We start from the raw sequence: 144,179 nt of genomic DNA, 5'->3' as shown, positions 1-144,179 counted from the left end.
CACCAGTGAGATTCAGCACCTTCAGGAGAGGGGTCGAGAAAATAACCATCCAACTGTGAGAGTCAACACCCTCAGGACGGCAGAGAGGAACGAACCATACCCCTTTCAGATACCCAGGAAGTGCAACAGGCAGTGATGCAGGAACAAGAAGTGGAAGAGGAAGAAGAGACTGAAGGTGCAGAAACACCGTTACTTACTCCTACACTCACAGCCACCAGCCCAGATACTGACACTGTGTGAACTTCGAGGCAAAATCTGCAAACGGTGGGTTGAATTTAATGAGCCGCCGATGGGACCGGTGACAGGCCTGGAAATGGAAGTCATTACTGTCTGTCACGTGGGTGGCAGCCCCAGCACGATCATGTGGCAGGCGGCCATTTTGCATATTGGAGACATGGGACCCCCTCACCCTCCTCCAATCATGTGGCAGGGCAGGAGGCGTGTCACTGATTATGGAATCAGATACTCCGGAGCCATATTTAAAAGCCGACCAGCCCTGCATTCGCTCCTGCCTTAGAGTCATTCTCAGCTTTATGCTGATGAAAACATTGTTGGACTGGTTCCTGGAGCCCCCATCCTCCCGAGGAGGACAGCACAAAATGGCCAAGGCAAGACACGGAAAGGCCCCATGGTTCAGTGATGCCTCCCTGCAGATTCTCCTCCTGGCTGCAAGGGTGGAGATCACAGAGGAGGTCAGCAGCCATGGAGTCGCCCGCCGGAACTGGGTGCAGTGCTGAAAGAGGGTCAACGATCTCCAGTATTCAGCGTTCATACCACTCTTATTTTTAGGGATTGTATTTGACTATGCAGCAGGGTGTGCAACATGGTGAGGGTGGCACTACCACGGCGATGGCAGAAGATGTACGGTATTACCTTATTTTGACAGAAGAACGGCTACATCCTAACCACAGGCCACCTGCCTTCATAGCTCACCCCCATTAACTCCCCTGACAGTGTGTATCAGCATGAGATACGTCAGGTCCCCCAGTACAAGACAAGGGGCTATCAGTAGCAGAACTGTCATGTTGATCTCTCTGCCAATTTTTACTATCTACATCCTTCCCCTTGCAGGACAAGAGGGCCCACAACAGGAGGGAGACAGCTTGGACTGGCGGAGGAGTTCCAGATCTGAGTCGTCTCACTGCTGCTGAGGAAGAGGCCTTGGAACTGACCGGGACCCAGGGTGGCCGCACAATCTCAGATGGAGAGACTGGAGTCACTGCACAAGAGAGTGAGGATTGGCTTCAATGGACATATTCATCACTTTTGGAGACCCACATCACATCTGGTTGGCATGACCGAGATCTGCACATCATAACCCACTCACGTTTGTCTTCTCTCATACAGGTCGACGTGCACAGGAGACTGCAGCTACAGGGGAACAGCCATCAACCTCTGAGGAGGCGGACCATTCAGAGGATGCAATGTCCCATAACTCTTCACCTTCCATCAGCGCAGATACTTTCACCACAGTGGGTAACCACTCGGTTGTAGAATCAGGGTCACAAGCTGGTGAGAGCACCACACACGCATCTGAGCAGCTGGCTGAGGCTGAGACAGCCGAGGACTGTAGGTGGCCAGCGCAAGCTGAGCCTCAGGCTCTGGGGTCAACAGCACAGGGCATGCTGGAGCTGCAGCGAGAGGTAAGGCAACATCTGGCGGAGATGCCAGAGGCCATGCACAGTCATGAGCAGGTGATGGAGGAGTCCGTCCATGCCATGAGTACTGCCATGTCTCAGTCATGTTGAGTGCATGGTTTCCTCCATTGAGAGGTTGGCACCCCTCATGGAGAATCAGATCTAACGGGCCAGTCAGTGGTTGACAGAGATGTGCGCAGACCTGCATACCATTGCATTTTCCATGAGCTGTGCAGCAGTGGTAAAGAGAGAGAAGGAGCAGGAGCCTGAAGACATCTCCCGCTCCTCGTCCTTCTCTAGTGAGCAGGGAGGTTCAAGTGAGCCTTGAAAGGGAGGAGGAGAGGATGATCTCCAAAGTTAGGGGCTCCCCTCAGGGCTCTCCGGGTGTGGACACCAGTTCCTCAGTCCCTCTGCCAGCTTCAGCAGCCGCGATGCCTGAGGAGAGTCCAGCGCCAGTGCAGGACACTCTCAGGCAGCTGGGGCCCTCCAGGCCTCAGGTCAAAGTCATCACAGGCCAAGGGCAGCCTGATCAGCAGCCTGCCTCCAGCCCAGCTCCCGTCATAGGGATCACACTGCATAGGAGCGCTCGCAAACATATGAAGATCACCTAGCTATACTTGGGGACCCACGGATGTAAGAAATAATGTATTGATTCATTAAAAGCTCTTTTGTGCCATTCATTAGTGATTATTGTCAGAAAGCCATTTTCCATTATGCCTCAGCTGTGAGCTGCTTACTTCCCCCTCCCTCCCCCCACCACCCCAGTGCAATGACAGTGTGACCACAGCCCTCATTACCAAGGGCACTAGCGCACATTTCAGCTGGTCGGATGTCAGAACACAAATGGGAAGGACACGATAGACGACATGCATTGAGGTGAATCTAGGATTCTCTGTGAGTGGACATCAGGGTGGCTGCAAGTCAATGATTATGAGATTGTCTCTTGCCTCCTTGGCATGTCACTCAATCTGCCTGGCCTGCTGCATCCATTGCTGCTTGCTCATCTCCCTCCTATAGGTCCCATTCATCGGTGGAGGTGTGTCACTCAGGTATCTCATTATCATGCACTATCTCTCCCCTCTGCAGTGCTACATTGTGCAGAGTACAGCAGACCAACACGATACATGAGACCGTCCCTGTGACATACAGCAGGGGCATACCAGATTGATCTAGGCAGCAGAATCACATCTTCAGCAGCCCAATGGTGCTCGATAAAAGTGTGCAAAGGGAACCCAACCCCAGTCTGAATGCCGGAGCCGGAAGCCCAACATGACCCGGCCCAAAGCTGACACGTGTCATCGGATCCCGTCGGGGTCAGGTCAGGTAGCAGGCCTGTACATCAGTACGTGGGTAAAGGCCTGCTACCTGACCTGACCTCAACGGGTCCCAACGACCATGTGTCGGGTTTGGTCTGGGTCATGTCGGGCTTCCAGGTCCGGCATTCGGGCTCAGTCGGGTTTCCTTTGCACACCTTTACTGCTCAATGGTCACTGGAGTGGAGCCGTGACAAGTGTGGTACCTCTCCTGCGCTGCATTGTGAGGATTCCTCACAGGCGTCAATAGCCATGTCTTCAGTGGGTAGCCCTTGTCCCCGAGAATCCACATCTGTAGGCGAGCAGGGGGCCTGAAAAGCTGTGGCACCTGGGATTGTCGAAGTATGTAGGTGTCGTGGCTGCTTCCTGGGAAGCGGGCATACATCTGCAGGAAATGCTTGGTCACAGAGCAGTTGTCCGTTGATTGAATGGAAGCCCTGCCTGTTGATGAAGGCAGCTGCATGCAGTCGATGACACCTTGCACCTGGGGGGGAATCCAGCGATGGCCCCACACCCGATGTCCCTCTCAGCCTGACTGTCAGGATTGGTCCAGTAGTGAACATAGTCGCTGGTCCTCTTGAACAGGGCATTGGTCACTTTATTTTTTTAACATTTATTTAGAGATACAGCACTGAAACAGGCCCTTCGGCCCACCGAGTCTGTGCCGACCAACAACCACCCATTTATACTAATCCTACATTAATCCCATATTCCCTACCACCTACCTACACTAGGGACAATTTACAACGGCCAATTTACCTATCACCTGCAAGTCTTTGGCTGTGGGAAGAAACCGGAGCACCCGGCGAAAACCCACGCGGTCACAGGGAGAACTTGCAAACTCTGCACAGGCAGTACCCAGAATTGAACCCGGGTCTCTGGAGCTGCTGTCTGAGCGACCCCACACATGTCCCTGGTGGATCCTGGGAAAGATCCAGATATTTAGAAGTTCAGTGCCACTGTGATCTTCATGGCCACTGCATAGGGTGACCCCCCCAAATCCCAGAGGTCACAACTCGTCCTGCAGCAGGGCACATAAGTCGGTGGCGGCCTCCCTGGAGAGGTGTAGTCTTCATTGACATTGCCGCTCAGACATTAGGAGGTAGCTGATACGAGTCCGGTATACTCTGGTTCAGGTGGGCCCTTCTTGGCATAGCTGGCTACTGCTGCTCTCATTGTGCAGCTTCACGGACCAGCACAGCAGCCTCTTGGTCCTCCCCCCAATGGAGACGCTGCATCATGCCCTGGGGGTCCAAAAAGACAGAGTTTATGAGACCCATGCCAGGTGATGTGCGGGCCTGCAGATCACTGTTGATGCAGAGACAGACCTGCTTAGCAACTGATCATTTGGCACTTCTCCTGGCGGAATCCCTGATGGACATCAGAGCTCAACCTTGCTGATGGCTGACCCTCTCTTCCAGCAGTAACAGCAACCAAACATATCACACAGCAGTTTAGTTACCCAATGTAGCCACCCAACCCCAAACCCACACTAAGCCCTTGCGGAGGCCCTGAGACTCTGATCCCCCCCATAGAGTCCCAGCGACCAGTAACCCCCTTGAAGAGCACACGGCAAGACAGTCCGAAACCCCCTGTCCCCCTGTGCAGCAAAGCTCAGGGCTGCCTTCCCGTCATGGCACTAAAGCCTCTCACCTTGGTGCCACCAGGTTTTAAAGGTCATGATCCCGAAGGCATGTGAGTGCTGCCCACTGAATAGGGGCCAATCATTAAATCGAGAATAATTAGAGTTGAATGCATTTTTAAAAAGCTGCTCAGCAAATCAGAGGCTGTTTTCCCGCCACTGACAAAATCCAGAAACGAAGTCATGTGCCTGATTTCCAGGCGGACAGTTCCAATGTTATTCTCCACCCCCACAACCACCATTCCTACTTTAAATGGCTACATTAAATATTGCCCAGTGAGTCACCTGGAATGAATGTCCTGCAGCCAGGGCAGGGGGAAAGGGTAGAGCAGGCACCAGCTTCCTAGAGAGTGAAGGTGCACATGCGTTCTGTTCTGCTGCAAGGGACTCAGATGGGGACATTGATAGGTGGGCTACAGAAAAAGCCTGATGGATATACACAATGAAACGCCTGGTGTATGCTCAGGTCTGGATGAAAGCCTGCTGTCGAGAAACATGGAGGAGTCCAACATCAGTCTTGCACATGACTTTGCATGGAGCTTGGAACCCATCCTTTCCAGTGTGGAAATAGTGGCTAATCCCAGGAGAAAACCTGCAAACCCAACCATAATGCAGCATGTTTGCCAATGTCTCAATTTCCATTGTAGCACAAGCAGAAGCCACCCAATGTCTGAGCGCTACAGTGGTAGCTCAGTTTGGAGTCATACAAATGTAGCTTGTTGCCAAGGAAGCACATCATGCCGCCAGTTAGGCTCAGACTAATACCATCATGGCTGTGGATACCTGTGCTCAAAGGGGCTCGCGGGGTCTCACAGCAGTCCAGCAGTCTGTTCTCCAATACTAGGATTGCTGAGGTGCCAGCCCATTGGACTGACAGAGGCTGCATGGAGCATGAATCTGATGTCCTCTGTCAGGATGACAGCACTCCTCCTCCCACCAATGCCCTTGCTGTTGCCTTCCATACAGCCCACACTGCTGCTGCCCACACCCAGGTGGTGCAGTCTGAAGCCAGGCCTTCTCAGGCAGAGCTGCTCAAAGGCTATCTGCAATCTCCCCCACTGATTGTCAGCGGCCTTCCACCTGGCATGCTAGAGCCACTGAGGTAGGACTGCACAGGAGCACTAGGACAGGCAAGGCTATCCCACAAGACAGGCACTAAGGGGATGCACAAGGGTCAATAATTGACTTCTGTATTGCGTTTTGGATTGTTTGATTTAGAAAGTTGATTTGGAATTGTTGTTTCGTGATGGCTTTTTTTTTCCAGCTTTATGGCTAAGAGTTTGCTTGTTAGTAACAGGGTAGGTGCGTGGGTCTGTTGATGAATGGGGAATTGGGATTGTGTTCACTGGTGCTACAGTCAGATTAGCCAATGATGAATAGTCTGGAAAGGGGATGTGCTGCTTGCCTCCGCCTCCGCCTGCTCTGTTGGTCACTGGCGGCAAGGCCTGATCCCTCATGATGGCCAGGTTGTGCAGCATGCAGCAGACCACTACGAATTGTGGCACCCACTTTTCCGAGGACCGTAGGGTTCCTCCAGAGCGGTCCAGGCAGTAGAAGTGAAGCTTAAGCACCCCAATGGTCTGCTCAATGACAATTCGTGTGGCAGCATGGCTCTTGTTATACGCATGCTGCTCACGTGTTGCATGGGTTGCGCACGGAGTCATGATCCAGGTGCTCAGCGGATTGTCCTTGTCACCCAGTAGCCGCCCTCTGGTTTCTCGTGATGGTTCAAATGCAGATGGCACAACTGGCTGCCGCAGAATGAAGGCATCATGACTGCTGCTAGAATACCGGGCATTGACCGTCATGATCCACCCTAGCTGGATATTGAGGGAGTGGAATCAAAGAACAAAAGAACAAAGAACAAAGAACAGTACAGCACAGGAACAGGCCATTCGGCCCTCCAAGACTGTGCCGATCTTGATGCCCGTCTAAACTAAAACCTTCTGCACTTCCGGGGCCCGTATCCCTCTATTCCCATCCTATTCATGTATTTGTCAAGATGCCTCTTAAACGTCGCTATCGTACCTGCTTCCACCACCTCCCCAGGCAGCAAGTTCCAGGCACTCACCACCCTCTGTGTAAAGAACTTGCCTCGCACATCCCCTCGAAACTTTGCCCCTCGCACCTTAAACCTATGTCCCCGAGTAACTGACTCTTCCACCCTGGGAAAAAGCTTCTGACTATCCACTCTATCCATGCCACTCATAACTTTGTAAACCTCTATCGTGTCGCCCCCTCCACCTCCGTCGTTCCAGTGAAAACAATCCGAGTTTATCCAACTCTCCTCATAGCTAACACCCTCCAGACCAGGCAACATCCTGGTAAACCTCTTCTGTACCCTCTCTAAAGCTTCCACATCCTTCCAGTAGTGTGGCAACCAGAATTGTACGCAATATTCCAAGTGTGGCCTAACTAAGGTTCTGTACAGCTGCAGCATGACTTGCCAATGTTTATACTCTATGCCCCGACCGATGAAGGCAAGCATGCTGTATGCCTTCTTGACTACCTTATCCACCTGTGTTGCCACTTTCAGTGATCTGTGGACCTGTACGCCCAGATCTCTCTGCCTGTCAATACTTTAAGGGTTCTGCCATTTACTGTATACTTCCCACCTGTATTAGACCTTCCAAAATGCATTACCTCACATTTGTCCAGATTAAGCTCCATCTGCCATTTCTCTGCCCAAGTCTCCAACCGATCTATATCCTGCTGCATCCTCTGACAATCCTCATCACTATCCGCAACTCCACCAACCTTTGCGTCGTCCGCAAACTTACTAATCAGACCAGCTACATTTTCCTCCAAATCATTTATACATACTACAAACAGAAAAGGTCCCAGCACTGAGCCCTGCTGAACACTAGTCACATCCCTCCATTCAGAAAAGCACCATTCTACTGATACCCTCTGTCTTCTATGACTGAGCCAGTTCTGTATCCATCTTGCCATCTGATCCCATGTGACTTCACCTTTTGTATCAGTCTGCCATGAGGGACCTTGTCAAAGGCTTTACTGAAGTCCATATAGATAACATCCACTGCCCTTCCTTCATCAATCATCTTCGTCACTTCCTCAAAAAACTCAATCAAATTAGTGAAACACGACCTCCCCTTCACAAAACCATGCTGCCTCTCGCTAATAAGTTCATTTGTTTCCAAATGGGAGTAAATCCTGTCCCGAAGAATCCTCTCTAATAATTTCCCTACCACTGACGTAAGGCTCACCGGCCTATAATTTCCTGGATTATCCTTGCTACCCTTCTTAAACAAAGGAACAACATTGGCTATTCTCCAGTCCTCTGGGACTTCACCTGTAACCAATGAGGATACAAAGATTTCTGTCAAGGCCCCAGCAATTTCTTCCCTTGCCTGCCTCAGTATTCTGGGGTAGATCCCATCAGGCCCTGTGGACTTATCTACCTTAATGTTTTTCAAGACACCCAACACCTCCTCCTTTTTGATATCGACATGACCCAGACAATCTACACTCCCTTCCCTAGACTCATCATCCACCAAGTCCTTCTCTTTGGTGAATACTGATGCAAAGTACTCATTTATTACCTCGCCCATTTCCTCTGGCTCCACACATAGATTCCCTCCTCTGTCCTTGAGTGGGCCAACCCTTTCCCTGGCTCTTTATATATGTATAAAAAGCCTTGGGATTTTCCTTAATCCTGTTTGCCAATGACTATTCATGACCCCTTTTAGCCCTTCTGACTCCTTGCTTAAGTTCCTTCCTACTTTCTTTATATTCCTCAAGGGCTTTGTCTGTTCCCAGCCTTCTAGCCCTTATGACTGCTTCCTTTTTCTTTTTGACTCAGCTCACAATATCCCGCGTTATCCAAGCTTCCCGAAACTTGTCAAACCTATCCTCATCCTCACAGGAACATGCCAGTCTTGAATTCTAATCAACTGACGTTTGAAAGACTCCCACATGTCAGATGTTGATTTCCCCTCAAACAGCCACCCCCAATCTAAATTCTTCAGTTCCTGCCTAATATTGTTATAATTAGCCTTCCCCCAATTTAGCACCTTCACCCGAGGACTACTCTTATCCTTGTCCACAAGTACCTTAAAACTTATGGAATTATGGTCACTGTTCCCGAAATGCTCCCCTACTGAAACTTTGACCACCTGGCCGGGCTCATTCCTCAATACCAGGTCCAGTACGGCCCCATCTCTAGTTGGACTATCTACATATTGTTTCAAGGAGCCCTCCTGGATGCTCCTTACAAATCCAAGCCCCATCTAAGCCCCTAGCACTAAGTGAGTCCCAGTCAATATAGGGGAAGTTAAAATCACCCACCACAACAACCCTGTTGCTTTTAAATCTTTCCAAAATCTGTCTACATATCTGCTCCTTTATCTCCCGCTGGCTGTTGGGAGGCCTGTAGTAAACCCCCAACATCGTGACTGCACCCTTCCTATTCCTGAGCTCTACCCGTATTGCCTCGCTGCATGATCCCTCCGAGGTGTCCTCCCGCAGTACAGCTGTGATATTCTCCTTAACCAGTAATGCAACTCCCCCACCCCAGTGCGAGTCAGTACCTTCGGGAGAGGAGAGAGAGAGAGAGAGAGAGAGTGAGAGGCCAATCACACCCCTGTGAGAGTCAGTACCTTCAGAGAGAACATTTCAGATTGAAACATTGTGAAATATAAATAAGTAATGGGTGGAAGGTGGAGAATATTGTTTCTTCGTCTGCTGTCAGTGATCTTTGAATGTAGACTGTGATGGGACCATTTCATAGAATCACAGAAATATACAAACCTACAGCACAGAAGGAGGTAATTCGGCCCATTGTGCCTGAGCTGGCTCTTTGAAAGAGCAGTCATGCTTAGTCCCACATCTCTGCATTTTGTCCGTAACCCTGTAAGTGTCTCATTCTCAAGTACCTGTGCAATTCTTGTTTAAAATGATTCACATGCATCAGCTTCCATTGCCTTTTCAGATACAGCATTCCAGATCCTGACAGCTCTCTGAGTGAAAACATTGAACTTTTCATTTTTGCTGTTGGCTCCTTGGAGTGAGTGATGGGCTGGCAGGGTGAATCCCATCATTGTGTTTCACATTCTGTCCCACATTTTCTCACTCATATGGAACAGGGAAGGTTAACATTCTATTGCAACATGGGGCAGCTAAAGCCTCCTCCAGCTCCCCTCAGTCTGGTGAACCTCCTGACCTGGGTAGTTGTGTGTGCGCTGGAGTGGGACAAGGTGTAGCTACCGAAGTAGCTGGAGGTCGCTGCAGGACTTGGCTGCTGATCTGCTAACAGCGTGCCATTGTGCTTTTCCTGCAGGGAGCTGAACCAATCACAGAGGCATATGCAGTGCCCGAGGGGTGCAACCTGTCAGACTGACCTTTGATGTGGCTCCCATTTACTGGCGTCCATGAAGGAGTTCAGGTGCGATAGAATTCCAGCTTCTCTGTTTTCCAGTTGCTTTTGCAAAGCCTGTGTGTGTGCTGCCTCATTCACAATTGGAGATCTGTGTCCAACGCCCTGTGTCTCCTCACCTCTCTCAGCTATGTTACTGGGTAAGTTGCAATCCTGCAGTTCTCACTGTGTTGTGTTTCAACATACACTTTACTCATTCTATTGCCCTCAGTGCTTGATAAATGACTGGGTTTGGTGCAGCTTGATTCAGACTGTCTTGTGTCAGTCTATGACACTGTGATGAGCAGCTTTGCTCATTTACTTTCCCTCTTCTTGATGGTTTAGTTTGTGTTTTTATTCTGTTTGATACAAATTCCTTGTTGTACCAGGTGTGGGGATTTCTAAGTGGATTGAGCAATAATCCTGTTTCAAGTGGCAACCAAAGGATTTGGATGTAAGATAAATGTCAAAAGAGCCACAGACAAGATGAGGAGAATTTTTTTAACACAGCGAGTTGTTATAATCTGAAATGTGTTGCCTGAAAGGGTGGTGGAAACAGATCCCTCAGAAACTTTCAAAAGGGAATTAGATAAATACTTGAAAAGAAGGAATTGTAGGGCTAAGGGAAAAGCAAGGAGAATGGGAATAAGCGGAGAGCTCATTGAAAGACCCGACACAGGCACAAATGGCCTCTTTCTGTGCTTTAAGATGCTATGTTTTAATGGAAGTTTCCTGATTGATTAAATCAAAAAAAGGCGAATTGTGAAGGAAATCTATTTCTGTATCTTCACAAATGCAAGGGCTGCTCTTTGAGAAGTGTATGTGAGAGGACCGTGTGTGTACAAGAGCTGCAAATAAGAGTGGATGCTTACACAGGATTATTATTTGTGTGCAAGAGCACTGCAAAAGCTTTGTGTCTGTGCGTGTGTATGTGTCTATATATGTGCATTTGAATGTGCATGCCTGTTTGTGTTCCTGTTCGCGTATGTCTCTCTGTGTCTGTATGTGAAAGAGAAGGAGCTGTCTATTCCCATCAAATGTGTGTCTGAGTGGAGTTTTTTGAGAGTGTGTGTGTGTGCATGTCAGCTTGTGTTTATAGGTGTGTATCAGTTTGTTTGTGTGTTTGTGAAAGAGATGGAGCTGTATATTACCATTATTTGTGTGTGGGTACAGTGTATGTGAGCACTGTGCCTATGTGCGTGTGAGCATGTGGGTGTGTGGGCGGGTGTGGGTATATGTGTGTGTGGGCGGGTGTAGATGCGGGGAGCGTGTGTTGATGTGTGTGAGTGTTTGTGGGCGGGTGGGGCTGTGTGTGTGGTTGTGTCTGAAGGTGTCTGGGTGTGTGGGTTTGTGTGTGGTTGTGTGTGTGTGAGTGTGTGTATAGTTGTGTGTGTGTGAGTGTGTGTGGATATGTGTGAGTGTGTGTGGATATGTGTGAGTGTGTGTGGTTGTGTATGTGGGTGTGTGAGAGGGGTGTGCGAGAGTTGTCTGCGTGTGTGGCATATGTCTGGTGTCTGGTGTCTGGCTGTGCTTCGATCGAGGAATACAGTGTGTGTGAACGAGTTCTTCACTCAGCAGCATTATTTATGTGGATGCACTCCCTCCGTCCTGTGTGTTGCTGCGTTTTCTACAACCGTGAACTGATACTTGTAGTGCCGACATTGGGTGAAATGGACCCATGTCTGGGTCTGCGTAAAGCTCACGCTTTTCCCTGAAGGTAACTTTGCTGCTTTACTGTATCCCACCAAAGAGCAACAAGCAGCTAAAATTACAATCTGCATTATTCAACCCTGAACAGCTCTGTTCCACAGGTCTGCTACATGTAATCTTTATCACTGTCATTCCCACTCCTAACTTGATCTTGCTTTTGTGAGGAGTTGACTGGCATGGTATTAATTATTTCTATGCAAGTCCATTCTATACAAGGCACAAGTCAGGAGTGTGATGGAATACTCTCCACTTGTCTGGATGGGTGCAGCTCAAACAACACTCAAGAAGCTCAAAACCATCCAGGACAAAACAGCTCGCTTGATCAGCACCCCATCCACCACTTTAATATTCACTTCCTCCACCACTGACGCACAGTGGAAGCAGTGTATACTAAAGGCCTGCTACCCGACCTGAACCCGACGGGACCTGATGACATGTGTTGGGTTGGGGTCGGGTCGGGCCCCTCTTCCGGGTCCGGCTTTCGGGCTCGGGTCGGGTCGGGCTCGGGTTTGGTCGGGCCGGACACACACGGTAAGTGCTCTGCCAGTAAGTGTTAAAAATAAAACATTTAACTGAGCCGGGAGTCTGGGATGAAACTGAGTCTGCTCAGTGAACGAGTGATGTCACTGTGACGTCAACATGCATGCACTGCAGCTTTGTGGAGCTTCCCAGTCGGGAGGTCAGTAAAGGGATGGTCAGGTCAAGCTTGGGTTGGGTTGGGCTCAGGGCAAAATTGGAGGGACTCGGACCAGGTTGTGCTCGGGTCCGCTGTGGATCGGGCGGGTTTGGGTCGGGTACTTTTTCCCAACCTGAGCAGGCCTTTAGTGTGTACCATCTACAAGACGCATTGCAGCAATTCACAAAGGCTCCTTCAACAGCGCCTTCCAAACCCGCAACCTCTACCACCTAGAAGGAGAAGGGCAGCAGATGCAGGGGAACACCACCACCTGCAAGTTCCCCTCCAAGTCACACACCATCCTGACTTGGAACTATATCACCGTTCCTTCACTGTCGCTGGGTCAAAATCCTGGAACTCCCTTCCTAACAGCACTGTGGGTGTACCTACACTCCACGGACTCTAGCGGTTCAAGAAGGCAGCTCACCACCACCTTCTCAAGGGCAATTAGGGATGGGCAATAAATACTGGCCTTGCTCGTTGCATCCACATCCTATAAATAACTAAATAAAAAAAGACATTCACTACCCTATGGGGAAAACAAATGGCTGATCGATACTTAACTCCATGCTTTATAACATTATCTCCATGTCCCATAGTTTTGCACTCACAGTCCAAGTTTTAAAGAATTGTCTACACTTTAAATAACTTGGATCATATCCTCCTGAATCTTCTCTTCAATGAAAACAAACTGGAGCTGTTTTCCCCACAGTCTCAAAGGTAGTTTAGATGCTAAAGAGGCACCAAGGTGGGCAAGATAGGGAGCTGCAACGCCTGGTCAGCCTGCCTTCAGTGCAAGGTGCCAGGCACATGTCAGGAATGCCTGCCCCGAAGATGATTAATGCTCTGATTTGCAATTCAATTGGCCCCTTACAACTAGGTGGGAAAACTTGGTGGGAATGTGAGTTGTGAGGAGGATGCAAAGAGGCTTCAAGGGGATTTGGACAGACTGAGTGAGAGGGCAAGAACATGGCAGATAGAATATAATGTGGTAAAATAGTGAAGTTATTCACTTTGGTAGGAAAAACAGAAATGCTGAGCATTTCTTTAATGGTGAGAGATTGGGAAGTGTTGATGTCCAAAGGGACCTGGGAGTCTTGTTCATAGATCACTGAAAGCTAACATGCAGGAGCAGCAAGCAATTAGGAAGGCAAATGGTATGTTGGCCTTTATTGCAAGAGGATTTGAGTACAGGAGTAAAGAAGTCTTGCTGCATTTGTATAGAGCCTTGATGAGACCGCACCTTGAGTATTGTGTACAGTTTTGCTCTCCTTACCTAAAGAAGGATACACTTGCCATAGAGGGAATGCAACTAGACTGATTACTGGGATAGTGGGATTGTCCTATGAGGAGAGATTGAGCAGACTGGGCTTATATTCTCTAGAGTTTAGAAGAATGAGAGGTGATCTCATTGAAGCACACAAAATTCTTACAGGGCTCAACAGAGTGAATGCAGGAAAGATGTTTCTCCTGGGGGTGTCCAGAATCAGAGGACAGTCTCAGAATAAGAGGTAGCCAATTTAGGACTGAGATGAGGAGAAATTGCTTCACACAGAGGGTGGTGAAACTCTGGAATTATTGACTCCAGAGGGCTGTTGAGGCTCAGTCACTGAGTATATTCAAGACAGAGATTGATAGATTTCTAGATATTAAAGATATCAAGGGAAATGGGGATAGTGCAGGAAAATGGCATTGAGGTAGAATTCAGCCATGATCTAGTTGAATGGCAGAGCAGGCTCGAGGGGCCGAATGGCCTACTCCTGCTCCTATTTCTTACATTCCTATGTTAACACCACATTTTGGTGGGTCGCACTGCAATTAACAACCAGTCAGTGGCCAGCTGAACAGGAGTAAACAAGTCGTTGGTGGGGTTTGCGAGCATTATTTAAAGCTATGCTCGGCTTTCACTGCTCACTTGCTGTTGGAGATCGACTGAATACACTGCACTTGTAGACGACCTCTGGAACACATTGAGATACTTTCTGGGATGCATCAGCAAGATTTCAGCAACCCTCAAGTTTCAGGAAATTCCCTGAGGACTTTACCTACAAAGACTAAGTGATGTGCTATTGCACCTTGTTGGGCACCTTATTGGAGTCACCAAGAGAAAGAGAGTGCTTGGTCATGGGAATCTTGCTATGGGTTCCCCTTGGTCTGAAGGAGGAATAGGAGGAGGAAATGAGGACAGGTGAGCAGCACCAGCTGCTGGAGGAAAGAGGGAGAGGAGGGTGAGAAGGGACAGGAAGACGAGGAGGGTTCTCAGCAGGGCACCCTATCTGTAATGAGACTCTTGCACCCAAGCTCTGCAGAGAGGACTACCCATCCTTTCACATGACCCAAGAGCCATGAGGAGGCTTCGCTTTACCAAGGAGGTTACTACAGAGATATGTGGCCTTGTCGAACAAAGGTTCAGCCCTTGCGGTACACCCAGGACTGCATCGCCTGTGGCAGTCAAGGTCACAGCATTCATTTTTCTTTGCCACAGGAACCTTCCAGGTTGCTACAGCTGTTGTCAGTCACCTATCACAATCTCCTATGCTCTCCTGCATAAGGGAGGCCTCTGGTGCTCTATGCAGCCTGAGGAATGACGATGTATCATTCCCTATTGCCAGTGATGACCAAAGGCAGAGAGAGCTGTAGGATTCAACGGGATTGCAGGAGTCCACACGGACCAGTGATCCATTGACTGCAGCGATGTGGCCATGTGAGCCCGTCATTTAAATTCAGAAGTGTTCAGGAACAGGAAGTGATTCCATTCCCTCAATGCGCAGTTTGTCTGCAACCAGCAGCGATGCATCAATGCAATGTGCATGGCTGGCTATTAACAGACACTATTAAGAGATTCATTCTGATGCCACAGCTCATGATTCCCCTCAGAAAACTCCCAGATACCAGCTGAGTGTTCATATAATGAGAACCACTCAGGCACCAGGAATATCATTGGAGTAGACCATCAAGCAGGCGTTTCGACGCCCAGACTGATCAAGAGGTGCCCTGCAGTAGTCGGCCAATAAAGTGCCCAGATTCGTGGTGATTTGCAGCATGTTCCATAATCTGGTGATCATGAGAGATCAGCCATTACCACCAAGAATCATACTGGAGGGTCAAGCTCAGAAGCCACAAGAGGAGGTGGAGGTGGAAGAGGAGGAACAGGAAGAGGAGGTGGAGGAAGAGGAAGAAAAGGCAGAAGAGGAAGTGGAGGAAGAGTCGTGGAGGAGGCCTCAGACCCAAGCCCAGTGGACAAGAGGTAGTTGAAGTGGGGTCACCTTGGCCAGTCCGGAAGGCCCCGGCGAGGGGGTGCTGGGGGCTGGTCTTGTGGTTCAGGGGAGGGGATCCCGGGGGGTGAATTGGTTCCTAATGGGGGTCCTCCTTGGGCCACAAATTGCCCACGAACGAGGGACCCCGCCCGCCCCGGCAAGCCCGCAGGGAGTGCGCTTTGTTTTACAAGGTGTCCTCCCAGCAGCGGCAGGAAGAGGCCCTTAATTGACCGCTAATAGACCATCGGCCCATCCCGTCCTGGGAAGATTGCTGGGCGATGGGGAGGCCTTCAGCCCTTCGCCCCGCTGCATCCCCCTGCCACCTATCGCGATACTCCATGACCACCCCTACTCCGATCTCACCTTGGGCCTGTCAAATCCAGCCCTTTAAGTGCCAGTAAGTCAATATTGCCTCCCCCTACCCCTTTTACCAAAATGCATCACCTCACACTTCTCTGTATTAAATTCTATCTGCCACTTGCCTGCCCATTCTGCTAGCCTATCTATGCCCTGTTGCAGTCAAGTGGTATCATCCTCACTGTTTGCCTGCTTGGTATCATCAGCAAAGTTTGAAATTTTACTCTGTATTCCATTGGGTAGCTTGGGCATGGTTTTAGGAGGTGCAGACCTGCCCAGCATCTGCTCCCCCCTCTCGACCTCATAGGCTGATGTCCAGAGGAAAGACGAAAGCCTGTACGTCTGGGGCCTATTTGGTTGCCGGAGTTGCCAGAAGGTGCGAACTTGAGGGAAATACCAACCAGCTAATGGGACTCCACGACAGATTTTGTCAGGTTTACTTCCTTATCCATTAGCTCTTGTTGTTTTGTTGTTAATGTTGAAGGCACCGACTGGCAGCGCCCAGATTGCTACAAAAGTAGGTGTGATCTTGTCCTCCAGGTGTGCGAAGGGAGCAGCTCCAGGTCGCTGCCTCCCACCTCTAGGTTTCCACCTCCATCCCCCAAACCTCCAGCAGCTCCGCCCTCAGGTGGTCAATCTGAGATGACAGTAGGTCGCTTGGGAGTGAACTCAGCGTGGGAGTGATTTTCTGGCCAGGAATAGGTTGAAGCTGAAAAACCAGTATAACCAGTAGCCAGTCACAGGCTCAGCAGGAGATTGAAGTCTCCCAATCATAGCAGTGGTGGGGGAAGAGCAGTAAAACTGATCAGAGTTTCTTTAAATATCACAAAAGAGCAGCAAATCAGAGACAGAAGTTGGGTCGTACGTTATAACCAGTGTAGTCCAGAGCAAAAGCTACTTTTTGATGTTGAGAGAATTCCAGGAATTTGAAGCCAAGTTTGAAAGACGATCTAGATCTGGATTTTCCCAGATCTTTTCTACAGCTCACAGATCAGAAAAGAAATGGCAGCAGATTATTGATGGAAGCAGAGTCTTTTTTTCCAATGTAGTCCAGCACAGAAACAAGATCTTGATGTCCAGCAAATCCAGGCATTCGAAGTCAGATTTGAGAGAAAAACCACGTCCAGGTCTTATCCAGATTTTTTACTAGAGCTCACAAGTTAAGTTCGGGTTTGGGGTTTGTACCATCCGACAGAGGTCATTTAAACTAACAGTTAACTTGAAGTTTGGGCTCAAAATGCACCCACTGTTCGAATCAGGGGAACTTAAACAGCAAAAGAGAGGATTTAGTGGGGAGAAGGAGCAACGGATGGCAGGAGATGGCCACAGATGGACGTGGACACTGAGGAGCTCCTTAGGGAGCTGACTGCCCAGGAGCTATCTTGGCTCTTTATTCAAATATCTGTTATGTATTCCAATATTCTGTATTCCAATATCCAAGACATTTATATATATCAGACAAAGCAGTGATCCAAGCACTGACTCTTGGGGAATGCTATTGTCTACCATGCTCCAGTCTGAAAAGCAGCCATTTATGATGACTTGCTGTTTTCTGTCCTTAAGCCAATTTTTTATCCAAGCTGACACTGACCCTCTTATTCGATGAGCCTCAATTTTGTTAACCAGCCTTTTATGCGGTACTTTGTCAAACACTTTCTTAAAATCCATAAATACAACAAATCTGTGCTTGATTAACTCAAACCTCTCTAAATGCCTGTTGACTTTTTCTGTTTATTGTTTCTTAAAACTTAACCATCGCTGATGTTAAACACTGATGTTGTAGCTGCTAGGAATATCCTTTCCCCCTTTCTTAAATAAGGGTGTCACATTTGCCACTTTCCAATCCTCTGGTATCTCCTCTGTGGAGAATTTGGAAGATTATGGCAAGCCCTTCTGCTATCACCACTCCCACTTCTTTTAGCCACCTGACAAGACCAGGCAACTTCTCCACCCAAACACAGCCAGCCATTCGATCACATCCTTCCTATCATTTTTCACCCTATCCACTGCCTCTACCATCTCCACTTTTGTCAGCATCTTCTTCCTTAGCAAACACCAATATAAAGTACTCATTAAATACTCTGGCCTTGCCCTGCACCTTTAAGTATATATCACCCTTTTTGTCCCTAATAGGACCCACCCCACCTCTTACTACCTGCTTATTATTTATATGCCAGTTAGAAGATTTTCGGGTTCCCGTTCATGTTCACTGCCTTTCTGTTCTCATATTCTTTCTTTGCCATTTTTACTTTCTTTGTCACTTCCCCTCTTAAGTATTTGGCCTGGTTTTTGCTTGAATAATTCACCTGATATACATCATATACCTTCTTTTTTGTTTCATCATATTCTCTATCTCCTTCGTCATTCAAGGAGCCCTGGCTTTGGTTCCCTTACATTTTGCAGTTGTTGGAATGTACCTAGCCTGTACCTGAAACATCTCATCCTTAAAAATAACCCATTGTTTCATTACAGTTTTTCCTGTTAGTCTTTGGTTCCATTTTACCCTGACTAGATCCCCTCTCATCCCGTTGACATTAGCCCTCTTCAAATTTAGAAGTTCTACTTTAGATTTTTCCTTACTCTTCTCCATTACTAATCTAAACCTTATGATACAGTGATCACTCTTACCCAAGTGTTCTCCCATAGACACTTGGTCCACCTTATTCCCCACCTCAGATCCAGCAATGCCTCCTTCCTAGTTGGACGTCCGAACATATTGATCAAGTAAGTTCTCCTGAAAACATTTCAGAAATTCCTCCCACTCCTTACCCTTTAGTTTAACAATATCACAATCAATATCTGGGTAATTAAAGTCTGCCAATATCACTACTCTATAGTTCTTGCACATCTCTGTGATTTCCCTGCAGAATCACTCCTCCATCTCTCTCTCACTATTTGGAGGCCTATAGAATGCCCCCTTTAGTTTGATCATACCATTTTTGCTTCTCCTCTGTAACCAAATAGATTCTGTCTTTGCCCCTCAAGGACATCCACTCTTTCCAACACTGCACTGTCTTCTGTAATCAGCACTGCCACCCCACCTCCCTTTTTTCCTTCACCGTCTTTTCGGAAAACATTGTATCCTTGAATATTGAGCGCCCTGTCTTCACCATTTTTTAAGCCTCTTTTCCATTATTGCCACTACATCATGTTCCCACACGGTTATTTGTGCTTGTAGCCCATCAACCTTATTCAGCACTCTTTGTGTCTTTCCATATATGCATTCTAAACCTGCATTTGTATCTTGTAGTCTTTCTTAGTCTGCTCCTATCTAATATGTTACTATACTTCCTTCTCTAGTACTATTCAACATTCTCATTCCTTTATGCACCTTATTCCTCCTTTCTACTACTATATGCTGAAGTCCATCACCCTGCCAATTTAGTTTAAACCCTCCCTAACCACACTAGTGAGCCTCCCCATGAGGGCATTGGTCCCAGTCCTGTTGAGATATAACTTGTCCCTTTTGAATAGGTGCCTTCTGACCCAGAAATGGTCCCAGTTCCCTAAGAATCTGAAGCCCGTACTCCAATCCCTTGCAATAAAGGCTAACATGCCATTTGCCTTCCTAATCGCTTGCTGTACCTGCATGCTGACTTTCTGTGTTCCTGTACATGTTCACCCAAGTCTAAGCATCAACATTTCAAAGTATCAACCTTTTAAAAAATACTCTGCTTTTTTATTATTACTATAGTGAATAACTTCACACTTCCCCACATTATACTACATCAGTCACCTTGTTGCCCACTCACTTAACCTGTCTCTTTGTGTACTCCTCTCAGCTTATATTCTCACCTGACTTTGTATCCTCAGTTAAATATATTACCCTAGGTCTCTCTGTCAAAGTCATTAATAGAGATTGTAAATTGACATAATGCATTCTTCCTTCTCCTGCTCTTCCTCCTCTGGTGGATGCGAGGTGAGGTGACTCTTCCTCCTCTTCCAGTACCTCCATGGGGTGAGGTGGATCTTGCTCCTGGGAGCCTGCAGTGATAAAGCTGGAAGCGTTCAAATGCAGAGTGTGTGGCCACTATAGGAGGATGTGTGAAATGAGGCCATATGGAGTTTGTGAGTGAGGATAGGTTTGGGAGATTGGCAATAGTGGATCGATAAGGAAGCTGAGGTGAGATGCCCCCTGCTGTGCTCTGAGGCCATGGTGTATCCACTCCCCTCCTGATTATCGCCAGCACTGCCCCTGATGGAGTCGTGCTTCTCAGTGGCTGGTCAGTCCTGGAAGAGAAAGAGTGGTGATTGTGAATAAGTATATTGACAGGTGTGTGTGTGCGTGTAGTACATGTGAGATGCTTCACACAGATGAAGAGCTGTGAGATGTGTCAGAGGTATGAGTAGTGCCTATAAAGGATGCGATAGTTTGGGGTCAGTGTATAGTTAGGTGATGGATGAAATGTGTTGATGTTGATGATGGTGTAATTTTTGAGAAAATCTTACCTTGACCATTTGTGTCAAATCGTTAATTTTTTTTCCGGCACTGGAGTCATGTCCTGGAGGCAGTGCTCTTCACTGTGACCTCCCAGGCCATCTCCTTCCACATCCGCTGCATTAATTACCTCTGTGGTCTCCTTGCCTCCTATGGGTATAGGACATCCATCCTCTGCTGTACCTCCTCGACTAGGGTCTCCAGTGCTGCTTCTGAGAGCCTGTGATCCTCTCCCTCGGTCTCTGAACCATCTTGATACGTGCCATTATGTCCACACCTTCAGTGGAAGTGGCTGCATGGAGGCTGCCTATAACCCCTCTGGAAAATTGCTCCTAATCATTGCATGGGTACTAAATGTGCAGGTCACCATTCTAACACCTCCAGGCAGGTTTACATCATGACCATCACCAATTAGCCCCAAAATTTGCAGGCTAAAACCAGACTTGCAAACAGCCGTGTTAGCACAGCACCCACTTAGTGCCTGTTTCACCCTTTCTTCAAAATAACCCTGATTGCTCTGCAAGTTTCTACCCATAACTCAGAGTTCAATGTCCTGAAATTATTCTTGTCACTGACCTGAATTTGCCTTTTACCAGTTTATAACAATGTCCTCGTGTCCTGCAGTAAAAGTTTGACTTAAAACAGTGGTGCAGATGCTCCTTTTCTATTATACATACACAGCCCTTGAAAATTAACAAAAGGTGAAATCCAACAATTTTACATTTACTACATTACCCTTGTGTACAGCATACAAACAATCAGCAATAATACATGAAAAGACACACGATGCAGACTTCAGATATACAACATGGAGCCAAGGAATGTCATTCATCCATGTGTTAAGGATCTGCGACATGTTGGTTTGGTCACTGCTTATAGGAATGAAGTGATTGAAGAGCTTATGTGAAACTATAACTATGGTAACTGAATCATTGGGAGAGATTGAAAACATAAGTGTATCTTCTTGGCTCCATGTTGTATATCTGAAGTCTGCATCATGTGTCTTTTAATGTATTATTGCCTATTTTCGTATGCAAGGCAAAATTGCTATAAGTTTTTTGAATAAATCAATGTTTGCTGTATTCAGGCTAGAATTAGGAAGCATGGTACCTGAGTTCTTACAGTGAATCATGAACTCAATAACAAAGAAGCATATAATCAAATAGAATCCTATTGTGTGATTTGACTGAGTACTCATGTTGGGTTGTGTAACATGAGCTCGTTAAAAACAAAGATTTGATTTTGCATTTGTTACAACTGATGTCTGTTTTTAAAGTAATGAAACAAAATAGAACATGAAAGCAGCCAAACAATGTTCCACAAGGAAATCTGAAGCACAATTTCAAAATTTAAGAATGACACCAAATTGGAGAGTACAGTTAATTCAGAGGAGGACAGCAACAAAATACAGAAAGACATTAATAAACTTGCAGAATGGGCATGTAATTGGCAAATGAACTTCAATATAGATGAGTGTGTGTCATGCTAGGCCCCCACCTGCCAAGAATGAGGCACATTAATTTTGTCAGGAACATTGATTTTAAACTGTTACTGGAGTGAAGAAAGGACTTGTTAAACAGATCAACCATGGCTGGAAAAGACATTTGCATATTAACAGACAGTGTTTGGAAGGACAAAGGACCATTCCCTGACACATTCAACCCACAATGGACGTTGAAGGTGGGGGAGCTCGCATTCCAGGTTGACTGCTAAGATGGCCGAATACACAAGTGGACATGATCAAACCAGCTAGTCACATGACTAACCTGCTGGGCAACCTGAGTTTTTATGAATTTGTACAAACAGTTTGGGAAGAAAGACTGTTTGCTCCTGGACTGAGAAGATCTCTCCTGTCTGCTCCCATCTCTTTCTCATAAGCCTCTGAACCCACTGAAGCCACATGAACCCCAAGAGAGAAAAGTCTCCTACAGTGAACAAGGTTTAAGAAGAATACTGGACCCCAACGAAAAGCAAGATCTACCTACAATCAAGGACTCTACAGTGAGCTCGAAGAACTATAACATAAACTCTTCAGATATTGCCTCAAACTTTTCACTTTATTTTTCTTCTGCTCTTTTCTGTCTCTATTTGCATGTGTGTATTGTGTATGAATGCTAGCGTGGGCACGTCGTGTATCCGTAGACATCAACCGAATCAGAGTTGAAGTTCAAGTTTAATAAATTTCAATCTTTCTTCTTTAAACCTATGAAAGCCTGTTTGTGCTGGTTTCTTTGCCTTATAATTCACCAAGGGGGAGCTAAAAACACGGTGTGTTTAAAATTAAACCCTGTTACAGCAAGACCAGGTGAAGGCTGAGAGGGACCCCTAGACACCTTTCTCACCTGGTTGTAACAGTTTGAGATAATACACTTTGGTAGGAAAAAATAAGGCAGCCATATACTCCTTATAAAATAAGTGTTTATATGAGACAGAAGAACAGAGCAATCTGGGGGTACAGATACTCAAATCATGATAAAGAAGTGATGTAGTTTAATAAGACCATAAAAAGCAAACAAAGCACTGGGGTTCATTTCTAGAGAGATAGAACTGGAGAAGTAGAGAAATTATGTGAAACTTATATTGCATTTTGTTAGACTACACTTGGAGTATTGTGCACAGTTCTGGTCTCCACATTATAAAAAGGCTTTAGAGGCACTGGAGAAAGTGCAAAAAAGATTTACTAGAATGATGCCAGAACTGAGAGGATAAACCTATCAGGAATGATTGAACAGTCCAGGGCTTTTTTCTCCAGTAAAGAGAATACTGAAGGGTGACCTGATAGAGGTCTTCAAAATTATAAAGGGGTTCAATAAGGTAAGCATAGAGATGTTTCCACTTGTGGGCAAGACCAGAACTAGGGGCCATTACTATAAAATAATCACTAATAAAACCAATGGAGAATTCAGGAGAAACTTCTTTACCCAGAGAGTGGTGAAACTTGCTATCACAAGGAGTAGTTGAAGTGAGTAGCACAGATGCATTAAAGTGAAAGCTAGATAAGCAAATGAGGGAGAAAGGAATAGGATATGTTGATGGGATTAGACGAAGAAGGGTGGGAGGAGGCTTTTGTGGAGCATAAACATCCCTATGGATCTGTTGGGCCGAATCGCCTCTTTCTGTATTGTAAACACTTTGTAATACTGTATCAGTTTTAAAAACCGTTGCTTGGCAGGTATGATTACATTCCCCATCTTTTCAAGGCTAAAGAGTCTTAGGCTTTTTAATCTCACCTCATAATTTAGCCTATTGACACTAGAGTTTAGACATGTGGCCCTCCCCTGCACCAATCCAGGGTTCCAATATTTCCGCTGGGCCTTGGTGGCCAAACCTTTTATTAAAATTTGTTCTCAGAGTGTCGGTGATGCTGGCAAAGCCACATCTATTGTATATCCCCAGTGACTTGCAGGCATTCAGAGTCACACACATGAACTGGGACTGGGTTTCATGTGGGCCAGACTGGGTATTGGGGTGGGGCTGGAGTTACATGTAGGCCAGGACAGGTAGGTTTGGCAGGTTCCCTTCCCTGGAGGAGGTTAATGAACCAGTCACTGGCTCCTGATCAGGAGCTGTTTATCCTGTGTCAACAGCACTGAGGCCAACTGACACAATGCAGATTAAAGATCAAGTGCAGAACTTTCCTGTTCATTATGCATTTATCAACTGAGCCATTTGGAGAGAAATACACTTAGCACAGGTACCAGTTGTGATTCATTAGTTTACATCACTAATACAAAAGCAAAATACTGCAGGTGCTTGAAATCTGAAATAAAAACAGAAAACGCTGGAAATATTCAGCAGGTCCGGCAGTGTTCTGATGAAGGGTCATCGATCCGAAATGTTAAGTTAAATTTTGTGTCGGAGGCGGAGCACCAGGTGCCAGGCCGAAAAGGCAGGGGGCACCACTCCTCAGCCTTTCTCTGCCCCTCCACCCCCCCTCCCCCTCGCCCTGGAGCAATCCCACTGTCTTTTTCCATCATATTTTCACAAGCCAGGATCCTCGTCCCTTTAAAGACAGGGATCCCGCCTCCATGAGCTGCCAGCCAATCAGAGGGCTGGCAGCTCAGCAGTAACGACAGTGTCACTGGGAGTGGTGGCCACTGATGGTACAGCAGGGGCCTCAGACACAGCTGGAACCCCGGACCAGAGGTAGGTGAGGCAGGGTTGCTGGGGCCAGTCTGGAAGGCCTTAGTGAGGGTGCGCTAGGGGGTTGTTGTGCAGCCCAGGGGGAGGGGGTTCCAGAGAGTGAAGTGGTTCAGAGTGGGGCTCATCTGTGGGTGACAGATTACCCACAGAGGAGAGACCCCCCCCCCCCCCCCCCCAAGCCATTAAGGAAGGTGCCTCGTGTTACAAGGCGACCTCCCTGTGTGGTGGAGTCCCCTCCCGCCCCCGCTGCTGGTAAGATCCCAGCAGAGGCAGGAAGAGGCCCTTAAGTGGCCTTTTAATGGCCAGTTAAGGGCCTCAATTGACCTCTGGGCAGGAAGGCTGTCATCAGCCTATCCCGCTCTTGGAAGATCGCTTGGCAACGGACCCGCCACTCCCCTCTACCCATCACGATACTCTGTGCCCCGCTACCTCCGATCTCGCCTCGGGGGGGCCCATAAAATCCCGGTTGTTAACTCTGTTTTTCTCTCTCCCTATGGATACTGCCAGACATGCTGAGCATTTTCTTTTTTTTAAATTTTAGATTATATCACCCCTAGTTTATCCCAGCATCCCAAACTTGGATAGAGAGATAGGACAGAGGGTTGTCTCTCGTGGTTATGGAGCCAGACCACCCAGTTTCTACCTGCTATAGCAGCAAGACTGAAATTGAAATTTCTCACTTGTATCACTGTGAATCCTATAGCTGTGAGTTAATGAGTCATTAACAGTGAGATCTGGGCAGGGCTGCTCATTATGTTAAGGGAGTCTGTCTGATCTACTGTATGTATCAACTGAAAACTTCCCTCGCCTTGCTACCTGCAATCCACATTACAGATACTTCCTCCCTGCTTCAAATATTTATTTTGGTAAAGTTCGCCAGTCTCTCTCTCCCCACCATCTCATCTTACCGCCAAGCTCTGATGCATGTTAAAAATAATTCTGACGGTAGATTGACATCAGAAGCTGCACATGTGCCAGTCATTGACACAAAGGTTTTGCTTCCATCTTTTATCTCTCATGTCAGATTGAGTTGCTAAAGCTGTTGCAGAACTGCCAGTAAAACTTATTACCTGGAAAAGCTGAATCCAAATAAGTGAGCAAACCCGAAACTGCTCACAGTAAGTCACTACATAAGCATTATGTTTAATGGAGTGTGTGCAAGAGCTGTGTGGACAAGGGCTGTGTAGCCCAGTGTCATGCTAGGCCCCCACCTGCCAAGAATGAGGCACATTAATTTTGTCATGAACATTGATTTTAACCTGTTACTGGAGTGAAGAAAGGATTTGTTAAACAGATCAGCCATGGCTGGAAAAGATATTTGCATATTAACAGACAGTGCTTGGAAGGACAAAGGACCATTCCCTGACACATTCAACCCACAGTGGACCTTGATCACCAGGTATTGTGTGTAAGAGGGGCATTCCAGAGACTGCTAAGGTGATACAATCCAAGACGTGGTCAGATCAGTTAATAACATGACTAATCTACTTGGCAACCTGGGTTTTACTGAATTGTACAAACAGTTTGAACTCAGAGTGTCTGTTTGCTCCTGGACTGAGAAGATCTCTCTCCTGTCTGCTCCCATCTCTTTCTCACAAGCTTCTGAATCCATTGAAGACACATGAACCCCAAGAGAGAAAAGTCTCCAATAGCAAACAAGGTTTAAGAAGAATACTGGGCCCCGACGAAAAGAAATCAAGGACTCTACAGTGAGCTCGTGAACCGTAACAACAGCTCTTCAGATATTGCCTCAAACTTTTCCACTTTATTTCTTCTGCTCTTTTCTGTCTCTATTTGCATGTGTGTATCGCGTCTGCATGCTAGTGTGGGCACATCGTGTATCCATATGCATCAACCAAATTAGATTTTAAGCTCAAGTTTAATAAATTTCAACCTTTCTTCTTTTAACCTAAGAAAACCTGTTTGTGCTGGTTCCTTTACCTTATAATTGGAAAGCGGTGAACAAGGATTCACCAAGGGGGAGCTAAAAACACGGTGTGTTTAAAATTAAACCCTGTTACGGTAAGACCAGGTGAAGGCTGAGAGGGAACCCTAGGCACCTTTGTCACCAGGTCTTAACACCCAGTGAGAGTAAACACCTTCTGGAGAGGAGAGAGAAAAAACAACTGTACTCCAGTGAGAGTCAACAATGTCTGGAGAGGAGAGAGAAAAGGATATAAAGACATTGGAGAAAGTGACAAAAATGTTGATAAAAGTGATAGCAGAAATGAGATGATACCCCCATTAGTAAATAAGTGAATAAGTGTAATACACCCAGAGACAGAATAATACAACCAGAGACAGAGTAATACACCCAGAGACAGTGTAATAGATCCAGAGACAGAGTAATACACCAGAGACAGTGTAATAGATCCAGAGACAGAGTAATACACCAGAGACAGCGTAATAGATCCAGAGACGGTGTAATAGTCCCAGAGACAGAGTAATGCATCTAGAGAGAGTGAAATATACCCAGCGAGAGTGTAATACACCTGGAGACAGAGTGATACACAGACAGACACTGTAAGACACCTAGAGATAGAGTAACAAACACAAAGAGAGAATAATACAGAGACAGTGCAATTCACGCAGAGGCAGTGTAATCCACCTACAGCAAGTGTAATACACCCAGAGACAGAGTAATACACCAAGAGAGCATGTAATACACCGATTGAAGGAGTAATACACCCAAAGACAGAATAATGCCCCTAGAGATAGAGTAATATGCCCATACACCCAGAGAGAGTGTAACACATCCAGAGACACTGTAATACACCTGGAGAGTGAGTAATACACCCAGACACAAAGTAGTACACCCAGACACAAAGTAATACAAACATATGAATTAGGAGCAGAAGTAGGCCACTCGGCCCCTTGAGCCTGCTCTGCTATTCAATAAGTTCATGGTTGAACTGCTTATTCCACATTCCCACCAACCCCCGATAACCCTTCACCCCCTTGCTTATCAAGAATCTATCTACCTCTGCCTTAAAAATATTCAAAGACTCTGATTCCACTGCCTTTTGAGAAAGAGTGTTCCAAAGACTCATGACCCTCCGTGAGAAAAGAATTCTCATCTCTGCCTTAAATGGGTGACCCCTTATTTTTAAACAGTGACCCCTAGTTTGAAATTCTCCCACAAGGGGAAACATCCTTTTCACATCCGCCCTGTCAAGACCCCTCAGGATCTTATATGTTTCAGTCAAGTTGCCTCTTACTCTTCTAAATTCCAGCGGATACAAACCTAACCTGTCCAATGTTTCCTCATAATAAAGCCCGCCCAATCCAGGTATTAGCCTAGTAAATCTTCTCTGAACCGCTTCCAATGTATTTACATCCTTCCTTAAATAAGGAGACCAATACTGTACACAGTACTCCAGATGTGACCTCACCGATGCCCTGTATAACTGAAGCATAACCTCCCTACTTTTGTATTCCAATCCCCTCGCAATAACTGATAACATTCTATTAGCTTTACTAATTACGTGCTGTAACTGAATACTAACCTTTTGCGATTCATGCACTAGGACACCCAGATCCCTCTGCATCTCAGAGCTCTGCAATCTCTCAGCATTTAGATAATATGTTTCTTTTTTATTCTTCCTGCCAAAATGGACAATTTCACATTTTCCCTCATTATATCCATTTGCCAGATCTTTGCCCACTCACTTAACCTATCTATATCCCCTTGTAGCCCCCTTATTTCATCTTCATAACTTACTTTTCTACCTATCTTCGTGTCACCAGCAAATTTAGCAACCAAAGGTCCCTTCATCTAAGTCATTTATGTAAATTGTAAAAAGTTGAGGCCCCGCACAGATCCCTGTGGCACACCACTCGTTACATCTTGCCAACCTGAAAATGACCCATTTATGCCTACTCTCTGTTTCCTGTTAGCTAACCAATCTTCGATCCATGCCAATATGTTACCCCTACACCATGAGCTTTTATTTTCTGCAATCATCTTTGATGTGGCACCTTATCAAACCTTTTGGAATTCTAAGTACAATACATCCACCGGTTCCCCTTTATCCACAGCACATGTAACTCCCTCAAAGAACTCCAATAAATTGGTTAAACATGAATTCCCTTTCACAAAACCATGTTGACTGCCTGATTACCTTGAATTTTCTAAGTGCCCTGCTATAACATCTTTAATATTAGCTTCTAACATTTTCCCTAAGACACCCAAAGACAGTACAATGTACTCAGAGACACTGTAAGACACCTAGAAATAGAGTAATACACCCAGAGACAGAGAAATACATCCAAAGGCACTGTAATACACCCGAAGACAGTGTAATACACTCAGAGACAGAGAGTAATACACCCAAAGATAGAGAAATACACCCAGAACAAGTGTAATACACCCACAGAATAATACACACAGAGACAGTATAATACACCCGGAGACCGTCTAACACCCAGAGACAGATTAGTAAACACAGAGAGACGTTAATTAGTCCAGAGAGAGAGAGTAATTCAGCCATAGACAGTGTAACTGACCCAGAGACAGTGTAATAGACCCAGAGACAAATAATACTCCCAGAGACGATGTAATACAACCAGAAAAAGCGTAATATATGCAGAGTGTAATACAACAGGAGACAGAGTAATGCACCCAGAGACAGATTAATACTCCTATAGATAGTTTAATACACCCAGAGACAGTGTAATACACCCAGAGAGAGTAATGTTGTGTGTTGTTTTTGTAGTAATAGTGTAGCTAGGGCATTGTAGATAAATCTCGGAGTCTAGATTAGGTCAACTAATAACTTTTTATTAGATATACACATTACTATTTACACTCCCCTCAAGCTTCCTTAGCTACATCCTTCATGCTGCTACACCCTTCTTCCCAAAGCCCATTACCAGGTGTCTGTTACATCATTACAGTGGGATGAGTTGCTCTCACTGTCTCCAGCATTAACCCTTACATGCCCTTATACTATAATTAATATACCCGGATACAGAATAATACAACTAGAGACAGTGTAATACACCCGGAGACAGTGTAATACACCCGGAGACTGGGTAATACACCTGGAGATGGTGTAATACACCTGGAGACAGAGCAATGCATCCAAAGACAGTATTGAAGACAGAAAAAGCATCCCAAGATTAGTAGTAAATCAGGAGATCAAAGGGAGGGAGGAACTTAAAATCATCACTGTCACTAGAGAAAAGGTAATGGGAAAACTAATGGGATTAAAGGTTGACAAGTCCCCTGGACCTGGTGGCCTGCATCCAAGGGTCTTAAAGAAAGTGGCTGAAGAGATAGTGGATGCATTGGTTGTAATCTTCCAAAATTCTCTCGATTGTGGAAAGGTCCCACTGCATTGGAAAGCTGCAGATGTAACACAACTATTCAAGAAAGGAGGGAGACAGAAAGCAGGAAACTGTAAGCCAGTTTGCCTAATGTCTGCCATTGGGAAAATGCTAGAATCCATTATTAAAGAGGTTGTAGCAGGATATTTAGAAAATCATAATGCAATCAGGCAGAGTCAACATGGTTTTGTGAAAGGGAAATCATGTTTGACAAATTTGTTAAGAGTTCTTTGAATATGTAACAAGAAGGGTGGATAAAGGGGAACCAGTAGATGTATTGTATTTGGATTTCCAAAAGACCTTTGATCAGGTGCCACAGAAAAGGTTACCATACAAGATAAGAGCTCATGGTGTTGGGGGTTTCTCTATTAGCATGGATAGAGGATTGGAAAACTAACAGGAAACAGAGAGTTGGGATAAATGGGTCATTTTCAGGATGGCAAACTGTAACTGGTGGAGTGCCACAGGGATCAGTGCTGGGGCCTCAACTATTCATGATCTATGTTAATGACTTGGATGAAAGGACCGAGTGTATTGTAGCCAAATTTACAGATGATACGAAGATCGGTAGGAAAGCAAATTGTAGGGAGGTTACAAGAGTCTCCAAAGGGTTATAGATGTGTTAAGTGAGTGGGCAAAAATTTGGCAGATGGAGTATAATGTGGGAAAATGTGAGGTTGGCCACTTTGACAGGAAGAATAGAAAAGCAGAATATTATTTAAATGGAGAGAGACTGCAGAATGCTGCCTTACAGAGGGACTTGAGTGGCATTGTACATGGATCACAAAAAGTCAGCATGCAGGTGCAGCAAGTAATTAGGAAGGCAAATGGAATGTTGGCCTTTATTGCAAGGGAGAGGAGTATAAAAGTAGGGAAGTCTTGTTACAATTGTACAGGGCATTGCTGTGATCGCATCTAGAGTACTGTGTACAGTTTTGGTCACCATATTTAAGGAGGGATATATTTGCATTGGAAGCAGTTCAGAGAAGGTTCACTAGGCTGATTCCTGGGATGAGGGGTTTGTGTCATGAAGAAAAGTTGAGCAGGTTGGGTCTATACTCATTGGAGTTTAGAAGATTGAGAGGTCTTATTGAAACACACAGGTTTCTGAGGGGGCTTGACAGGGTAGATGCTGAGAGTATATTTCCTTCCCTGGGGAATCTAGAACTAGGGGGCACAGTTTCAAATTAGGGCATCTCCCATTTAAGATGGAGATGAGGAGGAATTTCTTCTCTCAGAGGGGCGTTTGTGTTTGGAATTCCCTTCCCCAGCGAGCAGTGGAGGCTGGGTCATGGAATATATTCAAAGATGAGTTAGTAGATTTTTGATTGACAAGGCAGTCAAGGGTTATGGGGGACAGGAAAGAAAGTGGAGATAAGGCCACAATCAAATCAGCCATGATCTTATTGAATGGCAGAGCTGGCTCGAGGGACTGAATGGCCTACTCCTGCTCCTATTTCTTATTTCTTATGTAATACAGCCAAAGACAGTGAAATATACCTAATGACAGAGCAATACACCCAGAGAGAGCATAATACAACCAGAAACAGTGTCAGACATTGAGTCATAGAGTTATACAGCACAGAAACAGGCCCTTCGGCCCATCGCGTCTGTGCCGGCCATCCAGCACCCAACTATTCTAATCCCACATTCCTGCACTTGGCCCGTAGCCTTGTATGCTATGGCATTTCAAGTGCTCATCTAAATACTTCTTAAATGTTGTGAGGGTTACACCACCTCTTCAGGCAGTGTGATCCAGATTCCAACCACACGCTGGGTGAAAATTTTTTTCCTGAAATCCCCTCTAAACCTCCTGCTCCTTACCCTAAATCTATGCCCCCTGGTTCTTGACCCCTCTGCTAAGGGGAAAAGTTTCTTCCTATCTAACCTATCTATGCCCCTCATAATCTTGTCTACCTCAATCACATCCCCCCTCAGCCTTCTCTGCTCCAAGGAAAACAACCCTAGCCTTTTCAGTCTCTCTTCATAGCTGAAATGCTCCAGCCCAGGCAACATCCTGGTGAATCTCCTCTGCACCCTCTCCAGTGCAATCACATCCTTCCTATAGTGTGGTACCCAGAAATGCACACAGTACTCCAGTTGTGGCCTAACTAGTGTTTGATACAGCTCCATCATAACCTCCCTGCTCTTATATTCTATGACTCGGCTAATAAAGGCAAAAATCCGATATGCCTTCCGAACCACCTTATCTACCTGTGCTGCTGATCTATGGACAAGTACATCAAAGTTCCTCTGACCTTCTGTATTTCCTAGGGTCCTACCATCCATTGTATATTCCCTTGCCTTGTTAGTCCTCCCAAAATGCATTACCTCACACTTTTCAGGATTAAATTCCATTTGCCACTGTTCCGCCCATCTTACCAGCCCATCTATATCTCCCTGTAATCTAAGGATTTCCTCCTCACTATTTACGACACCACCAATTTTCGTGTCATCTGTGAACTTACTGATCATAGCTCCTATATTCATGTCTAAATCATTAATGTACACTACAAACAGCAAGGGTCCCAGCACCGATCCCTGTGGTACACCACTGGTCACAGGCTTCCACTTGCAAAAAAACCCCTTGACCATCACCCTCTGTTTCCTGCCACTAAGCCAATTTTGGATCCAATTTGCCAAATTGCCCTGGATCCCATGGACTCTTACCTTCTTAACCAATCTCCCATGCGGGACCTTATCAAAAGCCTCACTGAAGTCCATGTATACTACATCTACTGCTTTACCCTCATCTACACATCTAGTCACCGCCTCAAAAAACTCAATCAAGTTAGACACAATCTCCCCCTGACAAAGCCATGCTGACTATCCCTGATTGATCCCTACCTCTCCAAGTGGAGATTAATCCTGTCCCTCAGAATTTTTTCCAATAGTTTCCCAACCACTGATTTTAGACTCACCGGCCTGTAATTACCTGGTTTATCCTTGCTACCCTTCTTGAATAATAGTACCACATTCGCTATCATCCAGTCCTCTGGTACCTCTCCTCTGTCCAGAGAGGATTTGAAAATTTGTATCAAAGTCCTTTCTATCTCCTCTCGTGCCTCACATAACAGCCTGGGATACATCTCATCTGGGCCTGGGGATTTATCCACTTTTAAGCCCGCTAAAACAGCTAATACTTCCTCCCTTTCAATGCTAATATGTTCAAGTATATCACAATCCCCCTCCCTGATCTCTACACCTACATCGTCCTTCTCCATAGTGAACATAGATGGAAAGTAATCTTTTAAAACCTCACCTATGTCCTCCGGCTCCACACACAGATTGCCATGTTGGTCCCTAATGGGCCCTACTCTTTCCCTGGTTATCCTCTTGCCCTTAATATACTTATAAAACACCTTAGAATTTTCCTTTATCTTGCCTGCCAGTGTTTTTTTCATGTCCCCTCTTTGCTATCCTAATTACATTTTTAAGTGCCACCCTACACTTTCTATACTCCTCTAGTGCCTCCACTGTTTTCAGCTCTTAGGATCTGCTGTAAACCTCCTTTTTTTTCCTGATCCAATCCTCTATATCCCTTGACATCCAGGGGTTCCCTGGGCCTGTTATTCCTACCCTTCACCTTAATGGGAACATGTTGGCTCTGAACTCTCACAATTTACTCTTTGAATGACTCCTACTGATGTGATGCAGACTTTCCTACAAGTAGCTGCACCCAGTTCACTTTGGCCAGGTCCTGTTTTATCATATTGAAATCGGCCTTCCCCCAATTCAGTACCTTTATTTCTGGTCCATCTTTGTCTTTTTCCATAACTAACTTAAATCTTACAGAGTTATGGTCACTATCCCCGAAATGCTCCCCCAGTGACACTTCTACCACTGGCTTCATTCCCTAGGATTAGGTCCAGTACAGCCCCTTCTCTTGTAGGACTTTCTACATATTGGCTCAAAAAGCTCTCCTGTATGAATTTTAAGAATTCTGCCCCCTTTAAGCCTTTTGCACTAAGACTATCCCAGTTAATATTGGGGAAGTTGAAATCTCCTACTATTATTACCCTACTATTTTTACACCTGTCTGAGATTTGTCTACATATCTGCTCCTCTATCTCTTCCTGACTGTTTGGAGGCCTGTAGTACACACCCAACCAAGTGATTGCCCCCTTTTTGTTTTTAAGTTCTACCCAAATGGCCTCATTAGAGGAACCTTCTAAGATATCATCCCTCCTTACTGCAGTAATTGACTCCTTGATCAACAGTGCAATACCACCTCTTATCCCCTCCCCTGTCACGCCTGAAGATTCTATATCCTGGAATATTAGCTGCCAGTCCTGTCCCTCCCTCAAGCATGTCTCTGTGATAGCAATAATATCATAATCCCACGTGCTAATCAATGCCCTCAATTCATCTGCCTTACTAGTAAGACTCCTTGCATTGAAATAGATGCAATCCAACCTTGCATTTTTCACTTGTGCCTTAACAGGTCTATATTTGCTCTGCTTTCCAGACAGACTCACTTTCTGTTCTATATTACCCCCTACTGTAACTCCACTCTGTAACCCATCCCCCCCCCCCCACCCACAGCACTAGCAAACCTCCCAGCAAGGATGTTGGTCCCATTCCGGTTCAGGTGCAACCCCTCCAACTTGTACAGGTCCCACCTTTGCCAGAAACAGACCCAGTGATCCAGAAAACTAAAGCCCTCCCTTCTCAGACACGCATTCATCTGCTCTATCCTCCTATTTCTAAACTCACTAGCATGTGGCACCGGGAGTAATCCAGAGATTACAGCCTTAGAGGTCCTGCTTTTTAATCTGCTACCTAGCTCCCTAAATTCTTGTTGCAGGACCTCATCCCTTTTTCTACCTATGTCATGGGAACCAATGTGTACCACGACCTCTGGCTGCTCACCCTCCCCCTTCAGAATGTCCTGCAGCCGCTCCATGACACCCTTGACTCTAGGACCAGGGAGGCAACATACCATCCTGGAGTCAAATTTGCGGTCACAGAAACACCCATCTGCAACCCTTACAATAGAATCCCCTATCACTATAGCTCTTCCACTCCTTTTTCTCCCCTGCTGTGCAGCCAAGCCATCTTTGGTGCCACGGACCTGGCTGTTGCTGTATTCCCCTGGGAGGCCATCACCCCCAACAGTATCCAAAGCGGTATATCTGTTTGAGAGAGGGATGGCCACAGGGGACTCCTGCAATACCTGCCTGTGCCTACTACTCCGCCTGGTGGTCACCCATCCCTCTTCTGCCTGTGCTGCCATTACCTGCAGTGTGACCATTTCACTAAACTTGGTATCCATGAAATCCTCAGCATCGCGGATGCTCCACAGTGAATCCACCCACAGCTCCAGCTCCGTAATGCGGGTAGCCAGTAGCTGCAGATGGATACACTTCCTGCACACAGATTAATATTTCCAGAAGCCGAGCATTATTCCCAGGGACCTTGTAATAACCCAGAGGCATTTTAATACACCCAGAGACAGAGTAACACAACCAAGGACAGAGTCATGCACCCAGAGACAAAATAATACACACAGAAACAGAGCAATACGGCCAGAGACAGTTTCTTACATCCAGAAATAAAATAGTACAACCAGAGACAGGGTAATATACCCAGAGACAGAGTAGTACATTCATTTGCCACGCCCATCTCATCCTGACTCCACCGCATACCATTCACAGAAAGTGGGGCCATTTGATGTAATTGAATCATGGAATTAGCTTGATGGGTTGATTGGTGTATTCTGGTTCATATGTACTTCAACTGTTTCAAACTGCTCCACAGCCAATGAATGAGGTTTGACGTGTAATCACTTTTCATAAAAGCAAACACAACAATAACAACAACCTGCATTTATATAGCTAATTTATAATAGGAAAATGTCCCAAGACAGCTCGCAGGGGAATTATCAGGCAAAAACTGACACCGAGTCAAAGAAGGAGACATTAGGACAAGTGACTAAAGGCTTGGTCAAAGAGGTTGTTTTAACATGGGTCTTAATGAAGGAGAGAGAGGTAGTGAGTCAGAGGGGCTTAAGGTGGAAAGACCTTAAACCAATGCAGAGAGAGCACCAATACTTTCAATGTTATATCTCCTGTCCTTTTTGTTGTAGCCTCTGAGAGATAACAAATCTTTATCTGGTTTGTTTCTATTTCCAGGTAACATTAATCAATTGAGCACACTCCCAGCCATCTGCCAGACGCGCGCTGCAACCGTGCAGCACATGATGGATGTGAAGCCAGTTGTCTCTTTCCCGTTTGATGTTCCTTCTCCCATCAGGTTCTTTCCCAACATCAATGCAGTGAGTAAAGCCTAAAGCAATAAAAGGCCCTCTTGGCAAGAGAACAAAGCAGTGGGGTGCCATTCTCTGGATTTTAGAATGCGAGGAGGGAGGGAGGCATGAGAAGGGCATAAACTAAAAGTATACAAAATTACCTCTTAAATCTCCAATTTCTAGCAGACTGGGAAATTTCACCTCTGGGGCTTGGCTTTAAACCAGACCTGATAGTGGCGATGACATTCTCTGTTTTCAAAAGGCTGCAAGGTTCATATGTAATGTAATTTTGGCAGTCACAATTAAATCCCAGAATCCACACCATAGTCTTGATCCAAACCCTGAATCCATATCACAATCTCTATCCAAACCCTGAGTCCACATCACAGTCTTTATCCAAACCCTGAGTCCGCATCACAATCTCTTTCCAAACCCTGAATCCACATCACAGTCTCTATCCAAACTCTCAATCCACCACACAATCTCTATCCAAACCCTGAGTCCGCATCACAATCTCTATCCAAACCCTGAATCCACATCACAGTCTCTATCCAAACCCTGAATCCACATCACAGTCTCTATCCAAACCCTGAATCCACATCACAGTCTTTATCCAAACCCTGAGTCCACATCACAGTCTCTATCCAAACCCTGAGCCTATATCACAGTCTCTATCCAAACCCTCAATCCACCACACAATCTCGATCCAAACCCTGAGTCCGCATCACAATCTCTATCCAAACCCTGAATCCACATCACAGTCTCGATCCAAACCCTGAATCCACATCACAGTCTCTATCCAAACCCTGAGTCTACATCACAATCTCTATCCAAACCCTGAATCCACATCACAGTCTTTATCCAAACCCTGAGTCCACATCACAGTCTCTATCCAAACCCTGAGTCTACATCACAGTCTTTATCCAAACCCTGAGTCCACATCACAGTCTCTATCCAAACCCTGAGTCTACATCACAATCTCTATCCAAACCCTGAGTACACATCACAGTCTCTATCCAAACCCTGAATCCACATCACAGTCTCTATCCAAACCCTGAGTACACATCACAGTCTCTATCCAAACCCTGAATCCACATCACAGTCTCTATCCAAACCCTGAGTCCACATCACAGTCTCTATCCAAACCCTGAGTCCACATCACAGTCTCTATCCAAACCCTGAGTCCACATCACAGTCTTTATCCAAACCCTGAGTCCACATCACAGTCTCTATCCAAACCCTGAGTCTACATCACAATCTCTATCCAAACCCTGAATCCACATCACAGTCTTTATCCAAACCCTGAGTCCACATCACAGTCTCTATCCAAACCCTGAGTCTACATCACAATCTCTATCCAAACCCTGAGTCCACATCACAGTCTCTATCCAAACCCTGAGTACACATCACAGTCTCTATCCAAACCCTGAATCCACATCACAGTCTCTATCCAAACCCTGAGTCCACATCACAGTCTCTATCCAAACCCTCAATCCACATCACAGTCTCTATCCAAACCCTGAGTCTACATCACAATCTCTATCCAAACCCTGAATCCACATCACAGTCTCTATCCAAACCCTGAGTCCACATCACAGTCTCTATCCAAACCCTCAATCCACATCACAGTCTCTATCCAAACCCTGAGTCTACATCACAATCTCTTTCCAAACCCTGAATCCACATCACAGTCTCTATCCAAACCCTCAATCCACATCACAGTCTCTATCCAAACCCTGAGTCCACATCACAGTCTCTATCCAAACCCTCAATCCACATCACAGTCTCTATCCAAACCCTGAGTCTACATCACAATCTCTATCCAAACCCTGAATCCACATCACAGTCTCTATCCAAACCCTGAGTCCACATCACAGTCTCTATCCAAACCCTGAGTCCACATCACAGTCTCTATCCAAACCCTGAATCCACATCACAGTCTCTATCCAAACCCTGAGTCCACATCACAGTCTCTATCCAAACCCTGAGTCTACATCACAGTCTTGATCCAAACCCTGGGTCAACAACAAAAACACTGTACACATCACAATCCAAATCAACATCACAATCAAAATAATGTGTAAGCTCTGACAGAACAATACAGGATGAAATATCAATGTTTCTTTTGCTGCAAGGAATATTGTGAGTAATGCAAAATAAACATATGGGACACAGTACACCCATCAAACAGGGAAAGGTGAGAATATTGTACATGGTATGGTAAAAATATTACACAGTGACTGGTGAGAATGTTGTACAGGGAATAGTGAGAATATTACACAAGGTTTGCTACGAACATTACAGAGGGAATGGTGAGACTAATACACAGGGAATGGTAAAAATATAAAACAGGGAATGATGAAAATATTACACAGGGAATAGTGAGATCATTACACAGGGAATGGTGAGAATATTACACAGGGAATGGTGAGAATATTACACAGGGAATAGTGAGAATATTACACAGGGAATAGTGAGAATATTACACGGGGAATAGTGAGAATATTACCCAGGGAATGGTGAGAATATTACACAGGGAATGGTGAGAATATTACACAGGGAATAGTGAGAATATTACACAGGGAATAGTGAGAATATTACACAGAGAATGGTGAGAATATTACACAGGGAATAGTGAGAATATTACACAGGGAATGGTGAGAATATTACACAGGGAATAGTGAGAATATTACACAGGGAATGGTGAGAATATTACACGGGGAATAGTGAGAATATTACCCAGGGAATGGTGAGAATATTACACAGGGAATGGTGAGAATATTACACAGGGAATGGTGAGAATATTACACAGGGAATAGTGAGAATATTACACGGGGAATAGTGAGAATATTACACAGGGAATGGTGAGAATATTACACAGGGAATGGTGAGAATATTACACGGGAATAGTGAGAATATTACCCAGGGAATGGTGAGAATATTACACAGGGAATAGTGAGAATATTACACAGGGAATGGTGAGAATATTACACAGAGAATGGTGAGAATATTACACAGGGAATAGTGAGAATATTACACAGGGAATGGTGAGAATATTACACAGGGAATAGTGAGAATATTACACAGGGAATGGTGAGAATATTGCACGGGGAATAGTGAGAATATTACATAGGGAATGGTGAGAATATTACACAGGGAATGGTGAGAATATTACACAGGGAATGGTGAGAATATTACACAGGAAATAGTGAGAATATTACACAGGGAATGGTGAGAATATTACACGGGGAATAGTGAGAATATTACACAGGGAATGGTGAGAATATTACACAGGGAATGGTGAGAATATTACACGTGAATAGTGAGAATATTACCCAGGGAATGGTGAGAATATTACACAGGGAATGGTGAGAATATTACACAGGGATGGATTCTCCTGTCACTTCGCCAGATGAGTGTTCAGCAAGGAGATTGGTTGTTCACCTTCCAGGTGTCATTTCATATGTGATGTTAAACCAAATCTTAGTTTGCAAATCCAATTGCAAATATTGCATATGAATTCCTGTTGGAGGGGTGGGTGAGGGCACTCAATTTGTGGTGTGCTTGCTTTTCCTGTAGGGACCTGACTCTGTTCTCCTCAAATGTTGAGTTTGCTTGATGACAGAGACTGTCCATTTAGATCTGTCCATGGTTTTTTTTTTCCCATGTCGTGGGATCCAACTTACAGGCTCTGAGATAAAAGCAAAATACTGCAGATGCTGGAAATCTGAAATAAAAACAAAAATTGCTGGAAATACTCAGCAGGGCTGGCAGTATCTGTGGAGAGAGAAGCAGAGTTAACGTTTCAGGTCAGTGATCCTTCCTCAGAACTGACAAATATTAGAAATGTAAGAGGTTTTAAGCAAGTAAAGCAGGGCTGGGGCAAGAGATAAGAAAAGAGAAGGTGTTGATAGGACAAGATCAGAGAGAATAACTGACCGGAAAGTCATGGAACAAAGGCAAATGGTATGTTAATGGTGTGCTGAAAGACAAAGCGTTAGTACAGAGAGGGTGTCAATTGACTGTAAAGCACAAAGCATTCCAAGCACAAACATTAAAAAACCCAAAACAGTGGGTAGGCACAGTAGAAACAAACTAAACAAACTAATAAACTAAAATAAAATAACCAAAGAAAAAAAGAAAAAATAACTAAACATAAAAAGGGGGGGCCCATCATGCGCTGAAATTATTGAACTCAATGTTCAGTCCAGCAGGCTGTAGTGTGCCTAATCGGTAAATGAGATGCTGTTCCTTGGACTTGTGTTGATGTTCGCTGGAACACTGCAGCAATCCCAGGACAGAGATGTGAGCATGAGAACGGGTGGGGAGGGTGTTGAAATGGCCAGCAACCGGAAGCTCGGGGCCGTGCTTACGGACTGAGCGGAGGTGTTCTGCAAAGCGGTCACCCAGTCTGTGTTTGGTCTCCCTAGTGTAGAGGAGACCACATTGTGAGCAGCGAATACAGTATACTACATTGAAAGAAGTACAAGTAAATCACTGCTTCACCTTAAAAGAGTGTTTGGGGCCTTGGATAGTGAGGAGAGAGGAGGTAAATGGGCAGGTATTACACCTCCTGCGATTACAGGGGAAGATGCCGTGGGAAGGGGACGAGGTGGTGGGGGTAATGGAGGAGTGGACGAGGGTGTCACGGAGGGAATGATCCCTTCGGAATGCTGACAGGGGAAGGGAGGGGAAGAATGCCTTTGGTAGTGTCGTCATGCTGGATGTGGCGGAAGTGACGGAGGATGATCCTTTGGATCAGGAGGCTGGTGTGGTGGAAAGTGAGGACAAGGGGAACCCTGTCGTGGTTCTGGGAGGGAGGTGAAGGCTGAGGGTAGAGATGCGGGAAATGGGTCGGACACGGTAGAGGGCCCTGTCAACAACAGTGGGGGGGAATCCTCGGTTGAGGGAAAAGGAAGACATATCAGAAGTGCTGTCATGGAAGGTGCATCAGAGATGGAGAAACTGGAAGAATGGAATGGAGTTCTTATAGGAGGCAGGGTGTGAAGAAGTGTAGTAGAGGTAGCTGTGGGAGTCAGTGGGCTTGTAATGAATATTAGTAGACAGCTTATCCCAGAGATGGAGACAGAGAAGTCGAGGAAGGGAAGGGAAGTGTCGGACATGGACAATGTGAAGGAGAGAGAAGGGTGGAAATTAGAAGCAAAGTTGATAAAGTTTTCTAGTTCCGGGCGGGAGCAGGAAATGGCATCGATACAGTCAGCAACGTACCGGAAAAGGAGTTGGGGGAGGGGGCCCTGAGCAGGACTGGAACAAGGAATGTTGGACATATCCCACAAAAAGACAGGCATAACTAGGACCCATGCGGGTACCCATAGCAACACCTTTAACTTGAAGGAAGTGAGTGGAGATGAAGGGGAAGTTGTTCAATGTGAGAACAAGTTCAGCCAGGCGGAGGAGGGTGGTGGTGGATGGGGACTGGTTGGGCCTCTTCAAGGAAGAAGCAGAGAGCCCTTAAACCATCCTGGTGGGGGATGGAGGTGTAGAGTGATTGGACGTCCATAGTGAAGTGGAGGTGGTTAGGGCCAGGAAACTGGAAATTGTCAAAATGACGTACGGCGTCAGAAGAGTCACGGATGTAGGTGAGAAGAGACTGGACCTGGACAGAAAAGATAGAGTCAAGATAGGAAGAAATAAGTTCAGTGGGACAGGAGCAGGCTGACACAATGGGTCTGCCAGAACAGTCCTGTTTGTGGATTTTGGGAAGGAGGTAGAAACGGGCTGTCCAGTGTTCCGGCACTATGAGGTTGAAAGCTGTAGACCCCAGCCAAAAGACTTGCAGGTTGATAGGTAAATTGTCCATTATAAATTGCCCCTAGTATAGGTAGGTGGTAGGGAAATATAGGGACAGGTGAGGATGTGGTAGGAATATGGGATTAGTGTAGGATTAGTATAAATGGGTGGTTAATGGTCGGCACAGACTCGGTGGGCCGAAGGGCCTGTTTCAGTGCTGTATGTCTAAATCAAATCAAATCAAAGATCTCCAGAGGAGATGAGATCAGTGACAGTCCTGCAGACAGTAGTTTGATGTTCAGTGGTGGGGTCATGGTCCAGGGGGAAGTAGGAAGAAGAGAGTTGGCACTGAGCCTCTGCAAGATAAAGGTTGGTACGCCAGACAACAGCACCACCCTTATCTGCAGGTTTGATGACAATGTCAGGGTTAGATCTGAGGGAACGGAGTGCGGCAAGTTCAGAGGGAGAAAGGTTAGAGTGAGTGAGGGGAGCAGAGAAATTGAGACGGCCGATTTCTCGCCGACAGTTTTCAATGAAGAGATCAAGAGTGGGTAAGAGGCCAGAGCGAGGGGTCCAGGTAGAGGGAGAATGCTGGAGGTGGGTGAATGGGTCTGCTGGTTGGGGGGAGGACTCCTGGTCAAAGAAGTGAGCCCGGAGGCAGAGGTGATAGAAGATGAGCTCAACGTCATGCCGAGCGCGAAATTCATTGAGGTGGGGGCATAAGGGGATAAAACTGAGACCTTTGCTGAGTACAGAACGTTCAGCGTCAGAGAGGGGAAGGTCAGAGGGTATAGTGAATACACGGCAAGGGGTCAGATCAGAAGGGCTGGGGTCAGAGGGAAATGAAGGGAAAAAGGATCTGGAGGGGCATTAGTCCCCATCAGCTGCTGGAGCTTGCGTTCCTTAACACCTGAAAGGAAGAAAATATGTTTTTTGTTAATGCGTCGGTTAAGATGAAGGATGAAATGAAACTGCGGCGTAGAACAGCTTTGAGATAAGGTGAGACGGTGCTTCTGGAGAGAGAGGTCTGGTGTGTACATGTGGTGGCGCATGGCACTGACTGTGGATCTGAGGATGCGGCGAGGACGGCAGTCCGAGGAATGTTGTATTTCTCAGAGATACCTGTAATCCTGGGTGGATTCAAAACACGAAGAACATTGAGTTCAATAATTTCAGAGCATGACGGGCCCCCGCTTTTTATGTTTAGTTATTTTTTCTTTTTCTCTTTTTCCTTTTTTATTTGATTATTTTATTTTAGTATTTTAGTTTGTTTAGCTTGTTTCTACTCTGCCTACCCACTGTTTTTTTTTCATGTTTGTGCTTGGGGCCAGGGCTGTTAACTTTACTGTCAATTGACACCCTCTCTGTACTAACGCTTTGTCTTTCAGCACACTATTAACATACCGTTTGCCTTTGTTCCATGACCTTCCGGTCAGTTATTCTCTGTGACCTTGTCCCATCAACACCTTCTCCTTTGTTATCTCTTGCCCCACCCCGACTTTACTTGCTTAAAATCTTGTACATTTCTAATATTTGTCAGTTCTGATGAAGGGTCACTGACCTGAAACGTTAACTCTGCTTCTCTCTCCACAGATGCTGCCAGATCTGCTGAGTATTTCCAGCATTTCTTGGTTTTATTACAGGCTCTGAGATTGACTTTCAGAGTGTCTTTGTATCTAGGTTTGGGACATCCTATGGTGCAGGTTCCTGTGCTCAGCTGGCTGTAGAATACCGCCTTTGGTTTGCACGAATCCTCCATGTGAACCAAATGGCCAACGCTGTGAAGCTGAGCTCTGTGGTGCAAGTTCTCGATACCAGGCGTGTGGCACCTTGTAAGAACTTCGGTGTTAGGGATTTTGCCCTGTCATTTGATGTTTTAGATGTTTTAGCAGCAAAGGTGGAATGCATCTAGTATGCTCTGTGATTTCCCTGCAGATTTGCTCCTCTATCTCTCTCTTACTATTTGGAAGCCGATAGAATAACCCAGTAGTGTGATTATCCCCTTTTTACTTCTCAGCTCTAACTAAATGGATTCTGTCTTTGTCCCCTCAAGGGCATCCTCCCTTTCCAACTCTACAATGTCTTCCCCAATCAGTACTGTCACCCCACCTCCGCTGTTTCCATCCCCATCTCTTTTGTAGACTTTGGGCTGGGTTTTCAAAGTGGAAGCAGGAAACAGGAGCCTGCTCTGGTTTTGGGTCTGAAACTGCCTCCGCTGGGAAGCTGATTCTGATTGCAATTATCAAGTGGGAAAGAATTAGCATGGAGACGGGTTTCCTGTCCTCTTAGAGCCAGTGGGATTGAAAATGGTAGTGGGTCAGATCAGGTATGGGGCTCATGCAGACTTCCATGACAGCCAACACTGAGGCTGCTGGTTGTTCTGAGGAAGAGATCTGCCTTCCACAGCATCAGAGAGAAGTGAGATGTCCCAGGGTACAGGTGGGAGGCCCTCTTCTTAGAGGGTGGCAGGAGGAAGCCACCTCATCATGCCCCAGGGGCACTTCTCTGTTCAGTGTTATCCCCTTCCACCCCCTCTTCCTCCTCCTGTCTTACCTCCTGCTTCTACCCAATGAGCTGTCTCCGACCAGGGCCTCACTGTCCTCAAGGTCCACACTTCCCTGGAGGGCCATGTTATGGAGAGCGCAGCAGAGCACCACAATGGCTGAGACCCTTGCAGGAGGGCATTGTAGGGTGCCACCTGACCAATCCAGGCACTAGAATCACATCTTCAGAAACCCAATTGCCTGCTCAATTGGTTGTCCGCTTCTGTGTCTCTGTCTGGGGCTCCTGTAGAATGGACAGTAGCCATCTCTTCAAGGGATTTCCTTTGTCCCCTTGGAGTCAGCCATCATTTTGAGGGATGGCGTGAAGGACCAAGGCAGCGTGGACTGGCAGAGGATGAAAGAGTCATAGCTGCTGCCAGGAAAGCCAGGGCACACATAGAGGAAGCTCTTGACGTGGTAGCGGGCCATTTGTACCTTGAGGGTGTGGAAGCCCTTCCTGTTCATGGTTACTGGGTACCTTGATGGCCACATGGGTACAATCGATGCCCTGCACATGAAGGAACCCATCGATAGCATCAAAACACAATACCCTTTGTGCCAGCGCAGGGCCATCTGTGTCAGAGTGTTGTCTTTGTTCTCCTAAAAAGGGCATCTGTGACCTGCCTGATGCCCTAATGAGATGCCAATTGCAAGATGCCCCCTAGATCCACAGCTAATCCCTGGAATAACCCAGTTGCACAATAGGTTAGGGTGACGGAGACTTTGTTAGCCATGGGGGTCGTAAGGCATCAGGTCATTGTGGGTCAGAGCACACAGGACCAAGACCATCTACCTAGATAGATGCCTCCTATGGCACTGATGCTCTGTCATTTGCAGGTGACTGACTCTTGGGCTGTGCACACGATGTCTTGGGTACTGCCTTCTTCCTCCTGCCGCCCCCCCCCCCCACCCCCAACTGTGCTCCTCTGGCCTCCAGCGGTCCAGGAGGTTGCATTTGCTGCCGCTCATCCTGGTGCTCTGTCCAATGTCAAAGTCACCTGCTCCCATTTGACCTTCATCAGTTGGGTCTTGAATGCACACCAGGCCTTCCCATGGCAACTCCAGGTGTCACAGCGATGCTAGTGCGCTCACTTCCCTATCCAGTTTCATGGCAGTCTCCAATGTAACAGATAACTCATGCAGCTTTAACAAAATGAGGCACATCTGAGGCAGCTAAACTTTATTTATTACCTCTGCTTTAATTGAACAGCCATTTCCATTGCCCTCATCTCCCTCCACAATGCTCACATCCTCACAATCTTGCCCTGTTCCCCCCATGGCATTTTCCCCATTCCCAGTCTTTAAAAATAGCATCCTGCTCCTGACAAAGCCTGTGAATGAGCTCTTTAATCAGCTCAACAGGCAGTTAATCGGTCACGGGCGCCCAACCAGTTCCCTCCCTGCCGGTTGAAGTTTATAAATAGCATCGCATTCCGGAGGCAGTGGGGCCCAGTGCCGACCTCCGAGAACACGATCTTCAAATCGCACTCACTGCCGTTGCCACTCTCAGCGAGGATTGAAAATCCAGCTCTTTGTAGCCCTGATTATTAAGCGCCCAGTCCTCACCATTTTTAAGCCACATTTCCAATATTACAACTACATCATCTTCACACAAGGCTATTTGCATTATAGCTCACCGACCTTATTCACCATATTTTGTGCGTTTACATGCATGCCTTCTAAACCTGTCTTTGTATTCCTCATAGTCCTTCTTAGTCTGCTCCTATCTAACATCGTACTATTTCCTTCCCTAGTACTGTCCAACGCGCTCACTCCTTTATGCACTTTATTCCTCTTTCCTACTTCTATATGCTGGTGCCCATCCACCAATTTGTTTAAACCCTCCCCAACCACACAAGTGAACCTTCCCACGAGGATATTGCTCCAACTTCACTTAGTCAAGAACATTACAGCTGTTTACACTGCACCCTGAAGCAATGGTTCTGCTGCCTGGACCACTCAGGGTGAGCCCTGCAGTGCTCACCAGGGTGAATGATCAAGTTTGTGCTGGTCTGCTGCGTCCTCCACAACATCGCGATCTTGAGTGGGCAACCCTTGTGACCAGGCATCCAGGGATTACCTCGGAAAGGCAAGGAGGAGGAAAGATGAGGATGTGTGGAGACAAGGAGGAGGCATCCAGGACTCCATTGCTGCAGATGGGCTGTCCATGAGTGTCTCCTGAGACTTCAGTTCCCTTCGGATGTCATCCCTTCACCACCATAGCCCCACAATTCGCCACCTTCCCTTAAAGGCCATGTGGCCTCAACTCTACTTTCCTGCCTTCCCCCCATAACCCTTTGACTCCCTTGTCAATCAAGAATCTATCTAACTTAGCATTAAAAATATTCAATGACCCAGCCTCCACTGCTCTCTTGAGAAGAGAATTCCAAAGACTAAGACCCTCTGAGAGAAAAAAATTTCTCCTCATCTCCGTCTTACATGGGAGACCCCTACTTTTTAAACTGTGTCCCCTAGTTCTAGTCTTTCCAATAAGGGGAAACATCCTCTCAGCAGCCACCCTGTCAAGTTCCCTCAGGATTTTATATGGTTTCAATAAGATCACCTCTCATTCTTCTAAACTCCAATGGATACAGGCCCAACCTGTCCAACCTTTCTTCATAAGATTTCAGACACCAGACACTGCATCACGGGTGGGTCCGCGAATGTTAACATGGCCACCACTTCCACAGTGGAAAGGATGGACTCCAAGCTCTGCGTGATGCTCTGTGCCAAGTTGGAGCCAGATTCCTTCATGTTCCTTGACAGTGACAGTAAGCTGTTTGGCAGGCCTACCAATGTACCAAATATCTCTGAGTTCATGCTCATCAGCCTTTTCCTGTACACCACCACATTGAAGTCCCCACCCGAGACACCAATAGCAGAACTCGTCTGAAACGTCACTCTTCTGGCAACTGGCACACACACTATCCTTTCTCCCTGCCCTGGCTGCAGCCCACTTGTGCCCAGTGACTCACCACATGCAGATTCTGACTCTATCCTGACCTCTAAAGTTCGCGCAGTGTCAGTATCTGGGCTGGTGGCTGCGGCTGTCAGACAAGTAATGGTGTTTCTTCATTGGCTCTCTCCCTCTCCCTCTTCCTCCTGAGGCTGCCTTGGCAGTTTTTGTTGATCTGAAAGCAGGGCAGGCAGTGGCGTAGTGGTATTGTCAATGGACTAGTAACCCAGAGACCCAGGGTATTTCTCTGGGGACACAGGTTCGAATCCCACCACAGCAGAAGGTGGAATTTGAATTCAATTAATAAATCTGGAATTAAAAGCTAGTCTAATGATGGCCATGAAAGCATTGTCGATTGTTGTAAAAACCCATCTGGTTCACTAATGTCCTTTAGGGAAGGAAATCTGCTGTCCTTACCTGGTCTGGCCTACATGTGGATCCAGACCCACAGCAATGTGGTTGACTCTTACGTGCCCTCTGAAATGGCCTAGCAAGCCACTCAGTTGTATCTAACCGCTACAAAGTCAATAAAAAGGAATGAAACCGGACGGACCACCCGGCATCGACCTAGGAACTGGAAACGACAACGGCAAACCCAGCCCTGTCGACCCTGCAAAGTCCTCCTTACTAACATCTGGGGGCTTGTGCCAAAATTGGGAGAGCTGTCCCACAGACTAGTCAAGCAACAGCCTGACATAGTCATACTCACGGAATCATACCTTACAGATAATGTCTCAGACACTGCCATCACCATCCCTGGGTATGTCCTGTCCCACTGGCAGGACAGACCCAGCAGAGGTGGTGGCACAGTGGTACAGAGTAGGGAGGGAGTTGCCCTGGGAGTCCTCAACATCGACTCCGGACCCCATGAAGTCTCATGGCATTAGATCAAACATGGACAAGGAAACCTCCTGCTGATTACCACCTACCGCCCTCCCTCAGCTGATGAGTCAGTACTCCTCCATGTTGAACAGCATTTGGAGGAAGCACTGAGGGTGGCAAGGGTGCAAAATGTACTCTGGGTGGGGGACTTCAATGTCCATCACCAAGAGTGGCTCGGCAGCACCACTACTGACCAAGCTGGCCGAGTCCGAAAGGACATATCTGCTAGACTGGGTATGCAGCAGGTGGTGAGGGAACCAACAAGAAGGTAAAACATACTTGACCTCGTCCTCACCAATCTGCCGGCCGCGGATGCATCTGTCCATGACTGTGTTGGTATGAGTGACCACCGCACAGTCCTTGTGGAGACGAAGTTCCACCTTCACATTGAGGATACCCTCCATCATGTTGTGTGGCACTATCACCGTGCTATAAATGGGATAGATTTCGAACAGATCTAGCAATGCAAAACTGGGCATCCATGAGGCGCTGTGGGTCATCAGCAGCAGGAGAATTGTACTCAACCACAATCTGTAACCTCATGGCCCAGCATATCCCCTACTCTACCATTACCATCAAGCCAGGAGACCAACCCTGGTACAATGAAGAGTGCAGGAGGGCATGCCAGGAGCAGCACCAGGCATATCTCAAAATGAGGTGTCAACCTGGTGAAGCTACAACCCAGGACTACTTGCATGCCAAACTGCGTACGCAGCATGCGATAGACAGAGCTAAGCGATTCCATAACCAATGGATCAGATCTAAGCTCTGCAGTCCTGCCACATCCAGCCGTGAATGGTGGTGGACAATTAAACAACTAACTGGAGGAGGTGGCTCCACAAATATCCCCATCCTCAATGATGCGGGACCCCAGCACATCAATGCGAAAGATAAGGCTGAAACATTTGCAACAATCTTCAGCCAGAAGGGCCGAGTTGATGATCCATCTCAGCCTCCTCCTGAAGTCCCCAGCATTACAGATGCCAGACTTCAGCCAATTCGATTCACTCCACATGATATCAAGAAATGACTGAAGGCACTGGATACTGCAAAATCTATGGGCCCTGACAATATTCCAGCAATAGTACTGAAGACCTGTGCTCCAGAACTTGCCGCACCCCTAGCCAAGCTGTTCCAATACAGCTACAACACTGGCATTTACTCTGCAATGTGGAAAATTGCCCAGGTATGTCCTGTACACAAAAAGCAGGACAAATCCAACCTGGCCAATTACCGCTCCATCAGCCTACTCTCAATCATCAGTGAAGTGATGGAAGGTGTCATCAATAGTGCCATCAAGCAGCACTTGCTTCGCAATAACTGCTCAGTGACGCTCAGTTTGGGTTCCGCCAGGGCCACTCAGCTCCTGACCTCATTACAGCCTTGGTTCAAACATGGACAAAAGAGCTGAACTCAAGAGATGAGGTGAGAGTGACTGCCCTTGACATCAAGGCAGCATTTGACCGAGTATGGCATCAAGGAGCAATAGCAAAACTGAGGTCAATGGGAATCAGGGGGAAAACTCTGTGCTGGCTGGAGTCATACCTAGTGCAAAGGAAGATGGTTGTGGTTGTTAGAGGTCAATCATCTCAGCTCCAGGACATCACTGCAGGAGTACCTCAGGGTAGTGTCCTAGGCCCAACCATCTTCAGCTGCTTCATCAATGACCTTCCTTCAATCATAAGGTCAGAAGTGGGGATGTTCGCTGGTGATTGCACAATGTTCAGCACCATTCGTAACTCCTCAGATCCTGAAGCAGTCCATGTAGAAATGCAGCAAGAGCTGGACAATATCCAGGCTTGGGCTGATAAGTGGCAAGTAACATTCAAGCCACACAAGTGCCAGGCAATGACCATCTCCAACAAGAGAGAATCTAACCATCTCCCCTTGACATTCAATGGCATTACCATCGCTGAATCCCCCACTGGCAACCTCCTCAGGGCTACCATTGACCAGAAACTGAACTGGAGTAGCAATATAAATGCCGTGGCTACAAGAGCAGGTCAGAGGCTAGGCATCCTGAGGCGAGTAACTCACCTCTTGACTCCCCAAAGCCTGTCCACCATCTACAAGGCACAAGTCAGGAGTGTGATGGAATACTCTCCACTTGGCTGGAAGGGTGCAGCTCCAACAACACTCAAGAAGCTCGACACCATCCAGGACAAAGAAGCCCAATTGATTGGCACCCCATCCACAAACATTGTGACGCACAGTGGCAGCAGTATGTACCATCTACAAGATGCACTGTAGCAACGCACCAAGGCTCCTTAGACAGCACCTTCCAAACCCGCGACCTCTACCAACTGGAAGGATAAGGGCAGCAAATGCATGGGAACACCACCACCTGCAAGTTCCCCTCCAAGTCACACACCATCCTGACTTAGAACTATATCACCGTTCCTTCACTGTCGCTGGGTCAAAATCCTGGAACTCCCTTTCTAACAGCACTGTGGGTGTACCTACCCCACATGGACTGCAGCGATTCAAGAAGGCAGCTCACCACCACCTTCTAAAGGGCAATTAGGGATGGGCAATAAATGCTTGCCTGGCCAGCAATGCCCATATCCCATGAATGTATCAAAAAATAAATCAGCAGGGAAGGGTTGGGGTGAGGAAGGGTTGTGGGTGGAAAGCAAGAGGTCCATGGTCACACCCTCTAGGCCTGCCAGATTGAAGGATATGGGTGAGGTGGTATTTGAGAAGGGCCATAAGGCAGGAACACACTGCCATCCTGAATGGTCTTGGTGGCAAAGGATGCAATGGAGGGCTTGGGTGATGAAGGCCAGCCTAACCCTGGCTAGTTCGTTTCTGCTCCCTATGGTTATGTGCCACGTTGTCCTGCAAGAGAGGGAGGGAGGAATGTCAGTGACTGTGTTGCACTGTGTTTGAGTGGTGCACATGCCACAGCCGAATAGTTGGAGTATGTGGAAACAGCATGAGGTGGTTGTGAGGCTGGAATCATGGGCGGGTGTATGAGGATGAGATGCAGTATCTAGATGTTGGGTCTGAATCCTGAGTACCAGGTTTGTTGCTGGGTAAGTGATGGGGGTGTGGTACATTCAACAGTATAAGCTAATGCTGGTGCTTTGGGTAGGAGGTGTGATGTGAAGATGCATTCACTGATCTTGACCACCCATGTGAGCTCATTAGACTTCTTGTTACACTGCTGCCAGGTTCTTGGGTCCAGAGGGCAGGAACTGACTATACTGGCCACCTGTTTCCATTCCTTTCTGAAGGTGGTCCTTCAGGTCCTGCTGAGCCCTTGTGGAAGCATGGCCTCTCTCCTCCTGTTGACGTCCAGAACGAAGGCCTTCAGCACCACATCCAAGAACCTGGGAGCCTTCTCTCTCTCTTGGCTGTCCATTTGGTGTCCTCTTTATAACCACTTGCACTGCAGGCAATCTGCAGCAGCTTCTGTGTAATGGGTGCAGCACCCCTTTTAGAGGGCAGGCTGCCTTTAGACGTGCAGGCTCGCTGGAACACGTGCTGGCCATGCACGCTACTGGGCCCCCTACTCAGCAGCGCATTTGCTGCTGGACTGCAGACTGAAATCATTGAAATGAGGAGGCAGTAAGTAAATGTTGGCATCAATGGAGGCTGGACTTTGCATACTGCCTGTCTTGACAGGACCAGGCATGGGGTATTTGTGAATCACAACCTCCCCTCCCGAAAAAGGGAGCAAACCAGTTTTCAGCCCGTAATAACTTGGAATCTTCCAGTCGTGCCCAAATTGTAGCCAGGTCACTATGATGCCCCCCTGTACAGCTTCTAATTCATGATTCTAAAGCAAATGAAATAGTGAAAACATTGCACAGCAGATGGGGATAAATTGCATTGGGAATAGTTAAAAGACTGAATGGGAGGATAGTGAAATGATTAAATTATTGGTGAAAACCTTGCAAAGAGTATCTTGGAAATACTTCACAGTGAATGGTGCAAATGTGGCACAGGGAATGTAAAAAATTTTAATATCAATGGAGGATGAATTTGTGTTTCCAACCCAGATGTTTCGGTTAATACTGGGACTAATACGAGATAAATTAGAAGGCAAGGTTGTCAATAAGTTAAGAATCGTAGAATCATAGTATCATAGAATGGTTACAGCACATAAGGAGGCCATTTGGTCCATTGTGTCTGTGCTTGCTCTCTGCAACAACAACGTGCCTAGTCCCACTCCCCTGCCTTTTCCCCATAGCCCTGAAAATCTTTTCTCTTCAGATAATGATCTCTTTTGAAGGCCTCGATTGAATCTGCCTCCACCACCCTCTCAGGCAGTGCATCCCAGATCCTAACCACTTGCTGTGTGAAAAGGTTTTTCCTCATGTCACTGTTGATTCTTTTGCTCATTGCCTTAAATCGGTGTCCTCATGTTCTGGATCCTTCCCGCAATGGGAGCAATGTTTTGCAATCTACTCTATCCAGACCCCTCATGATTTTGAACACCTGTAACAAATCTCCTCTTAATCTTCTCTTCTCCAAGGAGCACAGACCCAGCTTCTCTAACCTATCGACGTAACTGAAGTTCCTCATCCTTGGAACCATTCTCGTGAATCTTTTCTGCATCCTCTCTAATATTTTAACATCCTGTCCAGTGTTGCTTGCTTCTTGAACCTCTGTGTTTGTATTGATTTCACACAAAGACTGACCACTCAGATGGGATTAGTAACGCAATATTTTGAGTTCTGAATACTGAGATAGCAGCTAATACATTGAGATGCTTACTGTATAGGTGTTGGTTCAAGACTGCTAAACACTCAGAATCACATTGTTATGGCCAGGTGGGTGATGGTGTGACTGGTTTCCACTGTTCACCTTCCAACTGACCACAGACAGTGTTTTTGTGTTACCAGTGTTACAACCCCTGTGTTTTGTTTGCCAAATAAACAGATAGTAACAGGCTTTCTTGTAGGTTTAAAACAGAAGATTAACTATTCATTCAACAATATTCATTCCTCGAAATGTATGCAACACCACTCAAGCAACGGATTCACTCTTGCACGTACTCTCAAGAGAAGATAGATGGAAGGTAAAGGGTCAGAGTTCAAGGTGTAAAATTCTGTTGTTTCAGGGAAAACCTGTCGATCCTCTCAGAAGGTGAATTTTGTGATTGCAGGTTGTCTGATAATTGCTGGGCTGTTGCAGCCTTCTGGCAGTCCTCTTCAGGTTGGAGATGGTGCTGATGGCTTAGTTCAATTCTCACAGGTAGAAGAATAGTTTTTACAAAGGCACTCCATTGTCTCTGCTGTAGCTGGATTCCCATTTGTCTCAGCAGGGTTCAGCTGTGTTGACTGGAACTGATCCTTCTCTCTCTCAGCCTTGCTGGATTTCAGGATGGCTTTAGATATTTTTTGTGTGGCTTAGGAGAGACCCGACTGATCTTGATGTCTGAAGTTCTGTACTGGCAAGACCCACTTTGTTCCTCAAAATGATTACCTTTTAAGGAACTTACATGTGCTAGTTTTACCCATGTGATGTTAGGTTTCAGTTCTTGCTGGGCTGCACAATGGCCTTTCGATGGCTCTATTTTGAGGATATGAGTGTTGTTTACACTCCATTGTAGTGAAGGTTAGTCAGAAATGAAAAGTCTGGGAAAGGCCTTTGTCTTAGTTGGTTTGAGTATAGCTGACAGCCAAGTGTGATTATCCATCTTATTTCCATTGGTTTTCAGACTTGGTAGACAATGGATGTGGATTACAGTGCAGGAGGTGATATGAGTCATGTGACTTATCCTCCATTTTGTTGACAATGTACCAATCTTTAAAAATTGTTCTAACTTTAATAACTTTTCAGTTTGTTTCTGTATTTTTATTGCTACACTCCTTGTGAGCATGACAACGTGGTGTGTTACATAATAGCTCTTACATGACTAACATGCTCTCGTAGCCACACCTCTTAAAGGTGTACACACACAAAACCCAGAACTGGACACATACTCCAGCTGAGGCCAAAACAATCTTTTATAAAGGTTTATCATAACTTCCTTGTTTTTATACTCTGTGCCCCAATTTAAAAAGCCCAGGATCACATATGCTTTATCAAATCTTTCTCAACCTGCCCAGCAAGCTTCAATAATCTTGCACATACACCCCCAGATTCCTCTGCTCCTGCACCCACTTTACTTTTTTTTAATTCATTCATGGGATGTGGGCATCACTGGCTATGCCAGCATTTATTGCCCATCCCTAATTGCCCTTGAGAAGGTGGTGGTGAGCTGCCTTCTTGAACCACTGCAGTCCATGTGGGGTAGGTACACCCACAGTGCTGTTAGGAAGGGAGTTCCAGGATTTTGACCCAGCGACAGTGAAGGAATGGCGATATAGTTCCAAGTCAGGATGGTGTGTGACTTGGAGAGGAACTTGCAGGTCGTGGTGTTCCCATGCATTTGCTGCCCTTGTCCTTCTAGTTGGTAGAGGCCGCGGGTTTGGAAGGTGCTGTCTAAGGAGCCTTGGTGCGTTGCTGCAGTGCATCTTGTAGATGGTACACACTGCTGCCACTGTGCGTCGGTGGTGGAGGGAGTGAATGTTTGTAGATGGGGTGCCAATCAAGCGGGCTGCTTTGTCCTGGATGGTGTCGAGCTTCTTGAGTTCCTTTAATTTATATTGCATGATTTCTGTGACACTATATCTTTGCCACTGCCGTGTATTTTCCTTCTTAAAGTTGGGCCCAATTCAGTTGTGATCATTTTGTTCCGATGCGATTGGGAGCGTTATGTTGTGATACTGTGGGTGATGGTTTAGTTGTGATTTTACTGTCATGTATTTTTGTTCTTGGTGCAGAGGGCAGTCGTCAGTCACATGCTTGGAATCCCCTTACCTCCAAACAAGAGGCATATCAACTCCTGCAATATTTGTCAGCTGTGCTTCAACTCCCAGGTCAGTCTGTATTTTTAATACTGCAGTGCACAGTATTAAATAGAATATGTAACTCGTGGAAACATTTCAAAACACTGTCCTTTGTTTTATGTTTGTGGCTGAAAATAAATCCAAATAGCACTAACCTATTTTTTTCATGGAGCACGTTTTAGACATCCCTTGCATTGGGTCATACCCCTACCTCTCTCCCCACTCCTGTTCCTCTCTCTCCCGCTCCTGTCCTCTCTCCCCGCTCCTGTCCCTCTCTCCCACTCCTGTTCCTCTCTCCCCACTCCTGTCCTTCTCTCCCACTCCTGTCCCTCTCTCCCACTCCTGTTCCTCTCTGCCCCACTCCTGTCCTCTCTCCCCGCTCCTGTCCCTCTCTCCCACTCCTGTCCCTCTCTCCCACTCCTGTTCCTCTCTGCCCCACTCCTGTCCTCTCTCCCCGCTCCTGTCCCTCTCTTCCACTCCTGTCCCTCTCTCCCACTCCTGTCCCTCTCTCCCACTCCTGTTCCTCTCTCCCCACTCCTGTCCCTCTCTCCCACTCCTGTTCCTCTCTCCCCACTCCTGTCCCTCTCTCCCACTCCTGTTCCTCTCTCCCACTCCTGTTCCTCTCTCCCACTCCTGTTCCTCTCTCCCCACTCCTGTCCCTCTCTCCCACTCCTGTTCCTCTCTCCCACTCCTGTCCCTCTCTCCCACTCCTGTTCCTCTCTCCCCACTCCTGTCCCTCTCTCCCACTCCTGTTCCTCTCTCCCCACTCCTGTCCCTCTCTCCCCACTCCTGTCCCTCTCTCCCACTCCTGTTCCTCTCTCCCCACTCCTGTCCCTCTCTCCCACTCCTGTTCCTCTCTCCCCACTCCTGTTCCTCTCTCCCCAATCCTGTTCCTCTCTCCCCACTCCTGTCCCTCTCTCCCACTCCTGTTCCTCTCTCCACACTCCTGTCCCTCTCTCCCACTCCTGTTCCTCTCTCCCATTCCTGTTCCTCTCTCCCCACTCCTGTCCCTCTCTCCCACTCCTATCCCTCTCTCCCACTCCTGTTCCTCTCTCCCCACTCCTGTTCCTCTCTCCCCACTCCTGTTCCTCTCTCCCCTGCTCCTGTCCTCTCTCCCCGCTCCTGTCCTCTCTCCCCGCTCCTGTCCCTCTCTCCCACTCCTGTCCCTCTCTCCCACTCCTGTTCCTCTCTGCCCCACTCCTGTCCTCTCTCCCCGCTCCTGTCCCTCTCTTCCACTCCTGTCCCTCTCTCCCACTCCTGTCCCTCTCTCCCACTCCTGTTCCTCTCTCCCCACTCCTGTCCCTCTCTCCCACTCCTGTTCCTCTCTCCCACTCCTGTTCCTCTCTCCCACTCCTGTTCCTCTCTCCCCACTCCTGTCCCTCTCTCCCACTCCTGTCCCTCTCTCCCACTCCTGTTCCTCTCTCCCCACTCCTGTCCCTCTCTCCCACTCCTGTGCCTCTCTCCCCACTCCTGTCCCTCTCCCCCCACTCCTGTCCCTCTCTCCCCACTCCTGTCCCTCTCTCCCACTCCTGTTCCTCTCTCCCACTCCTGTTCCTCTCTCCCCACTCCTGTCCCTCTCTCCCCACTCCTGTCCCTCTCTCCCACTCCTGTTCCTCTCTCCCCACTCCTGTCCCTCTCTCCCACTCCTGTTCCTCTCTCCCCACTCCTGTTCCTCTCTCCCCACTCCTGTTCCTCTCTCCCCACTCCTGTCCCTCTCTCCCACTCCTGTTCCTCTCTCCCCACTCCTGTTCTTCTCTCCCACTCCTGTTCCTCTCTCCCACTCCTGTTCCTCTCTCCCCACTCCTGTCCCTCTCTCCCACTCCTGTTCCTCTCTCCCACTCCTGTTCCTCTCTCCCCACTCCTGTTCCTCTCTCCCCTGCTCCTGTCCTCTCTCCCCGCTCCTGTCCTCTCTCCCCGCTCCTGTCCCTCTCTCCCACTCCTGTTCCTCTCTCCCCACTCCTGTCCTTCTCTCCCACTCCTGTCCCTCTCTCCCACTCCTGTTCCTCTCTGCCCCACTCCTGTCCTCTCTCCCCGCTCCTGTCCCTCTCTCCCACTCCTGTCCCTCTCTCCCACTCCTGTTCCTCTCTCCCCACTCCTGTCCTCTCTCCCCGCTCCTGTCCCTCTCTTCCACTCCTGTCCCTCTCTCCCACTCCTGTCCCTCTCTCCCACTCCTGTTCCTCTCTCCCCACTCCTGTCCCTCTCTCCCACTCCTGTTCCTCTCTCCCCACTCCTGTCCCTCTCTCCCACTCCTGTTCCTCTCTCCCACTCCTGTTCCTCTCTCCCACTCCTGTTCCTCTCTCCCCACTCCTGTCCCTCTCTCCCACTCCTGTTCCTCTCTCCCACTCCTGTCCCTCTCTCCCACTCCTGTTCCTCTCTCCCCACTCCTGTCCCTCTCTCCCACTCCTGTTCCTCTCTCCCCACTCCTGTCCCTCTCTCCCCACTCCTGTCCCTCTCTCCCACTCCTGTTCCTCTCTCCCCACTCCTGTCCCTCTCTCCCACTCCTGTTCCTCTCTCCCCACTCCTGTTCCTCTCTCCCCAATCCTGTTCCTCTCTCCCCACTCCTGTCCCTCTCTCCCACTCCTGTTCCTCTCTCCACACTCCTGTCCCTCTCTCCCACTCCTGTTCCTCTCTCCCATTCCTGTTCCTCTCTCCCCACTCCTGTCCCTCTCTCCCACTCCTATCCCTCTCTCCCACTCCTGTTCCTCTCTCCCCACTCCTGTTCCTCTCTCCCCACTCCTGTTCTTCTCTCCCCTGCTCCTGTCCTCTCTCCCCGCTCCTGTCCTCTCTCCCTGCTCCTGTCCCTCTCTCCCACTCCTGTCCCTCTCTCCCACTCCTGTTCCTCTCTGCCCCACTCCTGTCCTCTCTCCCCGCTCCTGTCCCTCTCTCCCACTCCTGTTCCTCTCTCCCACTCCTGTTCCTCTCTCCCCACTCCTGTCCCTCTCTCCCACTCCTGTTCCTCTCTCCCACTCCTGTCCCTCTCTCCCACTCCTGTTCCTCTCTCCCCACTCCTGTCCCTCTCTCCCACTCCTGTTCCTCTCTCCCCACTCCTGTCCCTCTCTCCCCACTCCTGTCCCTCTCTCCCACTCCTGTTCCTCTCTCCCCACTCCTGTCCCTCTCTCCCACTCCTGTTCCTCTCTCCCCACTCCTGTTCCTCTCTCCCCAATCCTGTTCCTCTCTCCCCACTCCTGTCCCTCTCTCCCACTCCTGTTCCTCTCTCCACACTCCTGTCCCTCTCTCCCACTCCTGTTCCTCTCTCCCATTCCTGTTCCTCTCTCCCCACTCCTGTCCCTCTCTCCCACTCCTATCCCTCTCTCCCACTCCTGTTCCTCTCTCCCCACTCCTGTTCCTCTCTCCCCACTCCTGTTCCTCTCTCCCCTGCTCCTGTCCTCTCTCCCCGCTCCTGTCCTCTCTCCCCGCTCCTGTCCCTCTCTCCCACTCCTGTCCCTCTCTCCCACTCCTGTTCCTCTCTGCCCCACTCCTGTCCTCTCTCCCCACTCCTGTCCCTCTCTTCCACTCCTGTTCCTCTCTCCCCACTCCTGTTCCTCTCTCCCACTCCTGTCCCTCTCTCCCACTCCTATCCCTCTCTCCCACTCCTGTTCCTCTCTCCCCACTCCTGTTCCTCTCTGCCCCACTCCTGTCCCTCTCTCCCCACTCCTGTCCCTCTCTCCCACTCCTGTCCCTCTCTCCCACTCCTGTTCCTCTCTCCCCACTCCTGTCCCTCTCTCCCACTCCTGTTCCTCTCTCCCACTCCTGTTCCTCTCTCCCACTCCTGTTCCTCTCTCCCCACTCCTGTCCCTCTCTCCCACTCCTGTCCCTCTCTCCCACTCCTGTTCCTCTCTCCCCACTCCTGTCCCTCTCTCCCACTCCTGTGCCTCTCTCCCCACTCCTGTCCCTCTCCCCCCACTCCTGTCCCTCTCTCCCCACTCCTGTCCCTCTCTCCCACTCCTGTTCCTCTCTCCCACTCCTGTTCCTCTCTCCCCACTCCTGTCCCTCTCTCCCCACTCCTGTCCCTCTCTCCCACTCCTGTTCCTCTCTCCCCACTCCTGTCCCTCTCTCCCACTCCTGTTCCTCTCTCCCCACTCCTGTTCCTCTCTCCCCACTCCTGTTCCTCTCTCCCCACTCCTGTCCCTCTCTCCCACTCCTGTTCCTCTCTCCCCACTCCTGTTCCTCTCTCCCACTCCTGTTCCTCTCTCCCACTCCTGTTCCTCTCTCCCCACTCCTGTCCCTCTCTCCCACTCCTGTTCCTCTCTCCCACTCCTGTTCCTCTCTCCCCACTCCTGTTCCTCTCTCCCCTGCTCCTGTCCTCTCTCCCCGCTCCTGTCCTCTCTCCCCGCTCCTGTCCCTCTCTCCCACTCCTGTTCCTCTCTCCCCACTCCTGTCCTTCTCTCCCACTCCTGTCCCTCTCTCCCACTCCTGTTCCTCTCTGCCCCACTCCTGTCCTCTCTCCCCGCTCCTGTCCCTCTCTCCCACTCCTGTCCCTCTCTCCCACTCCTGTTCCTCTCTCCCCACTCCTGTCCTCTCTCCCCGCTCCTGTCCCTCTCTTCCACTCCTGTCCCTCTCTCCCACTCCTGTTCCTCTCTCCCACTCCTGTTCCTCTCTCCCCACTCCTGTCCCTCTCTCCCACTCCTGTTCCTCTCTCCCCACTCCTGTCCCTCTCTCCCACTCCTGTTCCTCTCTCCCACTCCTGTTCCTCTCTCCCACTCCTGTTCCTCTCTCCCCACTCCTGTCCCTCTCTCCCACTCCTGTTCCTCTCTCCCACTCCTGTCCCTCTCTCCCACTCCTGTTCCTCTCTCCCCACTCCTGTCCCTCTCTCCCACTCCTGTTCCTCTCTCCCCACTCCTGTCCCTCTCTCCCCACTCCTGTCCCTCTCTCCCACTCCTGTTCCTCTCTCCCCACTCCTGTCCCTCTCTCCCACTCCTGTTCCTCTCTCCCCACTCCTGTTCCTCTCTCCCCAATCCTGTTCCTCTCTCCCCACTCCTGTCCCTCTCTCCCACTCCTGTTCCTCTCTCCACACTCCTGTCCCTCTCTCCCACTCCTGTTCCTCTCTCCCATTCCTGTTCCTCTCTCCCCACTCCTGTCCCTCTCTCCCACTCCTATCCCTCTCTCCCACTCCTGTTCCTCTCTCCCCACTCCTGTTCCTCTCTCCCCACTCCTGTTCTTCTCTCCCCTGCTCCTGTCCTCTCTCCCCGCTCCTGTCCTCTCTCCCTGCTCCTGTCCCTCTCTCCCACTCCTGTCCCTCTCTCCCACTCCTGTTCCTCTCTGCCCCACTCCTGTCCTCTCTCCCCGCTCCTGTCCCTCTCTTCCACTCCTGTCCCTCTCTCCCACTCCTGTCCCTCTCTCCCACTCCTGTTCCTCTCTCCCCACTCCTGTCCCTCTCTCCCACTCCTGTTCCTCTCTCCCACTCCTGTTCCTCTCTCCCCACTCCTGTCCCTCTCTCCCACTCCTGTTCCTCTCTCCCACTCCTGTTCCTCTCTCCCCACTCCTGTCCCTCTCTCCCACTCCTGTCCCTCTCTCCCACTCCTGTTCCTCTCTCCTCACTCCTGTCCCTCTCTCCCACTCCTGTGCCTCTCTCCCCACTCCTGTCCCTCTCCCCCCACTCCTGTCCCTCTCTCCCCACTCCTGTCCCTCTCTCCCACTCCTGTTCCTCTCTCCCACTCCTGTTCCTCTCTCCCCACTCCTGTCCCTCTCTCCCCACTCCTGTCCCTCTCTCCCCACTCCTGTCCCTCTCTCCCACTCCTGTTCCTCTCTCCCACTCCTGTTCCTCTCTCCCACTCCTGTTCCTCTCTCCCCACTCCTGTTCCTCTCTCCCCTGCTCCTGTCCTCTCTCCCCGCTCCTGTCCTCTCTCCCCGCTCCTGTCCTCTCTCCCCGCTCCTGTCCCTCTCTCCCACTCCTGTTCCTCTCTCCCCACTCCTGTCCTTCTCTCCCACTCCTGTCCCTCTCTCCCACTCCTGTTCCTCTCTGCCCCACTCCTGTCCTCTCTCCCCGCTCCTGTCCCTCTCTCCCACTCCTGTCCCTCTCTCCCACTCCTGTTCCTCTCTCCCCACTCCTGTCCTCTCTCCCCGCTCCTGTCCCTCTCTTCCACTCCTGTCCCTCTCTCCCACTCCTGTCCCTCTCTCCCACTCCTGTTCCTCTCTCCCCACTCCTGTCCCTCTCTCCCACTCCTGTTCCTCTCTCCCCACTCCTGTCCCTCTCTCCCACTCCTGTTCCTCTCTCCCACTCCTGTTCCTCTCTCCCACTCCTGTTCCTCTCTCCCCACTCCTGTCCCTCTCTCCCACTCCTGTTCCTCTCTCCCATTCCTGTCCCTCTCTCCCACTCCTGTTCCTCTCTCCCCACTCCTGTCCCTCTCTCCCACTCCTGTTCCTCTCTCCCCACTCCTGTCCCTCTCTCCCCACTCCTGTCCCTCTCTCCCACTCCTGTTCCTCTCTCCCCACTCCTGTCCCTCTCTCCCACTCCTGTTCCTCTCTCCCCACTCCTGTTCCTCTCTCCCCAATCCTGTTCCTCTCTCCCCACTCCTGTCCCTCTCTCCCACTCCTGTTCCTCTCTCCACACTCCTGTCCCTCTCTCCCACTCCTGTTCCTCTCTCCCATTCCTGTTCCTCTCTCCCCACTCCTGTCCCTCTCTCCCACTCCTATCCCTCTCTCCCACTCCTGTTCCTCTCTCCCCACTCCTGTTCCTCTCTCCCCACTCCTGTTCCTCTCTCCCCTGCTCCTGTCCTCTCTCCCCGCTCCTGTCCTCTCTCCCCGCTCCTGTCCCTCTCTCCCACTCCTGTCCCTCTCTCCCACTCCTGTTCCTCTCTGCCCCACTCCTGTCCTCTCTCCCCGCTCCTGTCCCTCTCTTCCACTCCTGTCCCTCTCTCCCACTCCTGTCCCTCTCTCCCACTCCTGTTCCTCTCTCCCCACTCCTGTCCCTCTCTCCCACTCCTGTTCCTCTCTCCCACTCCTGTTCCTCTCTCCCCACTCCTGTCCCTCTCTCCCACTCCTGTTCCTCTCTCCCACTCCTGTTCCTCTCTCCCCACTCCTGTCCCTCTCTCCCACTCCTGTCCCTCTCTCCCACTCCTGTTCCTCTCTCCCCACTCCTGTCCCTCTCTCCCACTCCTGTGCCTCTCTCCCCACTCCTGTCCCTCTCCCCCCACTCCTGTCCCTCTCTCCCCACTCCTGTCCCTCTCTCCCACTCCTGTTCCTCTCTCCCACTCCTGTTCCTCTCTCCCCACTCCTGTCCCTCTCTCCCCACTCCTGTCCCTCTCTCCCACTCCTGTTCCTCTCTCCCCACTCCTGTCCCTCTCTCCCACTCCTGTTCCTCTCTCCCCACTCCTGTTCCTCTCTCCCCACTCCTGTTCCTCTCTCCCCACTCCTGTCCCTCTCTCCCACTCCTGTTCCTCTCTCCCCACTCCTGTTCCTCTCTCCCACTCCTGTTCCTCTCTCCCACTCCTGTTCCTCTCTCCCCACTCCTGTCCCTCTCTCCCACTCCTGTTCCTCTCTCCCACTCCTGTTCCTCTCTCCCCACTCCTGTTCCTCTCTCCCCTGCTCCTGTCCTCTCTCCCCGCTCCTGTCCTCTCTCCCCGCTCCTGTCCCTCTCTCCCACTCCTGTTCCTCTCTCCCCACTCCTGTCCTTCTCTCCCACTCCTGTCCCTCTCTCCCACTCCTGTTCCTCTCTGCCCCACTCCTGTCCTCTCTCCCCGCTCCTGTCCCTCTCTCCCACTCCTGTCCCTCTCTCCCACTCCTGTTCCTCTCTGCCCCACTCCTGTCCTCTCTCCCCGCTCCTGTCCCTCTCTTCCACTCCTGTCCCTCTCTCCCACTCCTGTTCCTCTCTGCCCCACTCCTGTCCTCTCTCCCCGCTCCTGTCCCTCTCTCCCACTCCTGTTCCTCTCTCCCCACTCCTGTCCTTCTCTCCCACTCCTGTCCCTCTCTCCCACTCCTGTTCCTCTCTGCCCCACTCCTGTCCTCTCTCCCCGCTCCTGTCCCTCTCTTCCACTCCTGTCCCTCTCTCCCACTCCTGTCCCTCTCTCCCACTCCTGTTCCTCTCTCCCCACTCCTGTCCCTCTCTCCCACTCCTGTTCCTCTCTCCCCACTCCTGTCCCTCTCTCCCACTCCTGTTCCTCTCTCCCACTCCTGTTCCTCTCTCCCACTCCTGTTCCTCTCTCCCCACTCCTGTCCCTCTCTCCCACTCCTGTTCCTCTCTCCCACTCCTGTCCCTCTCTCCCACTCCTGTTCCTCTCTCCCCACTCCTGTCCCTCTCTCCCACTCCTGTTCCTCTCTCCCCACTCCTGTCCCTCTCTCCCCACTCCTGTCCCTCTCTCCCACTCCTGTTCCTCTCTCCCCACTCCTGTCCCTCTCTCCCACTCCTGTTCCTCTCTCCCCACTCCTGTTCCTCTCTCCCCAATCCTGTTCCTCTCTCCCCACTCCTGTCCCTCTCTCCCACTCCTGTTCCTCTCTCCACACTCCTGTCCCTCTCTCCCACTCCTGTTCCTCTCTCCCATTCCTGTTCCTCTCTCCCCACTCCTGTCCCTCTCTCCCACTCCTATCCCTCTCTCCCACTCCTGTTCCTCTCTCCCCACTCCTGTTCCTCTCTCCCCACTCCTGTTCCTCTCTCCCCTGCTCCTGTCCTCTCTCCCCGCTCCTGTCCTCTCTCCCCGCTCCTGTCCCTCTCTCCCACTCCTGTCCCTCTCTCCCACTCCTGTTCCTCTCTGCCCCACTCCTGTCCTCTCTCCCCGCTCCTGTCCCTCTCTTCCACTCCTGTCCCTCTCTCCCACTCCTGTCCCTCTCTCCCACTCCTGTTCCTCTCTCCCCACTCCTGTCCCTCTCTCCCACTCCTGTTCCTCTCTCCCACTCCTGTTCCTCTCTCCCCACTCCTGTCCCTCTCTCCCACTCCTGTTCCTCTCTCCCACTCCTGTTCCTCTCTCCCCACTCCTGTCCCTCTCTCCCACTCCTGTCCCTCTCTCCCACTCCTGTTCCTCTCTCCCCACTCCTGTCCCTCTCTCCCACTCCTGTGCCTCTCTCCCCACTCCTGTCCCTCTCCCCAAACTCCTGTCCCTCTCTCCCCACTCCTGTCCCTCTCTCCCACTCCTGTTCCTCTCTCCCACTCCTGTTCCTCTCTCCCCACTCCTGTCCCTCTCTCCCCACTCCTGTCCCTCTCTCCCACTCCTGTTCCTCTCTCCCCACTCCTGTCCCTCTCTCCCACTCCTGTTCCTCTCTCCCACTCCTGTTCCTCTCTCCCCACTCCTGTCCCTCTCTCCCACTCCTGTCCCTCTCTCCCACTCCTGTTCCTCTCTCCCCACTCCTGTCCCTCTCTCCCACTCCTGTGCCTCTCTCCCCACTCCTGTCCCTCTCCCCCCACTCCTGTCCCTCTCTCCCCACTCCTGTCCCTCTCTCCCACTCCTGTTCCTCTCTCCCACTCCTGTTCCTCTCTCCCCACTCCTGTCCCTCTCTCCCCACTCCTGTCCCTCTCTCCCACTCCTGTTCCTCTCTCCCCACTCCTGTCCCTCTCTCCCACTCCTGTTCCTCTCTCCCCACTCCTGTTCCTCTCTCCCCACTCCTGTTCCTCTCTCCCCACTCCTGTCCCTCTCTCCCACTCCTGTTCCTCTCTCCCCACTCCTGTTCCTCTCTCCCACTCCTGTTCCTCTCTCCCACTCCTGTTCCTCTCTCCCCACTCCTGTCCCTCTCTCCCACTCCTGTTCCTCTCTCCCACTCCTGTTCCTCTCTCCCCACTCCTGTTCCTCTCTCCCCTGCTCCTGTCCTCTCTCCCCGCTCCTGTCCTCTCTCCCCGCTCCTGTCCTCTCTCCCCGCTCCTGTCCCTCTCTCCCACTCCTGTTCCTCTCTCCCCACTCCTGTCCTTCTCTCCCACTCCTGTCCCTCTCTCCCACTCCTGTTCCTATCTGCCCCACTCCTGTCCTCTCTCCCCGCTCCTGTCCCTCTCTCCCACTCCTGTCCCTCTCTCCCACTCCTGTTCCTCTCTGCCCCACTCCTGTCCTCTCTCCCCGCTCCTGTCCCTCTCTTCCACTCCTGTCCCTCTCTCCCACTCCTGTCCCTCTCTCCCACTCCTGTTCCTCTCTCCCCACTCCTGTCCCTCTCTCCCACTCCTGTTCCTCTCTCCCCACTCCTGTCCCTCTCTCCCACTCCTGTTCCTCTCTCCCACTCCTGTTCCTCTCTCCCACTCCTGTTCCTCTCTCCCCACTCCTGTCCCTCTCTCCCACTCCTGTTCCTCTCTCCCACTCCTGTCTCTCTCTCCCACTCCTGTTCCTCTCTCCCCACTCCTGTCCCTCTCTCCCACTCCTGTTCCTCTCTCCCCACTCCTGTCCCTCTCTCCCCACTCCTGTCCCTCTCTCCCACTCCTGTTCCTCTCTCCCCACTCCTGTCCCTCTCTCCCACTCCTGTTCCTCTCTCCCCACTCCTGTTCCTCTCTCCCCAATCCTGTTCCTCTCTCCCCACTCCTGTCCCTCTCTCCCACTCCTGTTCCTCTCTCCACACTCCTGTCCCTCTCTCCCACTCCTGTTCCTCTCTCCCATTCCTGTTCCTCTCTCCCCACTCCTGTCCCTCTCTCCCACTCCTATCCCTCTCTCCCACTCCTGTTCCTCTCTCCCCACTCCTGTTCCTCTCTCCCCACTCCTGTTCCTCTCTCCCCTGCTCCTGTCCTCTCTCCCCGCTCCTGTCCTCTCTCCCCGCTCCTGTCCCTCTCTCCCACTCCTGTCCCTCTCTCCCACTCCTGTTCCTCTCTGCCCCACTCCTGTCCTCTCTCCCCGCTCCTGTCCCTCTCTTCCACTCCTGTCCCTCTCTCCCACTCCTGTCCCTCTCTCCCACTCCTGTTCCTCTCTCCCCACTCCTGTCCCTCTCTCCCACTTCTGTTCCTCTCTCCCACTCCTGTTCCTCTCTCCCCACTCCTGTCCCTCTCTCCCACTCCTGTTCCTCTCTCCCACTCCTGTTCCTCTCTCCCCACTCCTGTCCCTCTCTCCCACTCCTGTCCCTCTCTCCCACTCCTGTTCCTCTCTCCCCACTCCTGTCCCTCTCTCCCACTCCTGTGCCTCTCTCCCCACTCCTGTCCCTCTCTCCCCACTCCTGTCCCTCTCTCCCCACTCCTGTCCTCTCTCCCCGCTCCTGTCCCTCTCTCCCACTCCTGTCCCTCTCTCCCACTCCTGTTCCTCTCTGCGCCACTCCTGTCCTCTCTCCCCGCTCCTGTCCCTCTCTTCCACTCCTGTCCCTCTCTCCCACTCCTGTCCCTCTCTCCCACTCCTGTTCCTCTCTCCCCACTCCTGTCCCTCTCTCCCACTCCTGTTCCTCTCTCCCCACTCCTGTCCCTCTCTCCCACTCCTGTTCCTCTCTCCCACTCCTGTTCCTCTCTCCCACTCCTGTTCCTCTCTCCCCACTCCTGTCCCTCTCTCCCACTCCTGTTCCTCTCTCCCACTCCTGTCCCTCTCTCCCACTCCTGTTCCTCTCTCCCCACTCCTGTCCCTCTCTCCCACTCCTGTTCCTCTCTCCCCACTCCTGTCCCTCTCTCCCCACTCCTGTCCCTCTCTCCCACTCCTGTTCCTCTCTCCCCACTCCTGTCCCTCTCTCCCACTCCTGTTCCTCTCTCCCCACTCCTGTTCCTCTCTCCCCAATCCTGTTCCTCTCTCCCCACTCCTGTCCCTCTCTCCCACTCCTGTTCCTCTCTCCACACTCCTGTCCCTCTCTCCCACTCCTGTTCCTCTCTCCCATTCCTGTTCCTCTCTCCCCACTCCTGTCCCTCTCTCCCACTCCTATCCCTCTCTCCCACTCCTGTTCCTCTCTCCCCACTCCTGTTCCTCTCTCCCCACTCCTGTTCCTCTCTCCCCACTCCTGTCCCTCTCTCCCCACTCCTGTCCCTCTCTCCCACTCCTGTTCCTCTCTCCCCACTCCTGTCCCTCTCTCCCACTCCTGTTCCTCTCTCCCCACTCCTCTTCCTCTCTCCCCAATCCTGTTCCTCTCTCCCCACTCCTGTCCCTCTCTCCCACTCCTGTTCCTCTCTCCACACTCCTGTCCCTCTCTCCCACTCCTGTTCCTCTCTCCCATTCCTGTTCCTCTCTCCCCACTCCTGTCCCTCTCTCCCACTCCTATCCCTCTCTCCCACTCCTGTTCCTCTCTCCCCACTCCTGTTCCTCTCTCCCCACTCCTGTTCCTCTCTCCCCTGCTCCTGTCCTCTCTCCCCGCTCCTGTCCTCTCTCCCCGCTCCTGTCCCTCTCTCCCACACCTGTCCCTCTCTCCCACTCCTGTTCCTCTCTGCCCCACTCCTGTCCTCTCTCCCCGCTCCTGTCCCTCTCTTCCACTCCTGTCCCTCTCTCCCACTCCTGTCCCTCTCTCCCACTCCTGTTCCTCTCTCCCCACTCCTGTCCCTCTCTCCCACTCCTGTTCCTCTCTCCCACTCCTGTTCCTCTCTCCCCACTCCTGTCCCTCTCTCCCACTCCTGTTCCTCTCTCCCACTCCTGTTCCTCTCTCCCCACTCCTGTCCCTCTCTCCCCACTCCTGTCCCTCTCTCCCACTCCTGTTCCTCTCTCCCCACTCCTGTCCCTCTCTCCCACTCCTGTTCCTCTCTCCCCACTCCTGTTCCTCTCTCCCCACTCCTGTTCCTCTCTCCCCACTCCTGTCCCTCTCTCCCACTCCTGTTCCTCTCTCCCCACTCCTGTTCCTCTCTCCCACTCCTGTTCCTCTCTCCCACTCCTGTTCCTCTCTCCCCACTCCTGTCCCTCTCTCCCACTCCTGTTCCTCTCTCCCACTCCTGTTCCTCTCTCCCCACTCCTGTTCCTCTCTCCCCTGCTCCTGTCCTCTCTCCCCGCTCCTGTCCTCTCTCCCCGCTCCTATCCACTCACCCTGCTCCTGTCCCTCTCTCCCACTCCTGTTCCTCTCTCCCCACTCCTGTCCCTCTCTCCCACTCCTGTCCCTCTCTTCCATTCCTGTCCCTCTCTCCCACTCCTGTTCCTCTCTCCCCACTCCTGTCCCTCTCTCCCACTCCTGTTCCTCTCTCCCACTCCTGTTCCTCTCTCCGCACTCCTGTCCCTCTCTCCCACTCCTGTCCCTCTCTCCCACTCCTGTTCCTCTCTCCCCACTCCTGTCCCTCTCTCCCACTCCTGTCCCTCTCTCCCACTCCTGTTCCTCTCTCCCCACTCCTGTCCCTCTCTCCCACTCCTGTGCCTCTCTCCCCACTCCTGTCCCTCTCTCCCCACTCCTGTCCCTCTCTCCCCACTCCTGTCCCTCTCTCCCACTCCTGTTCCTCTCTCCCCACTCCTGTCCCTCTCTCCCACTCCTGTGCCTCTCTCCCCACTCCTGTCCCTCTCTCCCCACTCCTGTCCCTCTCTCCCACTCCTGTTCCTCTCTCCCCACTCCTGTCCCTCTCTCCCACTCCTGTTCCTCTCTCCCCACTCCTGTTCCTCTCTCCCCACTCCTGTTCCTCTCTCCCCACTCCTGTCCCTCTCTCCCACTCCTGTTCCTCTCTCCCCACTCCTGTTCCTCTCTCCCACTCCTGTTCCTCTCTCCCCACTCCTGTCCCTCTCTCCCACTCCTGTTCCTCTCTCCCACTCCTGTTCCTCTCTCCTCACTCCTGTTCCTCTCTCCCCACTCCTGTTCCTCTCTCCCACTCCTGTTCCTCTCTCCCCACTCCTGTCCCTCTCTCCCACTCCTGTTCCTCTCTCCCACTCCTGTTCCTCTCTCCTCACTCCTGTTCCTCTCTCCCCTGCTCCTGTCCTCTCTCCCCGCTCCTGTCCTCTCTCCCCGCTCCTGTCCACTCACCCTGCTCCTGTCTCTCTCTCCCACTCCTGTCCCTCTCTCCCCACTCCTGTTCCTCTCTCCCCTGCTCCTGTCCTCTCTCCCGGCTCATGTCCTCTCTCCCCGCTCCTGTCCACTCACCCTGCTCCTGTCCCTCTCTCCCGCTCCTGTCCTCTCTCCTGATCCTGACCCCATCTCTCTCTGCCACCACCCTTCTCTCTCTGCTCGTTTCACTCTCTCTCTCCCATTCCAATCTCCCCCCCCATCTGTTTCTCTTTACTTCTGTCCTGCTCTCTCAGCCCACGGTCTTCTTTCCTAACCCCATCCCTCTTTATCCACACCTATCACTCTCTGTCCTGTCCTTCTCTCTCCCCAGCCCATCCTTCTCTCTCCTCTCCTGTCCCTCTCACTCCACCCCTGTCTAAATTCAGATAGCCCAATGGTAAAGGATAGAACACTGGAGTCTAGTCTTTATACACTTGCAAGCTTTGTTTACAGAGACACCTATTTCAGACCATGCACCTACAACAGGAAGCAAAGCCCTCTTTCAGTCGACTCCCATATGAACACGTGAGTTCACAATTAATACCCATCAATTACAACCAATTGATGTATAAATAAGACAATCCCTTCTATCTCATTAAATAAAACAGAATAGTTAGACTTTAAATGTACAGCCAAAATTAAAACAAACCCTCCACAGTCTATATTACATTGTGAGATGCCTCACCTCTAGGAGCCCTAACAATTTCTTGGTACATGCATTTCTTTCTGTTAAACTATCTGACAGTCGATGATTTGCAGCCACCCATTTAATTTGAAAGATTTCCTTTCTCTCCAGCATTTGTTTCAAGCCAGCAACATCAACCTGTAAACTTTTCTCACTCACACTTTTCATAGAGTGTACATGATTCCACAATGAACATTTATCTACACAGCATTCAATGGGTATACTATCATCAGCATCCCATTGTACAGAATCATACTTAAAATATTTTCTAAATAGAATCCCATATCCACTGCCTCCACAAGAGCAAGTGTTTCAGCAGCCAAAGTACTTTTAACAAGCCTTTTTATTTTCTTAGCTTCCCAACCTAAAGAACAACATTTTCCATTTTCACCCCTAAGAAATATTATGAAATCAGAATACCCATCTGGGAAATTAGCATGTGAAGCATCACTAAAAATGACTAGTTTCATGTTCTTTGGGAGCTTCAGTATGCATTTTTCCAGATTTAATTTTCATAATGTTTTATTTGCCCGTAAAACATTCTTAACTTTAGGGTGTTTTGCCGTAGTACTTAACTCCAACACATCAAAACTAGCACTTGGTCAACCAGTTCAACTGACCAATCAAGCTTTGCAACTGCTCTGCCTTTTCTTTAAATATAACAGCAGAAACATCATCTTTCTGTGAGGGCCTAGTATGATTAACCAGGATGGATGTAACACTCTCTAAATAGGATTGTTGGTTTTAAGTTATAAAAGTCCCACTTTGCTTAATATCGAAATCAGTGCATTTAAAACCCCCACCAGCCTGATTCCACTTCTAAATTCTACTGTAATCTTATTAATTACGAAGTTCTCAAATTCGGCAGTACATCACTCCACCCCTTGCCCCATAAGAAATCATTAACATGATGATGCCTGAAAGTTTCCCTGTATGACACCAATTAAACATTGCCGGATCTGCTCTAAGTTGAACACAACCTATTTTCAGTAAAGCAGCTCTCACTGAAAATTACCACATCCTGAAAGCATCATTCAGGCCACAGATGTATTTGTTTAGCTTCAATAGTATTCCTTCTGCATTGGCTGCCTCTTTGGGAAGCTTCAGAAACACTTCGTTCTGAAAATATTGCCCTGCAGAAATGCAGCTTTTATGTCAATTGATCTAAGTCCCATGTATATATGGCCAAAAGAGCGAAAACAATTTTTAAGATTACTTTCCCAGCTGTGGGAGAGTCCACTCTAACATCTGTATCACCAAGTTGCTCTTCAACAGCCTGAACAACCAGCTTCACTTTAGCCTTACAAGTCCCATCCACAAGGACTTTTTCAGTACAAATCCACCTAAGGGACAAAGCTGGTTGAACATTATCTGGTACTTCAGAATAAACTACAGACTTTCTCCAACTATATAATTCTTTCTTTTTTGCCTCAAATTAGTTTATCTTCAAGTTTATTGGCAGCCACCAAAACTTCACGATCATGAGGACTTCTGGTTCTATTCCGAGACTGTTCTGTGGGCTTTATTTCATTGTAGAATCTATTCACATTGTGGCCTCTACTTGCACTTTGATGTCTTTCAGGACTACTACTGTAAGATCCCTGTCTTGCACCATTGGAGGGTCTTTCTCCAGTAAGTGATCATTTTCTGATGTAACAGTCACTTTCAGCCTCACTATCAGCATTTGCTTTGTGCTTTCTTACTCTCTGCACTTTCACCCCATTCTGCCAGTCCATGGACCTCGCTTCTTGGCCATCATCCTGAACATTCAAACAATATTTAAACTGGTCAGTGGCTTCTCCTGCACATCCCACAGTTGTTGCATCCCTCCGTTCACTAGACACCTCTGGAATATACGTCACCCAAGCACCCACTCTGGGCAATTGGCCTTTGGACACGATAGCTCGGTCCCGTTTTTCATGATCACTCACATTACCACTGTCCAACACTTGATCTATAGTATTCTGTTCCTCAGGACCATCATCACAAAACACATGAGCATTTGAGGTACAAGGTGCTTCGTTTACTTCAATTAGCTGCTCAGAGTCTGAGATTTTGTAACTACTTCTGTGAAGAATGAACCTTAACAGTTTGATTGTCATGTTTGATAAGATCTTACCATCACAACCTATTGCCTGACCAGGGCCTTTCCATTCCCTATCATCCTTTCTTTCATAATACATCAAAACTCCTGAATTAAATTGTGTCTCAGGTCGTCAGTGTTCTCTGAATTTTCTCTGATACATGAGCCTAGCTAAAAGCCTGCCTCTGCATGAAAAGCATTTAAATGCTCAGAATAAATGGTGCTAATTTTAGTACCTTCTAGAACTGGAGGATTATCACAAAGAACGGAAGATAATTTGGGATTTCACCCATAGCCCAGTTGGTAAGGACTATATCCTCCAACCATCTCAACTATCTGAAGAAAATTCTTTGCATGAACTGCCCATGCTGGGGTGGTTGTCAGTTTACACTCTGGTCGATTTGCCAAAATTTGATGCACCATTTCATCAATCACAGCATGATCTCTCTTTCTCAGGCCCTGTTGCTCTCTCTGTTCCTATCCCTTTCTCTTTGCCCTGTTCCTCTCTCGCTATCCCTGTCCCTCTCTTTCTGACCCTGCCGTTCTCCCTCCCGCCCTTCCCGGTCCTTCTCTCATCCCTGCCCCCACAACGGTTTATTTTCTTTAATTTATTCACCGAGTGTTGCAGGCAAGGCCAACATTTTATTGCTCACCCCTAATTGCCCTTGAGAAGGTGGTAGTCAGCTGCCTTCTTGAACCACTGCAGACCATCTGGCTTAGGTACACCCACAGTACTGTTCTGGAGGGAGTTCCAGGATTTTGACCCAGCAACAGTGAAGGAACAGCGATATAGTCCCAAGTCAGGCTGGTGTGAGACTTGGAGAGGAACTTGCCGGTGGTGGTGTTCCCATGCATCTGTTGCCCTTGTCCTTCTAGGTAGTAGAGGGCTTGGGTTTGGAAGGTGCTGTCAAAGGAGGTTTGATAAGTTTCTGCTGTACATCTTGTAGATGGTACACACTGCTGCCACTGTGCGTCCTGGTGGAAGGAGTGAATGTTGAAGGTGTTGGATGGGGTGACAATCAAGCAGGCTGCTTTGTCCTGGATGGTGTTGAGCTTCTTGAGTGTTGTTAGAGCTGCACCCATCCAGGCAAATAGAGAATATTCCATCACACTCCTGACTTGTGCCTTGTAGATGGTGGACAGGTATTGGCGAGTCAGGAGGTGAGTGACTCACTGCAGAATTCCCAGACTCTGACCTACTCTTGTAGCCACAGTATTTATATGGCTATTCCAGTTAACTTTCTTGCCAATGGTAACCCCCAGGATGTTGATGGTGGGGGATTCAGCGATTGTAATGCCATTGACTGTCAAGGGAAGATGGTTGGATTCTAGCTTGTTGGAGATGGTCATTGCCTGGCACTTGTTTGGCGCGAATGTTACTTGCCACTTATCAGCCCAAGCCTGAATGATGTCCAGGTCTTGTTTCATGCGGGCATGGACTGCTTCAGTATCTGAGGAGTTCTGAATGGTGCTGAACATTAGGGAACAGGCACCATGAATAGCGAATGATCCCCAACCCAGAAAACTAGACAGGGTTGTGGTGGGTCACATCAAGTTCATGGAATTCCAGCCCTTGCTGTTACTTGGGGGAGATAGAGGGGCTCCCTGTGGGACCTGACCTGAGGCTCCCTGTGGGAGCTGACTGGGGGCTCCCTGTCAGAGATGACCATGAAGGGCTGAGAGACCTTAGGAGAGGTGTGCAGGAAATGATGAAAAACAACAGGCCTGATGCCACACACTCACACGGATGATCGCTGCTCCCACCTCACATCAATTTGATTGTAGTTATTTGTAGTTCTCTGTCATAATTCCACAATAAGAATTTGCAGTTTGCCAAACTCTCAAATAAACTTCTAAGTCTCCTAGAAGTGAGTTCATTGTTTTAACTCCATTAAGGAGGCATTTATGGAAGAAATTCATTCGGATAGTATGCAGCCTTACCTTGATTCCCCGGGAGCATGCAGTGTCACTCCCTGCACAGTGTTATTCAATGATATGATTGAATAAGGCCACGAGGACGCTGGATGCAGCAGCCCATGGTGCTGCCCCCTCGGGGAATTGAGATATGTTTGTGTAGCATTATTAGAAGCTGCACTACACAAGTGAATTTCTTTCCCATTGTCTCTGTATCTGTAAGTTGCCACTGTATTTCTGCAGTCCGAGCACAGACAACAACCAGTAATGTTCTGAGCTGAAAGACTGAGCTTTCTCTGAATCTCAGCCTGCACCACCGGTGGAAAATGCAGGTGAGGGTCTCACAATGGGCAAAGTTCTCACAGCAGGCGAGGGTCTTAGCGGGAAAGGGTTTCACAGTGTGCGAGGGAAGCATAGCAGGTAGTAGTATCACAGCATGCGAGGGTCATACAGTGGGTCGGGGTGTCACAGTGGGTGAGGAATCTCATTGTGGGCGAGGGTCTCACAGTGGGTGAGGATTTCATAGCGGTTGAGCATATCACAGTGGGCAAGGGTCTCACAGCAGGCAAGTGTCTCCACGGGCACTGGCAGGGAGCAGGCCTCTATGAGCACTGGGAATTTACAACTCCATGGCCCACAAAGATCTTTAAACAATACAAAGAGCCTACTTTTCAGCAGAGGCCTGCATTGTTGCTCTAGGGACAGATAGATTGACCCCTCAACATCTGGAGAAAGTGCATGCTCCACCCATCCCTCCCTGAAAGTTGCAATCCGTGGAAGCCCGATTTGTACTTCTGATTGTCTTCTGCCTGATCCGGATGTGAGTGCCTCCTGTCCATTTAAAGTGGATTCAGGCGGTTAACTAGGCACCCAAGATCCCACAAAACTTTCAACTGCCAGTCACCTAATTCTTCAGGCCAGGATATAACAGCTGGCCATTGAAAGTCCTCCCTTCTGAAATTATTGGCAATTCTGTGCCGTAAATGCTCCTTTCTGAATGCCTGGGACTGAGATTGTCCAAGGCCATTTCACAAAGGCTGTTCACAGCAGTGAAGAAAAGGAGATTTTCACTCTATTAGCCTGGGCAAAAGCAAACCTAGTTCACAGAGGAAAGGCCAATGTTCTAACTCCTGATACCAAACAGTCCCCATAAATGCAGGCCTTGTATCCTTTTCACCAGTGTTTAATTGAAGTACATTAAGGCCAGTGTGGATCACCATAACTAGTGACTCTTTCATTGACACCTGGAGTACTGAGTCCAGTTCTGGGCTCTGCACCTCAGGAAGGATATATTGACCTTGGCATGAGTGCAGTGCCTGTTGCATAGATGAGGTTTCTATTTGCTGGAATATAGAAGATTAAAGGTGATCTAATTGAAATATTTGACCTGATCAAATAAGCTGATAGGATAGATAGAGGGAAACTACTTTGCTGTTGAAACCCTCATCTATGCCTTTGTTACCTCTATACTCAAATATTCTAATGCTCTCCTGGCCGGCGTCCAACATTCTACCTTCTATAAACTCGGGGAGGCAGTGGTGTAGTGATAATGTCACTGGACTAGTAATCCAGAGCCCAGGCTAATGCTCTGGGGACATGGGACCATGGCAGATGGTGACATTTGAATTCAATTAATAAATCTGGGATTAAAAAGCTAGTCTAATGATGACCGTAAAAACATTGTCGATTGTTGTAAAAAACCCACTGGTTCACTAATGTCCTTTCGGGAAGGAAATCTGCTGTCCTTACCTGGTCTGGCCCACATGTGACTCCAGACCCACAGCAATGTGGTTGACTCTTAAAATGCCCTCTGAAATGGCCTAGCAAGCCACTCAGTTCAAGGGCAATTAGGGATGGACAATAAATGCTGGCCTAGCCAGTGATGCCCACATTCCCATAAACGAATTAATAAAAACTTGAGGTCATCCAAAACTCTGCTGCCTATGTCCTAACTTGCACCAAGTCTCAATCATCTTTCATCCCTGTGTTCACTGATCTGCATTGGCTTCCAGTCTGGCAACTCCTTAATTCTAAAATTCTCATCCTTGTTTCCAAATCTCTCCATGGTCTCACCCCTCCCTATCTCTGTAATCTCCTCCAGCTCCACAACCCTCCAAGATACTTGTGCTCCTCCAATTCTGACTTCTTGAGTATCCCTGATTTTAATCGCTCTGCCATTGGTGACCATGGCACTCCTTTGGCACTTCCTAAACCTCTCTGTCTCTCTGCCTCTCTCTCCTCCTTTAAGATGCTCCTCAAAACCTGCTTCTTTGACCTGTCCTAATATCTACTAAGATGCCTTGATGTCAAATGTTATTGTTACAAAGCAGATGAATAGTGGGTGGAGCCCTGTTAAGTTAGTCCTTGTCTCTGTTGCATTGCCTGGAGACTTCCAGGCATTCCCGTTGTGTGTGGAGTGTTGGTACCTGGAGCAAGTACAAGCATTGTAATAATGTGGAAATAAGGTAGGAAGACCTTAATTCCTGGGTCTTCCCTTGGCAGAGGCCCAAATTAAACCGTTCTGCTTACAGTGGAGCTTACTCCTTATGCCCAACTCATTCCGACTATGCAGGGCCAATTCTGGAAGGCAGCCAGATGGCTACAGGGCAACAAAATGGATATGGGAGTTGGGGGTCCCTTGGGCAGCCGTCCGAAGGTGGTAAAGCTGGCAGCTGGTACCGCTGCTGCTGGCCTCTCCTGTTGGCATTCACAGGTACCTCAGGGTGCTGCTGATAAACTGAAACTGGAAATGCAGACAGAGTACATGTCAGATGTGATCTGTGCTGAGGCTGGAGGAAGGGGGTGCCTGGCCCCATGGCCAATATCTGTGGGACTGGTATCGAGAGGAACCTTGATCTTTCCCAAGTGATGCTTATTTTCAATGAGTGAAATGCAGTGGCAGTGTGAAAGAGCAGAGAGTCAGCATGAAAGAGAGTCAGCGTGAAAGAGCAGAGAATCAGTGTGCCAACATGCTGTGTTATGGGATGGTTGCAGCTGCAATTCGCCTCATGACCAATCAGTTTGTATCCACATGGGTAGAGAGCTGGTGTAATGGCCACTGCCGATATTTGGTCAATGCACGCTCAGATCAAAATGAATAATAAAAAAGGGAGCATGAAGTAAAATGTAACATTAAATAATTTAACTTAGTTTGTTTTTTGATCATAAAAAGCAGTTGCTGGATTCTCCTAGTGAAGTTCTGTGTTACTGGGAAAGTGTCAGCCATGGCTCAGTGGATATCACCCTTGGTTCTGACTCAGAAGGTTGTGGGTTCAACTCCCAGTCCAGAGACTTGAGTGCACATGCAAGTTAGAGGCTGAGAATCCAGGCAAGTAGAGAGTGTTCCATCATGCTTGTGCCTTATAGATGGCGGGCAGACTTTTGGGACTCAGCAGGTGAATTACTTGCTGCAGAATTCCCAGCCTCTGACCTGCTCTTGTAGCCACTGTATTTATATGTCTGGTCCAGTTTAGTTTCTGGTCAATGGTAACCCCCAGCACATTAATAGTGGGGGAATTCAGCCATGGTAATGTTGTTGAATGTCAAGGGAAGATAGTTTGATTCTCTCTTGTTGGAGATGGTCATTGCCCGGCACTTGCGTGGCATGAATACCACTTGACACTTAACAGACCAAGTCTGAATGTTGTCCAGGTCTTGCTGCATGCAGGCAGGGACTGCTTCAGTAACTGAGGAGTTGTGGATGGTGCTGAGCATTGTGCGTCATCAGTGAACTTCCCCACTTCTGACCTTGTGATGGAGGGAAGGTCATTGATGAAGCAGCTGAGGATGGTTGGGCCTAGAACACTATCCTGAGGAACCCCTGTTGTGATGTCTTGGGGCTGAGATGATTAGTCTCCAATAACTGCAAACCATCTTCCTTTGTGCTAGATATGACTCCAACCAGTTGGGAGCTTTCCGCCAATTCCCATTGACTTCAATTTTGCTAGGGCTTCTTGATGCCATAGTTGATCAAATGCTGCCTTGATGTCTCACCTCACCTCTGGAGTTCAGCTCTTTTATCTATGTTTAGAGCAAGGCTTTAATGAGGTCTGGAGTTGAGTGGCCCTGACTGAACTCAAACTGAGCTTCGGTGAGCAGGTTACTGCTGTGTAAGTACCGTTTGGTAGCACCGTCAATGACACCATCCATCACTTGACTGATGATTGAGAGTGGACTGATGGGGCGGTAATTTGTTGGATTGGATTTGTCCTACATTTTATGGACAGGACATACCTGGGTAATTTCCCACATTGTCGGGTAGATGCCAGTGTTATAGCTGTACTGGGACAACTTGGCTAGGGGCACGGCTAGTTCTGGAGCTCAAGCCTTCAGCATCGCAGCTGAGATGTTGTCAGGGCCTGTAGCCTTTGCTGTATCCAGTGCCTTCAGCCGTTTCTTGATATCATGTGGAGTGAATTGGATTTGCTGAAGACTGGCATCTATGATCCTGGGGACCTCAGGAGGAGGCTGAGATGGATCATCCACTCGGCACTTCTGGCTGAAGATGGATGCAAATGCTTCAGCCTTTTCTGACGTGCTGGGCTCTCCCATCTTTGAGGATGGGGATTTTTGTGGAGCCTCCTCCTACGGTTAGTTGTTTAATTGTCCATCACCATTCCATTCATGGATGTTGCAGGACTCCAAAGTTTTCATCTGATCTGTTAGATGGGGATTGTTTAGGTCTGTTTAAGAAGGAAGGAGCAATACACTGTTGGCAGGGCAGTACTGAGGGAACACTGTGCTGTTTAAAGGGCTGTACTGAAGGAATTCTGCCCGGTCATAGGGGCAGTTCTGAGGAAGTGCTGAACTTTCGGAGGGGCAGTACTGAGTGAGTAGTGCACTGCCAGAGGGGCAGTACTGAGGAAGTGCTGCACTGTTGAAGGGGCAATACTGAAGGAACGCTGCATTATTGGATGAGACGTTAAACCGAGGCCCCGTCTGCCCCTTAGGTAGATGTAAAAGAGCCTGTGGTTGATGAATTTACCTGAATGCAAGTTTCCATCATTCCACACTTGATGCATTACTTCTTCCTGTTGGCTTTGCATTAGCATCAAACTGCTGCCCTGTGCCAGCTCCTGTACTAATTGTAATTTCAACAGTCAGCACTTGGTGTTGAGTTTGATCCCAGGTCTAGGGGATCTGAATCCATTGAAAAGGAAACTGATCTCGTAATATAATCTCTTTGGTATTACAGTAACAAACGCTGCTTGTATTTCAGCTTATTGGCACTTGAAATATATCTTGTACTAAACTGCCTTCCCTGCACGGAGCATTTCAGCAGAGTTTAAATCCCCAGATTTGTGTTGCTTCCAGTCCTCCTGAGCTTTAACTCTGACAAAAAGAAGGAGCAATGTACCGAGAAAATCAACCTCTGGTGTGTTCTCCCTGAATGATGGCCTCATCCTGTTCATTTTAAATACCTTAAAATGGCTACAATAACATACAGACGAATGATGTATCAGTGTGTTTAGTGTTCATCCAGGAGTGGAAATGCTGAGATCCTAGAAAAGAATCAGCTTGGCTCAGTGGGTTGCGTTGTGGGATTGTGTTCAGGATGTATTATAATGTGATGTAGGCGGTTGCTAGGTCTATATGTAAATAGACTGTAAGCATCATTACAGGAATGTGATGTCACAGATTGTACTGATCCTCATGTGAGGAGTGACAGCCATAGATAATAGACGTTTGTAAATAAACTCCAGTTACCTTAACCCACAGACTACTATCATTATTTGGTACAAAGAGTAAAGTGACCCGGATATTACATGGAGGCAGCTGAAAAGTGATTGCAGAAGAGAAGAAATGATAACATCAAAAAAACAGAAAATGATGGAAAATCCATTGCCCTTGGTAGAGGCCTTCGAGCGGGTAGCAGGTCTGTACCAAGCCAAGGCGTGGCCAAAATGGGTCCGGAGGTTCGAGAGGTACCATTCTGTGTTGGGTTCAGCACAGAAACCAGACAAAGAACAGATCAGTACATTGTTATACACCATGGTGGAGTGTGCAGATGACATTCTCATACCCAAAGAATCAAGAAGCAAACTACTTAGGCTGAAGTCATGGAAGCTATAAAAGGGTATTTCAAGATCAGAAAAAGTGTTATTGTTGAATGGGAAAAATATAATAAGCGCACCCAGAGAAAAGGGGAAAGCGTTGAATCATTTATTAATGACCTATACAAGATCGCTGAAGATTGCGAGTATGGAGGCTTGCATGAGGAATTGATTCGAGATAGAATCATAGTCAAGGTTATTGACAATTTGCTGTCAGATCAACTGCAGCTGAGGGAAGACTTGAGTTTACAAAAAGCCATTCAACTAAGCAGATAGTGAGAGGTTAGAAAATATGACCGACCCATAGTCCGAGGGGACGGAGAGAGTCCGATCTCGAAGACATTGGAGTCAGCGGAGTTAGTGAAAAAGCAGAACAGAATGGCACCAAAAAGCCCGAAAGGCAGGAAAGACATCCAGAGGTGGCAGCACTAAATTGTGATGGGTGTGGTCGAGAGAGACAGTGGCGGGAAAATTGCCCAGCCAGGGAGGTGGAATGTTTCCTATGTAGAAAAAAGGGACATTTCCAGTTGATGTGTCACAGCAAGAAGCAAATGCTGCAGACTAGCAAAGGGATAAATCATTTAAACAAGAGATTTAACAAGGTACAAGATGAGTAAACGATTGAAACTCCTTAGGAGAAATACAAGGAGTAAATGAAAATTGCTGAACAGCAGATATCATGGTGGGGGAAAATAAACTACCTTTAAGTTAGACACAGGAGCAGCGGTTTCTGTTCTATCAGATAAGGAACCATGGCTAAAGAAGGGAAGCTTTAGAGCAACAAACAAGAAGCTATATGGACCTGGAGGCAGAGAGCTGAAAGTGATAGGGGAACTGTGAATGACTTTAAGAGACAAGAGTACAGAGATTCCCGAAATGCTGTATATTATTAGGAGTTGTTCAATACTCGACAGGAAGGCATGTGTCAACCTACAACTGATAAGTAGGGTAGAAAAAATTAAGGGACAAGAGAACCGTCTAAGAGATTTCGAGGATTGGGAAAATTGAAGACAGAATATCAAATAAGCCTGAAAAAAGTGACAGAGCCTGTTTGTTATTCACACTGAGAAAGGACCCATATCCACTCCTGGAAAAGGTTATAAAAGAAATAGAAGCGGTGGAGAACCAAGGAGTGATATCAGCAGTAGCTAAACCAATTAGATGGTGTTCTGGTATGGTTCCAGTGAAGAAACCAAATGGATCCATAAGAATCTGTGTAGACTTCACTCAATAAAGCAGTAGAGAGAGATCCACTCTATGGCATCGGTGGATGGAAGTTTAGCAAAACAGAGAAAAAGCCCGCTATTTACAAACTGAGATGTAAACAGTGGATTCTGGTGGTTACCATTGGACGAAGAGTCTAAATTATTGACAGCATTTATAACATCATTTGGGACACTTTGTTTCAACAGGTTATCATTTGGTATAACATTGGCACTGGAGATCTTTCAGTGAACGATGTCAAGAACCCTGGAAGGCTTAGAGGGAATAATCTGTCACATAGCTGACATCCTAACTCACAGAGCAAACCAAAAGAAACATGACACAAGGGTAAGAGGTGTATTACAAAGACTAGAAGAAGCAGACCTCATGTGAAATGGGACGTGTGTATTTTCACAGACAACAGTGAATTTCCTTGGTCACATAATTGATGGATCAGAAATCAAGGCAGATCCACAGAAGACGAAAGCAATAAAAGATTTCCCAGAACTAAAGAACATAACAGAACTACAAAGATTCTTGGGAATGATGAATCAGGTAGGGAAATTCTTACCAAATTTAGTTATGATAAACGAGCCCTTGTGACAACTGTTAAAGAGCATGTAATATATTGGGGAGAAAGCCAGAAAAAATCCTTTGAGAAAATTGAAGGGATCGTCAGGGGTGTTAGCGCACTATGATCCAGAGCTAATGACCATAATTGCAGCAGATGCATCAGCAACAGGATTAGGTGCAGTCTTGTTCCAAATCCAGAAGGATGGAAAATGCAGACCTGTGTTTGTTAACTAAAACCGAGCAGTCATTGAGAAGGAAGCATTAGCAGCAATGTGAACATGCAAAAACATTTTCAGACTACTTATTGAGCCTTAATTTCAAGATTGAAACCGAACACAAACTACTTGTCACATTGTTGAATTTGAACTAGCAAAGTTACCTCCAAGGCACAAAGGTTTCGACTAAGTCTAATAAGGTTTAATTCGATGACCGAATTTGTTTCAGTTGAACAACAAATAACAGCAGTTGGCATTGTCAAGAGTAACGATTGGAAGACCTGAAGAAAGAGATGTCTTACCTCTGAAGGAAGTAAAAGCATTTGCTTGAACAATAACCAAGAGTTTGCTGGCAACAGCTCAAAAAATTGAGTGGAATCAGAATCTTGCAGAAAGAAGACAAGGTTTGTGATAGAATAAGAGAAATTTTTCCTGCATGCAGCATTCCAGATATTGTGATATCTGACAATGGGCTGCAATTTGCGAAGAAAAGTTTCAAAGAGTTGACTCAACCTGCGGATTTATTCACGTCACCAGTTCACCGAGTAACCTCAGGCCAATGGAGAAGCAGAAGGAGGTGTACGAACCGTGACGGTGTCATTGAAGAAAAATGAAGATTTTCAACTGGCACTGTTAAGCTATCGATCTACACCACTCCAGAATGGGTGAGCCGCACGTGAATTATTAATGGGAAAAAGATTGAAGACACAACTTCCTATTCTCCCAACTACACTGAAGCCACGAATTAGTGCAGAAGACTTGGAGAAAGTGAGGGAGAGAAAGGATAGAGAGCAGTCAATTCAAACTGAGAATTATGATAGACACTACAGAGTGAGAAATCTGTCAGACGGCCAACCTGGAGAATCAGTTTCTGTTAAAGACTGAATAGATACAGAGAAGTGATAGAGAAATCACCATATCCAAGATCAGATGTTGTAAAGACTGATCAGGGGATGATAAGAAGGAGCAGAAGAACATTGGTACCAGATCTACAGGAGAAACAAATGGAAGAAATGCAAGAGAATCAGTCATCAGAAAGTTGATGAACTGGTGATATAACAATCAACAGATAACCCAGAGGACAACTGAGATAGAGAACTGGAGCCATCGAATAGTTCCGCTCAAATACAGGAAAGTGAAGAGGAAGAACTAAGAGATTCCATGCCCCAAACATCTTCAAGTGAAAGGAGAATGCGTTGCCGCAGAGCTGTGAAAACGCCACAGTGCTACTTAACCTGATGAATGAAGTCAGAGACTTGGGGCGAGATGTAATATAATGTGATGTAGGTTGTTGCTACGTAGATATGTAAATAGACTGTAAGCATTATTACAGGATGTGTTGTCATGAATTATATGGAGTCTCCTCTGAGGAGTATTGTAGTGGCAGCCATAGTTGATAAGACGTATGTAAATAAACACCTGTTACCTTAACCCACAAACTAATATCTTTGCTTGGTGCAATGTGTATAGTAACCCGAATATTACATAGGACTGTGTGTAGGATTGCGTTCAGGACTGTGCTGTAGAATTGTGTTCAGGACTGTGCTGTAGGATTGTGTTCAGGACTGTGCTGTAGGATTGTGTTCAGGACTGTGTTGTGGGATTGCGTTCAGGACTGTGCTGTAGAATTGTGTTCAGGACTGTGCTGTGGGATTGTGTTCAGGACTGTGTTGTGGGATTGCGTTCAGGACTGTGCTGTAGAGTTGTGTTCAGGACTGTGTTGTGGGATTGTGTTCACGACTGTGTTGTGGGATTGTGTTCAGGACTGAGTTATGGTATTGTATTCAGGGCTGTGTTGTGGGATTGTGTTCAGGACTGTTTTGTAGGATTGTGTTCAGGGCTGTGTTGTGGGATTGTGTTTAGGACTGTGTTGTGGGATTGTGTTCAGAGCTGTGTTGTGGATCGTGTTCACGACTGTGTTTTGGGATTGTGTTCAGGATGTGTTCTAGGATTGTGTTCAGGACTGTGTTCTAGGATTGTGTTCAGGACTGTGTTGTGGCATTGTGTTCAGGCCTGTGTTGTGGAATTGTGTTCAGGACAGTGTTGTGCGATTGTATTCAGCACTGTGTTGTGGGATTGTGTTCAGGACTGTGTTGTAGGATTGTGTTCAGAGCTGTGTTGTGGGATTGTGTTCAGGGCTGTGTTGTGGGATTGTGTTCAGCACTTTGTTAGGCGATTGTGTTCAGGACAGTGTTGTGGGATTGTGTTCAAGGCTGTGTTGTGGGATTGTGTTCAGGACTATGTTGTAGGATTGTGTTCAGAGCTGTTTAGTGGGATGGTGTTCAGGGCTGTGTTGTGGGATTGTGTTCAGGACTTTGTTGGGGGATTGCGTTCATGACTGTGTTGGGGGATTGTGTTCAGGACTTTGTTGTGGGATTGTGTTCAGGGATGTGTTGTGTGATTGTGTTCAGGGCTGTGTTGTGGGATTGTGTTCAGGGCAGTGTTGTGGGATTGTGTACAGGATGTGTTGTGGAATTGTGTTCAGGACTTTGTTGTGGGATTGTGTGCAGGGCTGTGTTGTGGGATTGTGTTCAGGACTGTTTTGTAGGATTGTGTTCAGGGCTGTGTTGTGGGATTGTGTTCAGGACTGTCTTGTAGGATTGTGTTCAGAGCTGTGTTGTGGATTGTGTTTAGGACTGTGTTGTGGGATTGTGTTCAGAGCTGTGTTGTGGATCGTGTTCACGACTGTGTTTTGGGATTGTGTTCAGGATGTGTTCTAGGATTGTGTTCAGGATTGTGTTCTAGGATTGTGTTCAGGACTGTGTTGTGGCATTGTGTTCAGGCCTGTGTTGTGGAATTGTGTTCAGGACAGTGTTGTGCGATTGTATTCAGGACTGTGTTGTGGGATTGTGTTCAGGACTGTGTTGTAGCATTGTGTTCAGAGCTGTGTTGTGGGATTGTGTTCAGGGCAGTGTTGTGGGATTGTGTTCAGGACTTTGTTAGGCGATTGTGTTCAGGACAGTGTTGTGGGATTGTGTTCAAGGCTGTGTTGTGGGATTGTGTTCAGGACTATGTTGTAGGATTGTGTTCAGAGCTGTTTAGTGGGATGGTGTTCAGGGCTGTGTTGTGGGATTGTGTTCAGGACTTGTTGGGGGATTGTATTAAGGCCTAGTTGTGGGATTGTGTTCAGGGCTGTGTTGTGGTATTGTGTTCAAGACCGTGTTTTGGGATTGGGTTTAGTATATGTTGTGGGATTGTGTTCAAGACTGTGTTGTAGGATTGTGTTCAGGACTGTGTTGTGGGATTGTGTTCAGGGCTGTGTTGTGGGATTGTGTTCAGAACTGTGTTGTGGGACTGTGAACAGAATGTGTTGTGGAATTGTGTTCAGGACTTTGTTGTGGGATTGTGTTCACGACTGTGTTGTGGGATTGTGTTCAGGACTGAGTTATGGGATTGTGTTCATGGCTGTGTTGTGGGATTGTGTTCAGGACTGTGTTGTGGGATTGTGTTCACGACTGTGTTGTGGGATTGTGTTCAGGACTTTGTTGTGGGATTGTGTTCAGGGCTGTGTTGTGGGATTCTGTTCAGGACTGTGTTGTGGGATTGTGTTCAGGGCTGTGTTGAGTGATTGTGTTCAGGGCTGTGTTGTGGGATTGTGTTCAGGGCTGTTGCGGGATTGTGTTCAGGGCTGTGTTGTGATATTGTGTTCAGGACTGTGTTGTGGAATTGTGTTCAGGACTGTGTTGTGGGATTGTGTTCAGGGCAGTGTTGTGTGATTGTGTTCAGGGCTGTGTTGTGGGATTGTGTTCAGGGCTGTGTTGTGGGATTGTGTGCAGGACTATGTTGTGGCATTGTGTTCAGGACTGTTTTGTAGGATTGTGTTCAGAGCTGTGTTGTGGATTGTGTTCACGACTGTTGTGATATTGTGTTCAGGACTGTGTTGTGGGATTGTGTTCAGGGCTGTGTTGTGGGATTGTGTTCAGAACTGTGTTGTGGGACTGTGAACAGAATGTGTTGTGGAATTGTGTTCAGGACTTTGTTGTGGGATTGTGTTCATGACTGTGTTGTGGGATTGTGTTCAGGACTGAGTTATGGGATTGTGTTCATGGCTGTGTTGTGGGAATGTGTTCAGGACTGTGTTGTGGGATTGTGTTCACGACTGTGTTGTGGGATTGTGTTCAGGACTTTGTTGTGGGATTGTGTTCAGGGCTGTGTTGTGGGATTCTGTTCAGGACTGTGTTGTGGGATTGTGTTCAGGGCTGTGTTGAGTGATTGTGTTCAGGGCTGTGTTGTGGGATTGTGTTCAGGGCTGTGTTGTGGGATTGTGTACAGGACTGTGTTGTGGCATTGTGTTCAGGACTGTGTTGTGGAATTGTGTTCAGATCTGCGTTGTGGGATTGTGTTCAGGACTGTGTTGTGGGATTGTGTTCAGGACTGTTTTGTAGGATTGTGTTCAGAGCGGTGTTGTGGGATTGTGTTCAGGGCTGTTGCGGGATTGTGTTCAGGGCAGTGTTGTGTGATTGTGTTCAGGGCTGTGTTGTGGGATTGTGTTCAGGGCTGTGTTGTGGGATTGTGTGCAGGACTATGTTGTGGCATTGTGTTCAGGACTGTTTTGTAGGATTGTGTTCAGAGCTGTGTTGTGGATTGTGTTCACGACTGTTGTGGGATTGTGTTCAGGGCTGTTGCGGGATTGTGTTCAGGGCTGTGTTGTGATATTGTGTTCAGGACTGTCTTGTAGGATAGTGTTCAGAGCTGTGTTGTGGATTGTGTTCAGAGCTGTGTTGTGGGATTGTGTTCAGAGCTGTGTTGTGTGATTGTGTTCAGGGCTGTGTTGTGGAATTGTGTTCAGGACTGTGCTGTAGGATTGTGTTCAGGACTGTGCTGTAGGATTGTGTTCAGGGCTGTGTTGTGGGATTGTGTTCAGGACTGTGCTGTAGAATTGTGTTCAGGACTGTGCTGTGGGATTGTGTTCAGGACTGTGTTGTGGGATTGCGTTCAGGACTGTGCTGTAGAGTTGTGTTCAGGACTGTGTTGTGGGATTGTGTTCACGACTGTGTTGTGGGATTGTGTTCAGGACTGAGTTATGGTATTGTATTCAGGGCTGTGTTGTGGGATTGTGTTCAGGACTGTTTTGTAGGATTGTGTTCAGGGCTGTGTTGTGGGATTGTGTTTAGGACTGTGTTGTGGGATTGTGTTCAGAGCTGTGTTGTGGATCGTGTTCACGACTGTGTTTTGGGATTGTGTTCAGGATGTGTTCTAGGATTGTGTTCAGGACTGTGTTCTAGGATTGTGTTCAGGACTGTGTTGTGGCATTGTGTTCAGGCCTGTGTTGTGGAATTGTGTTCAGGACAGTGTTGTGCGATTGTATTCAGCACTGTGTTGTGGGATTGTGTTCAGGACTGTGTTGTAGGATTGTGTTCAGAGCTGTGTTGTGGGATTGTGTTCAGGGCTGTGTTGTGGGATTGTGTTCAGCACTTTGTTAGGCGATTGTGTTCAGGACAGTGTTGTGGGATTGTGTTCAAGGCTGTGTTGTGGGATTGTGTTCAGGACTATGTTGTAGGATTGTGTTCAGAGCTGTTTAGTGGGATGGTGTTCAGGGCTGTGTTGTGGGATTGTGTTCAGGACTTTGTTGGGGGATTGCGTTCATGACTGTGTTGGGGGATTGTGTTCAGGACTTTGTTGTGGGATTGTGTTCAGGGATGTGTTGTGTGATTGTGTTCAGGGCTGTGTTGTGGGATTGTGTTCAGGGCAGTGTTGTGGGATTGTGTACAGGATGTGTTGTGGAATTGTGTTCAGGACTTTGTTGTGGGATTGTGTGCAGGGCTGTGTTGTGGGATTGTGTTCAGGACTGTTTTGTAGGATTGTGTTCAGGGCTGTGTTGTGGGATTGTGTTCAGGACTGTCTTGTAGGATTGTGTTCAGAGCTGTGTTGTGGATTGTGTTTAGGACTGTGTTGTGGGATTGTGTTCAGAGCTGTGTTGTGGATCGTGTTCACGACTGTGTTTTGGGATTGTGTTCAGGATGTGTTCTAGGATTGTGTTCAGGACTGTGTTCTAGGATTGTGTTCAGGACTGTGTTGTGGCATTGTGTTCAGGCCTGTGTTGTGGAATTGTGTTCAGGACAGTGTTGTGCGATTGTATTCAGGACTGTGTTGTGGGATTGTGTTCAGGACTGTGTTGTAGCATTGTGTTCAGAGCTGTGTTGTGGGATTGTGTTCAGGGCAGTGTTGTGGGATTGTGTTCAGGACTTTGTTAGGCGATTGTGTTCAGGACAGTGTTGTGGGATTGTGTTCAAGGCTGTGTTGTGGGATTGTGTTCAGGACTATGTTGTAGGATTGTGTTCAGAGCTGTTTAGTGGGATGGTGTTCAGGGCTGTGTTGTGGGATTGTGTTCAGGACTTGTTGGGGGATTGTATTAAGGCCTAGTTGTGGGATTGTGTTCAGGGCTGTGTTGTGGTATTGTGTTCAAGACCGTGTTTTGGGATTGGGTTTAGTATATGTTGTGGGATTGTGTTCAGGGCTGTGTTGTGGGATTGTGTTCAGAACTGTGTTGTGGGACTGTGAACAGAATGTGTTGTGGAATTGTGTTCAGGACTTTGTTGTGGGATTGTGTTCACGACTGTGTTGTGGGATTGTGTTCAGGACTGAGTTATGGGATTGTGTTCATGGCTGTGTTGTGGGATTGTGTTCAGGACTGTGTTGTGGGATTGTGTTCACGACTGTGTTGTGGGATTGTGTTCAGGACTTTGTTGTGGGATTGTGTTCAGGGCTGTGTTGTGGGATTCTGTTCAGGACTGTGTTGTGGGATTGTGTTCAGGGCTGTGTTGAGTGATTGTGTTCAGGGCTGTGTTGTGGGATTGTGTTCAGGGCTGTTGCGGGATTGTGTTCAGGGCTGTGTTGTGATATTGTGTTCAGGACTGTGTTGTGGAATTGTGTTCAGGACTGTGTTGTGGGATTGTGTTCAGGGCAGTGTTGTGTGATTGTGTTCAGGGCTGTGTTGTGGGATTGTGTTCAGGGCTGTGTTGTGGGATTGTGTGCAGGACTATGTTGTGGCATTGTGTTCAGGACTGTTTTGTAGGATTGTGTTCAGAGCTGTGTTGTGGATTGTGTTCACGACTGTTGTGATATTGTGTTCAGGACTGTGTTGTGGGATTGTGTTCAGGGCTGTGTTGTGGGATTGTGTTCAGAACTGTGTTGTGGGACTGTGAACAGAATGTGTTGTGGAATTGTGTTCAGGACTTTGTTGTGGGATTGTGTTCATGACTGTGTTGTGGGATTGTGTTCAGGACTGAGTTATGGGATTGTGTTCATGGCTGTGTTGTGGGAATGTGTTCAGGACTGTGTTGTGGGATTGTGTTCACGACTGTGTTGTGGGATTGTGTTCAGGACTTTGTTGTGGGATTGTGTTCAGGGCTGTGTTGTGGGATTCTGTTCAGGACTGTGTTGTGGGATTGTGTTCAGGGCTGTGTTGAGTGATTGTGTTCAGGGCTGTGTTGTGGGATTGTGTTCAGGGCTGTGTTGTGGGATTGTGTACAGGACTGTGTTGTGGCATTGTGTTCAGGACTGTGTTGTGGAATTGTGTTCAGATCTGCGTTGTGGGATTGTGTTCAGGACTGTGTTGTGGGATTGTGTTCAGGACTGTTTTGTAGGATTGTGTTCAGAGCGGTGTTGTGGGATTGTGTTCAGGGCTGTTGCGGGATTGTGTTCAGGGCAGTGTTGTGTGATTGTGTTCAGGGCTGTGTTGTGGGATTGTGTTCAGGGCTGTGTTGTGGGATTGTGTGCAGGACTATGTTGTGGCATTGTGTTCAGGACTGTTTTGTAGGATTGTGTTCAGAGCTGTGTTGTGGATTGTGTTCACGACTGTTGTGGGATTGTGTTCAGGGCTGTTGCGGGATTGTGTTCAGGGCTGTGTTGTGATATTGTGTTCAGGACTGTCTTGTAGGATAGTGTTCAGAGCTGTGTTGTGGATTGTGTTCAGAGCTGTGTTGTGGGATTGTGTTCAGAGCTGTGTTGTGTGATTGTGTTCAGGGCTGTGTTGTGGAATTGTGTTCAGGACTGTGTTGTGGGATTGTGTTCAGGGCAGTGTTGTGTGATTGTGTTCAGGGCTGTGTTGTGGGATTGTGTTCAGGGCTGTGTTGTGGGATTGTGTGCGGGACTATGTTGTGGCATTGTGTTCAGGACTGTTTTGTAGGATTGTGTTCAGAGCTGTGTTGTGGATTGTGTTCACGACTGTTGTGGGATTGTGTTCAGGGCTGTTGCAGGATTGTGTTCAGGGCTGTGTTGTGATATTGTGTTCAGGACTGTGTTGTGGAATTGTGTTCAGGACTGTGTTGTGGGATTGTGTTCACATCTGTGTTGTGGGATATGTGTTCAGGGCTGTTGTAGGATTGTGTTCAGGGCTGTGTTGTGATATTGTGTTCAGGACTGTGTTGTGGAATTGTGTTCAGGACTGTGTTGTGGGATTGTGTTCACATCTGTGTTGTGGGATATGTGTTCAGGGCTGTGTTGTGGGATTGTGTTCAGGAGTGTGTTGTGGGATTGTGTTCAGGCCTGTGTTGTGGGATTGTGTTAAGAGCTGTGATTTGGGATTGTGTTTAGGGCTGTGTTGTGGCATTGTGTTCAGAGCTGTGTTGTGGATTGTGTTCACAACCATGTTGTGGGATTGTGTTCAGGAATTTGTTGTGGGATTGTGTTCAGAGCTTTGTTGTGGGATTGTGTTCAGGACTGTGTTGTGGGATTGTGTTCAGAGCTGTGTTGTGGATTGTGTTCACGACTGTTGTGGAATTGTGTTCAGGTCTGTGATGTGGGATTGTGTTCAGAGCTGTGTTGTGGGATTGTGTTCACGACTGTGTTGTGGGATTGTGTTCAGAGCTGTGTTGTGGATTGTGTTCACGACTGTTGTGGAATTGTGTTCAGGTCTGTGATGTGGGATTGTGTTCAGAGCTGTGTTGTGGGATTGTGTTCAGGGCTGTGTTGTGGGATTGTGTTCACGACTGTGTTGTGGGATTGTGTTCAGAGCTGTGTTGTGGATTGTGTTCACGACTGTTGTGGAATTGTGTTCAGGTCTGTGTTGTGGGATTGTGTTCCGGACTGTGTTGTGGGGTTGTGTTTACGACTGTGTTGTTGGATTGTGTTCAGGACTGAGTTATGGGATTGTGTTCAGGGCTGTGTTGTGGGATTGTGTTCAGGACTTTGTTGTGGGATTCTGTCCAGGGCTGTGTTGAGTGATTGTGTTCAGGGCTGTGTTGTGGGATTGTGTTCAGGACTGTGTTGTGGGATTGTGTTCAGAGCTGTGTTGTAGGATTGTGCTCAGGACTGTGTTGTGGCATTGTGCTCAGGACTGTGTTGTGGAATTGTGTTCAGAGCTGTGTTGTAGCATAATGTTCAGAGCTGTGTTGTGGATTGTGTTCACGATTGTGTTGTGGGATTGTGTTCAGGTTTGTGTTGTGGATTGTGTTCAGGCAGTGTTGTGGGATTGTGTTCAGGACTTTGTAGTGGGATTGTATTAAGGCCTAGTTGTGGGATTGTGTTCAGGGCTGTGTTGTGGTATTGTGTCCAAGACCGTGTTTTGGGATTGGGTTGAGTATGTGTTGTGGGATTGTGTTCATGGCTGTGTTGTGGGAATGTGTTCAGGACTGTGTTGTGGGATTGTGTTCACGACTGTGTTGTGGGATTGTGTTCAGGACTTTGTTGTGGGATTGTGTTCAGGGCTGTGTTGTGGGATTCTGTTCAGGACTGTGTTGTGGGATTGTGTTCAGGGCTGTGTTGAGTGATTGTGTTCAGGGCTGTGTTGTGGGATTGTGTTCAGGGCTGTGTTGTGGGATTGTGTACAGGACTGTGTTGTGGCATTGTGTTCAGGACTGTGTTGTGGAATTGTGTTCAGATCTGCGTTGTGGGATTGTGTTCAGGACTGTGTTGTGGGATTGTGTTCAGGACTGTTTTGTAGGATTGTGTTCAGAGCGGTGTTGTGGGATTGTGTTCAGGGCTGTTGTGGGATTGTGTTCAGGGCAGTGTTGTGTGATTGTGTTCAGGGCTGTGTTGTGGGATTGTGTTCAGGGCTGTGTTGTAGGATTGTGCTCAGGACTGTGTTGTGGCATTGTGCTCAGGACTGTGTTGTGGGATTGTGTTCAGAGCTGTGTTGTGGATTGTGTTCACGACTGTTGTGGAATTGTGTTCAGGTCTGTGTTGTGGGATTGTGTTCCGGACTGTGTTGTGGGGTTGTGTTTACGACTGTGTTGTTGGATTGTGTTCAGGACTGAGTTATGGGATTGTGTTCAGGGCTGTGTTGTGGGATTGTGTTCAGGACTTTGTTGTGGGATTCTGTCCAGGGCTGTGTTGTGGGATTGTGTTCAGGGCTGTGTTGTGGGATTGTGTTCAGGACTGTGTTGTGGGATTGTGTTCAGAGCTGTGTTGTAGGATTGTGCTCAGGACTGTGTTGTGGCATTGTGCTCAGGACTGTGTTGTGGAATTGTGTTCAGAGCTGTGTTGTAGCATAATGTTCAGAGCTGTGTTGTGGATTGTGTTCACGATTGTGTTGTGGGATTGTGTTCAGGTTTGTGTTGTGGATTGTGTTCAGGCAGTGTTGTGGGATTGTGTTCAGGACTTTGTAGTGGGATTGTATTAAGGCCTAGTTGTGGGATTGTGTTCAGGGCTGTGTTGTGGTATTGTGTCCAAGACCGTGTTTTGGGATTGGGTTGAGTATGTGTTGTGGGATTGTGTTCATGGCTGTGTTGTGGGAATGTGTTCAGGACTGTGTTGTGGGATTGTGTTCACGACTGTGTTGTGGGATTGTGTTCAGGACTTTGTTGTGGGATTGTGTTCAGGGCTGTGTTGTGGGATTCTGTTCAGGACTGTGTTGTGGGATTGTGTTCAGGGCTGTGTTGAGTGATTGTGTTCAGGGCTGTGTTGTGGGATTGTGTTCAGGGCTGTGTTGTGGGATTGTGTACAGGACTGTGTTGTGGCATTGTGTTCAGGACTGTGTTGTGGAATTGTGTTCAGATCTGCGTTGTGGGATTGTGTTCAGGACTGTGTTGTGGGATTGTGTTCAGGACTGTTTTGTAGGATTGTGTTCAGAGCGGTGTTGTGGGATTGTGTTCAGGGCTGTTGTGGGATTGTGTTCAGGGCAGTGTTGTGTGATTGTGTTCAGGGCTGTGTTGTGGGATTGTGTTCAGGGCTGTGTTGTGGGATTGTGTGCAGGACTATGTTGTGGCATTGTGTTCAGGACTGTTTTGTAGGATTGTGTTCAGAGCTGTGTTGTGGATTGTGTTCACGACTGTTGTGGGATTGTGTTCAGGGCTGTTGCGGGATTGTGTTCAGGGCTGTGTTGTGATATTGTGTTCAGGACTGTCTTGTAGGATAGTGTTCAGAGCTGTGTTGTGGATTGTGTTCAGAGCTGTGTTGTGGGATTGTGTTCAGAGCTGTGTTGTGTGATTGTGTTCAGGGCTGTGTTGTGGAATTGTGTTCAGGACTGTGTTGTGGGATTGTGTTCAGGGCAGTGTTGTGTGATTGTGTTCAGGGCTGTGTTGTGGGATTGTGTTCAGGGCTGTGTTGTGGGATTGTGTGCAGGACTATGTTGTGGCATTGTGTTCAGGACTGTTTTGTAGGATTGTGTTCAGAGCTGTGTTGTGGATTGTGTTCACGACTGTTGTGGGATTGTGTTCAGGGCTGTTGCAGGATTGTGTTCAGGGCTGTGTTGTGATATTGTGTTCAGGACTGTGTTGTGGAATTGTGTTCAGGACTGTGTTGTGGGATTGTGTTCACATCTGTGTTGTGGGATATGTGTTCAGGGCTGTTGTAGGATTGTGTTCAGGGCTGTGTTGTGATATTGTGTTCAGGACTGTGTTGTGGAATTGTGTTCAGGACTGTGTTGTGGGATTGTGTTCACATCTGTGTTGTGGGATATGTGTTCAGGGCTGTGTTGTGGGATTGTGTTCAGGAGTGTGTTGTGGGATTGTGTTCAGGCCTGTGTTGTGGGATTGTGTTAAGAGCTGTGATTTGGGATTGTGTTTAGGGCTGTGTTGTGGCATTGTGTTCAGAGCTGTGTTGTGGATTGTGTTCACAACTATGTTGTGGGATTGTGTTCAGGAATTTGTTGTGGGATTGTGTTCAGAGCTTTGTTGTGGGATTGTGTTCAGGACTGTGTTGTGGGATTGTGTTCAGAGCTGTGTTGTGGATTGTGTTCACGACTGTTGTGGAATTGTGTTCAGGTCTGTGATGTGGGATTGTGTTCAGAGCTGTGTTGTGGGATTGTGTTCAGGGCTGTGTTGTGGGATTGTGTTCACGACTGTGTTGTGGGATTGTGTTCAGAGCTGTGTTGTGGATTGTGTTCACGACTGTTGTGGAATTGTGTTCAGGTCTGTGTTGTGGGATTGTGTTCCGGACTGTGTTGTGGGGTTGTGTTTACGACTGTGTTGTTGGATTGTGTTCAGGACTTTGTTGTGGGATTGTGTTCAGGGCTGTGTTGTGGGATTCTGTTCAGGACTGTGTTGTGGGATTGTGTTCAGGGCTGTGTTGAGTGATTGTGTTCAGGGCTGTGTTGTGGGATTGTGTTCAGGGCTGTGTTGTGGGATTGTGTACAGGACTGTGTTGTGGCATTGTGTTCAGGACTGTGTTGTGGAATTGTGTTCAGATCTGCGTTGTGGGATTGTGTTCAGGACTGTGTTGTGGGATTGTGTTCAGGACTGTTTTGTAGGATTGTGTTCAGAGCGGTGTTGTGGGATTGTGTTCAGGGCTGTTGTGGGATTGTGTTCAGGGCAGTGTTGTGTGATTGTGTTCAGGGCTGTGTTGTGGGATTGTGTTCAGGGCTGTGTTGTAGGATTGTGCTCAGGACTGTGTTGTGGCATTGTGCTCAGGACTGTGTTGTGGGATTGTGTTCAGAGCTGTGTTGTGGATTGTGTTCACGACTGTTGTGGAATTGTGTTCAGGTCTGTGTTGTGGGATTGTGTTCCGGACTGTGTTGTGGGGTTGTGTTTACGACTGTGTTGTTGGATTGTGTTCAGGGCTGTGTTGTGGGATTGTGTTCAGGACTTTGTTGTGGGATTCTGTCCAGGGCTGTGTTGTGGGATTGTGTTCAGGGCTGTGTTGTGGGATTGTGTTCAGGACTGTGTTGTGGGATTGTGTTCAGAGCTGTGTTGTAGGATTGTGCTCAGGACTGTGTTGTGGCATTGTGCTCAGGACTGTGTTGTGGAATTGTGTTCAGAGCTGTGTTGTAGCATAATGTTCAGAGCTGTGTTGTGGATTGTGTTCACGATTGTGTTGTGGGATTGTGTTCAGGTTTGTGTTGTGGATTGTGTTCAGGCAGTGTTGTGGGATTGTGTTCAGGACTTTGTAGTGGGATTGTATTAAGGCCTAGTTGTGGGATTGTGTTCAGGGCTGTGTTGTGGTATTGTGTCCAAGACCGTGTTTTGGGATTGGGTTGAGTATGTGTTGTGGGATTGTGTTCATGGCTGTGTTGTGGGAATGTGTTCAGGACTGTGTTGTGGGATTGTGTTCACGACTGTGTTGTGGGATTGTGTTCAGGACTTTGTTGTGGGATTGTGTTCAGGGCTGTGTTGTGGGATTCTGTTCAGGACTGTGTTGTGGGATTGTGTTCAGGGCTGTGTTGAGTGATTGTGTTCAGGGCTGTGTTGTGGGATTGTGTTCAGGGCTGTGTTGTGGGATTGTGTACAGGACTGTGTTGTGGCATTGTGTTCAGGACTGTGTTGTGGAATTGTGTTCAGATCTGCGTTGTGGGATTGTGTTCAGGACTGTGTTGTGGGATTGTGTTCAGGACTGTTTTGTAGGATTGTGTTCAGAGCGGTGTTGTGGGATTGTGTTCAGGGCTGTTGTGGGATTGTGTTCAGGGCAGTGTTGTGTGATTGTGTTCAGGGCTGTGTTGTGGGATTGTGTTCAGGGCTGTGTTGTGGGATTGTGTGCAGGACTATGTTGTGGCATTGTGTTCAGGACTGTTTTGTAGGATTGTGTTCAGAGCTGTGTTGTGGATTGTGTTCACGACTGTTGTGGGATTGTGTTCAGGGCTGTTGCGGGATTGTGTTCAGGGCTGTGTTGTGATATTGTGTTCAGGACTGTCTTGTAGGATAGTGTTCAGAGCTGTGTTGTGGATTGTGTTCAGAGCTGTGTTGTGGGATTGTGTTCAGAGCTGTGTTGTGTGATTGTGTTCAGGGCTGTGTTGTGGAATTGTGTTCAGGACTGTGTTGTGGGATTGTGTTCAGGGCAGTGTTGTGTGATTGTGTTCAGGGCTGTGTTGTGGGATTGTGTTCAGGGCTGTGTTGTGGGATTGTGTGCAGGACTATGTTGTGGCATTGTGTTAAGGACTGTTTTGTAGGATTGTGTTCAGAGCTGTGTTGTGGATTGTGTTCACGACTGTTGTGGGATTGTGTTCAGGGCTGTTGCAGGATTGTGTTCAGGGCTGTGTTGTGATATTGTGTTCAGGACTGTGTTGTGGAATTGTGTTCAGGACTGTGTTGTGGGATTGTGTTCACATCTGTGTTGTGGGATATGTGTTCAGGGCTGTTGTAGGATTGTGTTCAGGGCTGTGTTGTGATATTGTGTTCAGGACTGTGTTGTGGAATTGTGTTCAGGACTGTGTTGTGGGATTGTGTTCACATCTATGTTGTGGGATATGTGTTCAGGGCTGTGTTGTGGGATTGTGTTCAGGAGTGTGTTGTGGGATTGTGTTCAGGCCTGTGTTGTGGGATTGTGTTAAGAGCTGTGATTTGGGATTGTGTTTAGGGCTGTGTTGTGGCATTGTGTTCAGAGCTGTGTTGTGGATTGTGTTCACAACTATGTTGTGGGATTGTGTTCAGGAATTTGTTGTGGGATTGTGTTCAGAGCTTTGTTGTGGGATTGTGTTCAGGACTGTGTTGTGGGATTGTGTTCAGAGCTGTGTTGTGGATTGTGTTCACGACTGTTGTGGAATTGTGTTCAGGTCTGTGATGTGGGATTGTGTTCAGAGCTGTGTTGTGGGATTGTGTTCAGGGCTGTGTTGTGGGATTGTGTTCACGACTGTGTTGTGGGATTGTGTTCAGAGCTGTGTTGTGGATTGTGTTCACGACTGTTGTGGAATTGTGTTCAGGTCTGTGTTGTGGGATTGTGTTCCGGACTGTGTTGTGGGGTTGTGTTTACGACTGTGTTGTTGGATTGTGTTCAGGACTGAGTTATGGGATTGTGTTCAGGGCTGTGTTGTGGGATTGTGTTCAGGACTTTGTTGTGGGATTCTGTCCAGGGCTGTGTTGTGGGATTGTGTTCGGGGCTGTGTTGTGGGATTGTGTTCAGGACTGTGTTGTGGGATTGTGTTCAGAGCTGTGTTGTAGGATTGTGCTCAGGACTGTGTTGTGGCATTGTGCTCAGGACTGAGTTGTGGAATTGTGTTCAGAGCTGTGTTGTAGCATAATGTTCAGAGCTGTGTTGTGGATTGTGTTCACGACTGTGTTGTGGGATTGTGTTCAGGTTTGTGTTGTGGATTGTGTTCAGGCAGTGTTGTGGGATTGTGTTCAGGACTTTGTAGTGGGATTGTATTAAGGCCTAGTTGTGGGATTGTGTTCAGGGCTGTGTTGTGGTATTGTGTCCAAGACCGTGTTTTGGGATTGGGTTGAGTATGTGTTGTGGGATTGTGTTCAAGCCTGTGTTGTAGGATTGTGTTCAGGACTGTGTTGTGGGATTGTGTTCAGGGCTGTGTTGTGGGATTGTGTTCAGAACTGTGTTGTGGGACTGTGAACAGGATGTGTTGTGGAATTGTGTTCAGGACTTTGTTGTGGGATTGTGTTCACGACTGTGTTGTGGGATTGTGTTCAGGACTGAGTTATGGGATTGTGTTCAGGGCTGTGTTGTGGGATTGTGTTCAGGACTGTGTTGTGGGATTGTGTTCACGACTGTGTTGTGGGATTGTGTTCAGGACTTTGTTGTGGGATTGTGTTCAGGGCTGTATTGTGGGATTCTGTTCAGGACTGTGTTGTGGGATTGTGTCCAGGGCTGTGTTGAGTGATTGTGTTCAGGGCTGTGTTGTGGGATTGTGTTCAGGGCTGTGTTGTGGGATTGTGTACAGGACTGTGTTGTGGCATTGTGTTCAGGACTGTGTTGTGGAATTGTGTTCAGATCTGCGTTGTGGGATTGTGTTCAGGACTGTGTTGTGGGATTGTGTTCAGGACTGTTTTGTAGGATTGTGTTCAGAGCTGTGTTGTGGGATTGTGTTCAGGGCTGTTGCGGGATTGTGTTCAGGGCTGTGTTGTGATATTGTGTTCAGGACTGTGTTGTGGAATTGTGTTCAGGACTGTGTTGTGGGATTGTGTTCAGGGCAGTGTTGTGTGATTGTGTTCAGGGCTGTGTTGTGGGATTGTGTTCAGGGCTGTGTTGTGGGATTGTGTGCAGGACTATGTTGTGGCATTGTGTTCAGGACTGTTTTGTAGGATTGTGTTCAGAGCTGTGTTGTGGATTGTGTTCACGACTGTTGTGGGATTGTGTTCAGGGCTGTTGCAGGATTGTGCTCAGGGCTGTGTTGTGATATTGTGTTCAGGACTGTGTTGTGGAATTGTGTTCAGGACTGTGTTGTGGGATTGTGTTCAGGACTGTCTTGTAGGATAGTGTTCAGAGCTGTGTTGTGGATTGTGTTCAGAGCTGTGTTGTGGGATTGTGTTCAGAGCTGTGTTGTGGATTGTGTTCACATCTGTGTTGTGGGATATGTGTTCAGGGCTGTGTTGTGGGATTGTGTTCACGACTGTTGTGGAATTGTGTTCAGGTCTGTGATGTGGGATTGTGTTCAGAGCTGTGTTGTGGGATTGTGTTCAGGGCTGTGTTGTGGGATTGTGTTCACGACTGTGTTGTGGGATTGTGTTCAGAGCTGTGTTGTGGATTGTGTTCACGACTGTTGTGGAATTGTGTTCAGGGCAGTGTTGTGTGATTGTGTTCAGGGCTGTGTTGTGGGATTGTGTTCAGGGCTGTGTTGTGGGATTGTGTGCAGGACTATGTTGTGGCATTGTGTTCAGGACTGTTTTGTAGGATTGTGTTCAGAGCTGTGTTGTGGATTGTGTTCACGACTGTTGTGGGATTGTGTTCAGGGCTGTTGCAGGATTGTGCTCAGGGCTGTGTTGTGATATTGTGTTCAGGACTGTGTTGTGGAATTGTGTTCAGGACTGTGTTGTGGGATTGTGTTCAGGACTGTCTTGTAGGATAGTGTTCAGAGCTGTGTTGTGGATTGTGTTCAGAGCTGTGTTGTGGGATTGTGTTCAGAGCTGTGTTGTGGATTGTGTTCACATCTGTGTTGTGGGATATGTGTTCAGGGCTGTGTTGTGGGATTGTGTTCACGACTGTTGTGGAATTGTGTTCAGGTCTGTGATGTGGGATTGTGTTCAGAGCTGTGTTGTGGGATTGTGTTCAGGGCTGTGTTGTGGGATTGTGTTCACGACTGTGTTGTGGGCTTGTGTTCAGAGCTGTGTTGTGGATTGTGTTCACGACTGTTGTGGAATTGTGTTCAGGTCTGTGTTGTGGGATTGTGTTCCGGACTGTGTTGTGGGGTTGTGTTTATGACTGTGTTGTTGGATTGTGTTTACGACAGTGTTGTGGGATTGTGTTCAGAGCTGTCATGTAGAATTGTGTTCAGGACTGTGCTGTAGGATTGTGTTCAGGACTGTGCTGTCGGATTGTGTTCAGGTCTGTGTTGTGGGATTGTGTTCAGGTCTGTGTTGTGGGATTGTGTTCAAGACTGTGTTGTGGGATTGTGTTCAGGACTGTGTTGTGGGATTGTGTTCAGGATTATGTTCAGGTCTGGTGTTGTGGGATTGTGTTTAGGGCTGTTTTGTGGGATTGTGTCCAGGACTGTGTTGTGGGATTGTGTTTAGTGCTGTTTTATGAGATTTTGTTCATAGCAAGAATCAGATCACAATATTCATCATTTCTGCTGCAATAACCTGATAGCACTTCATCAGTCCAATAAAGGTTTAGTGATGAATCTTCATTATTCACTTCACAGCCTTGCTTTGTAAAATTATCATTTAGAATCTCCCCAGCATTCTTTGCTAGTTTGCTCATCTGCTGGTAAATCCTCTGTGATGTGCTTTCAACTCTTATACACACACATTGCTGAGTGGATTCTGATATTGTAGCCTAACCAAGAAGATAAACATACATTTGCTTTTGATGCAATGGCCCTGTGATGTTCTCCTGTCTTTAGTTTAAGTGTGGAGCTCTCTCCAGTGGCTCAGTGGGTAATTGCATTGCTAATCCATACAGACCAATATGGCTCCAGCATCGTTGCTTCGTGTTAACTGCACTGATCTCAACTGTAGCATTGTTGAGGATGATGAACTTGACCTGAATGTCCATGTGATAGGAAGGGGGGAAAAAATCATCTAAGGATCCCAATCTTGCTTGATATCTGTAGACTCCTGATGGAATGTGCATGTGGAATCCCGAGTGTGATTGTTAATCAACGATCCCTATAGTTATATTTAAACATGAAGTATGAGCAGTTGGGAGAGGGACTAGAGGGTGCCCAGCATCCATGTCCCTCGGTAGTGTCTGCACTTTCAAGACAGGGGATTAGAATAGGGAGGAATGTCTACATTCTAAACTTTATATCTTAAGGGCATTCAGAAAATTTTGACTCAGTGGAAACAGTATGTAATCAGCAAAACCCTCAGCATTATCACAGAGATATCAGAGAATCAAAAGGCTATAATATAAGCTACATCCCAAAAAGTACACAGTGAGAAAAGCAACACAAGACAGATCTTGAGCTTTACTAATATTCCAGAGCTGTAAAGTCTGGATTAAAACCTGTTACAAACCAGCCAATTACAGCCACATCAGCCCACTCCCAATCGTCAGCAAAGTGATGGAAGGTGTCATCTACAGTGCTATCAAGTGGCACTTACTCAGCAATAACCTGCTCACCGATACTCAGTTTGGGTTCCGCCAGGGTCACTCAGCTCCAAACCTCATTACAGCCTCAGTCCAAATATGCACAAAAGAGCTGAATTCCAGAGTTGAGGTGAGAGTAACTGCTTTGACATCATGGCAAAACTGAAGTCATGGGCCGAATGGCCTCATTCTGTGCTGTACTGACTCAATGGCCGGGATTTTATCTGGACGATGGGGGTCTCGGCCACTGGATAAAGCGCTGGCAAGAGCCCCGCGTCGCCTCCTCTGAGAAAGGTCTGCTGGATCAAGTGCCAATTAGGCACTTAAGTGGACAGTGGTGGGCCTTCCCTGGGATTAAGGACCCCAGCGACGGAAATCCTGTTTGCGGAGGCAGTAGCTGCTGCCTGTAGAGCACTCACCAGAGACATTGGGCCCAGGCCGCATGAGAGTCAGGGAGAGAGGGTTTTCGCAAGGTGGGGGGGGGGGGGGCGGGGGGGGGTCAAGGGGGAGGGTGGTGTAGAGGGGTTGACAGCAAGGGCAGGGGGTAGCTGTCAGTGCCCCACCACCCCATCCTAAGGCATGGTCCCTCGATCAGATACTAAGTGCCTTTTAATGAGGGAACCCCCTCCCCAGAGCTGGAAAGCAACCTGCACGGGTTTTCTTGGCAGGCTTTCTGTCCGGCGACAGACCCGCCCGCTGCTAGGCTAATAAGGGCGGTGGTAGAATGAGGCCATTAATTGAGTGTTAATTGCCAACTTAAAGACCTCAATTGGCAGCGGGCAGTCCCACACTCGCCCCCCCCCCCCCACCCTGCCACTATCCCGCCTGATTGTATGCTCTCCCCGCTGCCAAACCCCTGTGGGGGAGAGCATAAAACTCCCCCCATGACTCAATGACTCTGCAAATCAATGGGAATTAGGAGGAAAACTCTCCACTGGTTGGAGTCACACCGAGCACAAAGGAAGATGGTTGTGGTTTTTGGTGGCCAATCATCTCAGCCTCAGGACATCACTGCAGTAATTCCTCAAGGTAGAGTCCTAGGCCCAATCATCTTCAGTTGCTTCATCAATGACCTTGTCTCCATCATAAAGTCAGAAATGGGGATGTTGGTTGATGATTGCACTGTGCTCAGCACCATTTGCAACCCCTCAGATACTGAAGCAGTCTGTGTCTGCATGCAGCAAAACCAGGAGAACATTCAGGCTTGACATTTACGCCACACAAGTGCCAGACAATGACCAGCTGTAACAAGAGAGAATCTAACCATCCGCCTTTGACATTCAATGGCATTTCCCTTGCTGAATGCCCCACCATCAACCTGGGGGTTACAATTGACCAGAAACTTAACTGGACCAACCACATAAATACTGTGGCTAAAAGAACAGGTCAGAGTCTGGAGGAAGATGCAAAAAATCTCCCAGAAATACTAAAAAACCAAAGGACTAGTGAGAATGAGAAATTGAAAGAAATTAGTAAAAAGGTAGCACTGGAGAAATTAATGGGACTGAAAGTTGATCAATCCCCTGGACCTGATGATCTACATCCCAGAGTGTTGGAAGAGGTGACTGTCGAGATAGTGGATGCATTGGTGATCATCTTCCAAAATTCTATAGATTCTGGAATGGTTCCTGAAGATTGGAAGGTAGCAAATGTAACCCCACTAATTATGGGGAACGACAGACCTGTTAGCCTAACATCAGTAGTAGGGAAAATGCTAGAATCTATTATAAAAATTGTGATCATTGGACACTTGGAAAACAATGGTCAGATTGGGCAGATTCAACATGGATTTTTGAAAGGGAAATCATGTTTGACAACCTGTTAGAGTTTTTTGAGGATGTAACAAGCAGAATAGATAAGGGGGAACCAATGGAAGTGGCGTATTTGGATTTTCATAAGGCTTTCGATAAGGTCCCACACAGGAGGTTAGTAAGCAAAATAAGAACACATGGGATTGGGGGTAATATACTGGAATGGAGTGAGGATTGGTTAACAGACAGAAAACAGAGAGTAGGAATAAACAGGTTATTCTCAGGTTAGTAGGCTGTGACTAGTGGGGTACCACAAGGAGCAGTGCTTGGGCCCCAGCTGTTCACAATATATATTAATGATTTGAATGTGATGACACAAAACTAGGTGGGAATGTGAGTTGTGAGGACGAGGCAAGGAGGCTTCAAGGGGATCGAGACAAGCGAAATGAGTGGGCAAGAACGTGGCAGATGAAATATAATGTTGAAAAATGTGAATTTATCCACTTTGGTGGGAAAAACAGAAATGCAGAGTATTTCTTAAATGGTGAGAGATTGGGAAGTATTGATGTTCAAAGGGACCTGGGTGTCCCTTGTCAATAAGTCACTGAAAGCTAACATGCAGTTGCAGCAAGCAATTAGGAAGGCAAATAGTATGTTGGGCTTCATTGCAAGAGGATTTGAGTGCAGGAGTAAAGAAGTTTTACTGCAATTCTAAAGAGCCTTGGTGAGACCGCACCAGGCGTATTGTGTACAGTTTCTGTCTCCTTACCTAAGGATGGCAGGATTGTCCTATGAGGAGAGATTGAGGAGAATGGGCCTTTATTCTCAGGAGTTTAGAAGAATAAGAGGTGATCTCATTGAAGCATACAAAATTCCTACAGGGCTCAACAGGGTTGATACAGGAAGGATATTTCCCCTGGCTATGGAGTCTAGAACCAGGGGACACAGGCTGGAATTTTACTTTAGTCGGATGATAGCCGTCCACCGACTGAGAAGTATCTGGCGATCCCGCCTCCGCCTGGCCTGGGGATTCAGACCGCATTTTACAGTCCCCAGGCCTTTAATTGGTATGAGGCGGAACTTTCACCTCATTGAAGCAGGAAATCCTGCCTAATGGAGCTGCCAGCCAATCAGTGGGCCAGCAACTCTTAGTCCTAGCAGCGCCACCGGGAACGATGGCCACTGCTGAGACTGCAGCCCAGCATCAACACGAAGAGGAAGGACGCTCTGGGAAAAGGTACGTTTTTGTGGCCTGACCATGAGTGATCAGTCGGGCCCCGGCGAGGTACTGATGGTCGTTTGTGGGGGGGGGGGGGGATGGGGGTGTTGGGCATTGGGGGTGGTTGAGGCATTGGGGCGGCCCTCCGTCGGGCACAGGCTGTCTGATCATGAGGCCACCCCCCCCCCACCGCCCCCCCACCCCAGGCTGTCAGAAAACCGCCTGCTTTTGTCAGGCGGCTTTTCTCAGTCCTGGGCTGCCTGATCGGCCAAGGGTAAAATCCCCATGGCGGCGGCAGAGGCCCTTAAGTGACCGTTAAGTGGCCACGTAAGGACCTTGATTGGCCTGGGGCGGGCGGGCTGGTTTTCACCACTGCCGCCCTGCGTAAAATGGTGCGGAGGCGGCAGCGGGTTGGGAAGAGCCCCCCGAGCCTCCCACTCCATTTTAGCACCCCCCCCCCCCCACCACCACCAACCTGCTCTTTGGGGGCGGGGGGAGTAAAATTCTGGCCACAGTCTCAGAATAAGAGGTAGGCCATTTAGGAGTGAGATGAGGAGGAATTATTTCATTCAAAGGGTGTTGAATCTTTGGAATTCCCCATCCCAGAGGGCTGTGGCGGCTCAGTCATTGACTATGTTCAAGACAGAGATCCATAGGTTTCTAGATATTATAGATATCAAGGGATGTGGGGATAGTGCGGGAAAATGGTGTTGTGGTAGAAGATCATCCAAGATCTAGTCGAATGGCGGACCAGGCTCAGAAGGCCGAATGGCCTACTCCTGCTCCTATTTCCCATGTTCCCCATATTCTGTGGCAAGTAATTCACCTCCTGACTCCCCAGAGCCTGTCCACCATTTACAAGGCACAAGTCAGGAGTGTGATGGAATACTCTCCACTTAACAGAATTAGTGCACTTCAACAACACTGAAGAAGCTTCACACCATTGAGAACAAAACAACCCATTTGATCGGCACCCCATCCATCACCTTAAACATTCACTCTCTCCACCACCGGCACACAGTAGCAGTAGTGTGTACCATCCATAAGATGCACTGCAGCAACTCACCAAAGTTTCTTCAACAACACCTTCCAAACCTGCAACCTCAACCACCTAGAAGCACAAGGGCAGCAGACACATGGGAACATTACCATCTGCAAGGTCTCCTCCAAGTCACACACCATCCGGACTTGGAACTCTATCGCCGTTCCTTCACTGTCACTGAGTCAAAATCCCGGAACTCCCTTCCTAACAGCACTGTGTCACTGCATGGACTACAGTGGTTCAAGAAGGCAGCTCACCACCACCTTCTCAAGGACAATTAAACATGGACAATGTTTGCTTGCCTTTCCAACAATGCTCACATCCCATGAACGAATAAAAAAGGTTCCAAAGCTGTAATATCAATCCAGAAGTATAATAAAGATACTGTCCTGTAATAAGAGTCTACGGCCATAATATCTATGCAGTGGAGTAACAACATCCAGAGATCTAATTACAATCCACAGCAGTAATATCAATCAGATAACACTCCACAGCTGTATAGCATTCCAAATCTCTAAGAATAAGCCAGAGCTGTAATATCTGAAATCAGAGTTGTAAAACCTCTCCAAGTCTGTAAATCAGTCCAGAGCTGTAATAGCAAACTAGGCCATAATAATAATCCAGAGCTGGCATAACTATCCAGTGACATATTAACAACAATACCAACTTATAGAGTACCTGCAATGTTATAAAACATCTCAAGGTGCTTCACGAGAGCGATAGTCAAGGAAAAGAAAAAGCCACATATGATTATATTAGGTGAGATGACCAAAAGCTTGATGAAATAGGTAGGTTTTAAAGAGAGTCTTAAAGGAGGAAAGAGAGCTGAAGAGATTGCGGGAGGGAACTCCAGACTTTAGGGCCTATGCTGTCACCAACGGTAGAGCGATTAAATTGGGAGATGCCCAAGAGGCTAGAATTGAAGTAGTGCAAATATCTCTTGTGGGGCTGCAGGAGATTACAGAGATAGGGAGTGGGCGAGGCCATGGAGGGATTTGAAAATGAGGATGAAAAATTTTAAAATCAAGAAATTGCTTGATTGGGAGCCAATGCAGGTCAATGAGCACAGAGGTGATATGTGAACAGACTTGGTGCGAGTTAAGACACGGGCAGCACAGTTTTGTATGCACTCCAGTTTGTGGAGAGTAGACTGTGGGAGACCAGCCAGGAGTGCATTGGCATCATCAAGTCTAGAGGTAATAAAAGCCTGAATGAGGGTTTCAGCAGCAGATGAGCTGAGGCAGTGGTGGAGTTGGGAGGTGTTAGCATAGGTGGAACTAGACGGTCTCAGTGATAGTGTGGATATGTGGTTGGTAGCATATTCAGGGTCAAATATGAAAGCAAGATAAAGAACAGGCTTGTTCAGCCTCAGACACTAGCCAGGGAGAGGGATGGAGTCAGTCCCCAGGGGACAGAGTTTATGGCAGGGACCAAAGACAATAGTTTCAGTCTTCCCAATATATAGTTTTTTCGGAAATTTCTGCTCATCTAGTACTGGATGTCAAACAATCAGTTGGACTATTTACAGTCAGTGGAGGGGTTGAGAGAGGTGGTGGGTGGTGAGGTAGAGCTGGGTGTTGTCAGTGTACATGTGAAAACTAACGCTGTGCTTTCGGATTATCACTGAGGGAAGAATGTAGATGAGAAATAGGAGGGGGCCGAGGGTAGATCCTTGGGGGACACAAGAGGTAACAGTGCGGGAGTGCGAAGAGAAGCCATTGCAAGTAATTCTCTGGTTACGATTAGATAGATAAGAATGGAACCATGCGAGAGCCATCTCCCTCAACTGGACAACAGTGGAGAGGCGTTGGAGGAGGATGGTGTGGTCAACCATGTCAAAGGCTGCAGACAGGTTGCAAAGGACAAGAAGGGAAAGTTTACCTTTCACATAGGATATCATTTGTGACTTTGCTAACAGCTGTTTCAATAGTGTGATGGGGCAGAAACCGTATTGGAGGGATTCAAACATGGAGTTCCGGAAAAGATGGGCACAGATTTGGGGGTCGACAATATGTTTAAGGACTTTAGAGAGGAAAGGGAGGTTGCAGGTGGGGCATTAGTTTCCAAAGTTGAGCGGGTCAAGGGTTGGTAATACCAATCCAGAACCATAACAACTGTCCAAAGACATAAAGCTCCTCTGAGCTGTAGTAAGAATCCAGTCCCATAATAACAATCAAGAACTGTAATAACTGCACAGAGCCATAATATCTCTCCTGAGCTGCTGTAAGAAACCAAGGTTATAAGAGCAATGGAGAGCTATAATAATCCACAACTTTTCTAAACATACACAGATTTAGTAATTTATAGAAACACAATGAATAGGTTTGTCTGGTGTAGGTTTGATTGATCTAGCTTGGTTAATCATCCATTATATTAGTTATCCTTGATTGTTAAGGCACCTTTACACGTGCTAAATAGCAACAGAACATCATCATGGTACAAGGACTAGGGGATACAGATTGAAGGTTTTGGGCAAAAGATGCAGGGGGAATGTGAGGAAGAACTTTTTTTACGCAGCGGGTGGTAATGACCTGGAACTCGCTGCCTATAAGGGTGGTGGAAGCGGAGACGATCAATCTCTTCAAGAGGAAGTTGGCTGGCCACTTGAGGCAAATAGACTTGCAGGGCTACGGGGTCAAGCCGGGGAGTGGGACTGACTGCATGGCTCTGTGGAGAGCTGTCATGGATCGATGGGCCAAATGGCCTCCTTCTATGCCGTAAATGACTCTGTAACTCTATCATTTAAAGTTGTGGCAATGTCTCTGAGGGAACAGTGAAGTATTCAAGGAGACATGACAATTACACATTTGGGTTAAAGAAAATCCAAAAGTAGGGAATGCCCCACAGGCGCTGAACAGGTAATAGCTGACCCCAGTAAACTTAACTCTCAATCAAACACATGTGGATGTACTGTACTGAAGATCCTTCTGTATTGTATCGAATACAGAGATGTGTGTGAATGTACCTGATTACACAGTTCATTTGTTTTCCTTTGTTAGAGCCAAGCTGAGGCCCACTACAAAGGCAACAAACATGCCAGGATGGTCAAGGGGCTGGAGTCCAACAAAATGAAGCAGAAGGGGCCTGCTCCCAGGGACAGCACAAACTCTACTGTCTCCAGGACCACCTATACCTCACCTACAGACATCACTGAAAAGAACATTAACACAGCAGGTTCTTAAATATATGTTATGTGTGTGATTCATCAGAGTGTTCTGTGCTGTTCTAACAGTTCATGCTGCACATTCCCTGTTGGTTCTGTGTATCATCGTCTCCTAGTGGGACTATAATTTATCATCATCCTCATCCACTGAAGCTGCCTCATACACTAACCCTAAGGGAGCAAAGCTGGTTTTGTCTTGATTAGATCTTATTTAACCACTGTGTGTTACCGATTCCCCCGGTCATTCTGTATCGGACGCTGACAGTGTGTCACCGATTCCCCTGGTCAATCTGTGTGAGAAGCATCTGTATTTGATTGATTTTCCGGTCACTGTATAAGACACTGACACTGTGTTACAGATTCTCTGATCACTCTATGTACAACACTGAGAGTGTTATTAATTGCCCTGTTCGCTCTGTTTGCTTGAACATTGGCTGTGTGTTACAGATGCCCTCGGTCTCTCTGTGTAAGATACTGACTTATAGATTCATCTGTCACTTTGTAAAGGACACTGATGGTGTGTTATTTATTCCATTGTCCCTCTGTATAGTATTGTATAGTATGGACAATATCAACCCAGTTAATCTCCTGCCACAGCCCATGTCCGGTCTACCCTATCATGGACTCTACTCATCCATTTAATCTCCTCCCACGTCTGTACTCTATCTTCTCATGGACTTTATGTCCCCATTTAACCTCCTCTGACACTCTGTCATGAACACTAACCACATATTTATGGCTGGAAATTCGTTGTTGTAGCACTGCCTGAAGCAGGGGCATGATATGCCTCCAGCCGCTTCCTACATGGTGAGATGGAAAAAGGACAAAGCTGCCTGCTTAATCGGCACTACACCAACTTCCCTAAGTATCCACTCCCTCTACGACCAGTGCACAGTGGTAGCAGTGTGTACCATCTACAAGATGCACTGCAGCAATTCTCCAAGACTCCTTTGACAGCACCTTCCAAACCCGTGACCTCTATCACCTAGAAAAACAAGGACAGGAGGCGCATGGGAACACCACCACCTGCAAGTTCCCCTCCAAGCCACACACCATCCTGACTTGGAACTTTGTCACCATTCCTTCACTGTCACTGGGTCAAAATCCTGGAGTTCCCTTCCTAACAGCACTGTGGATGTACCTACACCACACGATCTGCAGCGGTTCAAGAAGGCAGCTCACCACCACCTTCTCAAGGGCAATTAGGGATGGGCAATAAATACTGGCTTCACATCCCATGAATGAATGAAAAAAAGATAAGAAAATGTCATGAACAAGACTGACCTTTCCATTTATGAAGACTTGGATCACCCACCAAAAAAGCTTTTAAAATCACGCTGGCCAGTCTGGGAAATAGCAGCTAATATTCATGCAGCTGGTACCAACCCACTATCCCGATGGACAGAATCATGGGACTCATGCAGCATTAAAAACCAACACCTCATCACCTGACCCAACAGCAGATATTCCTGGCTTCATCCTCCCTCGAAGACAGTGAACAGCACTCAACCAAATCTGCACAGACTATGGACAATGCAGCCAGCTGCTCCATACCTGGAAGGTGAAGGAAAATCCCAAGTGCAATTGTGACCATGAGTCTCGGACTATGGAACACATCACATCACATCAACCTATCCTATAAGATCTGTTGCAGGAGTCACCTCATTTCTCCACTTTGCGTCTAATCTCCCACAGCATATGTACACTCTAATTTACTTTCACCGGTGCACTCGACCCTATCATGGACCCTACCCACCCATTTAATCTCTTCACACAGCACGTGAACAATGTACCTGATCATGAACACACTCACTGATTGAATCTCCTCTCACAGCCCATGTAGACTCTAACTAATAAAGGCCACTCCCTCCTGTTCAACAGCCTGTCCATACTCCACCTTATCATGGGCACCACCCATCCATTAATCCCCTCCCACAGCCCAGGTGCACTTGAACCTATTATGAACTTTTTTACCTTCCCATTTAATCACCCTCCACAGGCCATGTACATTCCACCTCCCTGGACACACCCAGCCATTTAATCTCCTCCTACAACACACATACACTCCAAGCTCTCATGGCCTCTACTTATCCATTTAATCTCTACCCACAGCTCATGTACACACTGTAACATAAACCCTAACCACCCATTTAATCTGCTTCCACAGCTCACATACATGCGATGCCATGTTCTGATCTATCCACACATTCTATGTCCATTCACAATCCCTGTACAGATGACCCTATCCTAGACTCTACCCACCGAATTACTGTCAAACCACAGAGCATGGAAAACCATGTTTTTTATTCTTTCATGGGATGTGAGCATCACTGGCAAGGCCAGAATTTATTGCCCCTCCCAAATTGCCCTTGAGAAGGTGGTGGTGAGCCACTTTCTAGAACTGCTGCAGTCTGTGTGGTGTAAGTACACCCACAGTGTTGTTAGGCAGAATGTTCCAGGATTTTGCCCCAGCGACAGTGAAGAAACCTGCTGTAATATCAAATCCACCTCAAACATATCCATAGGAAAGACACAGTGAAGTCTCATTAGAATGAAACCTGAAACGGGATGTTATAATTATGAAGAGAAGCTTGAAAAATGGTGACATTGTAATTGAAAAAACAAAGGGGGATTTAATAGATGTTTCATCTATGCTGCAACCTGTAATCCTATCTCCCTGTCCTTTCCCTGGGTTCTTTTGCATTTCATTTTTCTTAAATCTTTATGCAATTCCATTTAAATTAAGTTACAGTATCTGCCTCAAAAGCTCCTGTGGTAAATAATTTGATGTTCCAATAAGCTTCAGTGTGAAAACATTTCTGCTAACTGTCCCTGCAGTCCTCCAGTGATAATTCACATTCTATGCCTGCTTGTTACTGATTCACAGATCAGTGACGTCAATCTCTCCCTATACATCCTCTAAAAACCTTTGATAACTTTGAAACCCTTATTAGGTCACCGTTACCCTTCTCTGTTCCAGGAGATATATAGTCGCACACTGGCTAGGATTATGTGAGGCCCCCGACGGAGGCAAGAGGGGGCACAAGAGGTGCTGGGGGGGGAAGTTGGGTGGGGGCGAGGAGGGACCGTCACCTCCCCGTTGCCCAGTGATCTTCCCGAGGGCGGGATAGGCCGATAACGGCCTTCCTGTCCAGAGGCCAATTGAGGCCCTTAAGTGGCCTGTTAACGGCCAATTAAGGGCCCCTTCCTCTCGCCGCTGGGATCTTACCAGTGGTGGGGGGATGCCTTGTAAAATGAGGCCCCCTCCATGCGGTCTTGTGGGGGAGGGTCCCTCCTTTGTGGGCAATTTGTAGCCAACCGGGAACAACTTTACACCCGAGATCCCCCTCCCCCTGGACTGCATGACCACCCCCTCACCCCCAATCCCCTTGCCGGGGCCTTCTGGACTGGACCCAGTGTCCCCGCCTCAAATGCCTCTGTTCTGGGCATGGGCCCGAGGCATGGGAGCTCTGGAAATTTCCCAGCAGTAGGTCAGGACAATCCATATGGAAATTAGCACCCAAGTTTCCACAAAAACACGTCGTCATGGGGAGGACTGAATTTAGCAAAGTGGAGTTAATCTGTCTTACTTCATGTATCAAGAGCTTAATATATTCATCTTGTTTTTCCAATAGCAGTTGGCATGGAGATTGTTTCCACAGCAGTTCACCCAGAACCTCTCCCTCCTGTCCAGACATTGCTCCCTCCTGAGCCTCAACCATCCACCAGCCTCATTGCACCAACTGACAGTACTTCACCTACTGTAGCCATATCAACAGGAGACACCAAAGTGGACGGAGTGACAGCCATTGATGCAGGAATTGTCAATAGCCAGTCTCTGGTGGAGACAGCAAAGAAGCTACTGTATTGCTCGCTGTGCAAAGTAGGCGTGAACTCACTTTCCCAACTAGGAGCTCACAACAGTGGTAAGAGACAATTACAGGTCTGGCAACTCAATATTCCAGGGTATAGAATCTGCAGGCGTGATAGGGGAGGGGATAAAAGAGGAGGTGGTATTGCACTGTTGATCAAGGAGTCAATTACTGCAGTAAGGAGGGATGATATCTTAGAAGGTTCCTCAAATGAGGCCATATGGGTAGAACTAAAGAACAAAAGGGGGTCAATCACTTGGCTGGGTGTGTACTACAGGCCTCCAACAGTCAGAGACAGACAGAGGAGCAGATATGGAGGCAAATCTCAGAGAGGTGTAAAAATAATAGGGTAATAATAGTAGGGGATTTCAACTTCCCCTGTATCAACTGGGATAGTCTTAGTACAAAAGGCTTAAAGGGGGAGGAATTCTTAAAATGCATACAGGAGAGCTTTTTGAGCCAGTACGTAGAAAGTCCTACAAGAGAAGGGGCAGTACTGGACCTAATCCCAGGGAATGATGCTGGACAAGTGGTAGAAGTGTCAGTGGGGGAGCATTTCAGGGATAGTGACCATAATTCTGTAAGATTTAAGGTAGTTATGGAAAAGGACAAAGACGGACCAGAAATAAAGGTACTGAATTGGGGAAAGGCTGATTTCAATTTGATAAAACAGGATCTGGCCAAAGTGGACTGGGAGCAGCTACTTGTAGGAAAGTCTACCTCAGACCAGTGGGAGTCATTCAAAGAGGAAATAGTGAGAGTTCAGAGCCAACTTGTACCCGTTAAGGTGAAGGGCCGGACCAACAAGTCCAGGGAACCCTGGATGTCAAGGGATATAGAGTATTGGATCAGGAAAAAAAAGGAGGCTTATGGCAGATTCGGAGCACTGAAAACAGTGGAGGCACTAGAGGAGTATAGAAAGTGTAGAGGGGTACTTAAAAAGTAATTAGGAGAGTGAAGAGGGGACATGAAAAAACATTGGCAGTCAATATAAAGGAAAATCCTAAGGCATTTTATAAGTATATTAAGGACAAGAGGATAACCAGGGATAGAGTAGGGCCCATTAGGGACCAAAGTGGCAATCTGTGTGTGGAGCCGAAGGACTTAGGTGAGGTTTTAAATGATTACTTTTCATCTGTTTTCACTGTGGAGAACGACGATGTAGGTGCAGTGATCAGGGAGGGGGATTGTGATATACTTGAACATATTAACATTGAAAGGGAGGAAGTTTTAGATGCTTTCGCGGGCTTAAAAGTGGATAAATCCCCAGGCCCAGATGAGATGTATCCGATACTGTTGTGTGAGGCAAGGGAGGAGATAGCAGGGGCTCTGACACAAATTTTCAGATCCTCTCTGGCCACAGGAGAGGTGCCAGAGGACTGGAGGACAGCGAATGTGGTACATTATTCAAGAAGGGTAGCAGGGAAAAACCAGGTAATTATAGGCCGGTGAGTCTAACATCAGTGGTTGGGAAACTATTGGAAAAAATTCTGAAGGAGAGGATTAATCAGGGATAGTCAGCACAGCTTTGTCAGGAGGAGATCATGTCTAACTAACTTGATTGAATTTTTTGAGGAGGGGACTAGATGTGTAGATGAGGGTAAAGCAGTTGATGTAGTCTACATGGACTTCAGTAAGGCTTTAGATAAGGTCCCGCATGGGAGATTGGTTAAGAAGGTAAGAGTCCATGGGATCCAGGGCAATTTGGCAAACTGGATCCAAAATTGGCTTAGTGGCAGGAAACAGAGGGTAATGGTTGAGGGTTGTTTTTGTGAGTGGAAGCCTGTGACCAGTGGTGTACCACAAGGAGCGGTGCTGGGGCGCTTGCTGTTTGTAGTGTAAATTAATGATTTAGACGTGAATATAGGAGGTATGATCAGTAAGTTCACAGATGACACAAAAATTGGTGGTGTCGTAAATAGTGTGGAGGAAAGCCTTAGATTACAGGACGATATAGATGGGCTGGTAAGATGGGCGGAGCTGTGGCAAATGGAATTTAATCCTGAGAAGTGTGAGGTGATGCATTTTGGGAGACTAACAAGGCAAGGGAATATACAATGGATGCTGGACCCTAGGAAGTACAGAGGGTCAGAGGGACCTTGGTGTACTTGTCCATAGATCACTGAAGGCAGCAGCACAGGTTGATAAGGTTGTTAGGAAGGCATATGGGATACTTGCCTTTATTAGCCGAGGCATAGAATATAAGAGCAGGGAGGTTATGATGGAGCTGTATAAAACACTAGTTAGGCCACTGGAGTACTGTGTACAGTACTGGTCACCACACTATAGGAAGGATGTGATTGCACTGGAGAGGGTGAAGAGGAGATTCACCAGGATTATGCCTGGGCTGGAGCATTTCAGCTATGAAGAGAGACTGAAAAGGCTAGGGTTGTTTTCCTTAGAGCAGAGAAGGATGAGGGGGGGACATGATTGAGGTATACAAAATTATGAGGGGCATTGATAGGTTAAATAGGAAGAGACTTTTTCCCTTAGCAGAGGGGTCAATAACCACGATTTAAGGTAAGGAGCAGGAGGTTTAGAGGGGATTTGAGGAAAAAAAATTTCACCCAGAAGGTGGTTTGAATCTGGAATACACTGCCTGAAGTGGTGGTAGAGGCAGGAACCCTCACAACATTTAAGAAGTATTTCAATGAGCACTTGAAACGTCATAGCATACAAGGCTACGGGCCAAGTGCTGGAAAATGGGATTAGAATAGATAGGTGCTTGATGGCCAGCACAGACACGATGGGCCTGTTTCTGTGCTGTATAACTCTATTCCTTTGTTTCTTCCCTTTCAAAAGTATTCTCTCCACTCCCTCGGTCTCCATTAAACCATGTTCAAATACTAAAAGCCGCTGCAGGTGCAAGTCCGCTGCAGTTCACGCCTTGTGTTTTTGAGGCAGCTTTATCCACTGTGTGATGTGTGAGACACTGCACCTTTATTCAACAACAGCAACAACCTATAGATAGTGCCTTTAACAGAATAAACTGTCACAAGGTGCTTCACAGGGGTGCTAGCAAACAAAATATGACATCAAGCCACAGATGGAGTTATTAGCACAGATGACCAAAAGCTTGACTAAAGAGTTAGGTTTTAAGGAGTGTCTTAAAGGAGGAAAGTGAGGCAGAGAAGCGGAGAGGTGTCGGGAGGGAATTCCAGGACCTGGACAATGGTGGAGTGATTAAAATCAGGGATGCTCAAGATGCCGGAATTCGAGCAGCACAGATATCGTGGAGGATAGTGATAAATGTATCCAAGCCAAATGGTGAAAAATGAAGCTGGACACTTCCTTTTCTTGATATTTATTCACAGAATGCAGTATTTCACATCTCTACCTTCTATTTATTCACCAATGATCTGTCCAGCAGGCTCTCTTTCTATTCACTTTAAGTCCTTAATTAAATAATGCCCTTCAGCTGTTTATCTTTAAGAACATAATTAACCTACCATTAACATGGAGGAGGTTACAGAGATAGGGTGGGGTGAAGTCATGGAGGGATTTGAAGACAAGGATAAGAATTTTAAAGTTGAGGCATTACTTAACTGGGAGCCAACGTCAGTGAGCACAGGGGTAAATAGATGAACAGGACTTGGTGCGAGTTAGGACAAAGGCAACAGATTTCTAGTTCGCCTCAAGTTTACAGAGGGTAGAATGTGGGGGGCCGGACATAAACACATTAGAATAGTCAAGTCTAGAGGCACGAATGAGCGTTTCTGCATCAGATGAGCTGAGACAGGGGCGAAGTTGGGTGATGTTACAGAGGTGGAAGTAGGTGGTCTTACTGATGGTACTGTTAAATGATTGATCAACTTGGGATCAAATATAACACCAAGGTTGGGAACAGTCTGGTTCAGAGAGTTGTCAGGGACAGGGATGGAATCGGTGGCTCAGAAGCAGAGTTTGGAGCACGGACCAAAGACAATAGCTTTAATCTTCCCAATATTTAATTTGAAGAAATTTTTGCACTTCCAGTGCTGATAAGCAGTCTGATAACTTAGAGACAGTGGAGACGTCAGGAGGTGGGGGTGAGGTAGAGCTGAGTGTCGTCAGCATACATGTGGAAATTAGCATGTTTTCAGGTTTCCGCTCCTGCCACAGAACCAAAACATAAGAACATAAGAAATAGGAGCAGGAGTAGGCCATTCAGCCCTTCAAACCTGCCCCACCATTCAATAAGATCATGGCTGATCTGCCCCAGACCTCAACTCCTCTTTCGTCCCAGCTCCTCATCGCCCTCAACTCCCCGACATTTCAAAAATCTATCTACCTCCTCTTTAAATACTTTCAGTGATCTAGCATCCTCAACTCTCTGGGGTAGAGAATTCCAGACATTCACTACCCTCTGAGTGAAGAAATTCCTTCGCATCTCAGTTTTAAATGAGTGTCCCCTTATTCTGTAACTGTGTCCCCTAGTTCGAGATTCCCCCACTAGTGGAAACATCTTCTTAACATCTATCCTGCCAAGCCCCAAAGTCACAAATGACATCCTATGGGGCTGTAACAACCCCTCCTCGACCCGTTGAGGGGCAACATGTACATGGGAAATAGGAGGGTGTCAAGGATAGGTCCTTGGGCTCACCAGAGACAATTATGTGGGAATGGGAAGAGAAGCCATTGATGTTAATTCTCTGACTGCGATTAGATGGATTAGATTGGAACCAGAGTGCAGTCCCATCCAACTGGGCCATAGTGGAGAGGTGTTAAAAGAGGATTGTGTGGTCAACTGTGTCAAAGGTTGCAGAGAGGTTGAGAAGGACAGGGAGCGATTCAGGGCCATTGCTGGATTCCCCAGGGGGCAAGGTATGATAGACTGCACGCATGTGGCTATCAAGGCTCCCACAGGCCAGCCAGTGACCTTCATTAACAGGAAGGAATTCCATTCCATCAATGTCCAACTGTTCTGAGGCCATCGCCAATGAATCCTGCAGATGTGAGCTCAGTACCCTGAAGCATAGAATCATAAAAATAGAAGACATGTTGAACAATGACTTTTCATCAGTATTTACAGTAGAGGAAGAGGTCAGCATGCCAGACATCCCAAGGAAACTAATATTGAATCAGAGACGAGGACTCAACAGAATTAATGTAAATAAAATAACAGTAATGAAGAAAATAATGGCACTAAAGAGTGACAAATCCCCTAGTCCAGATGGTGTCCATCTCAGGCTCTTAAAGGAAGAAGATGAGGCCACTTCAGATGTCCTAGCTATATCCTTCCAAAGTTCTCTCAATTTGGGAACCATTCCTTTAGATTGGAAAATTATGCATGTCACACGCAATTTCAGACAAGTGACAGGTAAACCAGAGAATTACAGACTAGTTGGCCTAACGTCTGCTCTTGGGAAACTGCTGGTGTCTATCATGAAGAATAGTGACTGAACACCTTGAAACTTTTCAGCTGATCAGCGACAGCCAGCATGGGTTTGTAAAGGGTAGGTCACATCTGATGAAACTTATTTTTGATGATGTGACTAAAGTGGTGAACAGGGGAATGTCTATGGAGGTTATTTATGTGGACTTCCAGAAGGCATTCGATAAAGTCCCTCACAAGAGACTGTTAGCTAAAATTACCAAAACTCTATTGCCTGTGTCCTTACTTATACCAAGTCCCATTCACCATCATACTGGCTCCCATTTAAGCAATGCATAAATTTTAAAATTCTCATCCATCTTTTCAAATTCTATATGGTCTCGCCCCTCTCTATCTCTGTAATGCCCTCTAGCTCCATAACCTTCCGAGGTATCTGTGCTCCAACAATTCTAGCCTCTTGAGCATCCTTGATTTTAATCGTTCCATCACTGGTGGCCATGCCTTCACTGCCTAGGCCCTAAACTCTGGAATACCCTCCCTAAACCTTTCTGCCTCTCCACCTTTCTTTTCTCCTTTAAGATGCTCATTAAAACCTACCTCTTTAACCAAGCTTTCAGCTATCTGACCTAGTATCTCCTTTGTGGCTCGATGTCATATTTTGTTTGATAATGTGCTTGTGAAGCACCTTCTGACATTTGGCGCTGTATAAAATACAAGTAGTTGTTGTTGTAAAGTTGAAGCTCATGGAACTGAAGGCAAATTATTGACCTGTTTAGGAAATTGAACAGAAGGAGACAGAAAGTCGGGAGAATGGGCAGGTACTCTAATTGGCAGAATATGACTAGTGGTGTTCCGCAGGGATCTGTGTTGGGCCATCAACTATTCTCCATATTTATTAATAACTTGGATGATGGGATAGAAAGCCACATATCCAAGTTTACTGTTGACACTAAGATGGACAGCATTGTAAGCAGTGTAGATGGTAGCATAGAATTGCAAAAAGATATTGATAAATTAAGTGAATGGGCAAAACTGTGGCAAATGGATTTCAATGTAGGCAAATGTGAGGTCATTCACTTTGGACCTAATAAGGATAGAACAGGGTTCTTTCTAAATGGTGAAAAGTGAGAAACAGTGAGAAACAGAGACTTGGGGATTAAGTACATAGATCATTAAAATGTCATGACCAGATAGTAAGATATCAGGACATTAAGGGGTACAGATAGGGATAGATAGAGAGAAACTATTTCTACTGATTGGGGAGTCTAGGACCAGGCAGCATAGCCTAAAAATTAGAGCCAGACTTTTCAGGAGTGTAATGAGGAAACACGTCTACACACAAAGGGTGGGAGTTTAGTTCCCGGGTTGGGACACTGATGTCGTGATGACTTCCGGATCCAGACCCTGCACCGATGTAAAAATGCCTGCGCTTTGCAATTATCGTATAGAATTCACTTAATTGGCCATGAGTTGGGTTTGCCACCCAACTAATGGTGGTGGACGCAGGAGGGAGGTGGGGCCAGGACAGAAGTGGGCCCGATTTAAAGAGCGAGTGGCAGCCATTGCTGTGGACGCCGTTCCTCCACAGAATGAAGGCACAAGCAGAGCAGAGGGCAGTGGACAGGGAGGGCACCCGTGCCACGGCAGCGCCCTCACCCCGTTTTCCAGACGATTCACCTGAGCTCCCAAGACTGACCAAGAGGGCATGGCTGGAGGTGGCACACAAGGTCAGCAGCAGGGGAGTGGTGAGGAAGAACTGGGTGCAGTGTCAGATACACTTCAATTCCCTTCTTAGGCCTGGCAAGGTGAGTGATGAGAGATGGTATGCCTCCAGGTCAGCTGTCACCAGAGTGCCAAGCAGAGGGCTACTCACCATGGGAGAGGGGTATGTTCCGGTGTCTCGCTGACCCATAAGCATGGGTCAGAACCCTCGTGCTGCTGGTCAAGAGGCTGGAGTACAGTCTGTAACATCATCTGCGAATGAGGGGCTGCAAGCGGAGAAAGAGGAAGGCCTTGTGCTAATGGTCGATCTCAGTCAGTGTGGTGATGGGGTCAGTGAGGTCGAGCTCAGTCGTTGTAGTGATGGGGTCAGTGAGGTCGAGCTCAGTCGTTGTGGTGATGGGGTCAGTGAGGTCGATCTCAGTCAGTGTGGTGATGGGGTCAGTGAGGTCAAGCTCAGTCGTTGTGGTGATGGGGTCAGTGAGGTCGATCTCAGTCAGTGTGGTGATGGGGTCAGTGAGGTCGAGCTCAGTCGTTGTGGTGATGGGGTCAGTGAGGTCTATCTCAGTCAGTGTGGTGATGGGGTCAGTGAGGTCGATCTCAGTCGTTGTGGTGATGAGGTCAGTGAGATCGATCTCAGTCAGTGTGGTGATGGGGTCAGTGAGGTCGAGCTCAGTCAGTGTGGTGATGGGGTCAGTGAGGTCGAGCTCAGTCAGTGTGGTGATGGGGTCAGTGAGATCGATCTCAGTCAGTGTGGTGATGGGGTCAGTGAGATCGATCTCAGTCAGTGTGGTGATGGGGTCAGTGAGATCGATCTCAGTCAGTGTGGTGATGGGGTCAGTGAGGTCGATCTCAGTCAGTGTGGTGATGGGGTCAGTGAGATCGATCTCAGTCGGTGTGGTGATGGGGTCAGTGAGGTCGATCTCAGTCAGTGTGGTGATGGGGTCAGTGAGGTCGAACTCAGTCGTTGTGGTGATGGGGTCAGTGAGGTCGATCTCAGTCAGTGTGGAGATGGGGTCAGTGAGGTCGAGCTCAGTCGTTGTGGTGATGGGGTCAGTGAGGTCGATCTCAGTCAGTGTGGTGATGGGGTCAGTGAGATCGATCTCAGTCGTTGTGGTGATGGGGTCAGTGAGGTCGAGCTCAGTCAGTGTGGTGATGGGGTCAGTGAGGTCGAGCTCAGTCAGTGTGGTGATGGGGTCAGTGAGGTCGAGCTCAGTCGTTGTAGTGATGGGGTCAGTGAGGTCGAGCTCAGTCGTTGTGGTGATGGGGTCAGTGAGATCGAGCTCAGTCAGTGTGGTGATGGGGTCAGTGAGATCGATCTCAGTCAGTGTGGTGATGGGGTCAGTGAGATCGATCTCAGTCAGTGTGGTGATGGGGTCAGTGAGGTCGATCTCAGTCAGTGTGGTGATGGGGTCAGTGAGGTCGAACTCAGTCGTTGTGGTGATGGGGTCAGTGAGGTCGATCTCAGTCAGTGTGGAGATGGGGTCAGTGAGGTCGATCTCAGTCAGTGTGGTGATGGGGTCAGTGAGATCGATCTCAGTCGTTGTGGTGATGGGGTCAGTGAGGTTGAGCTCAGTCAGTGTGGTGATGGGGTCAGTGAGGTCGAGCTCAGTCAGTGTGGTGATGGGGTCAGTGAGATCGATCTCAGTCGTTGTGGTGATGGGGTCAGTGAGGTTGAGCTCAGTCAGTGTGGTGATGGGGTCAGTGAGGTCGAGCTCAGTCAGTGTGGTGATGGGGTCAGTGAGGTCGAGCTCAGTCGTTGTAGTGATGGGGTCAGTGAGGTCGAGCTCAGTCGTTGTGGTGATGGGGTCAGTGAGATCGAGCTCAGTCAGTGTGGTGATGGGGTCAGTGAGGTCGAGCTCAGTCAGTGTGGTGATGGGGTCAGTGAGGTCGATCTCAGTCAGTGTGGTGATGGGGTCAGTGATGTTGAGCTCAGTCAGTGTGGTGATGGGGTCAGTGAGGTCGAGCTCAGTCAGTGTGGTGATGGGGTCAGTGAGGTCGAGCTCAGTCAGTGTGGTGATGGGGTCAGTGAGGTCGAGCTCAGTCAGTGTGGTGATGGGTTCAGTGAGATCGATCTCAGTCAGTGTGGTGATGGGGTCAGTGAGGTTGATCTCAGTCGTTGTGGTGATGGGGTCAGTGAGATCTCAGTTAGGAACATTATAAATGAGCTTGGATCCTGCTCCTGATTTGTTTGCCATGATGCTGGATTGGTTGTCAGCTGAACTGGAGATAATACAGAGAAGGTTTACTAGACTAATGCCTGGAATGGTCCGGCTGTCTTACAATGAAAGATTTTACAGTCTAGACTTGCATCTGCTGGAATTTAGAAGAGTAAGAGGCGACTTGATTGAAACGTATGAGGGCTCTTGACAGGGTGGATGTGGAAAGGATGTTTCCCCTAGTAGAAGAATCTAGAACTAGGAGTCACTATTTAAAAATAAGGCATCGCCCATTTAAGACAGAGATGAGGAGAAATCTTTTCTCTCAGAGAGTTGTGAGTCTTTGGAATTCTCTTCCTCAAAAGGCAGTGGAAGCAGAGTCTTTGAATATGTTTAAGGCAGAGGTAGATAGATTCTTGATGAGCAAGTGGGTGGAAGGTTATCGGGGGTAGCTGGAAATGTGGAGTAATCAGTTCAGCCATGAACTTATTGAATGGCGGAGCAGGCTCGAAGGGCCGAGTGGCCTACTCCTGCTTTTAATTTGTATGTTCGCGGTGCCACCAACTAGCTCACTCTGCTCACACTTGGGGATGAACACATCGTTGGCACATCTTAGTGAAATGCCAAACCTTGTGCGAACCAGCCGTTTCGGAAGAGGAGTGGGAAAAACCCAAGGGACACTTGGAAGAATTGAAGAATTAATAATTTCTCTTTGTTTCCAACTCAGGCACCAAACACAAGATGATGATGGCGGCTCGGAATGGGTCCGGTCCTATAAAAGCTTATCCAAAACCACACTTCAAACTCTCCGGCCAGCCAAAGCCTTGCTCTGGATTACAGGATAAAATTTTCCACTGTCAGCTGTGTGATGTTCGTGTTAACTCTGAGGTGCAGCTGAAGCAGGTGCAGTGTCATTCTGGTTTACTGTCAACACAATATCTGCTCTGCTCAGATAAGGGCCTCTTGGTCAAGAGAAGGTGAAATAGGAGGAGATTTATAGGATCCACGCTGAGAGAGAGAGGTTTGGAGCTGGAGTAGAATAGTGATAGATTAGTGACTCAGCAATAGAGTTGTGTTTCACTTGGGCTGTCCCTTTAGGATCAGTCGACAAGTACTTCCTGTGCTGAGGTCGTCTATGAGGTCAGTGAGAGGAGAGGGCAGGTGTAGTTGGGTGTTAAATTTTGGCACCATAGAATGAGGGCTTATCAGGTTTTTAAAGATTCTTTTCCACTTTTAAGAGACGTGCAGCATCTGGTGTGTGACATCTGGCATGTGATAGACAGGCACTATTTGCAAAACATCCATATTCGTATTAGATCAAAATTTAGAAAGGACCACTGCTGTGGGCGTTCCTGCCATCTCCTGCTGAAACTATAGGGGTCTGTGCTGGGGATGCCGGGGTCGGGAAGCGGGCTAGCCCAGGAGGTGTAAGTGGAGGGACGGAGATTGGCACACTTCATTTTAGGGCAAGCACAGATGGCAGCAAAGGGAGGCTGTGCCAATTTTATCCAACAGGTTGCATGCCAACTTTCACATCCTTCAAATGAGATCTGCTGCAGCATAGAATGACCATTAACTGAGCTGACCGACTAAAGTCGGCCTCTTCAATATCGATCCCTCTTCATGCTGAAGTTATGTTACTCAATAAGTATTTTTCTCCTTCCGTTTTCTTCTGTTGGTAAGACAACTGACAGTTCTGTATAATAATCTTTTTTCCCATAATTTATGCCCCAATACTGTTGCACCAAACACCGAAGTGAGGAGCGGAATTCCCTTGGATAAGGAAACCAAATTCATGAGGGAGGTCTGAGTGTAAGAGCAGTGATAGTTGAGGTGTCCACACCAGTTCCCCACTCCAGGAGCAGCATTATACCTGACACAGTGTCAGTTTACCTCAGTGGGCAACACTCATCTCTGAGTCACAACATGTTGGCTTCAAATCCCATTCCAGAAACTTATCCAGACTGACACACGCAGTGTCCCAGTGAAGTACTGAGGGAGTGCTGCACTGTCAGCGATATAGTCTTTGCATGAGACATTAAACTGAAGCCCTGCCTGCCCTCTCAGGTGAACATGGAAGATCCCACAGAACTATTTGAAGAAGAGGAGGGACATTCTCCCAGGAGTCCTGGACAATATTTATCCCTCACCCAATACCTGAAATAAATGATCCGATTATTATATCATTGCTAGTTGTGGGATCTTGCTGTGCAACACTTGGCTGCTGCATTTCTTGCACTGTCACAGTGACTACGCTAAATAAATACTTCAATGGTTTTGAGCTGTTTTGGGACATCCTGAGGTCAGGAAATATATTGTAGAAATACAGGTTATTTCTTTCTAGCTCTCACATCAGCTTCTGCTCCAGAGAAGCCCGGCTCTGTCCCACAGACACTGCCTGTCCCTTCCCCACAGACACTGCCTGTCCCTGTCCCACACCTACTATCTGTCCCTGTCCCACACCCACTGCCTGTCTCTGTCCCACACCCACTGCCTGTCCCTGCCCCACAGACACTGCCTGTCCCTGCCCCACACCCACTGCCTGTCCCTGCCCCACACCCACTGCCTGTCTCTGTCCCACACCCACTACCTGTCCCTGCCCCACAGACACTGCCTGTCCCTGCCCCACACCCACTGCCTATCCATGTCCCACACCCACTACCTGTCCCGTCCCCACACTCACTGCCTGTCCCTGTCCCACACCCATTGCCTGTCCCTTCCCCACAGACACTGCCTGTCCCTGTCCCACACCCACTGCCTGTCCCTGCCCCACAGACACTGCCTGTCCCTGCCCCACACCCACTGCCTGTCCCTGTCCCACACCCACTGCCTGTTCCTGCCCCACAGACACTGCCTGTCCCTGTCCCACACCCAGTGCCCGTCCCTGCCCCACATACACTGCCTGTCGCTGCCCCACACCCACTGCCTGTCCCTGTCCCACACCCACTGCCTGTTCCTGCCCCACAGACACTGCCTGTCCCTGTCCCACACCCACTGCCTGTCCCTGCCCCACAGACACTGCCTGTCGCTGCCGCAGAACCACTGCCTGTCCCTGCCGCACAGCTACTGTCTGTCCCTGTCCCACACCCACTGCCTATCCCTTCCCCACAGACACTGCCTGTCGCTGCCCCACACCCACTGCCTGTCCCTGTCCCACACCCTCTGCCTGTCCCTTCCCCACACCCACTGCCTGTCCCTGCCCCACACCCACTGCCTGTCCCTGCCCCACAGACACTGCCTGTCCCTGTCCCACACCCACTTCCTGTCCCTGTTCCACACCCTCTGCCTGTCCCTTCCCCACACCCACTGCCTGTCCCTGTCCCACACCCACTTCCTGTCCCTGTCCCACACCCTCTGCCTGTCCCTTCCCCACACCCACTGCCTGTCCCTGTCCCACACCCTCTGCCTGTCCCTTCCCCACACCCACTGCCTGTCCCTGCCCCACACCCACTGCCTGTCCCTGCCCCACAGACACTGCCTGTCCCTGTCCCACACCCACTTCCTGTCCCTGCCGCACACCCACTGCCTGTCCCTGTCCCCACACTCACTGCCTGTCCCTGTTCCACAGACACTGCCTGACCCTGCCCCACACCCACTGCCAGTCCCTATCTCCACACTCACTACCTGTCCCTATTCCCACACACTGCCTGCCCCTGTCCCACACCACTGCCAGACCCTGTTCCCACAATCACTGCCTGTCCCTGACCCCACACTCACTGCCTGTCCCAGTCCCACATTCAGTTCCTGTCCCTGTACCACACCCACTGCCTGTCCCTTCCCCACACCCACTGCCTGTCCCTGTCCCCACACCCACTGCCTGTCCCTGAGCCACACCCACTGCCTATCCATGTCCCACACCCACTGCCTGTCCCTGTACTACACCCACTGCCTGTCCCTGCCCCACACCCACTGCCTGTCCCTGTACCACACCCACTGCCTGTCCCTGTCCCCACACCCATTGCCTGTCCCTGTCCCCACACCCACTGCCTGTCCCTGAGCCACACCCACTGCCTATCCATGTCCCACACCCACTGCCTGTCCCTGTCCCACACACACTGCCTGTCCCTGTCCCACACCCACTGCCTGTCCCTGTCCCACAGACACTGCCTGTCCCTGTCCCACACCCACTGCCTGTCCCTGTCCCACAGACACTGTCTGTCCCTGTCCCACACCCACTGCCTGTCCCTGTCCCACAGACACTGCCTGTCCCTGACCCACACCCACTGCCTGTTCCTGCCCCACAGACACTGCCTGTCCCTGTCCCACACCCTCTGCCTGTCCCTGTCCCACAGACACTGCCTGTCCCTGTCCCGCACCCATTGCCTGTCCCTGTCCCACACCCACTGCCTGTCCCTGCCCCACACCCACTGTCTGTCCCTGTCCCCACATCCACTGCCTGTCGCTGTCCCACACCCATTGCCTGTCCCTGTCCCCACACCCACTCCCTGTCCCTATCCCTACACTCACTGCCTGTCCCTGTCCCTATCTCCATCCCCACTGCCTGTCCCTGTCCCATACCCACTCCCTGTCCCTATCCCTACACTCACTGCCTGTCCCTGTCCCTATCCCCATACCCACTGCCAGTCCCTGTCCCCCCAATCACTGCCTGTCCCTATTCCCACACTTGCAGCCTGTCCCTGTCCCACACCCACTGCCAATCCCTGTCCCCCCAATCACTGCCTGTCCCTATTCCCACACTTGCAGCCTGTCCCTCTCCCACACCCACTGCCTGTCCCTATTCCTACACTCACCACCTGTTCCTGTGGGTTTGGCTAAGGGTGCGGGAGGAAGGCTTTGGAGCCCTGTTTGAGGTTGGTGTGGGAGGAGGTGGGGGAGGGTTTAGGGTGAGAGTAGGGGGAGGGTAAGGACATGGGAAGTGGGGGCTTGGGAGGGAGAAGGGTTTGGTTGTTGGGTAGAGTGGAGAAGGGCGATGGCGGATGGTGGCGGAGGGACCAGAGTTGGGGGAAGGTGGGGGGCGGATTTCAGTTGGATGAGTGGGTTTGGGGTGAGAAGTGTTGGGGGGAGGTGGTAGACGGGAAGTTTTGGGGTGTGAGTAATGGTTACGGTGTGGTGGTGGGAGGGAAGAGTTTGGGGAAGGGTGGATGGGGGAGCAGCAGTGGACTTTACAATCTGATCTTTTACAGTTGGAAAAGGTGTAACTTTTTTCTGTCTTTAGCATATATCCAGCCGCAGGCACAAGGACAGAGCTGCAGGAAAGCCCCCAAAACCCAAACTCAGTCCACTCAACAAGCAACAACTCAATGTGGCAACATCAGCAGTAAGTCTCGGTTGAAAAGGGGCATAGAGAACCATAAAGCAGATATGCTGCTATTAAACTCACTGGGAATACAGGAAACATCTTGTACTGTCCTGAGTTTTCCTGCTGATGGACAAATAATATTCTGATTTCTCAGGCTATAAAATACAAAGCGAGTTCATTACAAAGTAAAATTAAACAGAAGCAAATGTCAAATGCAGCCAATTTAATTGGATTACAGTAATTAATATTTCATTTCTCACTAACTACACGGTGGGGCTGAATTTTGTTGAGCCAGCAGGGGTCCCATCTTCAGGCTGAACAGTCGAGGGGAACTCCGCCTTGGCCACTGCCGGTATTACACCAGGCCTGGGACCAGGCTCCGAGCTGGAGCCCTGGACTCCAGGTAAGCGCATTGGGGTTTCCAGGGCCAGTCTGGCAAGCCCCAGCGAGGAGAGGGGGATGGTGGGTGTTGAGGGCAGGGAATGTTTGTGGAGGGGCGGTCTTTGCCGCTGGGGGCCATCCGTGGGCCACAGATTACCAAGAGAGGAGGCACACCGCCCAGGCAGAAGAACACTAGAACACAAGAATATAAGAAATAGGAGCAGAAGTAGACCATATGTTCCATCGAGCCTGCTCCGCCATTCAATACAATCGTGGCTGATCTCGGGCTTCAATGACACTGGGCTTCAATTTCCCACCTGCTCCCCATATTCCTTGATTCCCTTTGAGACCAAAAATCTATCTATCCCAGCCTTAACTTCATTCAATGATGGATATCCACAACCCTCTGGGTTAGAGAATTCCAAAGATTCACAACCCTTTGAGTGGAGTAATTGCTCCTCATCTCAGCCCTGAATGATCTCCCCCTTATCCTGAGACTGTGTCCCCATGTTCTAGATTTCCCAACCAGCGGAAATAATCTCTCAGTTTCTATCCTATCAAACCCTTTCAGAACCTTGTATGTCTCAATGAGATCGCCTCTCATTCTTCTGAACTCCAGAGAATATAGGCCCAATTTACTCAGCCTCTCATCATAGGAGAACCCCCTCATCCCAGGGAACAATTTAATAAATCTTCACTGCACTGCTTCCAGTGCAAGTATATCCTTTCTTAAATATGGAGACCAAAACTGCACACAGTAACTCCAGATGCGATCGCACCAAAGCCCTGTACAGGTTTAGTAAGACTTCTTTATTCCTGCACTCCAATCCCCTTGCAATAAAGGCTAACATGCCATTTGCCTTCCTAATAGCCTGCTGCACCTGCATGTTAACTTTGTGTGTTCCAAGTACGAGTACCCCCAAGTCTCTCTGAACATCAACATTTACCAGTTGCACACTTTTTTTAAAAAATTCTGCTTTTTTATTTTTACGACCAAAGTGAACAACTTCACACTTCCCTACATTATACTCCATTTGCCATCTTGTTGCCCACTCACTTAGTCTGTCTATATCTCTTTGCAGCCCCTCTACATCCTCCCTGCAGCTTACCTTTCCACCGAGCTTTGTATCATCAGCAAACTTAGATACATTACTCTCTGTCTCTTTATCTAAGTCATTAATATAGAATGTAAATAGCAGAAGCCCCAGCACTGATCCTTGCGGCACCCCACTATTCACTGCCTGCCAACTTGAAAATGCCCCATTTATGCCCACTCTCTGCTTCCTGTCTGTTAACCAATCCTCTATCCACACTAATATATTACCCCCAACACCATGAGCCCTTATCTTGCCTATTAATCTTTTATGTGGCACCTTATCGAATGCCTTTTTTAAATCCATATATACTACATCTACTGATTCCCCTTTATCTACCCTAATAGTTACATCCTGAAAAAACTCTAATAAATTTGTCAAACAGGATCTCCCTTTAGTAAAACCATGCTGACTAGTTCAAATCATACTATGCTTTTCCAAGTGCAGTGTTAAGAATTCTTTAATAATAGTTTTCAGCATCTTCCCAATGACTGATGTTCAGCTAACGGGCCTGTAGTTCCCTGTTTTCTCTCTACCTCCCGCAGGGAGGCCGCCTTGTTTGACTGGGTGACTTTCCCATGTGGCGGAACCCTCCCCCCTTCCCCCACCACTGCCGCTGGTGGGGGAACAGACTCTTTAAGTGGCTACTGATTGGCCACTTAAGGGCCGCAAAAAGGCCTCTGGGCGGAAAGGCTGTCTTCAGCCTTTCCTGGCCCCAACGTTATTGCAGTGCGACGGAAAGGTGACAGGCCTTCCACCACCCCCACCCCACCCCCACTTTCTGTTGCAATTCTATGAGCACCCCCCCACTTCCCAGTTCGTCCCTGGGGGCCCATTAAATTCTGCCATGAAATGCAGATTTACAAATGAAACCTTGATAAAGGATCTACTGTTGGGGGATCAAACAGGACTGAAGATTGTCTTTGTAATCAGATTAATCCTGAATCACAGTTGAATTCAAAGGCTTGACAGGATGTAATTGTCACATGTATGGCATAACAAATCTTTCATCCAAGATTTACGCACATAATTTATTCTGGACCCCGACACAGTACTGAGGGAGTCCGGCACTGTCAAAGGAGCTGTCCTATAGCTGAGAGTTGTACTGAGGCCAGATCTGATCATTCTGGTTAAACATTCTCTGGCACTATTCAAAAACACCAGGCAGTTCTCCCGGTTTCCCTTAATCAAACAAAACCTGATTAACTGAAATTTCTGATGCTTTTCTCATATATCAGCAGTGATTACTGCCTCTTCACAAGGGCTCAGGGGAGATGTTCTTAAAGACTAAACATCTGAGTCTCTTTGCACTCTGATAAAATCACTACTTACTCTCTCCAGTCACTCAGCCTTGGTACCAAAGTAAAATGACTGACTCTATTCCTGCAGATGCTCCAACCTTTTGCTTTGATCAGTATTTATCCAGCACAATGCAGAAGGAATCAGTGTTGAATCTGGTTCTGGGAATGAAGTGGGGCAAATGTGTTACGTTTCAGTGGGGCGGCATTTGGGAAATATTATTAGGTTTACAGTCATTTTTGAAAGGGACAAGAAACAGTCAAAGATGAAAATACTGAATTGGAGGAGGCTCATTGCAATGATTTGTGAAGGGATCTAGCCTCATTGAATGGAAATGAAGATTGACAAGTAAAAGAGCAATGGGAGGCATTCAAAAGGGGAGATAGTTCAGCTACAAACTAGATACATTTCCATGATAGGAAAAGGAAGGGCATCCAAAGCTACAGCTGATTGGTTGAGTTAAGAAATTGAGATTAAAATGAAACAGACAAAGGAGGCTTCTGATAAATGTCTGGGTTATAGTACAGTCGAGAACCAAGCAGACAGTAGAAAGTACAGAGGAGAGCTGAAAAGAAATAAAAGGGGCAGAGAGAGAGAGTCTGAGAAAAGATGAGCAGGTAACACAAGAGGAAACACTAAAGTATTTTATAAACATATAAATAGTAAAAGGGTGCAGTTGATTAAGGGCCAATAAGATCACGTTGTGTAGGCAGAGGACATGGCTGATGGACTAAATGAATACTTTGCTTCCGACTTCACTGGAGAAGAGGATGCTGCCAATGTAGCGATAAAGTAGGAGGTAGTAGCGATGTTGGACAGGATAAAAATAGCTAAAGAGGGAGTACTTAAAAGGTTTGTACTGCTCAAAGTAGAAAAGTCATCCAGTCTGTTTGGGATGCATCCTAAGTTGCTGAAGGAAATAAGAGTGGAAATTCCAGAGGCTCTGGCCACAATCTTCCAATTCTTCTTTGATATTACGGAGAAGTGGCTGCAGGGTGACCAAGCCTGGGAACTGAATGTCCATGGGTATTTGACATTTAGAAAGGATACGGAAAAAGGAAAAGGAGGTGGGATAGTGCTGTTAATAAAGGATGAGATTGGTAGATTAGTGAGAGAGGATCTTAAATCAGAAGGGGGAGGTGGTGGCATAGTGGTATTGTCACTGGACTAGTAACCCAGAGACCCAAGGTATTACTCTGGGGACATGGGTTCGAATCCCACCACAGCAGAAGGTGGAATTTGAATTCAATTAATAAATCGGGAATTAAAAAGCTAGTCTAATGATGGCCATGAAACCATTGTCGATTGTTGTAAAAACCCGTCTGGTTCACTAATGTCCTTTTGGGAAGGAAATCTGCTGTCCTTACCTGGTCTGGCCTACATGTGACTCCAGACCCACAGCAATGTGGTTGACTCTTACATGCCCTCTGAAATGGCCTAGCAAGCCACTCAGTTCACCACCACCTTCTCTAGGGCAATTAGGGATGGGCAATAAATGCTGGCCTGGCCAGTGATGCCCACATCCCATGAATGAATTTTTAAAAAAAGATCAAGTTGTAGAATCAGTTTGGGTGGAACTAAGAAACAGCAATGGGCAGCAAGCATTAGGAGGAGTTCTTTATAGGCCACCTATACGTTGTGTAGGGCATGATATAAATCAGGAAATTAGAGGTACATGTAACAAGGGGAATACAGTAATCATGGAGGACTTCAATCTATATTTCAACTGGGTAAACCTAATTAACACTAATGCTGTTGACAAATTTCTGGAATATATGTGAGATGGTTTACTAAAACAGTATATTGAGGAACCAATTAGAGAAGGGGTTTTTTAGATGGAGTGTTGTTATGACCAGGTGAGAAAGGTATCTAGGCGTCTTTTGTTGTCTTCATCTGGTCTTATTGTAACAGAGTTTTAATTTTAAACACACTGTGTTTGAGCTCCCCCTTTGTGAATCCTTGTTCACAGCTTTCCAATTGAAGGCAAAGAAATGAGCACACCAGGTTTTCTTAAGTTTAAAGAAGAATGAAATTTATTAAACCTTAAACTTAAATTCTAATACGGTTAATGCCTACAGATATATGACGTGCCCACGCGAGCATGCACATGCAATAAGCACATGCAAATAGGGACAGAAAAGAGAAGAAAAATAAAATGGAGAGTATTGAGGCAGTCTCTAAAGGAGGTTTCTTGTTACTGTTTCTGTGTTTCCAGCTCGCCATAGAGTCCTTGATTGTAGACAGCTCTTACTTTTCGTTAGGGCCCAGTATTCTTCTTAAACCTTGTTCAATGTAGGAAACTTTTCTCTCTTGGGGTTCATATGCTTTCAATGGCTTCTGAAGCTGGTGAGAACAAGATGGGAGCAGACAGGAGAGAGGTCTTTTCAGTCCAGGAGAAAAGTGCTGTCTGATTTCTTTCCCTGTTGGAAGTTCAAATTCAAAAAACTCCATCAATCAGTCTGTCATGTGACTAAAACTGGTCTGACCACTTCTTCTGTGTATTGGGGAAGCAATGACTGGGTGACCTTGTTCCAACACTGTCTGTTACTGTGCAAATGTCTTTCCAGTCAGGGGCTTGCAACTTTAAGTTTTACTGTTCATGTGGCAAAATAATGTGCGTCTCAGTCTTGGCAGGGTGGGGGGGGCTTGCCTGACACCTCCGCACCCAGAGGAATGAAATGTGATTTTAAGAAAAATTGCGCATTTCATTACAGGGTGAGAGAAATATAAGATACAGAAAGAAAAACCATGCATTTCTCTCATTCATTTCCATTCATTCTCCAATCTTAAAGCCTATTAAAATGGTGCTTTCTGGGTGCCAGAGCTGTTTTAATTTCTGCCCTTTTTTTCTCAGTTGAGTTAGTAGTGGGCGGGTCTATCCTGAACTCTCTGAGTCATGCAAAGACTTTTGACTTCAGGGGATGGGTGGTTCCCTTTTCCTCTGATTGTGGGTGAAGGAGTCTTTGTTACTTTCCCCATTGTTCTGTGGGATACTCCTACCTGCAGACTTTTGTGCAGACTTGGCTGCACTCTCCTGTGGCACTTCAACTAGGTGAGGCATCACCCTCATGGTTTCTGTGCCCCCCCCCCCCCCCCAACCCAGAGGTCTCTCTTTGTCTCTGCAGGTTCCTGAAAATGTTGTTAGCAACTCTGGTGGGGTGCTTCCAGAGTCTGCATTTAAATAGGAGGATGTCGGGTCTGACGTTTCACATTTTTCGGGGTTGGTTGACTGGACAGTAGGGGTTTTCATCTGGGATTCTTCCGGGACTTCCTTTAACCGGCCCTTTTGGTCACTTTTCCCCTTCTCTTTCTAAACTTTTGCCAACTTGTCTGTCCCCTTTTGTTCTTGGCGGGGGTCTCTTACAGTTCACCAGCCCTCTGCTGGAGGGTCCTAACACCGGTACAGGACTTAGGGGTGCAAGTTTCAATGTAGGTTGGGGTTTCCCCTCAACCTGGCACATGTGGAAACTCCTGCAGTACTCCACTGCATCTTTGTGGAGTTTTGACCAGTCAAACTGCTGTCTTATACGGGCTTTTGGTCTTTCATATACCGGCATGTACATTCGTTGTAGTCTCGTGGGCCCTTCTTAATATTTCTCCCCGGTACCTCTGTGGCACCACTAACTGGTGAAATACTGTCCGCTCCTTGTTCTCAGGTCTGTGAGGAGAACTCCATTTCCTCCAGTACCTAATTCTTTAAATAGTAGCACTCAGGAACTCCCTCTGCTTCACTTTCAGACTGGGCAGCCTGTGCTAAATCTCACAATATTGGGTCAGCTCACTGAGACTCAGCTAGGGAAGATTTATTTAATTTATTCCCTGGGTCTCCTAACTTTCCAAAGAAAGTCTTGGACAGGCAGACCTCATGGTCATCTGCCTTCAGTACCAATGCAGCCTCCTCTGGGGGCGCTGGTTTGATCCTGGCCTGATCCACTACACATTCAGAGATTCTGTAGGGGACCGTCTCCTGCCATTGCTCTGTCTCTCTGACCTCCTGCGGGCTTTCTCTCACTACTGGTGGGAGGACTACCATCTTCACCCCCACCAGATCATTACTTAGGTTAAGGTCAACCCCATCCACAGGCAAATGAGGTACAATCCCTATGGTCACCTGTCCCGAAACTAGGTCGCACTCCAGGTGCACCCGGTGTACAGGTGCAGGCATACACTGACCTCCAATACCATTCACCACCATTCTGGTATTCACTGCACTCTCTGGGGGAAAGGTCAGGCCTTTTCCCAGTAAAAGGGATCTCGTGGCCCCTGTGTCCCTGAGAGTTACTAGAGGCTTGCTTGCCCCACTCAAGGGGTATGGGGTTACTTTCCCTTCAGATGCAAAACCCTGATAACCTTCAGGAATCCTATTAACTTTTCCTGCACTGGCCGTAGTAAGCTTCCTGGGTTGCAGTCTTACCGCAATTAAAGCCACAGCTTGTTTGTGTTTTCCATCTTCCATCTTCACTGAGCGGGAGTGCCCTGATTAACCCTACCGGTTTTCCCTTTAGTTTCCAGCAGTCAGCTTTTAAATGCCCTGCCTTATTACAATGGAAGCACATAGGTCTCCAGGTCTCACTCTTGCTCACAGCACCTTCCCTTTTGGCTGGAGGAGGGACCCCTGCGTCTCCTGCTTTCCTTTCTCTTCTAGGACTGCCTGGACAGATATCACCTTCCCAGCCTTTGTCCTTTTCAGATTTGTGGGGGTGATTAGGAAAGGTTCTCCCCTGGGAAACTGACTTATAAATTAAAGCAAACTCATTGGCCAGAATAGCCGCTTGCCAGCTTCCTGAATCCACTGCTCCTCTACATGGGTCTTTATTGAGAATGGGAGAGAGTTTTTAAATTCCTCTAACCGGATTACTTTTCTGAGAGTCTCATAGCTGAGCTGTATTTTTAAAGCCCTCAGCCACTGGTCAAAAGCCAGTTGCTTGCTTGTTTCGAACTCCAGATAAGTTTGATTGGCTTGCTTTTTGAGGCTTCTAAACTTTTGGCGATAGGTAGCTTCTGGCAACAGGGAATAAACCTTATGGGCTTTTCCGGTTAGTTTGCTTAGCAATAAAAGAGACCAGGTCTCAGCTGGCCATTTTAGCTGCCTTGCCAGTTTCTTGAAAGACACAAAAAATTCTTCCACATCTTCCTCATTGAATTTTGGAATTAGGTGGGCGAGTTTTAGCAATCTTGTACCCATCCCTGAATTCTGCTCCTCCATATTGGCCATGCTTTCACTGGGGTTACTCTGTTGCCCCCTAGTTAACTTAAGCCACCTTAACTCTCTTTCTTCTTAATATTCTTTCCGGAATATTCTTTCTATCTTTCTCTCCTCTCTCTCTCGTTCTTCTCCTGACTTTCTGTTTCTTCACCTTCCTTCTGGAAGGCTATCTCTTTCTCCCTCTCCTGCCTCTCTCTCTCTCTCTGTCCTGTCTCTCTCTCTCTCCTTTTCCTCTAATTCAAGTTTCCTTTGTTCCAATTGTAACTTTGCTAGCAGTACCCTCTTTGGGTCTACTTCGAACACTGCTTCTGCTTATTCAGATTCAAGGGAAAAATGGTCGGTCACTAGTCTTAGGAGTTCAGACTTCCTAGCCTTGCCACGTAGAGTGATCCCACACTGCTCAGCCATTTTTCCCAACTCCTCCATAGACAGTGCTTTTAACATATCCCAAGTTACTTCACCCTGCCTTGGAGAGCTACTCACTTCAGTTGCAGACATGTTAGTGTTCAATCACACACAACCACAAGAAAAGCTGTATTGAAAACTTGCTCTTTTTTGATTGGGAACAATTTGGCTTCACACTTCCAATTTCGCTCTTTTGTCTGTGGGTAAAATCCCGGAAGAGCACCCAAGTTTCTGCTATGACCAGATGAGAAAGGTGTCTAGGGGTCTTTTGCTGTCTTCACCTCGTCTTATTGTAACAGGGTTTAATTTTAAACACACTGTGTTTTGAGTTCCCCCTTTGTGAATCCTTTTCACAGCTTTCCTATTATAAGGCAAAGAAATGAGCACACCTGGTTTTCTTAAGATTAAAGAAGAAAGAGTGAAATTTATTAAACCTTAAACTTAAACTCAAATACGGTTAATGCCTACGAATATATGACACGCCCACACTAGCATGCACACGCAATATCACAGAATCACAGAATAATACAGTGCAGAAGAGGCCCTTCGGCCCATCAAGTCTGCACCGATGCATTAAAGACACCTGACCTATCTACCTAATCCCATTTGCCAGCACTTGGCCCATAGCCTTGAATGTTATGACGTGCCAAGTGCTCATCCAGGTACTTTTTAAAGGATGTGAGGCAGCCCGCCTCTACCACCCTCCCAGGCAGTGCATTCCAGACCGTCACCACCCTCTGGGTAAAACGTTCTTCCTCAAATCCCCCTTAAACCTCCTGCCCCTCACCTTAAACTTATGTCCCCTCGTAACTGACCCTTCAACTAAGGGGAACAGCTGCTCCCTATCCACCTTGTCCATGCCCCTCATAATCTTGTACACCTCGGTCAGGTCACCCCTCAGTCTTCTCTGCTCCAGCGAAAACAACCCAAGCCTATCCAACCTCTCTTCATAGCATCGGATCAATTTGCACATGCAAATAGGGACAGAAAAGAGCAGAAGAAAAATAAAATGGAGAGGATTGAGGCAGTCGCTAAAGGAGGTTTCTTGTTACTGTTTCTGTGTTTCCAGCTCACCATAGAGTCCTTGATCGTAGACAGCTCTTTTCGTTAGGGCCCAGTATTCTTCTTAAACCTTGTTCACTGTAGGAGACTTTTCTCTCTTGGGATTCATATGCTTTCAATGGTTTCTGAAGCTGATGAGAACAAGATGGGAGCAGACAGGAGAGAGGTCTTTTCAGTTCAGGAGAAAAGTGCTGTCTGATTTCTTTCCCTGTTGGAAGTTCAAATTCAAAAAAACTGCAACAGCCTGTCAGTTATGTGACTAAAACTGGTCTGACCACTTCTTCTGTGTATTGGGGAAGCAACGACTGGGTGTCCTTGTTCCAACACTGTCTGTTACTATGCAAATGTCTTTCCAGTCAGGGGCTTGCAACTTTAAGTTTTAATTTTCAAGTGCTGAAATAATGTGTGCCTCAGTCTTGGCAAATGGGGATTTGCCTGACAGTATTCTGCAATGAGAAAGGGATAATTAATAATCTCATTGTAAAGGAGCCTCTAGGGAAGAGTGACCATAATATGATAGATCTTTACATTAAGTTTGAAACTAAGGTCTTAAACCTAAACAAAGGAAACTACAAAGGTGTGAGGAGCAAATTGGCTCTGGTAGTTTGGGAAACTACAGTAAAAGGTATGACGGTAGACAGGCAATGGCTAGCATTTAAAGAATTAGCATATGGTTTACAACAAGTTTGAATTCCTTTGAGGCACAAAACCCAGCAGGAAAGTTGATCCAACTATGGCTAACAAGAGAAGTCAAATATTATATTAGATCAAAAGAAGAGGCTTATAAGTTTGCCAAAAAAGTAGTAAGCCTGAGGATTGGGAACATTTTAGAATTCAGCAAAGGAGGACCAAGAAACTGATAAAGAAAGAAAAAATAAAAAATGAAAGTAAACTAGCAAGAAACATAAAAACGGACTATAAAGGCTTCTAGAGGTATGCAAAAAGGAAAAGATTAACAAAGACAAATGTGGGCCCATTACAGGCAGAGACAGGGGAATTTACAATGGGGAATAAGAAAATGGCAGAGAAACTAAAACACTTTGTGTCTGTCTTCACGGAGAAAGATACAAATAAACCTCACAGGAATACTACAGAACCAAGGGACTAGCAAGAATGAGGAACTGAAAGAAATTAGTATTAGTAAAAACGTACTACTGGAGAAATTAATGGGACTGAAAGTTGATAAATTCCCTGGACCTGATGATCCATAGTGTTGGAAGAGGTGGCTGTAGAGATAGTGGATGTGTTGGTGGTCATCTTACAAAATTCAAAAGATTTTGCAATGGTTCCTGCAGATTGTAAGGTAGCAAATATAACCCCACTATTTAAGAAAAGAGGGAAGAGATAAAACAGGGAACTACAGACCTGTTAGCTGGACATCAGTAGTAAGGAAAATGCTTTCAGAAGACTTTTGAATTGGTTAATGGACAGAAAAAAATAAAGTAGGAATAACCAGGTTATTCTCAGGTTGGCAGGCTGTGATTGGTGGGTTACTGCAAGGATCAGTGCTTGGGCCCCAGCTATTCACAATATATATCCATGATTTGGATGTGGAGACCAAATGCAATATTTCCAAGTTTGCTGATAACACAAAACTAGGTGGGAATGTGAGTCATGAGGAGGATGCAAAGAGGCTTCAAGGGAATTTAGACAGGCTCAGTGAGTGGGCAAGAACATGGCAGATGGAATATAATGTGGAAAAATGTGATATTATCCACTTTGGTCAGAAAAACAGAAATGCAGAATATTTCTTAAATGGTGAGAGGTTGGGAAGTGTTGATGTCCAAAGGGACTTGGGTGTCCTTGTTCATAAGTCACTGAAAGCTAGCAGGCAGGACCAGAATGCAATTAGGAAGGCAAATGATATTTGGCCTTTATTGTAAGAGGATGTGAGTACAGGAATAAAGAGGTCTTTCTGCAATTGTATAGAGCCTTGGTGAGACCATACCTGGAGTATTGTGTACAGTTTTGGTCTCCTTACCTAAGGAAGGGTCTACTTGCCATAGAGGGAGTGCAATGGAGGTTCACCAGACTAATCCCTGGGATGGGAGGATTGTCCTATGAGGAGAGATTGAGGAAACTGGGCCTATATTCTCTAGAGTTCTCTAGAAGAATGAGAGGTGGTCTTATTGAAGCATACAAAATTTTTACAGGGCTTGACAGAGTAGATGCAGGAAGGATGTTTCCCCTGGCTAGTGGATCTGGAACCAAGGGACACAGTCACAGAATAAGGGGCAGGCCATTTAAGACTGAGGCGAAGAGGAATTTCTTCACTCAGAGGGTGGTGAATCTTTGGAAATATCGATCCCAGAGGGCTGTGGAGGCTCAGTCATTATGTTCAAGTCAGAGATCGATAGATTTCTAGATATTAAGGGATATGGGGATAGTGTGGGAAAATGATGTTGAGGTAAAATATCAGCCATGATCTAGTTGGATAGCAGAGTAGGCATGAGGGGCCGAATGGGCTACTTCTGCTCCTATATCCTGTATTCCGATGAAATAGCAGAGGACTCAACTTTGCAAATGTTACAGCCCTGTTCAAAAAAGATAAACCCAGTAAATGCAGGCCAGTCAGCCTAGTATCAGTGGTGGTGAAACTTCTAGAGTCCATCATATGGGACAAAATTAATTGTCACATCGAAAAATATGGGTTAATAAATGACAGGCAGTGTGGATTTGTACGGAAATGTAGTAAACAGTGAGGAGAATAGTCACAGTCTTCCAGAGGACATAGACACACTGGTACATTGGGCAGACACCTGACAGATCAACTTAATGCAGAGGTGTGTGAAATGATACATATTGGTAGGAAGAATGAGGACAGGCCATATAAACTAGAGGGCGGCACAGTGGCGCAGTGGTTAGCACCGCAGCCTCACAGCTCCAGGGACCCGGGTTCAATTCTGGGTACTGGCTGTGTGGAGTTTGCAAGTTCTCCCTGTGTCTGCGTGGGTTTCCTCCGGGTGCTCCGGTTTCCTCCCACCGCCAAAGACTTGCAGGTGATAGGTAAATTGGCTGTCATAAATTGGCCCTAGTGTTGGTTGGTGGTAGGGCATATGGGATTACTGTGGGGTTAGTATAGATGGGTGGTTGTTGGTCGGCACAGACTCGGTGGGCCGAAGGGCCTGTTTCAGTGCTGTATCTCTAAATAAAATAAATGGTACAATTTTAGAGAGTGATGGAACTAAGAGAACTGGGGTGTATATGCACTAAATTTTGAAGGTGGCGGGACAAGTTGAGAAGACTATTGAAAAAGTATTAGGGATCCTTGGCTTTATAAACAAAGGGACAAAAGTATGGAGGTTATGCCAAACCTTTATAAAACACTGGTTAGTCCCCCGTTGGAGTGTTGTGTCTAATTCTGGGCACCACTGATGACTAGGCCTCCCAAAGAGCCAGGACTATGGATCTTGGGTTTAAGAACAAAGAACAGTCCAGCACAGGAACAGGCCATTCGGCCCTCCAAGCCTGCGCCGATCTTGATGCCTGCCTAAACTAAAACCTTCTGCACTTCCGGGGTCCGTATCTCTCTATTCCCTTCCTATTCATGTATTTGTCAAGATGTCTCTTAAATGTCGCTATCGTATCTGCTTCCACCACCTCCCCTGGCAGCAAGTTCCAGGCACTCACCACCCTCTGTGTAAAAAACTTGCCTCGCACATCCCCTCTAAACTTTGCCCCTCTCACCTTAAACCTATGCCCCTTAGTAACTGACTCTTCCACCCTGGGAAAAAGCTTCTGACTATCCACTCTGTCCATGCCGCTCATAACTTTGTAAACCTCTATCATGTCGCCCCTCCACCTCCTTCGTTTCAGTGAAAACAATCCGAGTCTATCCAACCTCTCCTCATAGCTAATGCCCTCCAGACCAGGCAACATCCTGGTAAACCTCCTCTGTACCCTCTCCAAAGCCTCCACGTCCTTCTGGCAGTGTGGCGACCAGAATTGCACACAATATTCTAAGTGTGGCCTAACTAAAGTTCTGTACAGCTGCAGCATGACTTGCCAATTTTTATACTCTAGCATGACTTGCCAATTTTTATACTGACCTTTCCCCTTTGCACTCAGGAGCAGCTTGTTGCTGCCCCCAATGCAGGTTTGTCTTGTTTGTTGTGACACAAAGTTACCTGACACCGTTATCGGTGGATGAGGCCCAGCATAACTAAGGGAGAATCCCAATGGGGAGATGTACTCAAAGACAACTTTGATTGAGGCTATTGCTACTAGTGAATTAGCCCTTTGTATCCCACTCTTCTGGTTATATATCGTGACATTTAATGGGTATTTTTAAAATTGCTTCATCATATTTTCTAAATATTTAAAGTGACAAGTCTACCATTGTTGTCAGATCACTTTCTAAATCCTTATCTGATCATTCTATTCAATTCTATACGTGTGGCACATATGCTTACAATCCTCATTGCTGTTTACTGGTCAAATAACGTCTTCATTTTAAAATTCTCATCCTTGTTTTCAAACTCCTTCAAGGCCTCGCCCTTCTCTATCTCTGTAATCTCCTCTAGCCGTACAACCCTCCAAGTTATCTGTGCTCCCTGGCCTCTTGTGCGTCCCTGGTTTTAATCGCTCCATCATTGGGAGCTGTGCCTTCAGTTTTCTAGGCCCCATGCTCTGGAATCCCCTCCCTCACCTCTCCGCCTCGATACCTCGCTTTCCTTCTTTAAGACACTCGTTAGAACCTACCTCTTTGACCAAGCTTTTGGTCATCCCACCAATTATCTTCTTTTGTGGGTCAGTGTCATACTTTGTTTTATAACACACCTGGGATGTTTTATTACATTAAAAGGTGCTAGATAAATATAAGTTGTTGTTGCCTTGAGTCTGCTTAATTGTGTAACTGTTCAAAATCATGCTGTGAATTTATTGCTGCACTCTTGGTCTCTGCTCCTCTTTTAGTGCCATCAGTAAAATTTACAAGCTTACAATTGTTGTCATTTCATAGAATTATAGAATCACACAGCACAGGAGGAGGCCTTTCAGCCCATCGTGTCTGTGCTAGCTCTCTGAAAGAGCTATTTAGATTAGATTAGAGATACAGCACTGAAACAGGCCCTTCGGCCCACCGAGTCTGTGCCGAACATCAACCACCCATTTATACTAATCCTACACTAATCCCATATTCCTACCAAACATCCCCACCTGTCCCTATATTTCCCTACCACCTACCTATACTAGTGACAATTTATAATGGCCAATTTACCTATCAACCTGCAAGTCTTTTGGCTTTATTTGGGATTATTTCATTAATCCCACTCCCCTGCTCTTTCCCCATGGCCCTGGAATTTTCACCCTCTCAAGGATTTATCCAATTCCAATGACTGAATCTGCTTCCACCTCCCTTTCAGGCAGCTCATTCCAAATCATCAGAACTCACCATGTAAAATAAATGCCCTTCATCTTTCCTTTGGTTCTTCTGCCAATTAGCTTAAATCTGTTCCACTGGAAACAGTTTCTCCATATTAACTCCATCAAAACAGTTCATGATTCTGGATACTTCTATCAAATCTCCTTTTAACTTTCTCTGCTCTCAGGAGATCAACTCCAGCTTCTTTGGACTCTTCATGTAACTGAAGTCCACCCATCCCTGGTACCATTTTAGTAAATCTCTTCGGCGTCCCCTCTAAGGCCTTGACATCCTTCCTAAAGTATAGCGCTCAGAATTGGACACCATTCTCTAGCTGGGGCCTAACCTGTGAGGCAGCTCTGCTGAGGGTGGAAGTGAACAATGGTGAGCTCAAAGTAAAGACTTGCATTTGGTAGTTTAACATGTAGAAAGATTATGAGATGTTTCACTAAAGGGCTTTTCTTATTTCACAGATGTTGCTGCCATTGCAGAACGGGTTCCAGGAGTCAATAGCGGCCAGATTCCTGCCCAATTCCTTGGCTGCTACCATGACGACAGCCTCCCCCTCGCTGTCTCTGCGACCGGCTGCAGCTCCTACCATTTTTCAGGCCCCGCAAATGGTTCAGCACCTACTTCGACCTGCACCGGGGCCAATTCGGGCCTCCCATGGACCCATTCTCTTTACCCCATACTAATTCAGAAAAACCAGCAGGATGCTGCTGTTAACAGCACAGTGGTGAAATCTGAATTCTGTTTCCATGCCTCTAATTCATGGGATTGTGTCAAGAAGACAGCTCAAGGTGACAGTTTAGGGACTGGAGCCCTCAATGAAAGGATGTTGGAGCTCAGACCTCAGCTGGAGGCAGGTTCTCTTCCAAAGGGGCTGTGGAGGCACCTTTAACAGCCAGAAATCCTGTTGCAATATAATGTTTCCACCGACAGCTCCTCTTATTGAACGGAGGAACCAGCTATTCAAGCACAGTACAAACATCAAACCTCATGTGGCTCTGTCCCCACACAAACTGCAGCCATGGAGGAAGTGATCTCCAGATGTTCATAAAGACTGCCATAGAGACTGCTTTCAAATGTCAAATAGTTGTGTATTTTCTCCAGGTCTTTTAACTGGTTTGTCCAGTAAATAACTGATCATTGCTGGCTTAATGACAGCTCCATTTTTGTTAATTCAGTTCCCTCATAGAAAGCCCCCACAAATTCTATCATCACATACTGTAGAAACAAAGGTCAGGATTGGATCCCCAATGGTCCCATGTGTAAAACCCATGTAGGATTGAGCTTCACAGACTAATAGGTTCCCAAGCAACATCCTAGGCGTCACCATTGACCAAAAACATAACTGAACCAGCCACATAAACACTGTGGCTACAACTGCAGGTCAGAGGCTAGGAATTCTGCAGGGAGTAGCTCACCTCCTGACTCCCCAAAGCCTGTCCACCATCTACAAGGCACAAGTCAGGAGTGTGACGGAATACTCTCCAACAACACTCAAGAAGCTCAATTCCATCCAGGACAAAGAAGCCTGCTTGATTGGCACCCCATCCACCACTTTAAATATTCAATCCCTCCACCACTGGTGTACAGTGGCAGCAGTGTGTACAATATACAAGATGCACTGCAGTAAATCACCAAGACTGCTCCGACAGCACCTTCCAAATCCACAACCACTATCATCTATATAAACAAGGGCAGGAGGTACATGGGAACACCACCACCTATAAGTTTCCATCCGCATCACACAGCATCCTGACTTGCAAATATATCCTGTTCCTTCATCATCACAGGATCAAAATCCTGGAACTCCCTCCCTTTGAGAAGTTCATTCCAAGTGTTGATCAGTCTTTATGTGAAGAACGTCCTGACATTAGTCCTAAATTTACCTTTTACTAATGTGCATCTGTGTCTCTTTTTCCGACGGTCATGCATTAGTTTGAAGTAATGTTTTGGATTCACCTGCCATTTACCAAATTATAAACCTCAGTCTATCCCTGACTGTGTTGTATTGCTGAGAACTAGAGAGTTAATGTAACCATCACAAAATTCTCCAATCAAAGCAGCGATAGCCTGCCTATATGTACAAAAGCAAAATACTGCAGATGCTGGAACTCGGAAATAAAAACAGAAAATGCTGGAAATGCTCATCAGGTCTGGCAGTATCTGTGAAGAGAGAAACAGAATTAATGTTTCAGGTCAATGACCTTTCATTAGAACTGGAAAAAATTAGAGATGTAATATTCTCATTGTAGGAGGTTCTCTGGCAACATCCAGATAGATAAATAGTCAGCTGATCGTCATGTTCTTCAGCATCTTTGAGACAATGAGGCCTGGATTTTCCTCTGAAGTTTCACCTCAGATTGGCTGGGGGTACTAGCAGGAAGGGAAGAATTGGTAGTGAGGGCTGCCGCTGCCTCATTGTCTCTCCTCGGATTTTCCTCCACGTCCCCTGCCAAATGCTGCAAATTGGAATGAGAGGTTGTAACCGAGATCTCTTCTCACATCTGTTGGCTCTGATGGTTTACCCACTGAAGCTCCCTGTCTTCAGGGATCTGTAGCCTCTTTGCCTTTCCTTCCTGTCTCTTCTGTTGTTGCAGCACTGGTTCCAGTGCAGAAACACCTGGATCTTGCTAGGGCCACATGTGGGGCTGATGCCAGGAATATGTAATGACTGGTTTGAGGTTATGGCAGGGTTGGGACAGCATGCAGAAAAGGCTGGGCCCTGTAGGAGTGGCAAAAGGAAAGTGGAGCCCCAATTGTCTGAGCAATACGAAATATCTGGGAAATTATGCTAAGATTACAAGATAAATTTATAAAATGGAAAGAGTCCTGATCCCATTTATAGCCCCTTTGAATTCTTCCTAATTGTCCAAAGTTGACAGTGTATGAATAAGTGATTCTTTTTTTGATGCAAGACTTAATACATTACAGTATTTGAGCAGCAATTTACAAAGTATGGTTGAGAATTATATTACCCTGGTGTTCCTTGGGTGGAGAGGTGTAGGGAGGGAATTCCAGAGCTTCAAGCCCAGGCAGCTGAAGGTACAGCCCCCAGTGGTGGAGCAATTACAATTGGGGATGCTCAAGAAGCCGGAATTAGAAGAGTACAGAGATCAGGGAGGGTTGTGGGCTGGAGGTGTTTACAGAGATGGTGAGCACATTAAACAACACTTGGCAGTGTTGTGGCAATTGGCTTCTACATGTAAATTTGACACTAACCAATGAACTAATTTGTGACCAATTATTTGAAAAAACTTCAATTCCATGAATTAGGGAACATCTCCTCATGGAGGATGATGATTTAACCTTGGAAAAAGCCACAACCTTGGCAGTCCAAATATATAAACACTGTGGCTACAAGAGCAGGTCAGAGGCTAGGAATCCTGAGGCGAGTAACTCACCTCCTGACTCCCCAAAGCCTGTCCACCATCTACAAGGCACAAGTCAGGAGTGTGATGGAATACTCTCCACTTGCCTGGATGGGTGCAGCTCCAAC

General features: G+C 47.7%; 1 protein-coding gene across 1 annotated transcript; it reads left to right on the top strand.

Moving 5' to 3' along the window:
* Positions 1 to 53,215: 53,215 nt before the first annotated feature.
* On the top strand, positions 53,216 to 142,707 carry LOC137381551 (zinc finger protein 385B-like). Its single transcript, XM_068054247.1, has 8 exons — positions 53,216 to 53,283; positions 53,400 to 53,430; positions 55,034 to 55,129; positions 107,378 to 107,552; positions 111,177 to 111,467; positions 121,333 to 121,508; positions 125,782 to 125,883; positions 141,148 to 142,707. Exons 1-8 carry the CDS (start codon positions 53,216 to 53,218, stop codon positions 141,367 to 141,369), a joined length of 1,161 nt encoding a protein of 386 aa, XP_067910348.1. The 3' UTR covers positions 141,370 to 142,707.
* Positions 142,708 to 144,179: the final 1,472 nt, after the last annotated feature.

This window comes from Heterodontus francisci, chromosome 22, assembly GCF_036365525.1.
Source record: "Heterodontus francisci isolate sHetFra1 chromosome 22, sHetFra1.hap1, whole genome shotgun sequence".
In the NCBI taxonomy this organism is placed as follows: Eukaryota; Metazoa; Chordata; class Chondrichthyes; order Heterodontiformes; family Heterodontidae; genus Heterodontus; species Heterodontus francisci.
Note: the sequence above shows the minus strand (reverse complement) of the source record. Positions and strands in the feature narration are given on the sequence as shown.

Excerpts from the sequence above, each read along its gene's own strand:
- LOC137381551 (XM_068054247.1), top strand. The coding sequence starts at position 53,216 with ATGTATGCAACACCACTCAAGCAACGGATTCACTCTTGCACGTACTCT. Across the intron at positions 107,553-111,176 it reads AAAGAACATTAACACAGCAG|CAGTTGGCATGGAGATTGTT; the intron begins GTTCTTAAATAT and ends TTTTTCCAATAG. Across the intron at positions 121,509-125,781 it reads CTGAGGTGCAGCTGAAGCAG|CATATATCCAGCCGCAGGCA; the intron begins GTGCAGTGTCAT and ends TTCTGTCTTTAG.